General features: G+C 55.1%; 2 protein-coding genes across 13 annotated transcripts; one reads left to right on the top strand and one right to left on the bottom strand.

Moving 5' to 3' along the window:
* Window positions 1-360: 360 nt before the first annotated feature.
* On the top strand, window positions 361-90,125 carry PALD1 (phosphatase domain containing paladin 1). Of its 12 annotated transcripts, XM_057308590.1 has the most exons (21): window positions 406-547; window positions 7,464-7,704; window positions 55,646-55,859; window positions 58,508-58,610; window positions 59,826-60,005; window positions 61,390-61,554; window positions 62,417-62,577; window positions 62,806-62,881; window positions 63,617-63,768; window positions 64,119-64,218; window positions 64,404-64,508; window positions 66,618-66,713; window positions 67,151-67,279; window positions 67,762-67,878; window positions 67,965-68,120; window positions 68,437-68,619; window positions 69,766-69,906; window positions 70,107-70,178; window positions 72,171-72,311; window positions 86,186-86,341; window positions 88,354-90,125. In XM_057308590.1, the coding sequence occupies exons 3-21, from the start codon at window positions 55,675-55,677 to the stop codon at window positions 88,504-88,506; spliced, it is 2,571 nt and encodes an 856-aa protein (XP_057164573.1). In that variant the 5' UTR covers window positions 406-547; window positions 7,464-7,704; window positions 55,646-55,674; the 3' UTR covers window positions 88,507-90,125. The 12 variants fall into 12 exon arrangements, with proteins under 12 accessions (XP_026360185.1, XP_057164573.1, XP_057164566.1 ...); XM_026504400.4 differs by lacking the exon at window positions 7,464-7,704 and having other exon boundaries at window positions 361-547; XM_057308583.1 differs by having other exon boundaries at window positions 86,186-90,125.
* Window positions 90,126-108,995: 18,870 nt separating this feature from the next.
* PRF1 (perforin 1) lies at window positions 108,996-113,995 on the bottom strand. The gene is made up of 3 exons (XM_026504401.4): window positions 113,898-113,995; window positions 111,967-112,553; window positions 108,996-111,075 (listed from the first exon to the last, which is right to left on the bottom strand). The coding sequence occupies exons 2-3, from the start codon at window positions 112,503-112,505 to the stop codon at window positions 109,947-109,949; spliced, it is 1,668 nt and encodes a 555-aa protein (XP_026360186.2). The 5' UTR covers window positions 112,506-112,553; window positions 113,898-113,995; the 3' UTR covers window positions 108,996-109,946.
* Between the last annotated feature and the right edge of the window lie 7,901 nt (window positions 113,996-121,896).

The following is a 121,896-nucleotide window of genomic DNA, read 5'->3' as shown; positions in this document are numbered from 1 at the left end:
TTCTACCTGTACCTGCCTCAGGTCCTGTGCTGCCCTCGCAGAGCTAGAAGGACTGGTAATAGAAACTGACAGGGCCCTGCCCTGCTGTGGCATCCAGCCAAGAACCCCCCCCCCCCCCGCCCCAGGTCAGGGGAGGCGGGAGGGGGAGAGGGCATTGGTTTGAATTACTACCAATTAGACTTGTAGTATATTGGGGGGAGGTGAAGGGAGTTGGGACACCTAGGATCTCCTCTCAGCTCGATCCAGACCAGCATGTGACCTTGGCCAGGGCACATGGCCTCGGCGAGTCTGTTTCCGCACTTGGCATGCTTCCAGGGCCCTTACATCATGCCCCCTCTGACCCACCTCCTCTTGCACTACGAGCTTCCAAGGAGCAGAAGTCTCCTCTTGACCCCTGCACTCAGTGCCCTGTGCGCTGGCACAGCCTGGGCGCCCCAAGATTGCGGACCCAGCAGGACAGGAGCTGAGCCTGCGCTGCACCCCACGGCCCCGCCTCCACGGGAAAGCAGGCAGAGCGGCTGGGGGGCGGACTGCGAGGGGACAGGAGGTGAGTGTCTCGGGGCCAAGAGGGCGGGAGCTCCCCCTCCCCAAGCCCTGGCTTGAGCGAGCTGCCCAGTTGCCTCAGTCCTGTCTGCTGCGCCCCTGACTTGCCGCCGCCCCGTGGGCATCTCCCCAGCGCTGAGGGTCGCACCACCGCCATGGGGTCCTGCACTTGAGCCCTGCCAAAAAGGGGCACTCCGAGGTGAGCCCCCACCTGGGCAGCAGGGTGGTCCAGGGCTCTGGGGGCAGCTGGATATGTCCCCCTCCCACCTGCTCCATCCCCCACACTGGGCCTCTGTCCAATAGCCTGATTCTCCTGCTGCCAGCCGGCCTGGAGGGGTGGCATGGGCCTGCTCTGTAAACCGGGAGTAAAGATAAAGTCATAGTTCAGGGCCATCTGCAGAGGCTCCCGGAGGTGCCAGGCTAGCTCTGGGGTGGGGGTACTACAGGCGGGGTGGGTCACGCACATACCACCACCCCCTTTTTGTCCTCCTCTGTGTTTCCTGCCCCCGGGCTGCTGCGCCTGGGCTCACTGAGAGCAGGGCTGTCCCCACACCCTCTAGCCCCAGGGGAGCCCAGGCTACACTAGCAGCTGCCGCAGTGTGCGGCACCTGCACCCGAGCCAGCCCCGCGGGCAGTGCTGTGCACACTTGCCTCATTTGGTGCTCGCAGCTCTACAGAGAGGGCACTGAGAGGCCCTGTCCCTTGCTTGAGGTCATGGCAACCCAGGTGAAGTTACCCTGAAGCTAATGAGGTGTAAGTTTCAGACCCTTCCAGGCCCCCCACCCTATTTTGTGTTTGTATGTTTGTATTTTCTTTTAACGGCTCCCTCCCCCAACAGCGTGAGTCTCAGGCCCCACAACAAGTGATCTCTCTTGGGTTCCTCCTCTGTCTGCTGTCCTCTGCCACGCTGCCCAGGTGTGTGTGTGTGTGCACATGCGTGCAAACCTGGCAGGGAGGGAAGGGCACCCAGACCTGGTCAAGGGGCTTCCATGACCACACTATGATTCTTGGCTTCCCGGTACTCCATACAGCCTGGCACCACCCCCCCATCACCCACCCCCTTTGCCTGCTGTGGAAGGAGCCAGCTTGGGCAGAGCCCTCCTGTGACCTGGGGCCTCTCTGTGGGGCTCAGTTTCCCTCATCGGAAGAAGGGGTGGTCATTACAGGGGTGACTACAGAAACCAGGAGGAAAGGCTATGGAGCAGAAGAAAGGCTCTGGAAAGCTGCTGGATCCTGCAGACCAGCCAGTGTCCTCCATTTGCCTGCATGCCCCTGCTCCCGTCAGCCCACACACCACGGTGCCCCGACGCCCCCTCTTTACAGCTGCCCACCCCAGTTCCCTTCCAGCTGCTGCATCTTCTCCTCACAGCCAAGTTGCTGATGGGTTCTGCCTCCCCACAATCCCTGCCCCCCGGGTCACTCTTCACCCCCAAGAGTGCTGTCCCCATGCACTGTGCCTGGGTTGCGGGACACGCTGCCCAGGTTCTAGCCCTCCTTGACCTCACACCAGCCTTTGGCACAGCTGAAACACTTCCCTACCCTTTGGGTTTTGTGCCACCCAGCTTCCCTTCCACCTCCCTGGTGATTCCTGCTCAGTCCCTGTCCCCAGGCTTCCTCTACCCCACCCCTGCTCCGCTCTGATGGCTCGCCTCTCCTCCCACCTCTTGCTTCTCCTGGAGGCTTTAAAGCCCACCTGATACCCGTGGTGCCCTGCCCTTCTCTACCCCAGACCACTCCTCGGAGCCCAGGACCCTGATCCCCCGCCCACCTGCACATCTCGCCTGGGCTCCCTTGGGGCATCCTGAGCCCCTCCCCCCAATCCAAGACTGAGCTCTGCGTTCCTTCCCCACTGTTCCCACTTCACTCAAGCCCCTCCCTCGCCCCAGTTACTCCACCCTGATTCCTTCCACACCCCAGCATCCAATCCGATTCCAGCCCTGTTGGTTCTGCTTCCAAAATTGTCTCCAGAACCCTCTCTGCTGTCTGCTCCTCTCCATCTCCTCTGTCACCACCCTGGTCCCAGCCCCCGTCATCTCTCGCCTGGACAACTGCAGTGGCCTTCTTGCTGGTCTTCCTCCACTGCCCCCCGTAATCCACTCCTCTGGGGGGCTGCTGTCATAGAAGGGACTGCAGCACTTCCCTCATGAAGACCCTTGAGGATCAAATATGAGCTCCTGAAGCCCCTGCCCTGTGGGCCTCGTTGTTCTCTGGCTACACCAGCCTTCTCTCAGTTCCTGGGCTTTGATGAGCTTCTTCCCACCCCAGGGCCTTTGTCCCTGCTGTGCCCTCTGCCCGCAATGCCCTTTCTCCCACTCTGCCTGGCAGACACCTCTTCGGCTTTCAAGTCTTTGCTTAAATATGACCTCCTTAGGGAGGCCTCCCCCCACAACCCTGTCCAAAGATGAACCCCCCCCACTCCTTCCAAACACCCCATATATTTCCTTCAGAGCACTTACAGTCAGCTCTAGTTTCGTCTTTACTCATGGAGCTACTGGTTTATGTCTGCCCTGCCACCAGACTGTAAGCGCCCCCAGGGCTGTTGGCTTTCCCGTCTGTTACTCTGCATGTCTACACTTAGCACGTGCTAAGCACACCGTGGGCACCCCGGAGCTACCTGTTGTGAGGGAGGGGAGGAGAGGCTGGCGGCCGAGGCGGTCCTGTCGCCATCTGGCCAGCAGGTGGCGTCCCAGGACAGAGCTTCACCGGCGCTCCCGTCCAGGACCGCTCACCGGGTCCCAGCGGCTGAAGTCTAAAAGGCGGGTATGGGAGCCCGCCTGCCCTCCGCACTAAGACCGGTGGCTTCGTGTCACGGTTATTTTTTAAAAGTTTTTTTTTTTTTTAAGATTTATTTATTTATTTGGGGGGGGCTGAGGGGAGAGAGGCAGAGGGAGAGGGGGAGAGAGAACCTCAAGCAGATTCCCCGCTGAGCGAGGAGCCTGACGCCAGCCCATCTCAACCCTGAGATGGAATCAAGAGCCGAGCGCCCAACTGACTGAGCCACCCAGGCGCCCCCCACCCCTCCTTTTTTCGCCTCGTGGTTATTTGTGCCAACATCTCCTGCAGAGCTCTAGTGGCAACTTAAGCCAGAGATTGGATCTAACCCTTTTTCCCCCTTGGTGACAGTACAGAGCTCCGGAACTAGTGACTAGTGGGAAACAAGGGGACTCCGTCTTATGGAGAGGCCGTCCTCCTGGTGGTTAATGTGAAGACTTCGGAGCCCAGTTGCCTGGGTTCTCATCCTGGCTCTGTGGCTGACTCCTTGTGAGATCTGGGGCAAGTCGGTTCACCAACCTGTGGCTGCTTTTCTGTAAAAGTGAGACTAGCGCTTGCCTCATAGGGTCACCGTGAGACCCGAATGAGGAAATATGTGGAAAGTATTTAGAGCCATGCCTGGTGTGGAATGATCGCTCAGTGAAGGACAGCTCAATGGAACGATTCCGGACCCCCTGCTGGAACCCCCAACTGCAGGTGTGGGAGGCACTGCCCACCGTGGCCTGGGCAGCCTCACGCACGCGCACACAGGGAAAAGTACAGCAACGGCACACAGCCCTCCCAGCCACAGCTCAGGCGGGCTGAGGTGCCTCCCTTTCCAGGACGGGGGAACCCAGCAGATGCCCTGTCACCCTCCTGGCACTGTGCCCCCTGCGCTCGGTGCCCCTGGCCTGACAGAACAGGTTGCCATGGCAGCGGGGGATGGGGCCTGCAGGGGGACAGTGGCTGGCCTTGGCCGAGCTCTCTGGCCTTTTAGAAGGGGCTGGCTTCCTGCCAAAGCACAGGCTCTCCTGCTGCCCAGACGTGCAGCTGGCTGGGGCAGCCATGGCCACACCCAGAGCCCACTCCAGTTCCCCCGCCCTGGGAACTGGGAGGCTGAGCCACCGCTCACCCTGGACGTTGCCCCAGCCCCGGGCACATGCCCCTTTTGCCCATTCCTCACACTCTACTAGAAAGGTCTGGTGGGAGCCTTTCTCCTCTGCTCCCTGGTGAACCCCTCAGGAGTTCGGGTTGTGCCCAGCACAGAGTGGCCTGTCTGGCATGTTTGTGGGATGGCTGAAGACCCAAACAAAGGAATTCCCTCTCACCACCTCGAAGAGAGTAACGTTGCGAGACATAGTCTGACCTGCTCTAGAGATGGCCTGTCCAACCCACAAAGATTTATGAAGTGGCTACTGCTGTATGCCAGCCTTTGCTCTGGGCGGAGTCCAGATGTGAACCCGGATGGACATGTCGCTGCTCTCGTGGACTGACATCCTTGGAGGGGGGACGACTCGCACATCGGACGGTGATGGGTGCCGTGCCGGGGATTATCCAGGGCTCGGCGACAGTGAGGGACTGAGCGGTGGCTTCACGTGGGGTGGCAGGGAAGGCCGCTCCAAGAAGACCACTTTTGAGCAAAGGCCTAATCAGAAGGAAGGAAGGCCAGGAGGAAGAGCATTCTAGGAAGAGGGACCAGCCAGCGCAAAGCCCCTGAGGAGGTCCCGTGCTTGGCCCGTTGCAAGAACTCAAACAAGTTAGGCTGGAACTCAGTGGGTGAAGGGGCTGAGGGAGTGAACACAGTCCCAAGCTGATGCGCTTCCACAGACGTGTGCGTCCCTGTAACCCCTTCCCGGAGCAACAAGTGGAACGTGCCCAGTGCCCCAGAAGGTTCCCTCAGCACCCCCCCCACCCCAGTCGTTGTTGCCCCTCACCCAGAGGTGACCACTCTCTGACCTCGACCATCACAGGCTAGTGTGGCCGGTCCTAGGACTTCAGTTCGGTGGAGGACGTCTTCTCTTCTGCCACCTTCTCCTCTGCTCCTGGCTCCTCTCACTCACGGAGTCTGTGGGATTCACGCAGGGCATTGTGCGGGTAGTTATTCATTTTAGTTGCTGGGGTATTCCATCATGAGAGGACACCACAAGTTGTTCATCTACTCTCCTCTGCGTGGATATTGGAGCTGTTCCCAGGACTTTCTCAGTTGGGGTTGGCACTGGGGTCTCCTGGCCTTCATTGGCCTGATCGGTGCCCTGTGCTCCAGGGCTGGTACCAGGGAGAAGGGAGGGGAGAGGTGGCTTTGGGAATTTAGGGCCACCACCGTGGGGCTGTGTGGGGTCCTCGCCTCCCACACCCTAGTCTTCCTTCCTCAGAGCTGGACCTTGGGACCTTGAGGAGGCATTTGGTCTGGGTGTGGGGTAGGTGACGATTTTCTCCATTCCGTGGGCTGTCCTTTTAAAAAAGTTGTGGCAAAATACACATAATATAACATGGATCGTTTCAACCACTTTTAAGTGTATGGGACAGTGGCAGCAAGTACGTCCGTACCGTGCAACCATCACCACCATCCATCCCCAGAACTTTCTCATTATCCCCCAATGGAACTCTCTACCCATTAAACACTGCCACGCAGAGGCTTTTGGAATAGTGGTTTTCCAAGGGGAGGCGGGAGGTGGCCTTCCCTGAGTAATCTGGGGGGAAGCCGAGAGGAAGTGAGAGAAGCTGGTACAAAGGGGTTTGCGGGGCAGCCAGGGCCCTGAGTGGAACACTCAGCATGCTCACCTCCAAGACCCTGCTGGGGTTTTCCTGACTCCCTGCACTGGGCTCTGGATTTCCTTCCTGCCCTCCCCAACCGCTCCTTCTCTCCCCCTACTGGCAGAGAGGGCATTTTAACCCCTTTGCTGCCTCGTGCCTCCAGCAGCTCAGCACTGCACCCCCACAGGCTGGGAGGTGGCTGGTGGCCCCAGAAGGAGATTTGTCTAGAGGTTTCTAAACGTCGAATGTCAGCTAGGTGTGAGGTCAGAGCCGGGAGACCAGCTTCCTGGGGGGTAGGAGGCGTGCTGAGTGGTGAGAGAAAGAAGGGCCTCATTCTCTTCTTGACCCCCTTGGGGAGGAGCCTCCTGGGGGGTCTGGAGGTACAAAAATAGCTAAGGTTTCTTCTGGCTCTGGAGGTTCCCACCAGCTTTGAAAGCCCTGGGGGTGTTAACAGCTGAAGACCCCCGGGGCTGGGGTATGAGATGGGTATTTCTCAAATATTTGAAAGAAAGAGGTACTTAGTAAAATGTGATCTGGTGGTCCCAGGGTGGGGGGAACAGGACCCGCTGAGGACCGAGGGGAGTGTCTGGGAAGTGGGTGTCAGATTCATGTTTGGAAAAAGAAGAAGGACATCCTGATGCCAGTCGCAGTTCTGCAGGGAACACTCCCTAGGGAGTGAGCTCACCGTCCCTGGGAGGATTACAGTCGGGTGGCAGTTTACTGGCTGGACACAGGGCTCTGGAGTGAGAGAGGGTTGGGGGCCATTGGGTGAGTTCCTCAACCTCTCTGTGCCTCTGTTTCTTCACAAAATAAGGATAGTAATGGGATATACTTTTCAAAAGTCAGGACGGAGGTCGTGGATATGAAGTTTGACACAGTGCGGAGCGCTTAGAAAGCACCCCGTGAAGGATGGGGTATCGTGGGGAGCATTCCTGGGTGAGGTGGGGGCTTCCGTTAAATCCTCACCAGGGATCCTTCTGCCCTGGTGTTCCATGGAGGGGAGCCATGGGGCTCATTCTGACAGAGTTCTGAGGTGTCTGAAGTTGGTCATCGGCCACCAGACAGGCAGCCTGTCCGCCTACTCACCACAGATGGGGTGTGAGGAGAGTGCCTCGTGTTTCTGTGTAAGACAAGAATTATTGATTCCATTTGACAGATGAGGCCAGAGAGGCCCCTTGACTTGCCCAGTGTGGACGTGGTGAGGCAGGAGCTGGGCCAGGGGCTTGGGTCTCCAGAAGCCTGGCCAGGGCCCTGAACACCCGACCCATCTGAGCAGGGCGCTTTGGCTTTCCGCGGACCTAGAGGGGTTGCCTGACTGTCTGGCTGGGAACAGGGCTGCGTGAGGGGCACCAGGCAAGGTTTTGAAGGAAGCTTCCTTCAGACCTCAAGTGTGGGGTTCTCTGTCTTTGTCCCAGGAGAAGCCCCCTGCCCAGGGCCTCTTGCAGATCTGCTGTCCTGGACAGAGCACAGCAGGGTTTGGCCTCAGGAGAGCCATCGTGAGATGAGTGACATCACCATCTGAGCCTCACTGCTTTGGGAGGTGGGAGTGGCAGCTGCGTCCCAGTTTGGCTGAGAATCACCGATGTGAGACATTCGAGAAAGCCCTTCATAACCCGAAAAGCATTTTCTAGACCTTGGCCCCAAGCTTGGCATATGGTAAGGACTCCGGATGACTTTCTTCCTTGTTTTCTCTGCCCGAATCACGTCTCGCAGTGGCGGCGGCTGCCGTGTGGTGGTTGCTGGGTGGGCCTGGCCAGTTCCCCACGAATTCGTGAGCTGCTAGTATATGCCTTGCCCTGGGCTGGAACACAGACGTGAACGCGGCCCATTCCCCCGCCCTCGGGAGCCCACCGCCTAGCGCTGGAAGGGACAGGCGAGCCATGACCCATGGGTCACGCCGGGGCTGGTGGCCTGGCAGAGTGCTGCTCTGAACTGCCTTCCAGAGAACTGGCTGTGGGAGGCAGTAAGCTGACTGCCCCCGGTGGCACACCTTCAGGGCCCGCTGCTGCATTCACAAGCAGGCCACCAGCTCCGGGGCTGCTCCCTGACCGTCGCTGAGCCCAGCTGAGACACTAGCTGGACCACACTTGCCAGAAGGAGGACTGCTTTACCGGGCGGTCTTTGCTCCGGCCACCCCTCGGCCTGGCCATGATGCATTCAGGCCTGTGCGGGGTCTTGGGCTCTTCCTTCCCACCTTCCGTCCTGCACCCCCCCCCTTCACAGGTATCAGGCCTGCAGGACACTCTGAATGCTCTCCCTCCTACTCCTGCCTCTCCACCCAGTCTTCCACAAGCATGGCCCCCGTAAGCCTCTTGCATGGCTAACTGCCTCGTGGTCTGCTTTCTAGTGGGTCATTACTGACGTCTGGTATAAAGTGGCACCCTCGCTTTGGATGGCAGGCCAGAGGGGGTCTCAGATGTCTCAGTCAGATTGCTGGAGCGCCGGGGCTGCCAGGTGTGGTGGGTAGAGAAAGGTGAGTTTTGAAGTCAGGCTGCTTGGTGTGAATCCCAGCTCTGCCCCCTTCCAGCTGTGTGCCCTGGGCAGCCTAGTTCACCTCCCCGAGCCTCAGTTTCCTCGTCTGCTAAAGGAGATGACTCCTGCCTCATGGGATGCAGGCAAGCCTTCAGTGAGTGCGTGTACACGGACTGTGACACAGAGGGAAGACTCAGTGTCTGTCCTTCTCTGTAGGAGGGACGACTGTGCAGAGGAGGGAGCAAGATGCCATTTCTGACTCTGCTGCGTCTAGCTCCAGAAAGCACCCTGGATTTGGGGGGGCTGCATGTGCTCCTCTGAGCCTTGGCCAGCACACTCTTTTTTTTTCCCCCCCAAGATTTTATTTATTTATTTAAGCGAGAGTAAGAAAGAATGAGCAAGAACATGAGCAGGTGTGGAGGGAGGACTCCCTGCTGAGCAGGGAGCCCCATGTGGGACTCGATCCCAGAACCCTGGGATCATGACCTGAACCGAAGGCAGACGCTTCACCGACCGAGCCACCCAGGCGCCCTGACCGGCATACTCTTAAAAGAGGAGTTGGCACCACCCGGCGCCCTATCAGCTGCAGGTGGGAATGTTGCATCGGTGCTGAGGGGTGGGGGAGGCCAGAATCCTAGCACAAGGGCAGGCGGCGGAGAGTTGGAATGGCCCATTGCCGCTGGAAGAGCGCCTCAGAGTTACTGGCCCAGTGGTTCCCAAACACCAGACAGGACTACAGCCTTAGAACCAGCCGGGGGCTTTCCCAGGCTCCGGGCCTGGAGATCCTAGCTTAGGACTGGAGTGGAGCCTAGGGGTCTGAGGTTGAACCGTTCTCTCTGGCGATTCAAATGCACATACGGGCAGGCCGGGGGAACAGCTGACCAGTCCTGGCCCGAGCTTTACCCCTGACTGCCAGGACAGTGAATGCCTGTCTCAGATGGCCTGCGGGGGGTGCCTGGACGGGCCTTCCAGGCCAGCCGAGCTTCGGCGGCCTCCGGTGTCCGACAATATGCGTGGTGTGCCATTATGCTTCTGAGTTTGTTTTGGAGAGGAACAGGCTCTCATGAGCTGGCCTGTTTCCCTGTGGCTTTGAGCTGCCCAGGCCCACTGCTGGGCATCTCCAAGACAGCAAAGGGAGAGGGGGGTGGTGTCTGTCCTTTCTGAGAGGCCTAGTTCTAGGCCATCAGGGACAAAGGAGGAGACTGGGTCAGGTAGTGAGTTCCTGGTCTCTGGGAACAGTCAAGGGGAGGCAGGGACCACTACCTTTGGGGATTTCATACAGGGGATCATTCCCTGTCTGGCAGGGTACACTGACCGGCCCCTCAGCCTTTGTTCCTTTAAACTGCTCTTACTGCATCCTTTGTATGCTGATGCGGGCGGGGGTGAAATACTCCAGCAAAAGAGAAAAAAGAGACAACAGGAGATGAAGCAGGGACGGCAAAATCGTGACAGCTGTCCTATCCGGATGATGGGTACAGAGAGAGTGTACTAACTAGTCTCTGTTTTTGTGTATGTATAAAAGGTTCAGATTAAAAACTACAAAAGACTTAGTTATCAGAACGTGTCTAGATGCACAGGGTAAAAAAGTCTCCTGTACAGAAGGGTAGTGAGTGGAAGGCAAGTTGGTTGCCCTTCGTTGGGCCCCGTTTCCCCTGCGAGCGCTGAGTCCCCTTCCCAGTGTCCCCTTCCTCAGCCTGCAGACACTGAGTGTGTGTATACAAATCTATGAGCTCACTTTTTAAAAAAATTATTTAAAAATAGATAACGTATCCGTGTGGGACAAAATTCAAATGCACGGGAAGGTGTGCGGCAAAAAGCCCCCCTTCTGTCTGAGGCCCCAGCCACCCGGTTTCCTGGAGACCGCTGAAGTTACGGGTTTCTTACCTGTCCTTCAGAGACAGTGCGTGTGTGTTTATATATTCATAGCCATTTTGCAGCTCCCAGAGTGTTAGAATATTAGAGATTCTGTCCTAAAATTTCTTCCCCTGGGTTCCCCCCCACTGCCTCCCCTCCATCCTTCTTCACTCAGCTGCAGAGTTGAGTAAATGGTTTTCCCGAATCCACAGCACCTTCTCATCTTTGACATATGCGAGGCTTTTCTCTTGGGTCGTTCTCTTTGTTTTATTTTCCCTTCATCTCATTCCTTTTTCTCGTAAGCGCCCATGGGCGTGTGTTTGAGAAATGTTTCACATGATGTACGTATCCTCGCTTAAAAGGACTCTGGTGTTTTTCTGTGTATAAGCGTTGTTACTTTCCATCCATGGTATTACGTGGCCAGTCGAGCTCTGTTTCTTAGCTTATCCCAGATTACTGCATTTTCACCCTCGCTCCCCATTTCTGTGTGTATATCTGGATTGTTGGGTGTAACTCGCATAGGATTCCGTGGTTGGAATGCATGCAACTTACCCGTTCCTCCGGAGATGGGCCCTGAGGCTGACCCCATGCCCGCACTGTCATGGACAACCCTGCCTTGACCGGCCATGTCCATGTCCACGTGTGGACCTCGCTCCCAGCTCCAGAGATCCTCTCCCATCAGCCCACATACGTCTGCCTCGTGTTTTAAGACATCGGCATGGTATTTCCTGTTTCTGGATGGGCAGAGTTTAGCTAGCCATCAACTCTCTGTCCGCAGACGTTTGGCTTGTTTGCAGTCGTTCACCACGGCGAAGCGTGAACACCCTCGTCCAGTTGTCAGTTTGTGCACGCGTACGGATGTGGGCGGAGCTCGGAGGTGGAGCCCCTGAAGTGGAGACTGTACGTTCGTCATTTGCATAGATGTTGTTGGAGAGTGTGACAGTGCCCCTTTCCTGTAGCCCCACCCCCACCCGGAAGCTGTCTTCTAGCACTAAGGTTCTTCGAGGCTCAGAGAGGGTGAGTGACCGGGCTGGGATGACACAGCTAGTGAGTGTTGTCACTGAGACTAGAGCCCAGGAGGCTGAGCCTGGGCTAGTGATCTTTCCCAGGCATCTGGCTGGTTCTTGTGTGTCTCGAGCTGCTTGGAGCCTGGAACCTTCCCTGTAAGTCTAGAAGCCTTGGTCTCTCCTCGAATGGGTCTGGTAAGCAAGCACTGCCCACAGGTCCAGTGAGGGGTCAGCCTGGGAGCTTGCCACACAGAGGTCCTGGGAAGACACCGTGTCAGGCCTCTGTAGCTCCCCTCACCCCTACCCCGCCCCCACCTCCCCTACAGCATCTTCATAAACGGCTCTGTCAGAGCAATGCATCCTTGGGAGCCTGAGCGGTGTTGCTTGGAGACAACTGGGCAACAGATCTGGGTTATTTAAAGGAGAGAGCGGGAGGGAGGGAAGGGGTGACAGCCTGTTTATTCAGGAGTGGATGATCTCTCTGCCGCAGGGTTTGGCAGACCCCCTCTCAAGCTCCCCCCACCTCCTGCCTCATTATTCCCAGTGTCCGGGGCCTGGGATTCTGCAGTGAGACCCAGCAGAAGGCCACTGGGAGCTCCCTTCTGATAGCAGTGGGGGCGGGGGAGTCGCTGAATGTTCTAGGGAGGCACCATGCAGGCGCTGGCTAGGGAAGGCAGAGGAGGGAGGACGGGAGGGCGGAGGAGCAAGGCCTCGGAGGGGCTCTTCTGGCGATGATAGGGGCCACAACTGCTACTATGAATTGAGCCTCCTCTCTGACAACCCATTTTTAGAGCTTTAAAAACACTGTCGAAGTAGATGCGACTCTTCCCATTTTATAGATATGGAAACAGAGGCTCAGAGGGGCGCAGGGACTTGCCTGGGGTCACACAGCTAACAAGTGGCAGAAACTGAATGAAAACTCAGGCCTGTCTGATGCCGAAGCTGGAACGAATTACTGTACGTGGCTAGAGTTGGCAGGGCCCTTGCAGGGCACCCACTGCATCCTGAGCTGATCTGGAAGGTCATGCTGAGTGTCCCCATCCCTGCTCCCCCAGCACCCGGGTCCCACTGCCCCCCTGCAGGAAACACCACACTGGGAAATGGTGTTTCCCTGGCTGCATCTCCCACAGGTCTGGGGGCACCTAGGGCGGGATGGGGTCTTGCTTATCTCTGTGCCCTGCGCCCAGGGTCAGGCGTATTGTAGGTACATAGAGAACATTGTCATAGGGAGCTCAGATGCCCAAGACAGGGTCCTCACTGTCACCCTGACGGCCCTGCAGAGCCCGAAGGACAGTGTCCTCCCCCGGAGCCTTCTCTGCCGCAGCTGGACAGACCTGGGCCCTTCAGCATTTCCCTGGGGCTGCGTTTCAGATCTGCACCCTCTTGCTGTCTTGCTGGGATCCAGCACCTTGGTTACTGGGCAGGTGTGGTCCGATCAGCTGGGAGCCCTTCAAAGCACAGGTAGAGTGGTGAAGGCCTCTGGGAGTGTGAGCATGGGGTATCTGGCCCTGTGTGGTCTGGGATGGCCCACTAGAAGGACGTTAACTCTTCAGTGCCCTAGCTTATAGACAGAGGACAGCTCAAACTGAGAGAGGCTGAATTCTGTTGAGTAGGGTGGGGGTAGGGAGGTGGGGGCCAAATGGGGAGGGACAAGCCAGGCGGGCGGTGCAGAGAGACAAGTCAACACATGCGTGGTCCTGGGCTTGTGCTGTAGTTGGCATTGTCCCCTCATCTTCCTCTGGACCCCACTGCAATGCTTCGTGCAGCTTATCACGACCTACCTTCAAACCCAGCCTCAGTAATTCCTCACAGTAACCACCGGCTCAGCTAAGTGTCATTGTTGTCCTTTTATAGATGGGCCACCAGAGGCTCAGAGGCCTCCATCATTTCTAAAGTAGCCCTGCAGTACCCTCTTCTAGACCCTTCTCTTGTGCTATTTTCTTCATAGCACGAGTCCCTCCAAAATGATCTTCCTTCTGTTTTTGTTTACATGTTTATCGTATCCCTCACCCCCACCTGACAAAAATGTCAGCCTCATGAAGGCAGGACCTTGTCTGCCTCATTCACGGCTCAGGGCCTACGACAGGGCTTGGTGTAGAGAAGGAGCTCTCTAAATGTTTGTTGACTGACTGACCGACTGACCAACTGACTGAATGAATGAAATATTTGTTGAATATTTCTCTCTTCTTCTGATGGAGCATTCTCTCTGTCCTTCTTGAGGAATGTTCTGGAGACAGAATGATCCTCCTCTCATATGTCCTGGGCAGTCTTCAGTCAGGCACTGAGTGGTACTGGGGGAAGGGAGGGGAGGTCCCCCTGCCCTTGGGGACAGCATTATCACACTGTAGATCACAGGTAAAATCAGTTTTGTGTACTGCAATCTGCAGAAACAAAAATAAACAGGACGGGATAGACTGGAAAGTATCAGGATGCATCACACACAGAAGGCTCGGCATTTTGAAACATGTTGTTGTGACACACACACGTTTTCATATCTCCGTGTAGCTGGTGGTCCCAACGTAAAATGTATTTCTTACTTTGAGTCTTGGTCACAAAAGTTGGAACCCGGTGTGTGAATCTCAGTCATGGGAGATGTCATCCTTGAACCTAGACCCGAGAGAGTACAGCCAATAAAATTAATGATCCTGCTGATAACTATGGTGCCAATTATTATTTTTTTTTAAAGATTTTATTTATTAATTTGACATAGAGAGACAGCCAGCGAGAGAGGGAACACAAGCAGGGGGAGTGGGAGAGGAAGAAGCAGGCTCCCAGCGGAGAAGCCCGATGTGGGGCTCGATCCCAGAACGCCGGGACCACGCCCTGAGCCGAAGGCAGACGCTTAACGACTGAGCCACACAGGCGCCCCTATGATGCCAATTATTGAGCATGCTTCCTGTGCCAAGTAGGAGCACTCAGGCCCAGGGCCCTGTGCAGAGGTGAGGGGGAAAGAGTCCAGGGCAGACAGAGATCCTGTCAGCAGGGAAGACTGCCTGGAGGAGGTGGAACGTGAACTCAGCCTTGAAGAACCCCTCTGCCCTGGCAGGTTCAGGGCTGGGTCAGAGTACAAGCTCAGGTGGTAGCAAGAGGTGCCATCAGTGAGCTCTGGCTGAGTGCCAGGCCCCCCTTCATTCCTCCAGACACTCCTGGGAGGCGGGAACCACTCGCACCAATTTACACATGAGGAAAATGAGACTCGAAAAATGTGGGGACTTTTAGGGTAGGGAACATTACAGAGGCTAGATCCAGGGCAAGTCTGTCCTGCTCAAAGCCCATTGTGTGTAAGGCCTGGGCCGTACATGGAAGGGGTTCTGAATCGAAGAGGGGTACTGGGTCCTGGAGATGGGTCAGTGGGCCTGGAAGGCCTGACAGGCGCAGCACGATCCCAGGCAGCTAGGGCAGGTGGAAATCGGTCTATGCTGGGACCCAGACAGCAGGTGTGTGGTGACCTGAGGCTCAGAGGACACCTGGCTCGGGGGGGAAGACCGCAGGTTCCAAGTCACCCACCCAGCCTGGAGGGTCCACGTAGGTCCCAGGTCACAACCGAAGCAGAGCCCTGGGGAACAAGGCTAGGTTGGCTCCCTGCCCTGGCTCTGTCCTTGCTTCGGGCCTAGCCTCCTGCGGCCTGTGGTGGGCTTGGCGGGGAGCGAGGAGCAGACAAGAGCAGGAGGGCCTGTTTCTCGTCTTTCATCAAGTCTCATCTTTGCTGGTTTGAACTCAGCTCCTCTGCCTTCTGGCAAGTCATTTGTGCCTGTCAGGAAATAATTCTTGGCTTGAGCATTCCCGTGAGGGAACTGGGGTTCCCACAGCGTATGTTTCTGTGCAGGGACTGGACGTGGGAGTTCTCTTCTAAGAGCACCAGCACCTCGCTTGCTTGGGCAGAGGGGGCTGTGGAGGCCACAGACAGTTCTAGAAGTGTGAGTAGTGGGGTTATTGGCTATTCTTTGTAGCTTTGGGCTGCGGTAGTGTGTTTGCTACACATATTCCCATATACACACGTGCTCACTTGTATGTCCACACTTGCACCCATTGGACACTTGTGCACACATGCATACCTTTATTCACATCTCTAAACATGTGCTCACACATGAGCAACATAAGCACATATGTATGCACACACACGTGCACGCATTTGTACAGGGCCACCCACGGGGCCCTGGCACTCTTTAGATGACGAGGTGACGTCCTGGGTGCTTATGCGTGTCGAATGTGGGGTGGTCATAGCACTGCTGGGGGTACTGGCAGAGTGGGCTTAGGTCCTGAGCCCTCTAGTTTTTGAGGTCCTGTTCTGGAACCATTGATTCTTTTCCAGGGACTTTTGGGCTTCTGCTCTGAGCTTCCAGATCTCTCAGGAAGCTTCTGGGGCAGTTTGGGCTGAAAGAGTTGGCACACAGGATTCTTCCTTCCTGCTTTGGGCTGGGGAAAGAGCAGAGTGCGTTCTTTTCGTCGTACTTAGGGCTGCTCTGTGTCCCTTCCTTCTTCTCTCCCTCAGTAGTCAACCCTCTCTCCCTCCCAGGCCCAGGGTGGGCACATCTGGTCCTGAGCCTTTTTTGTGGTTGGGGGACCCCCAGCCCCGACCAGCAGGGACTTGGCAGAACCTCAGGGGCTGGGGGTGGGCTGATGAAGCTGGGCACTGTGGCTTGGATGGAGTCTCTGGCGTGACCCTGAAACACGGTCAGACCTCCAGCCCTTTACTTCTGGGGTCTACCAGCTGAGCCTTGGGGCTGTGATTGCTGGCTCTCCTGGGGACACCTCTGCCCTGGGCTTTTTTGCTTGATTCAACAAAGACACCTACAAATGAAGGAGTCTGGCACTGCACTGGGGGCCAAAAGACAGGTCAGAGTCAGAATTCTGTCTTCCAGGAGCTCAGTCTAGAGAAATGGACACAGACACAGCCCCCTGCATCTGCTGGACTGTGAGGGAGGGGGAGCAGCATGTATGCAGATGTGTGTGTTTGTGTGCATGTCCACGAATGTGTGCGTGCATGTTTTCGTGTGCGTTCGTGCTAGTGCGGGGTGCGCACCCTTAATTTAGCACTGGCCTCAAGGGCGGCCGTACCCAGGAATGCAGCACACTCAGGACCGCAGGCAGGGGCATCAGTGGGGATCTGGCAGGGGGTGGGGTGAGTTACGGGGTTGTGGCAAGAGGAGGAAGGAAGGGAATGACGCCCAAGAATGGAGCCTACCACGCCAGCACGCTAGCCCCAGGCATTAGGCACCCCAGCTCTCTGGCTTCTCTGCACCTCCTTGACGGTGGACAGGCCAGCTTATGGACGAGGAACTTGGAGATCAGAGAGCTTATGTTATGTTTCCCACACCACACAGCCAGTTTACTGTGGGCCAACCTGAGCCTAGCTTTGCCGGACTCTGAAGGCGGTCAGGAGTGCTTCCCCGGGCTGCTCCTGGACTTCCTCCACCGTTCTGGCTCATCTTGGGTGGGGTGGAGGCAGGCCTGGAGCGGACGGCAAGTCTTCCCTGGGTCTCGGTTTCCTCATCCACTAAAACAGTACTTATTTCATAAAATCATCTAGGGGAATGAAGCATTTGAAACCTAGGTGCTGGAGACCTGATACGATAACCACCAACAGCGACCATTCCTTTTGTCCTCATTTATTCCCAGGGCTGATGGAGGGGCTGCGTGCCCCTCTGCCAGCCCAGCGCCCTCTGGCCGGACTTTGGAAAGGGGTGAGGCCAGCGCTGCCTTGGTCCTGGGGAGACACGGCTCCCCCAACTCCCGCTCCAGCCCTGAGTGGGGGCGAGACAGGTAGTGGCAGGTGAGGAAGAAGGATTTCCCGAGTGTGGAGAGAGGGAGGAAGTGACTCACTAACCACAACAAAGCCAGTCTCTTCGAGAGGAAGCGGCGGCGAGAGAGTGAACGCACGTGGGTGCGGGCGGGGGCGTGCGAGCCGGGGGCCTGAGTGGGCTCTGGGGCGTCGGGAGCGGGAGCCGGGCCCCTAAGGGGCGGGGATCGCGCGCGTCGCCGCCGGCACTCAGGGGATGGGGGCGGAGGGTCCCCTCCCCTTCCGAAGTTTCTGCCCCCCTGTTCCCTTTAAGCCTCAGGGCTGAGGGGCGTCCAGGGCTTGGGAGCAGCCCACGACGGAGCAGTCTGCTCTATGCCCGTCGACACTGGAGTGGCTGAGGCCCAGACGGGGCAGGCAATCGCCTAGCTCAGGCTGCACAGCGCCGTGAGACCTTTATTCAGGCTCCCCGATGCTCATCTGGGTCCCGTCGAGGCACGGCCGGGCTTTAAAAAGCAGAGAGGGGAGAGGGAAGCCCCGGGCCGCCGACCTCCCGGGGAGCTGGAGTCTGGGAGGGGGTGTGGCGTCGAGAGCATTTGCTTCTTTCTCCAGCCAGGGAGGCTGGATGGAGGGCTTGGGCATCTTCCAGAAGGAGCCGAACTAATGACAAGGGAAGAGGAACTGGCTTCTCAGGCAGTCTCCCCCGCCCCAAACTTTTCCTTCCAGCGGAGGGTGGGCGGGCAGAGGGAGGAAGCGGGGCCGGAGAAGGTGGGGCCAGCCGTTCCCTCTCCGCCCCGGAGCCGCGCCTCTGGGATGCCAATCCGGACGCGGCTTGGGTGAGTGTGTCTTTAAATCCGAGCCCCCCGCCCCCTCGCCGGCTGGGGCGGGGGCTCAGGCTGGCCGGGGGCGGGCGCGGTGATTGGCGGCCGGGCCGGGTCCGCCTCTCGGCGTGGGGGGCGCGGGGCGCCGGGAGCTGAGCTGCGCGCAGGGCTTGGGGCGCGCATCTTCCACCACCGGCGAGCGCGGGCTGAGGTTCTCCCGGCCTCGCCTCGTTGCGACCGGCCTGCCCGGCTCCAGAGCCGCCTCTGCCCTCGGATGGGCTGGGGGAGTTGGGAGGAGCGAGCCGGAGCCCGCGCGGGGCGCGCCCAGCTGCTGCCTGACTTGGCGCCCGCAGTCCGGGCGCAGCGCGCCAGCCGCAGGAGCGCGGATGCCCCCCGGAGCCGCGGGCTGGCAGGTATCGATGCGTCCGGACCCGGGGCTGGCGATGGGAGGGCAGATCTGGAGTCCTCTGGGCATCTCTTTGCCTGGGGCTGCTCAGCCCACCCACTCCCCATCCCTGGCTGTGCACGCCTCCTGGGCTCCGGGAGAAGAGAGGTTCTGGGCTCCCATCCAAACCCGCACGGTATTGGTGCCTGGGAGGGAAGCGGGACCTCAATAAAGAGTGGGCGGTTATTGAGTCGTTTGCCTGGTGCTGGGCTATCTCCTCCCCCAAGGTTTCCCTCGCGCTGGGGTAAACGTGGGCTGGCGGCACCTCCACTCTTGGGGCTAGGCCTGGGGCACGGCCCCTGAGCCAGGCTCACTGCGCAGTTGGGAGGAGGGAAGCCCTCTCATGATCCACAATTGGGGTCCCTGGGCTCATCTTTAAGGGGCTTGAGGCCCATGGAACTCGTTACAGTTATGAGGTCCCAGGGGGCTCAGACTTTGATTCTGAGCCCCTCCGGCCCTCTCCCTCTGCAGACCTGGGTCTCCCCAGAGAATCCCTTTTCATCTTCAGAGGTTTTTCCTGAAGAGTCACTGACTTGTCAAAAAGCAGCGTGGGGTGTGGGAGACCTGCCACACCTGCCTCCAAAGTGCCCAGGATGGTTGGAACCTGTTCTTATCTCTTGGGGAGTCAGAGGTGGAAGAAAGCATCATGGCTTCAGGAAGCTTCTGGGATTCTTTACTCTCCCAGCCAAAGGTCTAGTTACCCCAACTCCCTGGCTTCGTGCAGAGCAGTCGGGCCCCCCACTGACTGAGCACCTCTTAAATGCCAGGCCCTGGGCTCTGCTGGGGAGGATGGGAGTGTGGGAGGACCAGGAGGGTGCTGTCCTCAGGTGGCTCAGCCCTATGGGGAATGCAAGACAAACATACAAAAAGTTTGCTGATACAGGCTTTCCATACCAGTCCCGGACTAATAATAGTGGAAATGCCAAGAGGCTCCACGTGATTAATTGCTAAATGAGTGATGTAGGCTGCCATCACTGGGGGGGCCTGGAATCCCGTTCTCAGGCAATCATGTGTATGTTTATTTATTTTATTTTTTTTTTAAGATTTTAATTTTTTAAAATTTATTTGAAGAGATAGAGACAGCCCGTGAGAGAGGGAACACAAGCAGGGGGAGCGGGAGAGGAAGAAGCAGGCTCTCAGTGGAGGAGGCTGATGTGGGGCTCGATCCCATAACGCCGGGATCACACCCTGAGCCGAAGGCAGACGCTTAACGACTGCGCCACCCAGGCATATGTGTATGTTTAAATCTATTTAAAATGTTCCAGCACCATACCCCTCCCGTCCCTGTTACCCTGCTCCTAGTGAGGACCTGTCCACCTCCGTGGACAGGGAGCGGCAGGAGGGTTCAGGAGATTCTCATGCTTGTATGCGCCCCCAGCCCCACTCTCAGGTTTTTTTCCTGCTGGTAAATTTCTCAAGGACCCCATTTGGTTTTTGGAGTCAGGCCAAGCACGGGACTCCCCCCGCTTCCCTGGGGTCTCTGAGGTTTGAGGTCTAGGTCCAACCTTATAGGAGGTTCAGAGGCCAGCAGGGAGGAAGTCCTCACTTCATTTCTGAAGAGCCTCTATTTCTGGGGATGAGGTTGGAAGGCTGGAGGCCTGAACCAGGGTTTCCTGTGAACACAGACAGGCTGTCTGCCTTTGTTGGCCATCAGGTATTGAAGTTGGGGTGATGAAGGTGGTGGTGGGGAGGACAGGGCTGGCTTGATGCGGGTGGTCCCAGGGCAGCAGTGACCTCACTCTGAGGTTCAGCTCTGCCCCCTCCCCCATCATCCCTGGCAGGTTTCTGCTTTTCTGGAACACTTTGTGGAGGTGGCGTTGTGCTCCTGGCCTTGGGCACTGTTCTGGGAGAGGGTGTTGCTGAGCTCACCCCATGGCCCGTGCCTGGCAGTGTGAGCACCTGTGTGAATACGCCCACCTGCCTCCAAGCAGTCGGCACACACAGGGCCACCCGGGCTCGGGTGGGGGATACTGGCGCGCACTGAGATGTGTGTGCTTGGGTCTAGCTGTGCGGGCAGACACACAGGGGAACCGGATGTCCATGTGAATGAAGACGGACACAGGAAGGCGCAAGCAACCCAGGGGTACAGATGTGTGCAGGGGCAGACAGTGTGGACACCTAAACGTGGACCACACATGGGCCACAAACAGTATACAAGCAGATTACACTTTCCCGGGGACTCGAGCCTCCCCTCCCAAGAGGCAGATGTGTAATGGGCAGGCATGTGGGTGACCGTCACAGACACGAGGCACAGAGTCACAAGGAAGTGGCTCGAGTACCTGGCCGACACAGAGCTGGCTGTGGGCTCCTGGGGGAAATGGACACATAGACCTGCGGAGTCACCTGACAGGAAGGCCAGGACATGGACAGAGGTGGGTTCCAAGATGTCGTCTGAGGTGTGCACTGCTCAATTATCCCTGTGACTCTGTGTGGCAGCAGGAAGTTTCCCGTATAGGGTGGTGGTGGTGCAGGTGATCTGTGGTGTGGCTTTGTTTCTATTCCCCCACTGGGGTTCGAAGGCCCCAAAGGGCTTGTTATTCTCTGTTTTACTCCGAGAGTCATTTGACCTCCCCACTCCCTAAATTAAAGGGCTGGGTGCATGCCCTAAGCACCAGCAGGGGCTCCTTGAACCTTTAAGTCTCATCTTCCTTGGGTTTCCAGAAGTTTCCTAAAGTGAGGCTGTGTGGCCTGGGTAGGGCAGGAACCTGGCTGGGGACTCTCCTTTTGAGCCCAAGCCTGAGGGTCTCTGGGGGAGAAGGGACCATTCTTTGTGTGTGTGTGTGTGTCTGTGTGTGTGTGTGTGTGTGTTAAGCTTATTTATTTTTTTTAGTAATCTCTGCATCCAACTTGGGGCTCAAACTCATGACCCTGAGATCAAGAGTCATAGGCTGTACTGACTGAGCCAGCCAGGTGCCCCAGGAAGGAACCATTCTTAGGGAAGAGAAAAGGCAGACATGCGGGGTGTGGTGGGGGTCTTTGATGAGACTATTGCCCTCAGGTGTGGACTGCCCCTCCCCTAAACCCTGGGCTTGGACAGGGAAGGGGGCCCCCACCTTCTGGCTGTTGTCACTTCTGCCCAACCTGGAGATTGGGAGGCAGCCCGGAGTCTAGACACAGCTTGACACTAACTCATTGCACGACCCTGGACAAGTTACTTCATGTCTGAATTAATTTACGTTTAGCATAAAACTCCTCATCTTTAAAATGGGACTAGTAACCCCTCACCCTTGAGGGTGTTTTAAGGGTTAAATGGGAGAAAATCAGTAGAAGGCATATGGCCCCAGGGTCTGGCACAGACCAAATACTGTCAGTGGAGCTTTGATTAGCTTTGATTACGAGCCTTCCCCTGTGGCCAGGAACCCCCAGAGCTGTGTGAGCAGGCTGGTGCCTGGCCTTGGGCAGGCTGGGCAGGCAGGCACCTCTCACTGGAAAGCCGGAGGGCTTTGCCCTCACCCCTTGCCCACCAGCCACCCCTTAGTCCTGTGGGACCTTCACATGCAAGGTCAGGAAATGGCAGGCAGGGCGTATGGAGGCTTGGGGCTGCTGCCTGCCAGGCCTCTGGGAGGGGAGCCAGTGGTTTACTAAGAATAGCCCCAAATCATGGCTCTGCCTCCCAGCGGGCAGCTGTGTGCCTCCCCGGTACGGGCCAAGGTGCTTGCCGGCCCTTTTACGCTTCCTACAGCTGGTACTCAGCACAGGAGTGGGCCTGGGAGCAGCCGCCAAGGTCTGGGAAGAGGCTCTGCTGCTCTTCTTGGGTCTTTGGCTGGGACCTGGGGAAAGAGAAGGCCTGGGAAGCACTGGCCTTTCAAATCTCTGAGTTCCTCTTCCACTCAGAGCTTGTCAGCTGCTCCCTGAGCGTCTTCCTACCCACCGGTGGATCTGTAGTGCCTCAGAACTCTGGTTCTGGAACCATTACCACTAGGGTCTGAATTTCGGGTCCTACTCTCATTAGCTGTGTGCCCCTGGGCAGCTCACTTACCCTCTCTGTGCCTGATTCCTTGTGTAGCAGGGTTGATGATGATAACTCCCTTAGAGGGATGTCGCAACGATGACAGACGGTGGTGCATGGAGAGCCCTTGGGGTCGCATGCGGCTCCTAGTAAGGGTAGTAAGGGCTCAGTAACCCGCAGGAGCTGCCGTGATTACCATGATTACTACTTACTCCGCAGAGGGAGAGAGGTGTGAGGCCAGGCTGCTTGCACGGCGGCTCGTGGTAGGAAGACACCAGCACGCATGCGTCTTGATTGGGGTTCCTGGCCCTGGGTTCAGTATGAGGTGCAGGGGACCAAAGGTGAGTGAGACTGTGTCCCTGCTGGGTGACAGAGGCACATACGTACAGTATACCATACCCGCCTGGCACCAAGGTCTGTGCTAGCTGTGGTGGGAGCTGGAGGGAGGGAGTGGCCTGCCTGGGGGTGGGGCGATATAGCAGGTGGGCTTTGAAGGATGGGTAAGAGCTTGCACTGGTGTGGGAAGGCTTTCCAAGCAGAAAGCGCAGCCCGTGCAGAGGGGTGACAGGTGGGTATGTCTAGGAACGTGAACAACTCTATGCACCTGGGGAGGGGACCCACACTTAGCATCTTGCCCTGTCAAGAAAGCCCTTGTATGCTGGGACCTTCTGTCCCTCCCACTCTGGCCTCGGAGGCGGCCCTGGTTTCCCTGTTAGGACGCAAGCTGGAGGCCCACCAGAATTCTGTGCCTCTCACTTCCCTTTTCGGAGTCACATTTGCTGTCCCCTCATTCTCCAGAGACCCTCCTACCTCTTAGAAATGCCTGCCAGCCCTCCCTGGGGGCCCTTGTTTTTGAGCTGGGGCTCCAGACTGCTCCTGCCCCAGGAACATGCCTATTTTTGCTCTTAGTTAAGATACCCATGGGTTAATAGGTCCCCCATCTTGGGAATGAACTGAAGCCTTGGAAAACTCCTTAGCTTTTCCTAAGGAGTGAATGTCTAATGGTGGAATTCTGGGACCTTGGGAAGTGTTTCCTATATTTCCTATAACTGACATGTGGAGTGGTTTGAGCTCTGAGGGGTGCCCGTTCTTGGCTGGGGTACTCTGATGAGAGAGACACAGGGCATCTGGGGTTACCTACATGCCCCAGGCAGGCAGCAGGGAGCCTCTGGGAACTGGGTGTGTCATGCTGACCCTGTGGGCTCCCAGGGAGCTAGGGCTTTTGGAAATTCCAGGAGGGAGGGTGTGGTGCTGGGAGCGCTGTGGGTCCACTGCTCGGCCTCCCGCCCTCGCCCATGAGGAACGGCCCCACTGCCAAGAGACTGGGTTGGCCCCACGCAGGAGGAGAGAGGTGGGTGCCCTCAGATGACCTGGGCCTTGCCAGCCTCTGCTGCCTGCGGAGCCCCAGGGCCGGCCTGCTGTGTGGCCTCTGTCCAGGCCTTCCCCAGAGTGCAGGACAGGGACGCTTGGCTGTTTTGAAGATTGTTGGGTGTTTAGAAACACAGAGGGGAGTTTCCCTCTTCTTTTCTTTTCCTTTTCCGGGAACTGTAGACCCCATGACGAAATTAACCCTCTCCTGCCGGTCACAGAGTGACTGCTGTCCTGTAGTTACTGAGTCCTTCCTCCTGGGTTCCCTGAAGTGGGTGCTGACCTCTTAACTTTACGGGGCAGCCCTCCATCTGAGCCCCAGGGCCCTGGTTGGCAGGGCCTAGAAGACCTCATCCGGGCTGGATCTGATGGCGGCCCCCTCCCCACCTGCATCCTGGCCCAGCAGTTCTTCAGCCTCAGTCTGACCACTCGTTCAGTGGGCGTGCACGCCCCGTCCCCATGGCAGCCCTGCCTTTGGATGGAGTCTCATGGGCTTTGGAGGTCTCCTGCAGGGGCCCTCTGCTGGCTCACTCCAAGGCCTGTTGGGAAGCTTTGGTTTCCAGATACCTCAGAGACAAGGGCCCCTGGAGATCGGTCCCCCGAGGTGCGGAGCCCTTGAGGGGTTGCGGTGCAGGTCTCTCCTCTACTGGGCCCTGAGCTGGGCCTCAAGTGGATAAGCCCTGGACTGGCATTTCACTGCTGCCTTGGAGCCCAATTTCCCATCTGCAAAATGGGCATATTAATTTTGTCCTTCCCTCCCTCCCTAAAAAAAATTTTTTTTATTAAGGTGATATTCACTTGACATAAATTATTTTCAAGTGTACATTTCAGTGGCCTGTACATTCACAGTGTTGTTCGACCACTGCCTCTGTCAAGTTCCAAAACACACTCATCACCCCAAGGGAAAACTCAGACCCGCTGAGCAACTAATTCCCATTCCCACCTCTGCCTTACTTTAGAAAAAAATTTTAAAAAAGATTTTATTTAGTTATTTGAGAGAGAGAGAGAGAGAGGGAGTATGGGAGGGGCAGACAGAGAAGCAGACTTCCCGCAGAGCAAGGAGCCTGATGCGGGACTCGATCCCAGGACCCTGAGATCATGACCTGAGCCCAAGTCAGACACTTAACTGACTGAGCCACCCAGGTGCCCCTTAAAAAGTTTTACGGAGGTATATGTACCATAGAATTTGTGCATTCTAAGTGCACAGCTGCGTGAGTGCTGGTAACTGCTAGGGACACGCAGCCAGCACCTCAGTCAAGTCTGAGAGCACTTCACCATCTGGAAGGTTCCTCGAGCTCCAGTGTAGCCAGTCACCACTCCCACCCCTGGGACCCGGCCCACGTAGGTCCTTTCTGTCAGTCTGGTTTTGCTTTTCTTAGATTGTCCCATAAGTGGACTCGCGTCATAGGTAGTCTCCTGCTGGCTTCTGTGCTCCAGGTGGAGTTGAGATGTGTCCACACTGCAGGGCGTTTCGGCGGTGCCTGCCTTTTCGACTGCGGAGGAGTATTCCAGGGTGTGGGGGACTGCTTATCAGGTTCCCAGGGGCTGCTGCCCTCCCTGCTTTTGAAAATGCTGTCAATTAAAAAAGAATATAAAGTAATGATCTTTATGAAAGATTCAAGTAGTAGCCTCCTACAGAGAGAGTAAAAATGGAACCTTCCCGCCCCACTTCCTATCTTCTCCAGAGATAACGCCGTCTGCAGTTTGCTGAGTATCCCTCGGTTGTTTCTTCTGTGCCTCTGTGTGAATTTGTGTAGTTTTGATTTGGGGATGTCAGTCACACTGGGGCCGTGGCCCTGGGGCTGCTTTTTCACTTACTAGCCATTGGTCTTGGGGAGGGTCCCGGCACTGCTGCTGGAGCTCTGTGCCCCTCCCCTGGGAGCTGTGGCGCTGAGAGCTGAGGGCCCAGAGATGGGGGCCTGGGCCACGCGAGCAGGTGTCCCTCTCCTCCTGGCTCCAAGCTGGGGCTCAGCCAGCCTTTGGGGAGACAGAATGAAGGCTTCCTGGAGGTGGGCCATTCAGATCAGGTTTCTGGAGGAGGGAGGCATTGGTACACAAGAGATCAGACCGTCCTCGGGGTGGGCGAGTGGGTAGCTGGGCATCTGGGTGGACGTGCATTCCTGCTTCCGTCACTCCCGCCTCCCACTGGCAGCCAGCTGTAGGGGCTTCCTCTTCTGGGCTCCATGACCTGTCGCTGGAAGGTCTAGGCCCTAGGAGAGGGCGATTTGTTGGACGACTAAAGACGGACCCTGGAGGCCTTCCTTCTTGTTGCAGTGAAATTACACCTTGTCGAGGCGACAGGAACCTTGCCTCGGGTGTGCGGGTGGAGGGTGGGGATGTCTGTGGCCTCCTGAGAGAGAGGGGCCTCCTGTGCTCAGGTTTGCATGTGCCTGGCTCTACCTGACCCCGGCCAGTGGGGTCATGGAGGCTCTGCATCTGTGTTGTCATGCTTCTTTCCTTGACCATTGCCATCCGTGTATAAATGATTCACATTCCGTGCATACCTACTAACATTGGTGGTTTTCCTTGTTTTCAAGTTTTTCCTAGTTTAATAATTCAAAATAGTGTCTTACTGTTGTTGAACGACGTGAGCTCTGTGAGACGGGTCTCGAGGTGTGCTCCAGGACGGGCTTGCCTTGTGACTTTGCGTTTCACGTCAGCTTCCCTCTCTGAGCCCTTGGGGACAGTTTAGGGGGAGGGAGAGGGGTGTGAGCCTGGGAGGGAAGCTAGCAACAGGCGGGTTTGCTGATTTCCCTGTGATTCTCCAGCTTAGTGCTGCTCAAACCTGGGCAACATGTGGACCCTTCCTCTTTTGAAAATAGCTTTCTGAGGGCTGCCTTAGTGGCTCAGTCAGTTAAGCATCTGCCTTCAGCTCAGGTTATGATCTCAGAGTCCAGGGACTGAGTCTCGCATCGGGCTCCCCGCTCAACAGGGAACCTGTTTCTTGCTCTCCCTCTATCTTTCCCCGCCGTTTGTTCTCTCTTGCTCTTTCTCTCTCTCTCAAATAAATAAATAAAATCTTAAAAAAGATATATACAAAACAAAAAGAGTGTTTTGAGATAGACTTCACGTGCCATACAATTCACTGATTTAAAGTGTACGATTCAGTAGCTTTTAGTGTATTTAAAGTCCTGCCTCTGTCACCGCTGATTACAACGTTTTCATCAACCCCCAAAAGATACTCTGTATCTGTTAGTTGTCACTCCCCACCCCCAGCCCACTGATCTACTTTCGGTGTCTCTAGAGTCACTTCTTTGGGACATTTTGCATGGAATCATACAGTATGTGTTTTTTTTGTGGACTCCCTTTTAAAGTTTTTATTATTTATTTATTTACTTACTTAAAGAGTTTTATCTATCCATCAGAGAGAGAGAGAGAGAGCAAGCCTGAGTGGGGGGAAGGGGCTGAAAGAGGGAGAAGCAGACTCCCTGCTGAGCATAGAGCCCAATGTGGGACGCCCCTTGTGGACTCTCTTTTAAAAGAAAAAAAGAGGGGGCGCTTTGGTGGCTCAGTCCATTAAGCATCTGCCTTCAGCTCAGGTCATGGTCCCGGGGTCCTGGGAATAGAGCCCTGCATCAGCTCTCTGCTCAGTGGGAGTTTACTTCTCCCTCTCCCTCTGTGCTTGCTCTCTCTCTCTCTCTCTCTTGCTCTCACAAGTAAATAAATAAATCTTTAAAAAAACAAGAGAAAAAAACCTTACTTGTTGATTTAAGTTTTCTTATTAGAATAATAACTTGAATGTGTACAAATATAAAACTAGATGTAAATGCCTTACACTTACGTGGTTTCTCCATAACCATGAGCTAAACATGAAATACCCAGAAAGCCAACCCGTTGCAAATGAACAGTGTTAAGGTATTGGAAGGCTGTAAGCTGCACCTAATTTGCTAATGTTGGGCTGATAGTAGATAGCTGGGTCTCTTCCGTTTCCCCTGCCTCTGTCACCTGAACTTGGTGTACAGAGTGGCATTAGTGATGCTGGCTGGTTGGCTGGTTTGGGGGTAATTCTGATCACTCATATTAGAGCCCAGACTGCCAGTGAGTTATCCCCAAGTGTCTGAGTCAGTAGTGCACCACTTGATATCTGGGAAGCTGGCTTGTTTGATTCAAGATAAGGGCGGAATAGTGGTGTTATCGAAATCTGCATGTAATGGCTCTTAAACCCACTTCCTGTGGGAATCAGGCATTTGGCATACACGGAGGTGGTCTTTGCTCCGCTCACACAGATGCTGTCAACATGGTCATGGTCCCGACCCCTGAGCTGCGGACCTTGGAACTGGGCACATCCAGGCTGCCGTGGGCTCTGTATGGGGTGGCTCCGTCCTCCACCCCACCCCCTCCTCTACTGGGACCACCACCTTTGTTTGTGCCGTGTGCAATGATGTCATTTGGCCTTCACAGAAAAGGAACTCGATTGTAAACACAGAGGCAGACTTCAGCCCCAAATTGCACGGCGGTGCTTTCTTATGAGGGCATTCAGATGACCCAGCGAATGTGCTCATTGCTTTTTTTTTTTTTTTTAAAGATTTTATTTATTTATTTGACAGAGATAGAGACAGCCAGCGAGAGAGGGAACACAAGCAGGGGGAGTGGGAGAGGAAGAAGCAGGCTCATAGCAGAAGAGCCTGATGTGGGGCTCGATCCCAGATCGCCGGGATCACGCCCTGAGCCAAAGGCAGACGCTTAACCGCTGTGCCACCCAGGCGCCCCGCTCATTGCTTTTTTTGTTTTGTTTTGTTTTTACAAATTGGGGTGAAATTCACATGACATGAGATCAACTGTTTTAAAGTGCGCTGTTAATTCAGCCGTATCTCGTCCTTTCACAATGTTGTGCAACCAACCATCACCTCTGTGCAATTCCAAACCATTTCTTAAAATTTTATTTTATTGTGCTAAGAGCTCTTAACAGGAGATCTACCTTCTTAATAAATTTTAAGTGTATAATACGTGATGACTATAGAGACAGTCTGTTGTCCAACAGATCTCTAGAATGTATTCATATGGCTTCACTGCAACTTCATGCCCGTGGATCACTAACCCTCACTTCCCCTCCCTCTGGCCCCTGGCAGCCACCGTTCCACGCTGCGAGCATATGAATTTGACTATTTTAGATACCTCCTATAAATGGAATCTATGTATTTGTCCTTCTGGGATTGGCTTATTTTACTTAGCATAGCGTTCTCAAGGCTCATCTACGTTGTGGCATATGGTAGGATTTCCTTCTTTCTTAAGACTGAACGCTCTTCTGTTGTACGTCTAGACCACGTCTTCTTTATCCATTCATCCGTCAGTGGGCACTGGGGCTCCTTTCACCTCTTGGCTGTTGTGAATAGTGCTGTAGCGAACACAAGTGTGTTAATATAATCTCTTTGGGATCCTGATTTTAATTCTTTTGGGCAAATACCCGTAGAAGCACGATTGCTGGATCCTATGGCAATTCTATTTTAAATTTTTGGAGGAACTTTGGTACTATTTTCCAGAGCGTCTGTACCTCTTTACATTTGAGCCGATGGCGTGCAAGGGTTCTGGTTTCTCTACATCCTTGCTAACACTTGTCTTTTTTTTTTTTTTAATAACAGCTGTCCTGACAGGCATGAGATGGCATCTCATCATGTTTTGATTTGTATTTCCTTGATCAGTGATGCTGAACATCTAAAACATTTTCATTGCCCCGAAAGGAAACCCCGTATCTCTTAAGCAGTCCCTCGGATCCAGCCCAGCCCTGGCAACCACTCATCCGGGCGCTGTCTCTGTGAACTTACCTGTTGGATTACATGCTACGTGACTTTTTGTGTCTGGCTTGGAATCCTGTTATCAAGGTTCGTGCGTGTTGTAGCATGTAGCAGGCTTCATTTTTTTTTTATAGCTGAATAATGAAACCGTTGTATGGAGAGACCACATTTTGTATATCCATGTATCCGTTCAGGGACATTTTGGAGTGTTTCCACCTTTTGGCTATTGTGAATGGTGCTGCTGTGAACATGGGTGTGCGAGCTTTTGTTTGGATACCTAGTTCTCTTGGGTATCTTCCAAGGAATGGCATTTCTGGGTCATATGGTAACCCTGCATTTAACTTTTGGGATTTGATATTCTGTATTTGGACAGTGGTGATGGTTGCACAGCATTGGGAATGTCCGAAATGCTACTGAATTGTACTTTAAAAGGGCGAATTTACAAGCGGGGCGCCCGGGTGGCTCAGTCGGTTGAACATCTGCCTTCAGCTCGGGTCCTGATCCTGGGGTCCTCCCCAGCGGGGAGCCTGCTTCTCCTTCTCCCCCGCCCGCACTCATGCTCGCTTGCTCTCTCTCTCTCAAATAAATAAATAAAATCATAAAAAAAATAAAAGGGCGAATTTTATGGTATATGAATTAAATCCCAGTAAAAGAAAGAGAGAGAGCTCATGGATCCCAGAGCAGACATCCGTGGAGTCTGGATTGAGCCATGTTGCCAGTGCTGGAAAAGCCACCGTCCTGCTTTGCCTCGTGGGGTTCTGCAGACTTCCTGAGTGGTGGGGACTCTGGGCCTCTGCCCCGTGGTCCTTGTTTGGGGTGATAGGTGGGAGCTATAGGAACCACATGGGCCAGCTTCCTGCCTGTCCACCTCCTTAGCTCATTGGCTTCTAAATGACAGGTGTTCACTGTAGAACCCAGTTCCCTCGGTTTCCCCACCCAGGAGCAGCCAGCCTTGGCCGTGGCCCAGGCTCTGTGGGCCGTGGAGCCGGTAGATGCATTGTGTCGACTTCTTCTCTGAATCTGCTTGGTCCCTCTGTCTGTCATACGGCTTCCCACATGGGCCTCTGGACCCGTTCGTCCTTCCTCGCGGGTCGCCAGGGCTGGCGGCTTGCTTCTAAGGTTGCGGGGGGTGGGCTTGGGGGCGACAGCGGGGCTCTCCTGGCTGTCCAGGCCTCACTGCACACTTGTCTCCCCGGTCTGTCTCATCTCCGTTGTTTCGGCCAAACACCTGGGTCATCCATGGTTCCTCAGGTTCTCTCACGCTTCCGTAACGACGTGAGGGCGAGGCCCATAGGGTGCAGCAGATCTGGGGTGAGCCCTTTCCCCCTCCTCTTCCCCACACTGCTGGCTCAGCCCCTGGCGGCACTGGCCCTTCTGCAGGAGACTCCACACAGGTCTGTGGGCTTCCACCTTCGTTTCCCCCTTGTTCCCCAACACAGCAGCCAGGGTGAACGTGTTAGAACGTTAGAATGTGAATGTCATATCGAGGCGTTCCTCTGCCCCAGGGCTCTGGTGTCCTTACTGCAGCCTCCAGGACACCCCCATCTCATACCTACCCGCTCGCTCACACTGAGCCACCCACACCACCTCAGGGCTCCCTCAGCACACTGGGAACACCTTCACCTCAGGGCCTTTGCATAGGCTGGCACCTCCATCTGGGATGCTTTTCCTCCAGAGAGCCACATAGCTTGCCGTGTGACTTCCTTCGGATCTTTACTCAAATGCGAAGCCTCCCTTAGATACCCTGTCTAAAATTTCCTGCCTCACCTCCATATCACTATCACCTCCCCATACACTATGCATTTTACTAATTTATAGAGTGTATTTCTGTGCCTTCAGCTAGCATGTGTAAAGTAGGATTTTTGTCCCGTGTTGTCAGCTCCTAGAACAATTCCTCCCACATAGTAGGTGCCCCAGGAACATTCGTAGAATGTCTGCATGAAGAGGGAATGAATTGGCCCATTTTATAGGTGAGGAAGCTGAGTCTCAGGTGGACCGGAACCTCGTCTCTTGACTCCTGCCCAGTTCACTGCTGTTTTGCTGAGCCGTGATTTCTGCCTCCTCCTCCCTCTATCCCTGTTTCCAGGGAATGCCATGCTATACTGTGTGGGCTTGAGCCTTCAGAGCTCCCCTTAGGAAGCCCGCCGGGTCAGTATGGGGGATATGGAAGGGACAGGGGTACCTCCTGGCATTTGTGCGGAAATGATGGTAACAGGCTCTCCCCGTTTAGTGAGCGCTCACTCTATGCAAGGACCGAGCTTAGCAGATTAGATGAATTTATTTCTCACTTATCTCACAGCATCCTGAGGGGGAGGAACTGTCATTGACCCCGCTCCACAGACAAGGAAGTGGAGAGATTTCACGTGGGGCAGAAAGGACAAAGATCAACCAGTGAAGCTGTGCGGAAACTGGCCCTCGTAAGCAATGCTGGTTGCTGGGCCAAATGCTACTGCCTTTTGGGACAGGAAGATGGCAGAACCTTCTGTAGTTTTAGGTGCACATGCCCTTTTATTTGAGCCGTATGAATTTCGGTAGCCGGCCCTTAAGACGTAAACCATCAGGATGGAAGACTGTGCGCTCATTGCTGGAGACCACACTGTCTCCTTTCAGTTCCGTGTTCTTCCCCACCCCAGGGCATTTGCCCGTGCCGTCCCCTCTGCCTGGTGTGCCTTCTCCCATGGCCGAAACCTTCCCTGTCTTCCCTGGCATAGACCTTCTGGGTCCATAGTCCTTTCCCTACCTCCCGCATTTTCTATCTGAGCGTGTCAGTCCTTTGCAGCCCACATCATAATATAGACAATGTGTCATTATCTTACTTCTTTGCTGACTCCCTCCTCCCTCTCTCCCTCTCTTTTGTCTCTCTTGTTGGCGTGTCTGTTCCATGGAGGGGCAGGACTGTGCCCCTCTGGTGGACATGGTCAATACTTAGTAGCTGTTAGTCGAATGAGTACCTCATGAGATGGCCTGCCGTCAGTAAATAGACAGGGTTGGGAGTCTGTCTATGAACGTGAGGGGTGTTTGTGTTTTCTAGTTAAGGGAAAAAGCCTTGCTGGAGAGGACAGTTTTTAAGAGGCGGGCTCAGAGGAGGATGGGAAGGGCACAGACCTTTTCATTATGCATTGTCATCTGATTTGCACAGTAAGTACGAATACTTACGTAATAAAAAATCTAGCCAACAACAACAGTAAATTAGTAAAGGAAAAAAAAATGGGCCTGGTCAGAGGGAGCATCAGGATTTGAACGCTGGTCCTTCTGCCTCGCAGCCCACGTTGTTACCACAACCCAACCCATTCCACACGCAGGCTCCCAGCAGAGCCGCACTGCGGTCCTCAGAGGAAGACAGAGGAGTTATTAGCCGTTTGCATTTCGCTATGTAAATCGAGGTCTCATTTACGGACAGTAAAGCAGGGCACAGTTTGATGGATTGTTTCAGAGGTATCACCTGTGTGACCCCTACCTGGACCAAGGTAGAGAACATTTCCAATGCCCTGGAAGGTTCCCTGGGGCCTCTTGCCGGTCCGTTACCTGACCCCTACTCTCAAGTGTCCGTGCTGTGGAGTGCCTTCCCAAGGGGTTAGTCCTGCTTGCTCTTGAACTTCATGTAAATTCTGTGTGAACAGAACCATAGAACAGGAGCTGTTTTTATCTGGATTCTTCTGGCTTCTTTCTCTCAGCATCGATGGTAAGACTCACCGTGGTGCGGCAGGTCTCAGCGGGCTGTTCCTTTTTCATTGCTCTGTAGTATTCCATCATAGAGATATTCCACCTTGTGTCGGTTTTTCCCTGTAGATGGACTTTTGGCTTGTTTCCAGCTTTCGGTGATGGTGAAAAAAGCTGCTGCACCCTCCTGCTTATCTTTTGGTGGACACACACATGTCTGTAGGATGTATAGGCACTGGGTGGTGGGATAGAAGGCTCATTTTACCAAGAAGGAAGCTAAGGAGTCTTCAAAAGACCCAGAAGGGGAAGTGACTTGCCCAAGGTCACGCAGTGACTCATGGTGGAGCTCAGCCAATCTACCCACCCCCCAGGCCCTCTCTCCCCTGTTCCTACCCACCTCCCCCCCGCCCCCTGAGATGCCATCTGCCTCTCACTCCAGCCCATGGGTAGGGTGGTCAGGCAGAGGTCAGGGGGCCTCTGGAGGGCCATACTTCCAGGTCTCCTTACACTGGGCATGCCCACTGAGCAGGTCTTGCTCACACACCTCCTTCCCCATCCCTGGCGCTGGACGTGGTGGGTGGGCCACAGTTTGCCTTCCTTGGTCGTAGGTGCTGGGACTGATGAGGAGCCATTGTTACTCATTGGATGTTGGTGCCTGGGCTGGCCAGGCGCAGGCAGGGATTGGCGTGTGAGGGCTGCTGTGGTGTCTTTGGCCTGGGAGTGTGCGTGTGTGTATGTGTGCGTGCACGCACAGGCAGGAGGTGTGAGGGGGCCCTGCATCTCGCACACTCACCGTGCTCCTGGTGGGTGCAGGAGTTTGGGGCTGCCTGGCTCAGACCCCGTGTTGCCCTGGAGGAGCGTGGCAGAGTGGCTCGGTCTGAGTTGGTGTCCTCCTGGCTCAGGGGCTGCCTCCTCCCAGCCCAGCCGGGCTCAGGAGGCAAGGTGTGTGCCTCTTTCCTCGGCACTTTGGCAATTTCCATGCCCGTCCCACCTCTTGACCCTGAACTATCCAAGGGCAGGGACAAAAATTAATATGGGCACCCAAAAACACTTTTTTTTTGAATGAGCCCTTCTTTTTTCATTGTGATAGCATATACATACCATAAAATGTCCCCTTGTAGCCATTTTTATTGTACAGGTCAGCAGCGCTACGTACATTCACGCTGTCGTGGAGCCATCACCACCACGTCCGGACCTTTTCCTCTTCTGAAACTGAACCTTGGTGCCATTAAACACTAACTCCCCATCACCCTCCCTCCCCCGACCCCCATCCTTCTATGTCCTGTCTCTGCGCATGTGACTACTCCAGTACCTCATGTGAGTGGAATCATACAGTATTTGTCCTTTCGTGTCTGCCTTAGTCAGACATTTAGCATAATAGCTTCGAGGTTCGTCTATGTTGTAGCATGTGTTCGAATTGCATTCCTTTTTTGAAGCTATAATTGTTCTTTTGAGCTTATTTTATTTATTTTTTATTTTATTTTATTTTTTAAAAAATATTTTATTTATTTGTGAGAGAATGAGAGCACGAGCGGGGTGGAGGAGGGGCAGAGGGCAAGGGAGAAGCAGACTCCCCGCTGAGCAAGGAGCCTGATGAGGGACTCGATCCCAGGACCCTGGGATCATGACCTGAGCTGAAGGCAGACATTTAACCAACTGAGCCACCCAGGTGCCCATGAGCGTATTTTAAAGGTACCTGAGCTCTTCAGGATGGAGCGAGGGTATTAGCTTGATGGTGGGAGTGGGAAGAGATAACATTTATTCACATTTACTGGGTGGCAGCCCTTTCCCTGTGTGGTCTCATGTAATCCTCACCACATCCTTATGAAGTAGGTTCCAATATTATCCTCATTTTACAGATAAGGGGATTAGGCTCAGAGAAGTTCAGTGACTTGGCCAAGGTCACACAGCGAGTCATCGGTCAGCCAGGATTGGATGCCAGGTCAGCCTGCCCGCACAGTCCATGCTCCGCAGTCCCACCCCCCTTGCAGTGCCCAGGCCGGGCTCAGAATCCTTTCCTTGAACCCTTGTCTGTCACCTCTCCGCAGCTGAATGTGCAGCTGATCGGAGCCAGCTGGTGCTGGGGCGGCAATAGCAGCAGCCCCTCCACCCAGACTGGGTCCTCGTTCCCGGGCCCCAGCTTCTGTCGAAAGCCCCTTTATGAAGCGGCCTCCCTGGGCTCGGCCGGGGTCTGCAGGGCTGTGGTCCTCAGTGCCCCCAGCCCAAGGCTGGCAGGGGCTGTGGGGTCCAGGGTGGCTGACGGCAGGACGTCACTCTTGGCAGAACGTTCCCTGAACAAACAGCTACCAGGAGCTTCTGGATCAAGAGGATAGATAAACAGGAAGAGGGAGAAACTTAAAAATATTTTTCTTCCCCTGCTGTGCCCTGGTGTTTTCCCCCTGCCCTTCCCTTGGTCACGGGAGGTTTGAGATGCTGGATCTCTTCCCCTGCCAGAAGCTGCCCAGAGGCCTGGAGAGCCGCAGCAGGAGTGTTCTAGACTTTAGGGTTTCACGTTTTGTTTTGCCTGATGGGCCCGGATCAGCTTGGGTGTTAGGGGGCCCGAGTTTGAATCCTGGCTCTGCTCTTTCTTTGCCATGTGATCTAGGCCAGTCCACTCAGCCTGTCGGGGGTCCGCATGGCCATGAGACGTGGCCCCCGGGGGAGTTTGGAAGGACAGCGTAGCAGCGAGTGTTTGTTGCCCCCCAGCTGTGGGTGATCGGGTGCGTGTGCCCAAGCACTCTCTGAGTTAATCCTCAGAGCCCTCAGAGTAGGCAGGCATGGGCCTTGTCGTCGTCTGACACATGTTGAAGCCAAGAGAGGTTAAGTGTTTCTGTCAAGATCACACAGCCTGTGGTCGTGGCGTTAAGGCTAGAAATACAGCCTATGTCCTCAGCGCCCTGCTGTGTTATGGTCTGGCGTCCCGTACGTACCTTGGCACGCAGGACGGTGGGTACTATGAATTTCTTTCCCTCTCCATTACAGAAAAACCCAGTGTAGCTGGAGATGCTGGGTGATGGTGGTGAGGTGGGAGGAGGGGGGAGGCCTGCTGAGCTTTGGGCCCCAGTGGTCCCAGAGTAATAGCTAGCCCTTGCGGAGGTCATTTCTCCATGTGTTGCCTCTTCCATGCAGCCCTCTTAGGTTGACACGGCATCATCATGTAGCCCTACTATTGCCCCAGTGTGCGTAGTAGTCACCCCACAGAGCAACATCCTGACTCTCTGGCACAGTCCCTGAGGCAGCTGGGGTTCAGCCCAACCCCACCCCATCCTGTATTCTGGCCTCACAAGTACCTTACTACTTCTAGGAGGCTCTTTACAGTGCCAAGCATTTCTTTCTCCATGCTGTTTCCTCCATGTGGCATGCCCTTCTCGTCTGTCCAATGTTGCTCCTCCTTTAAGGCCCAGTTCAGTGGTCTCCTCTTCCAGGAGGCCTTCCCTGAGTTCCTGACCTTGAATTAACATCTGTGCAGCTCAGTGTAGAGGGAAAGGTCCTGGAGTCCCTATCTTGTGGTCAGCCTCTCTGAGCCTCAGTTTCCTTATCTGTGGATTGGGTATACCAGGAGTGGGGGAGAGGAGAAAGCATGGATTCTCTTGCCCTGGCTTGTGTGGCATTGGCTAGAGCCCAGGGGAGAATGGCCCTCTCAGGGTTAACTCCCTGCCATGCCAGGGACGGAAGCAAGGGCGACAGAGTGTAAAATGAAGTCACTTCCCTGCTGGGGGGTCTGCCATGTGCCTGGCCTTCTGCAGTAAATCCTGTTTCCTCCTTGGCCTCCGTGTGCCCACCCACTTCTGGCTCCCATGACCCTGAAGGTCCCCAGCAGGTGGGGCTCCCGGTGGAATGTTGGCCTGTCATTCATCCGGCGAGGTCACTTCCTGTCTGGATCAGCCACCCACCTTTCCTGCCTTGGCCTTCCACGTGGAGGTTTTGTGGGGATGATGGGCGTGGGTTCCCAGGGAGGCTACCTGAGGTCAAGTGCGGTGTCTAGGCTGCATGGTATGCTGGGGGCGCTGATGGCCAGGGAGGGTCTACGGGCGTCCCAGGGCTGTCACTCAGCTTCCTGGGCCCCCCCATTTCTTCTTCTGAGAAGCCTGGGGGAGCCTGTGTGTCGGATATGCTCTGGGCACTGCCTGGGTCAGGCTGGGACATCCATACCTCATTTAACCCTTTCCCCACCACAGGGAAACTGAGGCTCAGGAGATAGCCCAGGCCTGTGGTGGGGCGTCAGGGCTGAGGTCTGCCCAGGTCTTGCTGATTCCGAGATCCTAGTGATTTTCATGGGAAGATGTTTAGCTTTCCATCAGTGACAACTCACGAACACCCAGTCCTCCGAGCTTTTCCTGTGGGGTCAGGGGCAATTTGGGCTGTAAGATTGGTACAGAACCAGGGTTGTTGCTGGCTGTGGCCATACTATGTAGTTCTGTGGTTTTTCCCTCTTTTTTCTATCAATAGTTTATGTTCATCATAGAAACATCAGAGAGGGGCGCCTGGGTGGCGCGGCTGGGTTAAGCGTCCGACTGTTGGTCTCGGCTCAGGTCATGATCTTAGGGTCCTGGGATTGAGCCCTGTGTTGGGCTCTCTGCTCAGTGGGGGGTCTGCTTGATACACACACACACACACACACACACACACACACACACACACACACGTTCTCTCTCTCTGTCCCTCCTTCCCAGCGTGTGTGCACTCCCTCTTTCTGTCTCAGATAAATAAATCTTTTTTTTTTTAATAAAAGAAATGTCAGAGAAAACAAGGATATACAGGAAGATTAGAAGGACCATCTGTGACCCCACTTTCCAGCGATAACCACAGTTTACCATGCATGTTTTGAGATTTATCCTTCCAGAAGTTTTTCCTGTGTGTATGTATGTTTGGGCACACCTGTGTATACTGTGTCTTTTTTTGGTAACTAAACACACAATAGATATTTTCCTATGTGAGTAAATCAACTGTTACATCTTGCTTTTGAAACTTTTCAGTTGGAGTTTAATGGGGTGGGGGTGGGGCAGAAAAGTAGGCACATCACAAGTATACACCCTGGTGATTATACGAAAGGGGCGCAGCCCTCACCGCCTCCCCCAGGCCAAGGAACAGAAGTCTCCCAGCACCCCGGGTTCCCTGCCCCTCATCGCTATCCCCTCCTTCCTGCTCCAAATGGGACGTCTTGTCCTACTTCCAACACCATAGATTAGTTCGGCCTGTGTTTGAGTTTTAGACGAACGGAATCAGACAGTATGGGTTTACGTTGGCTTCCTTCCCTCCACATTCTGTTAAGTGACGGTCATCCGACACTATCCATTTTAATGACTGCACACTGACGTCCGCGATACAGCGGACTTTGACCACTGTTGATGTGAAAGATGTTTTCAGGCTTTGACTAAACTAAGCAAAGCTATATCGAACATTTCTGTGGCCATATCTCTGATTATTTCCTTTGAATCAGCTGATAGGAAAATTGCCAGATCAAAGGGTTGCGTGTTGTTAAGGTATTTTGGAATTATTGCCAGATTGGCCTCTACGGAGCAGCGCGAGGTGCGTCCTGCCAGGTGCTTTGGAGAGAGCCCGCCCCTGGCATCCACGCGGAATCTGGGTGTTTTCATGCTGTTGTATCTGTGACACCATGAGGGGCAAGATGGGGCATTTCATTGTTTCCAGTTTTTATTTTTATTTATTTTTAAAAAAGATTTTATTTATTTATCTGACAGAGAGACAGCCAGCGAGAGAGGGAACACAAGCAGGGGGAGTGGGAGAGGAAGAAGCAGGCTCCCAGCAGAGGAACCCGATGCGGGGCTTGATCCCAGGACCCTGGGATCACGCCCTGAGCCAAAGGCAGATGCTTAACGACTGAGCCACCCAGGCGCCCCTGTTCCCAGTTTTTAAATTATGAGTTAGTTTGAACATCTTTTTCTCACATTTATTGTCCCTTTCTATTTCTTGGTTGGGTTTTGGGGTTTTTTTAGTCTCTTATATTCTCAAGATATACTTGTTTTCTGGTTTGAAAAAAGCTGCATTGACTATGATAAATAATAAAAAAATATGTCAAAAATATCTTTATGCGGTTTGCCATTTGCCATTGGCCTTTCAGCTTTGTGGTTTTTCTGTGTTGGTTAAATGTTGACCATTTTTTTTTTTTTAAAGATTTTGTTTATTTATTTGACAGAGATAGACAACCAGCGAGAGAGGGAACACAAGCAGGGGGAGTGGGAAAGGAAGCTGCAGGCTCCCAGGGGAGGAGCCTGATGTGGGGCTCGATCCCATAACGCCCTGAGCTGAAGGCAGACGCCTAACCGCCGTGCCACCCAGGCGCCCCAAAAGTTGACCATGTTTTAAAAGATTTTTCTTTCTATGTAATCTGTAAACACAACATGGGGCTCGAACTCACAACCCTGAGATCAAGAGCTCCACCGACTAAGCCAGCCAGGCTGCCCAAAGCTGACTGTTTTTTATGTAGTCTGCTCTACTGATGTTTAACTGTATGTCTTCCTAGCAGTTTGTATAGAAAGTTCTTTTCTGCCCCCAAATTCTCTTCTTTCACTTATGTGGTTTCCTTTTCAGTATGTCATTGTTCATCCTTCTGCACTTCCTCCAGGAGCATGATGTTAGGGGAGGGATCGTTTGGAGGGTGAGAGTATGCCCTTGGAAGCTCTCAGCCACCTCTGTGCCCTTGGGATGTTACGCAGACTCTGTGCCTCGGGGTCTGTGCTTGCAGGATGGGACTGATGCTAGTACACGCTAACCAAACGGTTTGTGGGACTTAAATCATAGCTATTTGCAAACTTTTTAGCTTCAGGCCTCCTTCCTTTACACTCTTAAAAATTAAAGACTCCATGAGGCGCCTGGGTGGCTCAGTCGTTAAGCGTCTGCCTTCGGCTCAGGGCGTGATCCCGGAGTCCTGGGATCGAGCCCCGCGTTGGGCTCCTCCACTGGGAGCCTGCTTCTTCCTCTCCCACTCCCCCTGCCTGTGTTCCCTCTCTCGCTGGCTGTCTTTCTCTCTGTCAAATAAATAAATAAAATCTTAAAAAAAAAAATGAAAGCCTCCAAAGACCTTCTGTTTATGTGCATTATATACATAAATTGATATTTACCATATTAGAAAAACTGAATATATTTAAAAACATCAAGTATAAATTTATTTAAAAAATAATAGCAAACCCATTAGATGTTAACATACCTACGTTTGTTTTTTTCCCCTGGAATCTGAACTATGTTTCCCAAAACAAAATACAGTGGGAAGAGTGGTGTTGTATTGCAGTTTGCAAATCACTTTAAAGATTAAAAAAAATTGTTTGTAAGTAATCTCTACACTCAACGTGGGGCTTCAACTCATGACCCCGAGATCAAGAGTCGCGTGCTGTACTGACCGAGCCGGCCGGGCGCCCCTGAGATCACTTTCATGTCTGGTTTAGTAACAGACCCTTGGATTCTCATATCTGCTCCTGCATATTCAGTGTCGTGATATGTCCTTTTGATTGAAGTGTATGAGGAAAATCCAGCTTCACACAGATAAGTGGTTGGAAAAGGGAAGAATATTTTATTAGCCTCTGCATGTTTTCTTTTGAGACCACATAAAAATTCAACATGTGATAGTGTCTTAAAGGTCATTTGAAACGTAGGCTCTGCAACCATATTAATGAATTTTTCATATTTCGTTACATTAAAATCCATCGGACCGTCCTGCACCCTGAATGGATCTTTGACACAGGCGTGATTTTGTAACATCGCGTATCGGTTGTTGGAAAAACAGTGGTTCGTGGAGTTATACAGATCTTCCAAGTGTGGACACATTTCGTTTCAGCAATATCCAGAAATTACAGATGTTCGTATCATCACCTGTATCATTGCAAAGTCTTCATGTTTTGGGGAGCTGCCAGACTCACGACGGCTGATGCAAGTTTTCCAGAATTCGACTGTTTCCCTTAAAGCTCAACTTACATTGGCAATGATGATCCTTGAGAGGACAGGCTCACCTTGCTCATATTTGAGACAATCTCTGCCAGATACCCAAACCGGAATAACCGGTGTTTGTCTGTCTGTTGGTTGTTCTTTCTGTGAACAGAGAGGCTAGTTCAGCCGACAGCTCAGACAGGCTCACAGGTGCCTTTCCCCCAGACACCCGTCGCACCCCCAAGCAGCCCAGGTACACGCTCTGTGATGACACATGACACAGAATAGTAAAAAGACGTGTACTCAAGGGCTGAGCTTAGTGAAATTAGTTTTACTGCTTCATTAAAGACTTTTTTCTTAAAGACTTTATTTTTAAGTAATCTCTATACCCAGCGTGGGGCTCGAACCCATAACTCTGAGATCAAGAGTTGCACGCTCCATGCATTGATTGAGCCAGCCAGGTGCCCCTCATCAGAGACCTTCTGAAGTGACACTGGCATATTTTGTCACTGTGCGTGACGGGCTGCCCGGCTGGGGGCCAGTGCCATGCCTCCTTCTGAGTCTCACCTGTGGCTTTTGCTCCATCAGTGTCCTCACTCATGGTGAGAGGGCGATGATACTTGGTGCTGTCCTGAGACTAGTCTTGACCTTGCGGAACCTGGAAGCTGCTGGGGACCTGGGCTCTGCGGAGCGTGCGGTGGAAACTGTGGGTCAGGTGGTAGGGGAACGGCCTTCGTGCAGGGCCTGGGCCTCTCTCGGGCTCCGGGACATTTTGCCCGCTGCCACAGTGATCCTCTCCCCGCTAACAAACCTGAAAGCGCACCTTGGGGTGGGGGGTGGAGATGTAAGCCACTTGGGGTTAGAAGTTTATCGTTTGTGATTTCAAATCCCGCTCAAGGTGCCAATGTGTTCCGTCCTCGGGAGTGAATGAGGAGTCCAGGGGACTTTTGAGGGGCCCCTTCTTGTCTCTCTGGGAGGCGAGGAGAGTGTGAGTCAACAGGAGAGACCCAGGGGTCTCAGCCAGACAACTCTCCTGCAGGCATGGGGTCTGTTTCTCAGACGGGGCCCTCAGAATCCCCCTTCCCCCTTCCTGGCCTGAAGGGGCCTCCACAGCCTCTGGCCTTCACGTCCCTCCCTCGTTAACCTTCTCTGCCGTGTGGGACCCAGGGGTCAGCGTCCTGCCCCAGGCCCCTTTTCCTTATGGTGGTTCAAACAGGGCTGCGTTCACAGAGCGCCGGCTGTGCTCTGGGCCCCGGGCTGAAACCTGCCCGTGCTTTCTCATTGGTGCTCACAGCATGGACGCCCACAGAGCTGATCTTTTTTGTTGTTGTTCTTTAGAAATCTGTCCAGTTTTGTTCATTCAAGTGGCTATTTACTGCCAAGTACTGGGGTACCGTGGAAGGCCAGCCCCGGCCCCGGCCTGGTGGGCTTCATGGAGGGAGCAGCCCTGTGGGTTGTGGCCTGGGGGACGTGAAGGGGTTCCCTGGTTCGGGGGTGGGGTTAGCTAGGCAGAGAGAGCGTGCGGGACAGGAAGCTGTGGAATGTGCCATCGCCTGGAGGGAGAGCTGGCTGCGTGGGACCCATGGAGAGCCGGCCCAGCCTTGTCCTTTATGGGTTATGGGAAGGATTTCCGAAGGCACAGTTTCTGCCTTGCATAGATTCTGGAACAGCCCAGCCCAAGCCCCGGCCTAGGAAGATGTACCTCTGCTTTATTGTTACTGTTATGGTTGTGAATTATTTGCAAAGGTCCCTTGACGTGTTTGTGCCAGGGACCGGGAGAATTTCGCTTTGGCTGGAGTGTTGAGAACTAGGGTAGGAGCTGGGGAGCACGAGGCTGGAAGGGGAGGCGGGGTCTGCTGGACAGAAGTCAGGGATCGCCGTGTAGCTCCTCCTGGAGTCTACACTGAACTTATGCTGCTCTGTCTGCTCTGCTTTGTTCTGTGGGGCAGCCAGCTCTTCCTGGTCAGGGTCTCTCCCGGCCCCCGGTGGATGTGCTCAGGGAGGCGGACGGGCAGGGAGTGGCAGAGGCGAGAGGTCAGAGACCCCTGGTCCTCGCCCTGCTGTCCACTGTCTCTGTGACTGTGGGCAGTTGTCTGGCCTACTCTGGACCTCAGTGTCCTCTTCTGTACAATGAGAGGAACAGACTGGGGACTGGCAGGTGCGTCTGACTCCGACTCTGGGATACCTGTTGGTGCACGAGGGGGATTGGCACTCTGCGTGCGTGTGTGTGTGTGCGTGCGTGTGTTGGCAGTGACAAGGCCCCTGCCCTGGGTGCGGACCTGCAGGTTTTCCCTTCCCCTCCCCCGCGCCCAGCTGTCCCCTGCCCCACGGTAGGGGACCCTGCAGCGTGGTGACTTCCGTCATGTTTGTTCTGCAGCTGAGACAGATGTTTCCGGCAGCTGGCCACTCAGCCTCCTGCCCTATTTTTAGCTCCATTGTTACCCGCCCCGGGCATCTGGCGGCCTGGGGTGCACATGACAGGCCGTGGCCCTGGAAGGGGTCCTCTCCTCGGGGTCCAGCTTGTTCTCTGCCTTCCACCGGGTCCCTGGTTTAAACTTCTCACCATCTCTTGGGAACGTGAGGGTAGCGTTGGGAGAACTGGGAGAGGGTGGGTGGATGGTGCGAGAGAAAGAGCCCTGGCTGTGGAACCAGAGGCCTGGTTCTGCTCTGTCATGTAGTGAACTCTCTGAGGCCTCAGTGTTTCCATCTGCTGAATGGCACAGTGGCCCTGCGTCTGCCTCTCTCAGAGGGTTGTTCTGAAGCAGAAACGAGGTCGTGAACGTGAAATTAATTTAGGAAGATGACATTTGGAACCTACAGCTATGGTGGGTTAGGCTCTGTGGGGGTCCTGGGGGAGCACTGGGTCCAGAGGGGGGATGGAGCATGGACTTACCAAACGCCAGGCCGGGGAGCTTGGCCTGGGGTCCTGTAGGGCCCATGCTGCACGCTGGAGGGCTTGCAGGAAGAGGGGGCATTTCCACCGGGCGTTGATGGAGGGCGTGAGGTGGTGAGGGTGTAGATGGTGTTCCTGGCTGTGGGACCAGGGAGGACAGACGCGTGAGGGCAGGGAAAGGCTGGCTGTGTCCTGGGAGGTCCGAGCGTGAAGGGGCTTTGAGCATCTCTGGCCAGGAGCTCTGGAGCTGTCTCTCCCTACGAGCAGCCGCAGGGTGGGGCTGGGGGCCGGGGGCTCTGCGTCTCCCTTCCTGAGCCGGCGGCCAGCGTGGTGGCCCTGCTTCTGGCTGTATCGTACATGGGGCTGTATTGCACATTGGACTTTCATCAAGGATTGAAAGGGCTCAGCTGCTAAAATGTTTGAAAGCCTCCCATCCTGTCCAGCCCCCTCACTTTCCAGATGGCAATGAAGTGTGGCCAGAGAGGGCTGTGCTGAACTTGAGACCTTTCGGAAAGCCCAGGCTGGAGAGGAACCTCTCCTGGGGCTTTTGCTGCTCTATACCATAGGGCATCTGAGACCGGGGTTTGCTTGGAAGGTTGGGGATGTGGAGGTTAATAAGGGGTGCTGAGGGTGGGAAGGGGGATCTTGAATGCTGTGCAAGGGAGTCCAGCATTTCCAACGGAAAGCCACAGAAGTGGAAGGATGGGGACAGAACCCAGAATTGGGTCATGGATTTTTACAGCTCCTTGAAAGGATGCCTCAGGGCCCATGACATTATTGGAGGTCAGAAGTAGGGGTCCAGCCTAAAGTTTCACTGGCCCTTTGGGGCCCAGTCCCTGGAAGCGGTCATGTGAGTATGAGCAGGCCCAGGGCCCTGGGTGGGTCTCAGGAAACTAGGTTTCTGCTGACAATACCCAGATGGCCAACTTCCTGGAGCTGAGCAGGTGAGCATGTCCAGGTTCTCTTAACCCTGTTCTCCCCAGGGTCCTCTCCACTGGCGTTTTGGTCCCCTCTCCCCCCAGTCCCAAGTGCATGGAACCTGGAGATGGACGGTCCCTCTGACTCTTTCAGGAGCAGAATGACGCCCTCCCAGAGCTGACTGGACCCTCCCTGGGGAGTTTTACATCCCCCTCCTCTTGTCCTCCCTGAAAAATCGAACTGGCAGGGGCCCTCCCAACCAGATAACGCTTTCTTGTTTTCCAGAACAGCCCAGGAGGGCCACAGAGAGACTCCAGATGGGGAGACACCTGTAGTCTCTCTGCCTTTTTGGAACGATGGAGGCCAAGCCTCTATCTAGAGCGTGGAACAGACATTTAGCTGCTTGGAACTTGGAACTTTCTGAATCTGTGCAGCTGAGAGCTGCTGGCCCACACTGTCTAGCAGTCGATGGCGCTCTAATGGTCTCCGGTGTGCGTCTCCTCAGCCACCCCGCGGGCCCTGGTGGCCGGAGACGATGTCGTCTGTATTCTGTGAACCTCCACACCCCAGCACGGGCTGGGCTCACAGGATCCTGGTGTTGCTCTGCCTGCCGCTTACGAGCAGGGAAACTTAACATTCTCCTGCAAGAGGGGAAAGCAGTAAGTCCTGTCTTGTTGCCATGTGGCGTGTGGTCACTGAGGGTCAAACCTAAAAATAATGGAGTGCATTAGTCAGGATTAGATCTGGCTGCGAGTAATAGGACAAGCCAAATAACAGTGGTTTACACAAGATGGAAGTTTATTTCTACGTCCTGTCCAAACCCAGAGCTTTGCAGCCCACGCCTGGGGTGGTGGTTCCACTCCGTGGATTCCTTGGGGGAACTTGACCTCTGCCATTTTGAGGGTGTGGCTTCACGTGCTCGTGGTTCAAGATGGTTGTGAAACTTCAGGCATCACATCTGTGTTCCAGACAGCAGGATGGAGGAAGGGAGGAAGGGGGGCTTATAGGGAAGATTCTGGAACTTGCCACGCGACACTGCCCCTTATGTTCCATGAGCTGGAACTGGTCACAGGTACCTCTAGGAGAGGTAGGGAGCGTGCTCCTACCTGGTTTGCTTAATACACATGGCAGGGAGGAAGGGGTGGAGGCATTGTGGGTATTTTGGTCAAACTCAAGGACGCCCCCAGACTGAGAAGTAGGGTCAGCACTTCAGGGACTGTGGAGTCTCCCCCAGGGAGAGTTCCGGGTGTGGGGGGGTCAGTCTCGACTTGGAATCAGAAAGCCACGTGCCCCAGGGCCAGCGAGACGGGGCAGAGAAGCTCTCTGGGGGTTAGGAGGCAGCCCAGTGGCAGCGGTCACGGTCAGCCTCTCCCAAGGGGGTCCGAGTCTGCCCTGAGAGTGTGGCCTGTGTCTGGGCTGCTGGGGCCTGAGGGAGAGGACAAACTCCCTCACCAGAGGGTGGCTGGGAGGCCAGGGGATTCACAGACTTGGGGACTCACAGACGTGGGGGCTGCAGGAGCTGTGACAGAGGTGGGCAGGATGCCACATTGCAGGGCTGCCCCAGGGAGCCCTCGCCCACCCCTCGGGGCCAGGGAGGGCCCCAGGACCGGCCCCCTGCCACGGCGCCCTGTGCTTGCACAACGCTGCAGGAGAAACCAGAGATCTGCCCTTTTCTTCGGAACCCCTTGATTTTTCAGTACTGGCAGCTAATTAGAGTAGAAAATAACAAACCCGCAGGGATGGAGCCCGCGGCGCAGGCGACCGCTTTCGGCCTGCGAACTATGAACCTTCTCCCACTAGAGGAGAGATGCTTCCAGTATCTTCAGGGGGGAGAACCTGGGGGAAGGTGGGGAAGACTCGCTTCTTGTGAGGCAGCTTAACTTTTTAAAACTTTCGTTTAAAAAATGTTTCCATCCCCAGTTTTGTATTTGGAAACCTTTCTAGCCTACAGAAGAGCTGCGAGGTGGACATTTGTTCCATTTGCTCGACTCTCTGTCTCTCCGTCTCTCCACCGCCTGAAGGTGACAGACATCAAGGTGCTTCCTCTCTAGACGCTTCAGCCTGGGTCTCCCAGGAGCACAGTATCCACAATCTCATCCCACCCAAGGAGTTAACTGAGTAATCCAACATGCAACCCACATTCAGAAGTTCCCACTTGCCCCAGAATGTTCATGACAATCTTTCCCCCCTTCCCCAGTCCAAGCTCCCGTAGACACAGAGCTTTCTGTCAGGCAGAGCTGACCTACAGGGGAGCTTCAGAGGTGGGGGGGCTCCCCAGGCCTGGAGGCAGACAACTAGGGGGGCCGGAAAGGAGCCTTTTCCTTCCTGAGGGTCCCAAATTCCAGGAGCCTCAAGGGCCATGCTGGAGCATGTGGTGACAAGTGTCAAGGCGTTGGCTGGCCGCAGAGCTGGCAGGAGCCCCTTCTGTATCCTCCGCCTGTTAGGGGAGCCGAGAGGGAGGCTAGCCACCCCCGCCCCCGTGTCTCCCAGCTCGGGCGCTCCATCTGCAGGGGGACCTGCTGCCCCTTGCCGGCCCCTACTTGCCACAGCTCCTCAGCTGGCTGCCCAGTCACTCTGCCCACTCCGTCCACTCCCGGCTCCAGGCCCACCCTAGAGTGTCATCTCAGGGGGTGACAAGGATGTCTTGTCCCTGCCAGAACTTGCACCCTCCAAGGCTCCCTGCTGTTTGCAGGCTGAAGCCCAGAACTCCGGCCCCTTGCACAGTGGCAATCCACCTGCCACGTGCGTGGTACTATTTCCAAACACGCCTCCTCCCGGTTTTCTTTTAGATCTTTTTGTTTTCAGTTTAGAAGAGAGGGAAAACATTTCAGAAACGTACAGTTTAGCGGATGAAGGTCTCCTGTGATCGCAGACCCCTGAAGGCTTTATTTTATATGCCGATCTCCTGTTTTCAAAAGAAGGAGGCTGAGGGATGGAGGTGGTGGAGGGAAGGTTTGGGTGACCCGCAGAGACGTGAGGTGATGTGCCACGCAGCAGGAGCCACGTGACTCTGCCTCCACCGAGCTGCGGGGCCTGGGGATATTCCTGTCGTTGGCCCTGCTTAGCTGCGTCCTCTTCTGCAAAGTGGGGGGGTCATAAACGATGTCTCACTGCTTTTTAAGGTTGTTGACATTAGCAAAGACAAAAAACCCACAAAGACATGAAAACTCCCACAGGCTCTCTGAGTGGAGTGATTATCATGGGAACGTGGACGGCACGTGGGTGGCAGTAGGCGGCAGGCACTCGGGGGGGGGGGACAAAGTCACAGAGCTGGAGGGGCACAGTGGGGGGCGAGGGGGTGCCCGAGGTGAGAAGCTGTGACCTTTGTCCAACTCTGAAACCATTACCAATAACTCTACTTTAAAACAATATTCCCAAAGTCATCCTGTTCGTCGCCGGAAACTGAGAAGTGATGGGTGAGCAAAAGGAAAGTAAATATGTCCCTGGCGCCCCCACTCCGGAGTAAGTAAACATCCTCCCTGTCTTTTGTGCGTACTTGTTGTGGGGTGCTGCCCTTGTTGCCATCCTACGGGCCAGGCAGGGTGGGGAGATAATGAGATGGAGCTGATTTGTTCCGTCATTATGTGTGCAGCCCCTCCCCTGAGCCAGGCAGCTGACGGAGCCAGGAAGGACACAGGATGGCCCCTGCCAGGAAGAGCCTGCCGTGGAGGGGAATGGAGTGTTCCGTCTTGCCATGATCACAATGGGCTGTGGGTGCGGAGAGGCGGGGCGGTGGGTGTGTCGTCAGGGAGGGCTTCCTGGAGGCACTGGGCTTTAACCTCTAGGGGTGGATGGAATGTGGGAGGGCGGGCAGGAGGGCAGTTCAGGTGTGAGGAAGATTGGGTGGGAGCGGCTTCCCCGTCACCTTCTCGTGAAGGACCGAGACCTGCTCCTTGGAGCCAGCTGTCTGCTCCTCTGTGAGGCCTAGAAGCTGCAGGTGCCTGGGGCTGGTCATACGCGTAAATATTTCCTGAGCACCTGCTGGGCGCCATCCTAGAGCTGGGGCCATGATGTGGACCAGTCAGGCACTGTCCCAGCTCGGAGAGGGACGGGGGAGACGGAGGTGACACATAGAACCCCATCAGTGAGGCAGCTGGGAAATAAGAGGGCTCGTGGATGGACAGAGACTGTGGTGTGGGGTGCTGTGGGCGGACAGCGTCGTCAGAGGCTCAGAGAGGCCTCCCCGAGGAGGGACGTTTGAGCCAAGACCACAGGAAGGGGCAGCCAGGTGAACAAGCCGAAGAGTGTTCCAGGCAGAGGGGCGGTAGGTGCGCAGCCTTCATGAGCTGGCCTGGGCCTGGGGCGCTGGAAGAAGGAGGGGCCTGTGGCCTGTGGCCTGTGGCCGGAGTGTGGAGGCAAGGAGTACACGGAGTGAGGGAGGTCCGAGGGGCGGGACCCGCTCTGCAGGGGACGGGGCTGGATGTTGCAGTGTGACCTGACTCAGGGTTTTAAAGGATCTTCTGGCTGCTGCGGGAGGATGGATTGTTGGGGGATCAGGAGGGAAGGAGAGGAGCTGGTGGTCTGGACCGGGTGGTGGCAGAAGTGGGAGGGAGCTGGAGAGGCAAACCCGTCCTTCTGTGGGCAGAGTTCCAGAGTGGGCAGAGGACTTGCCCAAGACCACACAGAGCAGGGCTCTCTGGGTTTGTGATGACGGCCAGGAGCGGATGGCCTACGCTAAGTGGCCTACGGGCCCGAGTGAAATGGGGAGTTAGAACTGTGTGTTACCCCCACTCTGCCCTGTTGCTTGCTGGGGATGGGAGCCAGCGGACCTCTGAACCCACCTATTCCTCCGACCGTTCCTTTTATAGGCCTTGTCTGGGTGAGGCGCCCCCCCCCCAGACTCATCAGGGAGATTCAGATCCAGCAGCGGCAGGGAGGGGACGTGGGAAGGGGCGGGGCATGAGGATGGGGTCCCGGGGAGGGGAAGGGGACTGAAGAGTCAGAGCCCCGGCTGTGTGTCAGGCTGGCTAGCTGTTGCTTTCTACACACTCACTGATTTCAGCCTCATACGGCCCAACTCAGGAGGCACAGGGACGCCCCTCGATTTAGAGGGGAAACTGACACCCGGAGAAGGTAAGCCACACACCCCGACTCACTAAGGAGTGGTGGAGACGACGGGAATCTGCCAGTCTTGGGCCCCAGAGCCCATGCTTCCCAGAGTCGGAGCCGCTGTGTCCCCGACTAGCTGCCAGGCCATTTGAGAGTCACTTCCAGCTTCCGTGAGTCCCTACTTTTCTATCTGGTGAGTGGGAATGCTGGCACTGGCTTCCCAGGGAGTCCCTGTGCCTGGAACAGGGTCATTAAGTTCTTACCTGCAGCAGGTGTGGGGCTGCACCCTGACGACCCCCTGCTGGCCGAGGGGTGCCTGCTGGACCACGGAGCAGGGAGACTTGTCAGCACTGTCCCGTAGAAATGTCACGTGGGCCACCTGCGTCACTTTGGTCACATTAAGAATATGAAAAGAAATAGATGAACGTAATTTTAATAACGTTGTTTAGTCCAATATACCGACATAGAATCATTTTGACATGTACCAACATAAGAGATTGTTAATGGGGTATTTTACTTTTTTTGGTGCTAAGTCCTTGAAATCTGGGTGTGTTTTATACCTCTCACACGTCCTGGTGACCTTGCTGGACCGTAAGAGACGGGAAAGCCGTCTGCCAGGGTGGCTGTATGATCTTACACTTCAGCAGCCACGTCCGACACCCACTTTGTCCCCCATCCTCACCAGAGCTTCCTGGCGTTGGTCTCGTAACGTTTGTTCTTCTGCATTTCCCTGATGATGAATGGTGCCCGCTGTATATTTATATCCTTATTTGGCATTCCCATATTCCTTCAAATCTCTTGCCCATTTTTAAAAAAATATTTTATTTTTAAGTAACCTCTACACCCAACGTGGGGCTCGAACCTACAACCCCAAGATCAAGAGTCGTGCGCTCCACCCGCCGAGCCAGCCAGATGCCTCATCTTTTGGTCATTTTTCATTGGATTTCTTGTTAATTTGGTACCGATTTGTAAGAGTTGGCACCTCTCTCTCTCTCTCTTTTTTGTGGTCAAGATTAAACGAGATACTATATATGTCAAGGGCTTTGCACCCAGAGATCCACCCACTGGCCTTCCCGGCATGCAGTGAGGGTCACTGGCTATCTCAGGCTGCCCTTTAGACTCCCCCAACCCCAAATGCAGGGTGATCACACACCCTGATCTGGCTAGCGTAATTGCACACTCGTGCAAAATCTGCTCAACACCATCTCTCTGGGCTCACGACAGAATCTTCGCCTTTGCTCAGGCTAGAGGGGGCGTGGCCCAGCCAGGGAACCTCGGCGTGGGAGGCAGGAGCTCTGGGTTTCAGTTCTGTCCTTGTGACTTGGAACACATCGCGTTCTCTCTCTGGGCCTCTTTTTCCTCATCTGTGGAAAGAAAGGGTTGGGCTTGCTGACCTCCAGGGGCGTAGCCCGCTCTGAAGCTGCTTTTGGGGGCCTGTGGTGACAGCTGTTTGTGGTGGTTCCTGGAGTCACATCTTTCCCTGAGGTGGGACTTGGGATTTTGCAGGAGGGCCTGGGGTCCATCCTGGTGGGCAGGGAGGGAGGAGAAAGGAACGGGGCTGGGGTCAGTAGCTGACATGCAGCTTTCCGCTTCAGTCCTAAGAGCCCAACTCTGCTTTGGAAAAGTCCACAGGGTTTGCCAAGCCTGGAGGTCACGGCTGCTGCATTGGGACAGGGACAAAGAAGGTGGGGACTTGTGAGCTTTGGATTACAGATGGGGAAACTGAGTCCAGAATGGGGATGATCCAGTTCTACTGAGAACCGTATGAAAAGAAATGGACTTAGACTCACAAGGTGTTTTGGGCGGAGGCCTTAGGAGTCTGCTCCTGAACCTCTTGCCTGTCCTCCCTGCTCCAGCACCTTCTTGGCTTGAATGCTGCCATCGACGAGCAGCTCATTGCTCTGCAGCCTGAGCATTTGTGCTGTGGCTTCAGGCAGTCAGCCGATGAGCTGGAGCTCATGTTCCAGCTCCCAACGTTGAATCGTTCCTGGGGAATCAAGCTCACCTCTCTGCCACGGATTCCATAGGGCGGTTTCTTTTCTCTCAGGAACAACTGTGTGTGGAGGCAGGAGGATGCATGTCTCTGTGGGGGACTTCCTCAGACGCCATGATAGCTGTAGTCCAGATGATTCTGTGGCTTCTTAGCTGGTCGCTGAGGGCTTCTGTGGGTGAAATGAGGCCTGGAGTCCTGGATCCCTCCGTGGGAAACCGGGCACCTCTCTCCCTCTCTGGGAGGCTGTGTCTGGGGTGCTCTGGTGGAGAATGGAGTGGATGAGTGGGGATCCAAGAGGGAGGGAGAGGGGGTGTGGGGCGTGCTGTGGCTCTCAGGGTCAGCTGTGAAGAGGCAGGAAGGCGAACTGATGACGAGCAGTTGCCAACTGCTGCTGTCAGCCGTCCTCCTCTGAAAATGGACACAGTGAGGCCAGGACCTTATGGGTTTGTTGGGTGCTCTGAAGCGTTAACAAGCAGACGCAAACGAGAAGGTGAAAGGGACCTATGTTTGGTGGAGAACATTCTTCCCTCAAATTTGGGTTTTCTTTTTTTGTTTGCTTTTTTTTCTTTTTTGCACAGAGCTCCTCTAGCAATCTGGCAGAAACTCATGGACCCCCTTTCCAGAATGTTTTCAAGTGCCCAGACTATATGGGCTTACAGAGGAAGTAAGTTGTATTCGGAGAGCTATCGAAACACTAAAAAACAAATTGGAGATGTAGTATTACATGTCGTCCGTTGTTATTTTATGAACAAGATAACCTATGAGGTAAACTAAGGGTCAGTTTGATTTGGTAAAGACACATCAGTGACAAGGCTGTGGTCTCTCAGCTTGGATGGAGACGTTAAGCTGGAATGTGCCTTTGATGGACACATGCCCACATGACAGACACCCAAGCGACTGTGATTGTCCTTTTGGGCTCTGGTGTTGAGAAGCCCAGTTTGCAGAAGGCACGGCAGCGTCCTTATAGTTCGCTTGGCACAGTGAGGATAGGCTTCATTCTGGGATCCTGAGGATTCACCTGCTCGTAAGGTCACTTGTGAGAACCTGGGGGCTTGGGACCACCAGGCGCACTGTTGCCCAAAGTTGGCCAGTCACGGCACCCCAGCGCCTGTGGGCAGGGCCCGGGGTCCCTGTGGCTTTAAAGGAGGGATGAGTGCAAGCCGTGTTTCCAGACACCTGTACCGTGGCAGGGGGGTATAACCCCCCCATGAGCTCCATGGCGACCACGTCCCATGCTCTGCGGCACAGTGGGGACGACAGCCTTCACTCGTGGTTGGACGAAGTTCTGGACTAGCATAATCGTGTACAAACCATCCGGGCTCCGTGGACCGTTTCTTTCCGTCTGCCCACACCCCACCCCACCCCGCCCTCCCCATTCTCCCCCCAAGCAGAGGTTTGAGCACTAGGGACCCCACTCACACACCCCCACCTTGCTGACCACCTGCCCTGATAGTTGGGGTTTCAGGGGGCGATTTGCAGAGTGGGAGGCCTGGGGATCCCGGGGCTTCACCCTCCTCTAGACGGTTTGGAAGCCGATCAACTTTCAGAGCATGTCGTCCTTCCCCCAGCCTGTAGCCTGCAGCTGTGCACATGCGCATTGTCTCCCGGCTGCCCTGACAGGGCACCAGCTGGGGCCTGTTGGCGCCTGTGGAGCCCGTGAGAAATGGGGTGGCTGGAGATGGAGCTGTGGGGGCGTCAGCCGCAGCGCAGCCCGAAGGGCCCTTCCCGTGTCCTGTCCCTCAGGCCCTCATCGGGACAGCTACCCGTGCGCCTGTTCTTGGATGAGACTGTTCCCATCCATGCCTTCTTGGCCCAGGCTGCTGAGAGGGGTCTGGGGAACTTTGGTGAGTTGTGTTGGGGGCCTGCCAAAGCAGGTGAAGTGGAGAGGTTTCTGGCTCTGCTGTCGGCAGGCTGGGGCCTGCTGTGGAGCCCCTCATGCTCTCTGAGCAGCCTGTGTTTCTGTTCAGGAACAGAGGCTCATTCCGTCCTCCTTTGACAGAGACAGAAAGAGGGAGAGTGGGAGAGAGGGAGGGAGGGGGAAGTTGGGCGGGGTGTGAGGGGGCTCTTATAAACACAAGGTGTGCCTGTTGACGGAGCTGTCACATGGCTGCTGGGAGTTGCCGAGGATGACCAGGCAGGGCCGGAGGGAGAGAGCGAGCCCTTTCCAGACCGGAGAGGGACAGGGGCAGGTGGTGGTTTGGGGAGGTTTGAGGGGTGCTGGAGGAGTCTAGTCATTCGGTCTAGGAGGCTCTGGGGAGGGGGAGCCCGAGTGCTCAGGGCCCCGGGGGAGAGAAGGCACAGCGAGCTCAGACTTCACACTGACCCGCTGACCCCTGGCCGCCACCAGCTTCCGGAGGTGCTGCTGCTGGTTCCCAGAGTGGGGGTGGGGGGAGCACGGATGGCTGGAGCGGATCGTCCCGCCGTGTGGAGCAGCTCGCGCCAGGCTGACGGGCCGACGGCGGCCGAGGGAGATGTCGGGGCTAGGGACTGCTCCTCGCATCCTCCAGCAGCTCCTCGCTGCTCTTTGGCTGTTTCCCCAGACATTCCCTTACTCGTTCTCAATAGGCTTTAACTTTATTTCCCAGTGTTCAGAGGAGAAAAAGCAAAAGGAGAAGATACACGTGAACTCTGGTCTCATCACTTGGTGATAACTCACATCAGCATCTTGGTGTGTAACCCCCAGACTTTTCCCCTGACGCACTTTCATGAATTAGAATGGGATTGCAGCCTGTTCTTGCCTTGCAGCCTGCTCCTTCTGTCCCTGTGTCCTCGATGGCTTTCCAGATCCATCAGTATGATATTTTCAATAGCTGTTAACCTTTCACCTTAGAGAGGCCCCCACTTTATTCAGCAGAGCCGTTGTTGGCTGGGGGTGGTTCCTGGTGTTTTGCTATTGTAAACAACACTGCCAGCAGCAACACATCCTGGAGGCTGGTTTTTGCGGACATCCTTAAGTATTTCTGTGGGAGAGAGCCCACCGGGGGGATTGCTGCATCCACCAGGGCGCCCAGCCCGCCTTGTGCGGGACGGAAGCTTTGGCTGTTGATGGTGATATTGATGATGGTGATGCCAAGGTCAGGGGCCTGGTGCTTTCACTGAACCCTCGGATGTCCCCAGCCTCATTTCGTGACATTCGCGGCTAGACTGTCCTCCTGCATCCTGTTTCCATCCACATTTTCTCTCTCTTTTTAAAAAGACTGATTTATTATTTTTAGAGAGGGAGAGGAGAGGGAGAATCTCAGGCAGACGTCCTGTTGAGAGCATAGCCTGCCGCTGGGCTCGATCTCATAACTCTAAGATCATGACCTGAGTCGAAATCAAGTTGGACACTTAACTGAGTGAGCTGCCCCCCTCCCCCAATCCCCACCGTCCATCCACATTCTTCCGAGCCAAGCCTGACTTCCCTCTGCCCCTGCCGCAGGTCTTCCCTCTTCTCCCCTTCTGGGGGGCCCGGCCTCCACGTGTCCTGACCCAGTCACTTAGAGCCCTAGGTCCTGACCTGGTGTGGACGGTTAACCCCTTCCTAATGGTCATATTTTTGCCAGAGGAGTGTAATTGTAAGGGGTCAGGGGCTGTGTCTTTATGTCTCTTTATGCCCGGAACCCTCCCAAAGCAGCAGCAAAGGGCCAGGCACACAGTAGGCGCTCAGTGAACTTGTGGGAGGTGGCAGACGTGCCCTCTGTCTCCAGCTACAGGCTGGGTGCCCTTTCTGGGCCTCAGACTTGGCGTCTGGGCAGTGGGGGTGGAGGTGGGCTAGGTCCCTTCCTGCTGTGGATTTTCCCACCCCTTCCTCCACCACATGCCTTCTCATCCCGCAGGTTTGGGGTCCTGAAGCTGCCAGCGGACTATGGGTACCACGGCCAGCACAGCCCAGCAGACGGTTTCGGCGGGCGCCCCCTTCGAGGGCCTCCAGGGTGGCGGCACGATGGACGGTCAGCACTCGCTCAGTGTCCACTCCTTCCAGACCACAGGCTTGCACAACAGTAAGGCCAAGTCCATCATCCCCAACAAAGTGGCCCCCGTCGTGATCACGTGAGTGGCGGGGGGTGGGTGTGTGTGTGACCGTGTCCCTGGAAGACATGGTTGGGGCGGCTGCCCGGAGGAGTGGTGGCATAGAGCACTTAGTCTACAAACCGCTTTCATAGATGAAGATACTGAGGCCCAGAGAGGTGAAGCAGTTTGTCTGGGGTAACACAGCAAGCGAGTGGCTGAGTGGGTCTCTGTTGTGGGTCTCTTAGCTCATGACCACAGGGCTAGGAAGCATGGAGAAGGAGGAGTGGCTGGAGGGGGGGACACCCTTTTGAAAATCATTTTTGGCTGAACATTTTCAAACGGATTTTATACACTTAGATGCATAAAATTTAGATTTTTATTTTTCACAACTGGTAATTATGGTTCGAAACTGAGGTTAATACCAGGTCGTGAAAGAGCTGTGGGCTGAAGAAGCTGGAAGCTCTCGGTCAACTCTCTTAGTTAGGTCCTCGAGGGACTTTCCTGGAGGGGGCTGAGGGTTGGTTCTGGCCCCCTAATTTGAGACACCTGGATACACTACATGCATTCAGAGGAAGAGGGTCCAGAGGGGGCTCTGCCACCCCGTGTGCCCTGTGGGTCAAGTGAAGGAGTGGGTGCTGGAAGCCAGAGCCCAGGAAGACAAGAGAGGCATTGGCTCTGTCTCCTGGTGAATCGGGAAGCCTCGTCTTACGTTGAATCTGCCTCTGGGCCCCTCCAGGATGCAGGAAGTAGGATGCAGGGAGCTAAGAAAGAACCATGTTCACACTTAGAAGTTGGGCAGAGACCCAGCAGCTGGGGCTCCCTGTGTAAGGAGACTTGGGGAGGGGAGTGATAAATCGGCCTGCTGGCTCTGCGGCCTGACAGGGGAATTAGAATCCTAATCCATTACTGTGCTCGTGATAAGGGGAAGAGAAGAGACGTTACAGCAAGAGACTCGGTATGTAGTCTCTCTCCCAGAGCTGACACATCTAGGTTTGGTCCTTGAGGGCGGTGTCGGAGACACGCGTGCTGGGCCTTGCTCTGTGACCTCGGGCAAATCCCATTCCCTCTCTGGGTCTCGTTTTTCTTATCAGATTACATGGGGATGACGTGCAAAATACTTACCCAGGTGGCGTGGCTCAGACCAGTCACGGGCCTGCTGTAGGAATCTGCCACCGTGGGACTGTGTGTGCCTTCTGGAGTCAGCATGAGCTCAGCACCCCTTGGGTTGTATCATGTTTGGGGGGATGGGACCTTAGAGAGCATCCAACACTGGGTTTGGCAAATTGTATCCTGTGGACCAAATCCCACCTAGTGTCTGTTTTTGTAAATAAAGTTTTATCGGCACACTGCCACTCCTATTCATTTATATACTGTCTGCGGACACGTAACGCTTCACTAGCAGAGTTGGGGGCCCAGCGGAAACTGTACGGCCCTTAAGTCAAAAGTATTTACTGTCCAGTTCTTGGTATAAAAGGTTTGCTGACTCCTGATCGAATGCGTTTTAGATCAGATGTGAAAACTGGATCTAAATACACGTACTGAGCCTCTGGGGGTAGAGGGGTTTGTCCGCCGCGTGGGGACACACAGAGGCTGAGCTGGTAGCGGGACCCCAAGTCTCTCGGCTCCTCGCTTAGTGCTCCCCTGCCCCCCTCATTCCGCCGCCCCCCCCCTTGCCTAGGCGCAGTTCTTTTGTAAAGAGGAGCAGACACCAGGGCGCGAGTGTCTTCTTCACGGTTATAATCAGCACGGAAGCTTGTTGTGTCTTGAGCGTACAGACCCATCCTGGCTTAGCATCTGCAGAAATCTGGTTTTATACCCGTGGGTTTTGTTTGAAATGGCCCCGTGTGGAGGTAGCACTGCGACCAGTAAAAATAATTATATTAATAAGCGCTAACTGTGCCCGAGGCCCTTGGCTGAGCACTTCCCTTCAGCAGTGCCTTGAGTTCTCACAGCGGCCCTAGGAGGTGAGAATTACTGGAAAGGGAGCCGCAGAGAGAGTGAGTAACTCCAAAGCCATGAAGTTGCCGAGCGGTGGAGTTGGGTTCATGCCCAGGTCACGCAACCCCAATGCCTGTGTCCTGAGCCCCCTCCCTGTGCTGTGGGATTGTCAGTGTGGGATGGTTCTCAGAGACAATCTGATGCAAGGGTCCCCTGGGACCCAAGTTACCCTCGAATAGGAGGCCTTAAACAAGATCGAAGCTTCTCTCTACACAAGAGTCTGGGAGGTGCGCCAGGCTGGAATGGCCGCTCTGTGATCAGCCAGGCTCCTCCTCTCTTGTTTCCCCACCATCATCAGCATCTACTTCTCGCCGTCACTTCTGGAAGCTAGCCAGGGAGAAGGAGAGAAAGTAGAAGGCATTCACCTTCCCTTTAAGGGAATGGCCCAGAAGTTGTACATATTATCACTCCTCTTCATAGCCCATTGGCCCAAACTTAATCACATGACAATCCTAGCTGCAAAGGAGGCTGGGAAATGTAGTCCTCAGCTGGATGGCCAAGTCACAATTCCAGGATTCTGTTGCTGAGGAAGAAGGGGAGGGTGGATATTGGGGACAGCAGGCTGTCTCTGCCACAGACGGGTAGCTGCATGGGCGTGGGTGGGCTGGCCCTGTTGTGGGGTCTGGTGAGGGCAGAGGGTACCCTGATCATGAAGGTTTCCTGACTCGGGCTTCATTCTTCCCTGGCAGGTACAACTGCAAGGAGGAGTTCCAGATCCATGAGGAGCTGCTCAAGGCCCATTACACGCTGGGCCGACTCTCAGATGCCACTCCTGAGCACTACCTGGTGCAGGTGAGGTCGGCCCGGCCCCTCCCTCCCCCTTCAGCCTCCCCCACCCTCCTCTGGTCCTCCTTCCTCACAGGGTCCCTCCTTCCTGCTTTCCCCACTTGCCCCTTCTCTCTACCCCCCTTTGGTGTCCTCACGCATTTCTTCTCACCCCCTGGTTTCCTGGGGCCGCACCCCCTGCCCTGTGGAGCCCCCTGCTTGTCTCTTCTGGCAGGTTCCTGCCTGGCCCTGGTCTGCCCACACCCCGCCCTCGGAGCAGCAGCGAGAACAGAGTCAGGGCCCCAGACGGCTCCCCCGAGCCAGGGGATCTCCAGCCCATTCTCTACACTCTAGAACTTCTCTGGCTTAGCTGTTTTTTCCCTCACATATTCCCTAGAAAGCCAGGTCCACACACGCAGATGACTTTCATTTTTCTTGTTCTCTGCTGTAGCCCACGGCCCTAGAACAGTGCCCCAGAACCGTGAAGGTACTCAGTAAATAGTCAGCAAATGGATAATCGTGATTAAACTGTGCTTATCGAAAGAGTATCTGGGATTTTCTGGTGTCTGGAAGAACTGGTTCCATTTCTAATCTGTCAGGCAATGTGTGGGTCCTGTTGGAAGGGCATGGCCAGATGATGACTGAGCTCCCTTGTGCCCAGGAATGAATTCTCCTGGTGCCTCTTGCTCTCACCCTTTTACTCTGTCGTTGCATCCATCACCCCCAGCTGGGGAGGGGAGAGCCCTGCTTGTCCTCCAAGCTTCAGGACCTCAGGAAGGGGCTAGTGCAGTTTTCCTCTAGCTGACTCCTGGGGCCCTGGCTGTGACTCCCTGCTTGGGCCCCTGCTCCAAGCCCTTCCTCTGGCCAAGGGAGACATTTGCCTTCTTCCTGGAGAGCTTCGGGCCCCACCCTACAGCCAGCCTCACTTTCCTGCCCCTGAAGTGCCTCTCCCTGCTTTCTTTCCTCAAGGCCTGCCTCTGATGCCGCCTCCTACATGAAGCCTTCTCTGATTCCCCATCAGAAGGCGTTGTTTTTCCTTTCGCCATGCTAAATGACACTCTTCTTGGGACCACAGATGGTCACACATTTTGTTTGTTTTTTCCAAAAGCTTGTAGACAACTTGAAGACCATGTCCCTGCCGCATGTCTCTGCTCCCCATCCTCTGGGGCCTGGGACAGAGCTCCACTTATAGAAGATGTCCCGAGCCATCTGAGTAAGCCCCTGTGGCTCTTCCCCTGCCAGGGACGCTACTTTCTGGTGCGGGATGTTGCGGAGAAGATGGATGTACTGGACACTGTGCGGAGCTGTGGGGCCCCCAACTTCCGGCAGGTGCGAGGTGGGCTCCCCGTGTTTGGCATGGGACAGCCCAGCCTCTCTGGATTCAGGCGGGTCCTCCAGAAACTCCAGAAGGATGGACACAGGGTAAGCAGGGCTGCTTCCGGGCAGGGTCTCTCCCCCCAAATCTGGCAAAGGGGCTCCTGGGAGGGGCCTGGCCACATGATGTGGGGACAGTACCTGGGGACGCAGACCAGGCTCTGCCAGGCCTTGAATGCCATGATGAGCATTGTGGTCGGCATGGTTGGGAAGTTCTGGGTCAATATTTTTTGCCCTGTCATGTGTGGACATGGGGGCCTTGAGGTCAGTAGCCCCTTAAACACCCCACTTTGAGAACCTTGGAGAAGTGAGAAGGGCGACAAGTTGACAAGAGGGTCCAGGTCATAACAAGAGAAACACAGCATGATGACCACAGTGGACACAGATCCTTGCGTCAGCTCTATGAAGGCAGGGCAGTTACTCCTTTTTTTTTTTTTTTAAGATTTTATTTATTTATTTGACAGAGAGAGAGACAGCCAGCCAGAGAGGGAACACAGGCAGGGGGAGTGGGAGAGGAGGAAGCAGGCTCCCAGTGGAGGAGCCTGATGCGGGGCTCGATCCCGGGGACCTGGGATCACGCCCTGAGCCGAAGGCAGATGCTTAACGACTGCGCCACCCAGGCGCCCCAGGGCAGTTACTCCTCCTACACAGAGGAGGAGACCGAGGCCCAGAGGGGAGGGGTGACACAGCTGAGGAGTGGTGTCCCGAGACCCAAACTAGGCATTCGGACTCTAAAGGCCTGCTTTTAATGACTCCTCTCTCCTGCCCGATGCCGAGGTGGGGTTTTGAGGGTCTGCAGGACAGGGGCTCAGGGTGGTCTGTGGTTGCAGGCTCAGTGTGGGCAGCTGGTCTGGTTCGACCTGGGGTTTAGCTGGAGAGTCCGAAGTGAACCAGAGTGGGGTGGGGTGTTAGCTCTGGGCGGATCCTGTTTCCCACCCTGACGGCAAGTTCCACAGGGAAGGGTCTGCCCACGTGTCTCTCTTTCTGTGTAAGGTGCTCAGTGAATGAAGGATGGCATGGTGGTGGCGGGCATTCATTTCTTCCCCCGGCGTTTATCAAGCACTTGATTTATGCGGCATTTTGTGCTCAGAAGGGTGGGGATGTAAAAACGATCAGGACACGGTTCTCCCTGTAAGGAACCTGTAGTCCACGAAGGGAGATATATTCACCGATCATGTTAGGGTGAAGCAGGAATTAACACCATGAGCTTCAGACAAGGGGCTGTTGGCCCCAAGAAGAGGGGGAGTCAGGAGCAGGTGACATTTGGATGGAGCTTTGCTTCTTGGGTAGGATTCATGTTGCAGGGATAGGGTGGGGGGGCAGGCGCTCAAGGAGGGGGAGCAGTGTGCGCAAAGGCACAGCGGTGAGGCGGGAGGGCGGCTCTCTGCACTGGACAGTGGGGACGTCTGCTTCCCCCGCTGGCCCCTGGCAGGAGTGCATCATCTTCTGTGTGCGGGAGGAGCCCGTGCTGTTTCTGCGCGCTGAGGAAGACTTCGTGCCCTACACACCGCGAGATAAGCAGAATCTTCACGAGAACCTCCAGGGCCTGGGACCTGAGATCCAGGCAGAGAGCTTAGAGCTGGCCATCCGGAAAGAGGTGAGGGTCACTGTTGTGGGTGGATGCCCCCCTCCGTGGCAGGCCATGGGCAGCTGAGTTGGGACCGTAGCCCCCAGGCCAACTTTGCTCTCACCGGCCCATCCTCACCCGGTCCTCTGCCCTGCTTGGGCGAGTAGCTGGCTGCAAGGCCAGCTCACGGGAAGCCAGAGGAAGGACTTCCTATGCCCGGCTTCCTATGCCTATGCTCTGTTTGCTTCTGCCCCTTTCTCACCCTCGCCTCCTCCACACTCTGCACCCTATTTAGCAGGGCCCTGGTGGAGTGAAAGGAGCATTAGACTAGGAGCCCCAACACGGAGGTCAGCCCTCTGTGAGCTTTGAGGCCCGGGCGAGTCCCTTCTCTTGATGGGCCTCCGTCCCTGAGGTGCCTCTGCTCTTCTCCTTCACAACCTGGGGGCCTGTCAAGGTTTCTGATGCTGGTGACACACCAATGTCGTGTGCGTGGAGTCACGGTGCCCCCAGAGGCTCCCACAGGCAGGAACCTGGCTGTCTCCCATCTCCCTTTGGGGCCTCGTCTCCTCTAGCGCCCAGCTGACTGAGCTTCCCCTGTCCTTGAGGCTGGTGGCTTAGCTGATTCCTGCTGCCCACAGGGCAGGACACTTCTCCCTTGCCCCAGCGTGGGCTGTGTCATCTCGTGCATAGGCGGCCGCCCTCGGACCACTGGCCGCCTCCATCCCATCAGGACTCTCAGGGCACAGAGCACCTCCGGCCAGGTGGTTCCCCGGGGGGAAGAGCAGCCTGTCCGCGGCCTCTGTGTGGTCTCCTGGCTCTAGAGCTCAGCCACGAGGGCCAGCAGGGGCCTGCAGACCAGTCAGGGCCCTCCGGCCCCCACTCCTCCACGCAGATCCACGACTTTGCCCGGCTGAGTGAGAACACGTACCACGTGTACCACAACATCGACCACCTGCTGGGGGAGCCCCATGCCGTGGCCGTCCGGGGCGAGGACGATGTGCATGTGACCGAGGAGGTGTACAAGCGGCCCCTCTTCCTGCAGCCCACCTACAGGTACTGAGCGCCCGTCTGGCCTGGGGTCAGCAGATGACTCGGGCCGCGTGGACGCCAGTGTGCTGGGCAGGGGTGCTCTCTGGCCCTGCTCCCCAGCCATGGCCTCAGTGTCACTGTCTGCAGGTTGGGCTGAGATCCCCACACCCATCTCTCCCACAGGGATGCAGGGGTAGGGGGGTGCCCGGGCTGTGTGGCCCGCCTGATGGGTCTCTCCCCCTCACCTGGCAGGTACCACCGCCTGCCCCTGCCAGAGCAAGGGGCCCCCCTGGAAGCCCAGTTTGATGCCTTCGTGAATGTCCTCCGGGTAAGTCAGGGCAGGAGGGGGTGGTGGGAGCAGAGGAGGGACAGGACCCTGGAGAGCAGGTCAAGGTCTAGGCCCTGTCTCCATGGTGATACTCAGGGCCAGCGTGGCTCCTGGCTTTCCTCAGAGGAAGGTTTCCTTCTGTGTTGTGCAGGAGGTGGAATGCGTGTGCGTGTGTGTGTGCGTGTGTGTGTATCTCTGTGGGGGGGTGTCTTTGCACATTCTCTAATGACAGCCCAGCGCTGACGGTCTGAAGGCCTGGACTCTGGGCAGGCTCAGCTGCTAACTTGCTGTGTGATCTTGGACGAATCACCTGACCTCTCTAGACATCTAGGTACTGGGGCTAAAACGTTCTTATCCGTAGCTTCTTGAGCTGGTGTTTCCTGAGGACTGGTGCTGTTTCTTTCCCTTATTTAATTTGCGGGGGGCCACCTTATTTAATGTGCATCTCACAGGCTTGTCAAATACAGGCCTGTCCCCTCCGAGCAGTCTCACCCCCAGGACCAGCTGGTCGAGCTCCCCCAGGGCCTGGGAAGGAGGCAGGGCCGTGCTCCTCGGGGCAGGTGGAGCAGCCTGGGCTTTGAAGCTTGGTAAAAGCGGCTGAGCCACCCCTCTAGGCCCCCCTCGCCAGAGACTGCGGGCGCGGATGGGCCGATGTCATGACCCCCCTCCCCTGACTTGGTCCTGGCGGAGGGGTTTCCACGTCACACTGTTGCTGACGGTCATGGTCTTTCCCAGGAAACCCCCAGTCTGCTGCTGCTCCGAGATGCCCACGGGCCTCCCCCTGCGCTACTCTTCAGCTGCCAGACAGGCGTGGGCAGGACCAACCTGGGAATGACCCTGGGTACCCTCGTCCTGTTTCACCAGAGCGGGGCTGCGTCGAGGCCAGAGTGAGTGTCCCAAGGCGCCGCAGGGTTGAGGAGAGGAGGGGACAGGGCTGCCAGAATGCTGGGGACGCATCAGGAGCCCAGGGCCAGAGCTGGAGGTGGGGCATGTGGGGTTCATTTCCTGGGTTGCCACAGACTTGCTGAGTAATGTGGAAAAAGTCGCTTGACCTTTCTGGACCTCGGTTTCCCCACTGGCGAGAATACCCCTTGCTTCCCCCAACCTGAATGGGAAGGAAGACTTGGAGCCTGTAGTTAGTGTCCCTCAGCGGCCATGAGAATGGAAATGTCAACAGGGGGGCAGTGGTAGAGGGCTTTGGGGGTACTGCCTCTGCTACTGACCCCTTCCTTGTCAGTGCCGTCCCCCTGCAGACCAAGCCCCTGCCCCTGGAGCAGCTCCAGCTGATCCAGAGCTTTCTCCACATGGTGCCTCAGGGGAGGAAGATGGTGGACGAGGTGAGCCAGGGGGCTGGGGGCAGGGGCAGTGGAGGGGCGCGCGCTCCTCCGCTGGTGGGTTCTCTTCCTCTCCTGCACTGCACCCTTCTTGACAAACCCATCTTTCCCTTTCTCTTCCCTCTCCGCTGTCTCTCCCCGGCCCTGCTCCCTCCCTGCTGCCCTCCCGGGCCTGGTCTCGGCCCCAGGTGGACAGAGCCATCACCACCTGTGCCGAGCTGCATGACCTGAAGGAGGTCGTCTTGGAACACCAGAGGACGCTGGAAGGCCCCCGGCCAGAGAGCCCAGCCCAGGTAAGTCCCGGACAGGGTCTGCTTTTGCCCGAGTCCTGCGACCTCATTTTGTTAGGCCTGTTGACTGGCTTCTTTCCGACCGACTGTTCCTGGTGGCTGCTTCTCCCAGAGAAGAGAGGCATTCAGAGGAAGGAGAGATAGAGGAGCTGGGCCCTCAGGAAGGACGGACAAGGAAGAGGGGAAGTTTACTTTCTCTGGCCAGGTCCCCTCGCTGCAGAATAAACAGGATGGAGGAAGGGGCTGCTGGCGGGGGTGCCGGGGGCCTCTGGATCCAGAGACTTCCCAGACTGCTCCTGGCTCCCCCCTCTGCGAATCAGTCCCTTGCTGTTTCGTTGGGTAGGCCAGGGTCTGGTCCAGCCCGCTGCTTCTGGAAGAGTGATGGGCTCTGGGCTCTCTCAGCAGCCCCATCCCTCTGCTCTGGGGAGAGGCCTTGTCTTGATGGTGTTTGCGCACAGTGGGTGGAAGGAATCTAAGGCCTGCAGAGGCTTTTTCTTCTTTGACACTTTAAAACAATATCTTTTAGAAGCAATAGCATACAGTACGGAAAATTGAGAAATTGGAGCAGGCAGAAAGTCACCCATCGTGCCAGCACGGCTGCCGGGAGCTTTTGGGGCAGGCTTCCTCCCCTATGCTTTGTTTGTGATGTTCTTGTGTCGGGCGCCCGAGGGCCTGTTTGCGGCCTGCTTATAGCCCTTCTCCTCAGCCCCCCGAGCCATCCCTGCTTTTGTCATCGTGGTTCTTGCCGGCTGTGTGACTTCAGCCATCGTCGGCCTGCTAGGTTAAGACCCCATCTGACCTGACCACTTGGGGGCCGGTCCTGGCTCTGCCACCTACAGGTGTGTGGACGTGGGCCACCTGCTTCACTGCTCTGCGCCTCAGTTTCCCCACTTGTAAAATGGAGCCACGAGTAATAACCACCCCACAGAGTTGTTGTGAGGATCAGCTGAGATAAGAGCCATGAAGGCCTTAGAAGGGAGCCTGGCACGGAGCAGGTGTCCCTGGGATGTCACCTGTCATGGTTTACTAACCAGGCCCCTCTGGTTGGACAGTCGAGTTGCTTCCAATTCCTCATCACTGTAAATTCTTTTGCATCAGCATAACTTCATGAAAATGAAGCTGTTGTGTATTTAGGATTTTCCCTTAGTCTAGATTAGAGGTTGGCCAACTGTGACCCATGGGCCAAATCCAAACCTCCACCTTGTTTTTGTGAATAAGTTTTATTGGAACGTGGTCTTGCCCATTCAGTTCAGCACCGTCTGTGGCTCTCTCACGCTGCAGTGGCCGAGTTGGGCAGGTAAAGCAGAGACCCTAGAATATTCTGCCTGGCCTTTTATAGAAACAGAAGTTAGCCGATCTCTGGCCTAGATTCCAAAAGATGGAGTTCAATGTAATCAAAGGGCATGACATTTCTCTCGGGCCGCTATGAATCGCACTTGCCCTCCAGAAGGTGACCCTCACCCAGCAGGCGAACCCTGAGATCCGAAGGTGGAGAGAGGGAACTTGGGATTCGCTGTGACAGCTCCTTACCCCCTGAGCAGCTGGGCTGGGGTTAGGACATTTGTTTGGGGATCCGGCTCTCCTTGCCATCAGCGGCCTGATTGAGCAAGTCAGCTCATTTCTCAGAACCTCTGTAAAGTAAGGATAAAAATCATGGCCCCCTTGGAGCACTGTTAGGAGGGTCTTTTTGTTCTCTTGTGGGGTGGGTCACAGTTCTTAAGGGAGGGCCTCTGGCTTAGAGAAGGGTGTTTATATTCTTGCTTCCTCAACACGATTATGCATGGCCCTGCATGTGCACGGCTTGTTGCAAAGCGGGGGCGGGGGGGGGTCCCGGCCTGTCTCTGGGCACAGCCCCGGTGGGCGAGGCGGTCCCTGTGCTGATAGCAGGGGCTCTGGGGTAGTCACCAACAGCTTCCCCTGGGCCATAGATTAATCGCGGCCAATGGGATAGTGTTAGATGCTGGGAAGAATTTCCAGCCTGGCAGAACTGTGTTATAAAGGGAGGGGTAGATTGTGTTCCAGGAATTTCTGAGGCTTAAATCCTGCCCTTTTCCGGGGATGGGGACCTGGTGGCCCCGGAGCCCTGTCTTTACCACCCACGCCCCCTCTCAGGGAAGCTGCAGCCAGCACGGTGTCCGGCAGAGGGCGCTGCAGAGCCTGGAGCGATACTTCTACCTGGTCCTGTTTAACTACTATCTGCACGAGCAGGTGGGGCTGGGGGTTGAGTGGAACCACGAGCCCTCCTCCCGGGCTCCCTCCTGCCCTGTCCCCCACACTGACTGGCATGGGGTTACCGAGGACCCCTGTGGAGCCGGGGAGGAGAGTGGGGATGTGTGTGTTGGTTCCAGAGGAAGGTGGGTGTGGGGTCATGGAAAGACTCTGATAGAGTTGGTGGTCCTAGAGCAGGTCAGGCAAAGGGAGGGCCCACCTCTCTCTCCTCTGGGCCCCAGGGCCTGTCCTTAGCCGGGTCATCAGGGCCTGGAAGGATCTTGCTTTGGACCTCCTGGTCTTCTCTCCTCACCCCTTCTCCCTGTCCTGGACCATGATGGATGTCTCCTGGGGCTCCCCCACCACAGGGCCAGCTGGGAGAGTTTGGGATGGCCTCGTGCCCCTGAACTCCCGTCTCTCTCTGCCTCGGGCTGCAGTACCCGCTGGCCTTTGCCCTCAGTTTCAGCCGCTGGCTTTGTGCCCATCCCGAGCTGTACCGCCTGCCTGTGACACTGAGCTTAGCGGGGCCTGTGGCCCCTGGGGACCTCATCGCTAAGGGCTCTCTGGTGAGTGTGGCTGGCTGTCTGGGAAAGTGGGAATGGGTGTGGGCTGCCCCTGGGGCTGGTGGGCCCTTGATTCCTGAGGGCTTGGGTTAAACATTGCCCTCCTTCCCAGAAGACAAAGGGGCGATGGCCTTTGGGGCGGTGACTCTTCCTGGGAGTGACGTGGGGTTGATCTCAGGCCCCAAGAAGCGTTTGCAGCTTTGGCCACTGCTGTCATTCCCTCTCCTCATTCTCAAACTCACCTGCTCCGGGCGAGGAGGCAGGAGGCCTGGTTCTGATGTCTTTGCCACCGAGCTCTCATTGTCCTCATCTGGAGAGTGGGCACTCTGGCCTTTCTCCTTGCCGGGGAGGTGACGAAGTGCCAAGTATGCGAAAGTGCTTCGGAAACTGTAAAGGGCTGGGCCCTGCCCTCCCCTCCCCCACCTTGGGCCAGGCTCTGAATCTGTCAACTGCTGTGGGTCCCAGGCTGGCTACTCTCCCCACAGGGGGCGGACGACCTCATCTCCCCAGACGCACTCAGCACCGTCAGAGAGATGGACGTGGCCAACTTCCGGCGGGTGCCCCGCATGCCCATCTATGGCACAGCCCAGCCCAGCGCCAAGGTGACCACCCCAGGGGCCCGAGGTCCACTCGTGGGTTGGGGCAGCGGTTGAGCCCTTTCACTGATGGCCCTCCTGTCTCCCCCCAGGCCCTGGGGAGTATCCTGGCCTACCTGACTGATGCCAAGAGGAAACTACGGCAGGTCGTATGGGTCAACCTGAGGGAGGAGGCCGTGCTGGAGTGTGACGGGCACACCCACAGTCTGCGGTGGCCTGGGCCGCCCATGGCCTCCGACCAGCTTGAGGTGAGGTCCTCCTGCCTTCCGCACACCCCTACCTTGGGGGCCTTCTGGGAAATTGGCCTGGGAGGGTCTTCGGAAGATCCCGTGCAGGCTCCTCTTGTAAGATGGAGAAACCGAGACTCCAAGAGGAGCAGACTCAGGGAGTGGCTGAGTCACATCTCTATTTGGCCATCTCCCTGGCTCTGGGTTCCTGAGGCTCAGGAAGGGGCAGGGGTGAACATGAACGCCAGGACTGGTCCTGGCCATGGCAGGCTCTGGCCTTGCGGGGCTGGCCTGGAGGCTGCCTCAGTGGCCTGAGCCCTCTGTCCCCCTCCTCTAGAACCTGGAGTCCCAGCTGAAGGCCCACCTGAGTCTGCCTCTCCCAGGCATGGGGGGGCCACCGACCCTCAGGTTCCAGACGTGCCTCACCACGAAGGAGGTCTTCACCCAGCACCGTGGGGCCTACCCCGGCCTCACTTACCACCGCATCCCGCTGCCCGACTTCTGCGCCCCCTGCGAGCAGGTGAGGGCGCTGTGCGGGCTGGGCCTCTGGGGAGCCAGAGGAGGCCCTCTCCCGCCGCCCCCTCTGGCCTGGGCCTCGGCTGTGGGTGCAGCTCCCCCGAGGGACTGGGAGCTCGTTCCATGAGCCTTCAGATATGACCACGTGGTTCTTCGCTCCCTTCCGAGCGTCGTGTCTGCAGTGCGTGGACGCACCTGTGTGTTTCTTATGTGTTGTAGGTGTGCGTGGGGGGAGCGTACCCATGGTGTTTGCAGTGTGTGGGTGCCGTTGTGCAGTGTGTACGTGTGTGGTGGGTGTGTTGCTATGCAGTCTGGTATGTGCATCTTGTCTGTACCAGGGGCATGGGGCAGGCATGTCCGGGGACTGTGTGGTGTGGTATGTGTGTAGGGGTTGTGGTGAGCTTGTGTGTGCCCCAGGCCGTTTGTGTGTTGTACGTGTGTTCTCTGTAGGATCGAGTCTTCGCAGGAGGCTATGTGGTTGGTGTGTCTGAAGGTCTGTGGATAGGTCTGTGGTGCGTGTGCCCAGCATGATTGCGTGCGGGGCGTTGATACATCAGTTGTTGGGTGATGTGTCTGTGCGGGGTGTGGTTCTGGGGGGGATGTGGGGGGACCTCTGATGTGCAGCCTGGAAGAGGCAGGGATGGGGGCTTGTAGTTCCTGCCTCCGTGGTTCTCGGTTCCCGTTGTTTGTCGCCCCCTGGTGGACCCATGCGGCAGTGACCGGCTGAGGTCTGACCCCTGCCCTCAGGCTGGGACCTGGGTTGGGTCCCTCTCAGGCAAGAGCGGGGTGGGGGGGGGTCCCTGCGCAGCCCTGGAGGACACAGCACGTGGGAGTGGCATGCACATGCGTCGTGTCCTGCCTGGTGGAGGGTGTGTGTGTGCGTGTGCGTGCGTGTGCGTGTGTGCGTGTGCGTGCGTGTGTGCGTGCGCTCTCGCGTCTGGCCCGGGGCCTGGGGCAGGGGGGGGTGGCAGTCCCGTGGGTACCGACGGGAGCTGAACTGTGAGCACGCAGGTTGTGGGGCTGACATAGGGCCCGGCGGGCTGTCCCAGGAAAGCTGCTTTGGGGTTGCCACCTGGAGGGGTGGGCCGCGTCGGAAGTCTTCAGCCTGGAGTGCCCGCTGCCTGACTCAGACCCCGGTCCCCCCACCCAGGATTTTGACCGACTGCTCGAGGCTCTGCGGGCTGCCCTCGCCAAGGACCCGGGCACTGGCTTTGTGTTCAGCTGCCTCAGTGGCCAGGGCCGGACCACGACCGCCATGGTGGTGGCCGTGCTCGCCTTCTGGCACATGCAGGTATGTGTGGCCTGTCCCGCGTAGACAGGGCAGGGTGGTGCTCGGCCCCTGGGACCCTGGCTGTGGCAGGAGCGTGTGGGGGACAGGGATGGTGCATGGCGTGGTCCCGGAGCCTCTCCCGCCAGTCCTGGGTTCCTCACGTGGGGGAGGGCGCCACCTGGACGGACGTGCTCCCTGTCCCAGCAGCTGTCCTCTCTCAGGGCTTCCCCGAGGTGGGCGAGGAGGAGCTCGTGAGTGTGCCTGATGCCAAGTTCACCAAGGGTGAGTTTGAGGTGAGTACACCCCAAGGGGCCCCCCGGGGACACCTGGGTGAGGGGAGAGGGCGAGTCTTGCCGGTAGGTCTGGGGGATCTTCAGAGCTCTTCTTAATTATGTCTGCATCGCAGTGCTCGCCTGCTCCCATTTCACAGATAAGCAAGCCAAAGCATGGTCAGCTTGGCTCTGGGCCCTGACAGATGGCTCTTGGAGAAGAGGGGGCTAGACTGAGCCCCCTCTGCTTGGCCCTGCCGCTGCTCTGTGCCCTGGGGGAGGCCCCTGGCCACATCTTGTCTGGGTGACGCTGAACAGCTGCCTCACAGGCGTCTGGGCTCCAGCTGTGGCTGGTGACCTTGCTGCCGGGCCGTGGCCTGTCCCACCCCACCCCTGTTTCAGTCCAGGGCACTGGGTGGACGGCCACTCACATTTCCGATTTAGTCACCCCTGTATTGTGTACCTGCCACATGTCATCACCCCTGACACCTTGCAAGTATGCAGTGGGGTCCCTATCTTACAGAGGGGGGAATGTGGCGCTCAGAGCTGGCGTGCGGCTCTCTGGTGTTGGTGCTGTGGTCGGCTCCTGCCTCGTCGGCTGGCCTCATCACATTCCCCTCCCCTACTGTCCCTGCTGTCCTGTCACCCTGTCCTTTACGTGCTCCCTCAAACTTGCCAAACTCCCTCAGCTTCTTGGCCTTTGCCTATGCTGTTCCCTCTCTTGAAACTCCTCTCTTCCTTCTCCTTGCTGATTCGCTGATTCTTAGATTTTTGTTTTTTTCACTGTGGTAAAATGTACATACTGTATAATTTACCATTTGCACCATGTTTAAGTGTACAGTTCTGTGGCACTGAGTACATTCACTTTGCCGTGCAACCATTACCGCCATCCGTCTCCAGAACTTTCTCTTGATTGTACACCGACCATACCCATAAAACAGGAACTCCCCATTCCTCCCTCCCCAGCTGCTGGTGACTACTGTTCTACTTTCTATCTCTATGGATTTGACTGTTCCTTATATGTCATACAAGTAGAATCACCCAGTCTTTGTCCTTTTTTGTCTGGTCTATTTCATTTAGCAAAATGTACTCAAGATTCATCCACGTTGAGGGTCTATTAGCTTTCACTCCTTTTTCAGGCTGAGTAATACCCTGTTGTATGTACGGACCACGATTTGTTTATCCGCTCATCTGTTGGTGGACACTTGGGTCACTGTCACCTTTTGGTGATTATGAATCATGCTGCTATGAACACGGGAGTATAAATACCTGTTCGGATATCTGCTTGCACTTTCAGAAGTGGAATTGCCAGATCATATTGGCAACCTGCTTAATTTTTAAACAACGGTCATGTTGTCTGTGGCAGTGGCGCCATTTTACGTATCCACCAGCAAAGCACCGGAGGTTAAGTTTCCCCACGTTTTTGCCAACCCTTGTTGTTTTCTGTTCTGGTGGTGGCCATCCTGGTGGATGTGAGGTGGTATCTCATTGTGGTTTTGAGTTGCATTTCCCCGATGACAAGTGAGGCTGAGCCTTGGGCTCGTTGGCTACCTGCATGTCTTCTATGAGGATAGGCCTGTTCAAGGTCGTTGCCCATTTTTGATTTGGTTTGTTTTGTTGTTGAGTGATGGGAATTTTTAAATATATTCTGGATCTCCATCCCTTATTAGAGATGTGATTTGCAAATACTCCCTTTCGTTCCACTGGTTGCCTTTTTATGCCGTTGATGGTGTCCTTTCTTTTGTGCCTGTGCTTCTGATGTCCTGTCCAAGAAGTCATTGCTACGGGCAACATCATGATGTTTTCCTGTTTTCTTCTATGAGTTTCATGGTTTTAGCACATGTTTAGGTCTTTGATCCATTTTGAGTTAAATTTGCACGTGACTATCCAATTTTTCCAGCACCACTTGTTGAGATGGGCCTTGACAAGGTGGCCCTTTGTGTAGGGTGAGCCTGTTGCTGGGGCTGGAGGCCCCACCAACCCCCCTTTGTTTTCTCTCTGCCCCCCCGGCCCCAGGTGGTGATGAAGGTGGTGCAGCTGCTGCCTGACGGGCACCGTGTGAAGAAGGAGGTGGATGCGGCCCTGGACATTGTCAGTGAGACCATGACGCCCATGCACTACCACCTGCGGGAGATCATCATCTGTACCTACCGCCAGGTGAGCCTTGCCCCGACTCAGGTGTCCCTCCCCCGTGCACAGTGAGGTGTGGTTCTGTTACTTTTTCACCTGGAAGTGACCTATGAGATGGAAACACACCCAGTCCCGGCTCCCCCGGCTTGATTTGGGAGTGCTTGGTGAGGTGTATGCGCCGCTGACATTCAGAGTATTTGACAGCTGTGGCAGCCCCAGGACCAGTCAGGGGTGTGGCCAGTCAGAACCAACACCCTGTCCCAGACCCCTGTGGTGGTAGGTGTTAACTCTTCAGGTTCTGGGTCGTGGGGACTGCTGCGGGTCCCGGGCAGGAGTCAGGTTGGTAGATGGGGCCACTCCAGGGGGTTGGCAGGCGAGCAGCAGGGCAGCCGTTCAGTCTTTTAATGACTGATGCCGCACGACTGCCCACTCAGGACCTGTGTACGTCTGTGCTGTCTGGGGGCTGGGACTGGCCCCCAGATTGACCTCCTTAGTTAAAAATTGTGTTTGGATAACTCATGAAATGCTAAAAATGAAAAGGTTCCCATAAATTACAAATTTTATGTAAAAATCCAGAATTTCAGCCTATTTAGAAAAAAATGTGCCTTTCCGTTAGTCTATGGGACTCTATCATACACAGATCTCCTGGCCCAGTCAGATGACTTGACATTACCTTCTGGTAACCAAGTTCACCCATCTCCATTCCAGAGGCCAGGATGCTGCTGACCTCAGCAGTGGGAGGATAGGGATCCCTGAACCCCATCCAGGGTTTCCTGGTGGTGGGAGTGGAGCAGAAGCAAGATATAGAGTCGTTCCCCAGTATGGCCACCAGGTGGCCTTAGTGAGCCAGGCCTGGGCCAAACTCTCAGAGAGGCTGAAGAGCAGAAGGCTTCTTCACTCTCTAATCCAGTCCTTTTCACCCCCGCAGCACACTAGTTTCACACGGGAGCTTTAAAACATTCCCATGCCTGACTTCCATCCATAGAGAGTCTCATTTAGTAGGTCTGCTTGGGGGCCAGCGTGTGGGTTTTTTGTTTTTAAAGTTCCCTAGGTGATTGCAATGCATAGTCAAGGTGGAGAAGCACCTGGTCTAAGCAGGAGCCCCCATTTGCGGTGAGTTTCAAGATCGCCTGCGGGGCCCGTTGCTGGGCTCCGTTCTGAGTTTCTGATTCCATAGGTCTGGAAAGCTCTGAGCTGATGCTGATGCTCCTGGTGGGGGGGCCACACTGGGGGATCTGCCGCAGTTGAGTCTCACCTCTTGCTGTCATCTTAATAACCACTTTATGGAGATAGGATTCACATGCCATACAACCCAGTTATTTAAAGTGTGTAATTCAACGGTTTTTGGTACATTCACAGAGCTGTGTAGCTATCACCGCAGCTAGGCACAGAACATTTTCATCACCCCATTTCGCCCTCCCCCAAACCTAGGCAACTGTGAATCTACTTTCTGCCTCTATGGATTTGCCTATTCTGGACATTTCATAGGAATGGAATCATACACTATGTGGTCCTTGTGACTGGCTTCTTTCACTCAGCATGATGTTTTCAGGTTTCATCCGTGTTCCAGCACAGATCATTACTTCCTTCCTTTTTGTGACTAACATTCTATTGCATGGATACGTCACATTCTGTTTTTGGTGTCATGCCTCATCTAAGGTCATGAGAATTTACCTCTAAGAGGTAAGTAGATTTCTTCTAAGATTTTATGGTTGTGACTCTTTATATTTAGTCTTTGATTCATCTTGAGTTAATTTTTATATATGGTGTGAGGTAGAGATCCAACTTCGTTCTCTTGCATGTAGATACCCAGTTGTCCCAGCACACGCGTTGAAAAGACAGTTCTTTCCCCATTGAACTGTTTAGGCACCTCTAAGAAAATCCATTGACTGTAAATATAAGGGCTTATTTCTGAGCTTTTAAATCCTGTTCCATTGATCTGTTTGTCTATTCTATGCCAGTACTGTACCCATCTTAATTACTGTAGTATTGTAGTGGGTTTTGAAATTAGGAAATGAATTCTCCAAGTATGACTTCTTTTTCAGAACTTACTTTGGCTATTCTGAGTCCCTTGTATTTCCAAATGAATTTTAGGATTAGCTTGCTAATTTCTGAGAGAAAAAAAAAAGCCAACTGAGATTCTGATGCAGATCAGTTTGGGGAGTATTGCCATCTTAACGATAGTTACTCTTTTGATGCATGAACGTGAGATGTCTTTCCATTTATGTAGGACTTCTTTGCTTTTTTACAACGTATTTTATAGTTTTCAGAGTGTGAGTTCTATGCTTTTTATATTAAATTTATTTGTAAGTAGCTTATTGCTTTTATGCTATTATAAATGGAGTTAATTTCTCAATTTCATTTTTTAGCTTGTTCATTGTTACTATATAGAGATACAGTTGATATTTGTATATTGATCTTCTATCTTGCAACCTTGCTAAACTAATTCATTAGTTTTAATACTTTCTTTAGTGAATTTCTTAGAATTTTCTATTTACAAGACCGTGTTGTATGCAAATAGAGATAGTTTTGCTTCTTCCTTTCTAATTTGGATGCCTTTTGTTTAATCTTCTTGCTTCATTGCCCTGGCTAGATCCTCCAGTGGAATGTTAAGTAAAAGTGGCTAGCACAGACATCCTTGTCTCGTTCCTGATCTTAGGGGGAAAGCTCTCAGCCTTTCACATTAAATCTGATGTTAAGTGTGGCTTTTTCGTAGATACTCTTTGTCAGCTTGAGAAAGTTCCCTTCCATTCTTAGTTTATTGAGTGTTGTTTTTTTTTCAGGAGGAGATGTTGAATGTTGTTAAATGTTTTTTCCATGTCTGTTGAGATGATTATCATGGTTTTTGCCCTTTATCGTATTGACGTGGTATGTCATTTTAATTGAACTTTAGGTGTTAAACCAACCTTGTATTCTGGGATAAATCCTATTCGGTCATAGTGTGTGTCTTTTTACGTTGGTAGGTTTGGTTTGTTGAGGATTTTTGCATTGGACTCATAAGAGATCTTGGTTTCTTATGTCTTTGTTCGGTTTGCCATTAGGGTCCTGCTGGCCTCACAGAATGTGACTGTCTCACTTTTGCAGATGAGACCGAAACCTCGAGAAGGGAGAGGCCATCATATGTGCATTAGTCAGCTGAGGGTGCCACAGCGAAATACCACAACCGCATGGCTTAAACAACAGGAGTTTATTTTCTCATATTGTGGAGGCTGGAAAGTCCAAGATGAAGGTTCTGACTGGTTTGTTTCCTGTGAGCACTCTTGTCCTGCTTGCATATGGCCGCCTTCTCACTGTGTCCTCCCGTGTGGCCTTCCCTGGGTGCCTGGATGTGAACAGATAGTGGGGAGGGAGAGAGAGAGGGAAGGGGCCATCTGGTATCTTTTCTTATAAGGATACTAATCTTAGAGGTCCTGAAACTACTGGTAGAGAACAAAGAGCGAGCTAAAAGCAACCTCAGGCCCAGCAGCTGGGATTTCACAAGCCAGTTTAAGAAAGGGAAGGCCCTTTCTAGGGTTGTCATTATAGAACCTTGCTAAATGTGTCCATTTGAGAGAAAGGAGGGAAGGAAGGAAAGAAAGAAGCAAAAATTTAAAAACCTGACTACTGTCTACGTGGTTGGCATTTCATAAAAGAAAGGATATTTTAGTACCAGGAAAGTAGAATAGACATGATCTCAGAGTAGAGAAGAGTTCTTGAAAAGATTTATGTTTCTGAGTTCCTATGGACCTGTGAAACCGATTATGGACCCAGATTTGGGAATCACAGCTTTTAGTGACCAGGTTGCTATGTCGTTTAGCCAGAAAGGCAGAATGTCTTTCCTCCAAGGTCACCCTGCACTTGACCTGGCCTGGCTAGACCCGGAGCGTGTGTCCTGCCTGAGGTCAGGATGGCCTGAGCTCCCCCAGCTGCCTCAAGATTAGAAGGGGCCTCCGGCCTGCTCCATGCATGCATGTGTATAGACTCTGGAATGCTGGATTGTTCTGGGCTGACTGGCAGAAGGAATGTGAATGTAGGAGTTGGAGGAGCCTGGGTTCCAACAGCAGTCTTCATCCTCTCTGACTGCCTGTGTCCCCACCTGCCAGGCCGGACCAATACTGCTTCCTGGCAGGGCTGTGTGTGGGAAGGACACCAGGGACCGGAAGGAAGTACAGGGCTGACACACGACAGGTGTTCAACTAATGGGAGAGCTCTGAGGATCACTGTAGGACCAGAGTATCCTGTGATGTCCCTGTAGCTTCAGAATCCCCACGGAGACCCTCAGATTTTAGTGCTAAAGGACTTACAGAGCATCGTCCCCTCTGTTGACAGGTGAGCTAGAGAGCGGGTTGTCTGGGGTCCCACGTGCGTTGGTGTCAGAGCAGGGCTGAGAGGCAAAGATTCTCACTCCCGGCCCCCAGCCTTGAAAAGGTGTTTCATACCACCCAGCGCCTGGTCCGTGTTTAGATTTTCCGTGGGAGATTTTAGTCTCACAAAGCCTTTTTGTGGTTGGATCAGGATCCCAAGAAGAGCCACAGATCCCATGTGGCTGATGTGGCCCATGGAGTCTAGAGCTTCCCCCTCCTCTTCCCCTGAAGCGTCACCCTGGACGTAAGCGTCACCCCTGAAGCGTCACCCCGGGCTGCTTGCTTGGCATCTGCCATCCGGACCTGGCTAGTTGCACGCCTGGCTTTAAGTGAACTGCGTCACAGCTCCTCGCTTCCTGTCCATGGGCAGAGCCGGCGGCGTGATCCTATCCGGCTTGGTATTTGGCCGACATGGTCACGGGGGATGCTGTGGGCTGCCACGGGGGTACAGAAAGCCCCGTGGTCTCTTTTGTGACCTGACAGCTGCTGGCGCTTGTCCCCTGGATTCTTTATTTCACTGAGGTTTTGCAAAATGCTGAGAGGCTGGCTCTCTCCTTCCCTCTCCGTTAATGAACTGCAGTCATTCCAGAAAGATACGCCCCGTCGAGGTGTGGTGGAGGCAGGAAGGCAGGGCCGGAGCTTGGTTTTTCACTTGGCTTGCTCGTGTGCAAAGAAGGTTTGGGTGGTGCTTCTCTAAAGCCGAGGGGAAGGATGTTGGGTTTGGTGAGCCCTCGGGCTCCTCCAGACTCGGAAGAACCTGGAGTCTGTGATGAGGGGCTGGGTGGCCAGGGTGGCCTGGGAGAAGGAAGACGGAGGGGCTCCTGAGGGGAGGCTGGGAGTTGCTAGAGGCCGGTGCTGGAGGCCAGGGGACCCAGCCCCCACACGTCCCAACTCAGAAACAGCGTGGGAGGCGCTCCCACGAGGCTGACTGTACATTTTCTCATCCATGGTCTGGCTCAGTCCTTACCCTGTGTCTGTGCTTGAGGAAGGGCCGGCTGTACCATCACATTTGTGTTTACATTTGAGCAAGGGAGGCCCTGGGCTTGCCCAAGAACCCACCGCTGGTGGATGGCAGGAGGAGAGCGAGACCTCAGTCCCAGACCAGATCGGGCCTCTCCGCCAGGCTGCCCTGCTGCCTGGGTTGGAGGAGGCAGGTTCACCTCCCTCCCACCTCAAGCCCTGCTGCTGGGGGCGAACATCAGAACTAGAAGCCACGATCCGTGGCTTGTGTTCCCAGCCTGAGAAGGCCAGAGGACAGGAGCACGTTGCAGACTCGGGCCACAGGCACAGGGGGGATGGGACCAAAGCCGCACGCACATTCTCTACAGAGACAGGCCTTCCCCGGTACGGCTGCCTTGGCCCCCCCTCTCTGCCTGGGCCTGTCCCAGGCTCCCTGGCCTCTGCGGGTTGCAGCCCAGCGCTGTGTCCTCCGCTCTCTAGAGCGTCAGTGAGACTGAGCGGGGGCCTGACCAACCCTACATATGTGAGGGGCCAGAATGCTCAGGGCATTTTAAAAACCACCGCAAAAGGCAAAAGGAAAGAGAAAGCTCTTTGAACTAAGCCACTCTGTGAGGTTGTGATAGAGGTGACAAGGCTGGGTCCCAGGCTGAAGAGAAGGCTGGGCCCCAGGCTGAGGAGAATCCGGGATGGCCACCAGCCCACGGTGGGGACACCATCTGGTGAATTAGTTGTTTCCTGCTGGGTCTGCAAAGGGAAAAATGTCTGTGACAGAAACCAAGGTCAGGGCTCTTGGAGGAAGTCCTGCTAGAATCATTAATGCCAGGGGCCTTTTCCTTAGCCTTGGCTGGTGATGTTAATTCTTAGTGTTCTGTGATTAAAACAGTCTTGTGTGTCTACCCGTCTGTCCCTTCAGAAAGAGTTTGAAGAAAAACTGAGATAAAAGTAGCCACACAGAGAGAAATAAAATGTCATTTGGTCTCGAATTGAGATTTCGTCTATAAATCTCTAACTCTGAGCAGTGCTTTTTGAGTTTTCTAAGACCTTACTCTTTTGTCTCCTTTGGTCCTCAGAGCAGCTGGTAAGGAGGGGATGGTAGGTTTTACGAGGCCATTTTACTGAGGAAGACACTGAGGCCTAATGACACGGTGATCAGCTTGAGGCAGGACCAGAACCTATCTCCCAACTCCTCGGCCTGTGTTCCTGTCCTCCCCGATGGCCATGACCCAGTTTTGTTGTGGTGGAAAAAGGAAGGGGCAGGTGAGGAAGCCACCAGGCCCTACCGCACGGGCTGCCCTGGGTTGGTGCAGAGTTGCCAAAAGGTCAGAGGTTCAGCTCGGTGCCCCCAAAGACTAAGGGTATTATCTTCAGAAAAATACAGAGTGAGACAGCTCCGGCTCTGAGCCCCAGGTGGGGTCCTTCTCCATCTCTCCATGACTCTGGCTTGGCCACAGTCGTTCCCCGGAGACCTCATTGCAGTAGGTAATGTGTCTCCAGGGCCCAGGCTGTGCAATTAGAGCAGCCCTGGAATGCTGCGAGCTGTCACATAAAATACAATGGAAGGAAAGGGCTGCTTCCCGAGGCTCTTTCATACCCAGCCCAAGATAGAGCCGGTGGGTGGATGAGCGGCTGCTCGCACAGTGTATGTGTTGTGTACATGCATGTGTGTGTTGTGTGCACGTGTGTATTGTGACATGCATGTGTGGTGTGCGCATGCAGGTGTGTGCATGTGTGCACATGCATGTGTCTGTTGTGTGCATGTGTTCTGCACACGCATGTGTGCGTGTATGTGTTGTGTGCATGTGTGTGTTGTGCACATGCATGTGCGTGCATGTGTGTGTTGTATGCATGTGTATGGGTTTGTGCACATGCATGCGTGTTGTGTGCATGCATGTGTGTGCATGCGTGTGTCCTGTGCATGCCTGTGTGTTGTATGCATGCATATGTGTTTGTGCACATGCATGTGTGCATGTGTGTGCATGCGTGTGTTGTGTGTGTCGTGCGCACGCATGTGTGTGTTGTATGCATGTGTATGGGTTTGTGCACATGCATGCGTGTGCATGTGTGTGTCCTGTGCATGCCTGTGTGCGTTGTATGCATGTATATGTGTTTGCGCACATGCATGTGTGTGCGTGTGTGTGTGTTGCACACATGCACGTGCGTGCATATGTGTGTGTATGTGTAGGGCACATGTTCTCAGCAGCTGCGGCCTCTCTTGCTTTCCCCTCCTTCCCACCGTGTGGCTGAGCCGGAGCAGTCTCCGCCCTCCAGGGGGACTTCCTGCTTTACCCTGCAGCAAACGTGCCCTGAGCACCTCCGTGAGCGGGGCTTGTCCTAAGTGTGCATGCACCATCAGGCTTGGAACTTTCAGTGGTTCCAGAGGGGTCTTGATCTCAGCCTGTATACGCCCCATCAAGGAGAGCCTGCCCTTGTGCTCGCTGCTGACACTGTTAGCTTGTGGTTGTCACGGGGGGGGGGGGGGGTGATTCTGCTGCTCATGTCTCCACACTGGGCCAGAGCTCATCTCTGAAACGCTGACTCCCAGACCTTGCCTTGCACAAGTAGGGCTCCACAGACATCTGTCCAGTGAGCAGACGAATGGGTGGAAGATTGAATAAGTCATCATTTGATTAAATAGGAAAACTAACCGCTACCCTTCCTTATACCTTTTTGGTTTTTGTCCACATTGTTGGTCTGCCAGGAGAGGGCGCTCTTCTCCAGCCTCCCAAAAATGCCCAGGGTCTGAGCTGGAAACCCCGGAGTTCTAGCCAGGGCTCTGCTAGGAACTTCCCGCACAACCCTGGGTGAATTGCTTTGGCCTGCCTGGGCCTCTCCTTTCCCATCTGTCACCTGGGGTCATGGTTGCTTCTCCACCTGCCTGGAAGGGTGGCGGTGAGCACAGCCTGGGTACAAGGTGAAGTGGGAGTGGGGTGTGTAGGGTGCGGTGGGCAGGGGGGCTGGGAAACCTGGCCAACTTGCTAGCTTATGTGCAAGGCAGTGGGCTCCTGAGGACCGTGTCTTGGTACCGAATCCCAGAGCCAGGCCTAGGGGTAAATGATGTTTCTGGAATGAATGGCACACAGAGAAGCCCATGGTGCCAAGTTTAGTCCTTTCCTGCGTTGAAAGTACTGAATAAAATGTGTTCTTTGGGGGCGCCTGAGTGGCTCAGACAGTTAAGCGTCTGCCGTCGGCTCAGGTCATGATCCCAGGGTTCTGGGATCGGGCCTGTGTCAGGCTCTCTGCTCAGTGGGGAGCCCGCTTCTTCCTCTGCTTCTCCCCCTGCTTGTGCTTTCTCTCTCTCTTAAATAAATAAAGTCTTAAAAAAATGTTTTCTTTGGAAAACCGGCTACTTGTCTATGGGCCAAGGGGCATTTTCTTTGGAAAACCGGCTACTTGTCTATGGGCCAAGGGGCATTTTCTCTCTTCTGGGGACTAGGTACAGAAAGCTTCCTTGTGCTTGAGGACAAGCCTGAGGACAGGCCTGAGGACGGAGTTTGCATGGATTCATAGAAAGCCCCTGGAAGTGGCTGGCACTGAGTGCTTGGGGCCAATGTCTGACGAGGGGTGGGTGGCACTGAACTTTGAGAAGGATGGTGGGGTCGGCGCTCTGGGACCTCGCCCTTAGAGACCGGCCATCTTTGAGGGCTGTCAGCTGCCTGCCCAGCTGGACGGCAGAGACCCCAGGCCATCCATGCTCATTCCTGTTGAGTGGGTCAGGGAAAGGGCAGCAGGCAGACTCCAATAATGGGGGTGTTGTCCGGCTTGGATTGGCTCGGGCCCTGAACCTGGCCTCCCTGGCTCTTCTTGTTTCTCTCCTTGGGCTCTGTTTGCCCACGGCCTAGGCTGCGTCCAGCTCTCCATGTGACTCCGGCAGGTCAGTTCACCTCTTCGACCTCGGTCTCCCCTTCTGGAAAGCAGAAGGGTTGATGTAGGTAACCCCAGGCAGTCCATGAGGCAGGGCTTAATAAATATGGGAGGTGGAAGTATCCGTAAGTCCCTGATTCGGCAGACGTTTCTTGTACGCCTCCTGGGGGCCAGGCACTGGGCTGGTTCTGAAGATGCCTCATGAACAGCACAGGGAACTTCCTGCCCTTGTGGAACCCACTACTCCAGGGAGGGAGACACAGAAGGAACAAGATGCAAGGGAAAGTCACGTGTCAGGTCGTGATCCGTCTGTGGGGGTCAGGGGTTGCAGGTTTACATGGGGTCTGGATCAGGAAGGGGCTTGATGAACAGGTGGCATTTAAATACAGACCTGAGTGGGTGAGTGGGGGAGCCATGCTGACATCCAGACCGAGGGATACGGCAAGTGCAAAGGCCCTGAGGTGAGGGCTTGCTGGTATGTTTGAGGGGCAGGAGAGGAGGTCAGAGGTTACAGGGGCAGGGGGCAGGGGGATGGGGCCTGCTCCGGGATTACTGGGATGATTACACAGATGTCAGCTTCTACTCTGAGTGCCAGTGAAGGTCTGTACAGTGGGTTGAGCAGAGGAGCCAACTTAAGGTTCTGACAGGCTCACTCTGGGGCTCTGCTGGGAATAGGCTGCAGGAGTGCGGTGAGGGGGGCCAGGGAGGCCAGCCAGGCGCTGTCACTGAGGTGAGGCGACTTGGCCTGAGGGGGTAAGAGGCGAGCAACAGCTGGGAGTGTTTGGAGTCGTGGACGAGATGCCCTGACTGCTTGGGTGTGGGGCTGAGAAGGGGCGAAGTTAGGGAGGGACGCCAGGTTTTGGCCTGAGCAGCAGGACGGATGGACACTAAGAGGGGCACACATGTGGACCACCGGGTTTTGAGGTTGTTCAGGAGGTTCGCCTGGGCCCTGCTTTGTGAGTTTGGAAAGCTGGATCGATACCTACCTGGAGTCCTCAAGCATGGCAGCATGCTTGGAGCTCTATTCAGCATGGAGTCTGGATTCCTGGGGGTGGGGGCGTGCACGTGGGGTCCCCAGTGTCCTGTCTGGACTCTAGATTCCTGATGGCATTGGAGGCATGAGACCGGCTGAGCTGGTCTGGGGAGTCGGTGCTCATCCTCCGGCCGGTACCTGCTGGATGCCCAGTGACATCGACGTTCAGGGTGGTGGGGAGCAGGGAAGATGTAAACCTCCTTATAATCTGGTGCCCGCCCCCAGGCTTGTTTTCCAGACTGATCGTTCCTTGGGGAGCAGAGGAGCTGGAGGGATGAGTGAAGCAGGGCCTTTCCAGGCAGGAGGAAGGTGGGGGGTTAAGGTATAGAGGCAGGGGTGAGGCAGGGGGTGTTTGAGCTTGATGATGGCGAAAGAGCCCAAGGCAGTCAGAGTTTGGTGTTTGGAATATGTGTCCCAGCTGGGAACTCTGACATTGGGCAGTTACTCAGCCTTGTCCAGCCCCATCTGCAAAATGGGTGCCCCTCTCGGAGATGTTTTAGGATCTAACACTCAGCTCTGGGTGTGACACGCTCAGCCTGGCAGGTGCAGATGGGAGACCCCAGACACACCTGGGGAGGCGCATCAGCCCTGCCTCAGTGGGTCTCCTCCATGTGGCCCAGGAAAGGGCAAAGCTTCCAGAGAGCCATCGCTGGCAGTGCTGGGCCCACGTGGACACTGGCCGACCGCAGGCCTCAGAGAGCCGAAATGCCCAGCACCCTGGCCACCGTTCCTAGGCCCCTTCTATTTTAGGGCGCAGTCCCAATGGATGAGGAAGCCTTGTCCAGCTCCACCTCAGCTAATGACAGCCTGGCCTGCCAGGCCATTTAAAAACAGCTCCACTATTTTTATCAACAGGAGGAGGCTGCCCTCACCTCCTCCCCAGACAGTGCCCACATAGGGTGATTTTAAGGAAACTGGGGCCTTGATAGAAAGATGGGTCATTGTCTCAAATCACAGACTATGATCGCACAGAATGTGCCCACGGAACCTTCTGGAGGGTGTCAGGTGTCACCTTAACTTGCGGTCCGAATTTAGAGCTAATTCTACGCTACCTTGCCAGTGGGGCTCGGAAGGAATCCCTCAGCCTGTCCACCCTGAATATTGCTCAGACGCAGTCCTCTCTGGTGTCTCTGGGAGCAGCAGGCCCCTGTCCCCATGGGAGTGGGGGCTTGGAGAGGATAGGGCTGAGGGCCAGCCCCAGAGCCGAGGGCTTTTCATGCCCACAGGGTATTTCTTGAGCGCTCTCTAATTCAAAGTAGTTTAAAATTGTTCTTGTCTGGTGGAACTGTGATGATTTTCTCTCCCCCTTTCTATGAAAATGTCCAATCAGCTCCAGGGATGGAGATGGGGAAGGCAGCAGGAGGGATGGGGTGGGGAGTGCCCCGTGCAGGGCAGCATGGAATGACCCTCCTTAGGGAGAGCGGGGTGGTGGTGTATTGGCCATACTTTGTCTCCAGGTGAAATCTTTTTTTTCTTTTTGGTCCTCTAATTTCTAAAACAAAATTGCATTTTTTTTTTTGAGCACCTGCTTGGTTGATCCTTAAAACAAGAGGCTCCCTGCCTACCCTGCTCCTGCAGCAGCCCTGGGGCCGTTTCCACCCTCACCTCCTGCCAGAAGCCCTCACTGGCCCCTTGGCCTGTAGGATCAGGGCCTGGCTGGCCTTCCACACCCTATTCTGGGCCCTGGTCTCCCCCCTTGCCTCCTCCTCTGCGCCCCCTCCCCGTCGGTCTACCTTGGATACACCTCACGCTCTGACCCCTTCCTCCCCTTCTCAGGGCACCATTCTTCCCCCCCCCCCCCCACCTCAGATACCCCGGCCTCTCTGACACCCTCACTGGCCCGACTCCCTACCGTCTCGATCCCCTGACCCCGCGCTCTGGCTGCCCTGCTGGCCGTCCGGCCCGTGCGGGTTGCTGCGGGTGGGGCGCGTCCTCCGTGCTGCGGCTCTGTCCTGGTCCCTGGCTGCTGCGGCCGTCCATGGTGTACGGGGGCTTCCTCCTACCTTCCTACCTGAGCAATCCTACCTCCAGGAACATGGGAGCTGGGAGTTTAAATGGCAGGACTGGGCCCAGAGCCGTGTCTCGCAGGGAGTCAGAACAGTGGCCGTGGGCCCCTCGCCCATCCGGGGCCCCATCCAGTGCCACCTTCCAGCCCTGCCCCACCCCCAGCGCCCCAGAGCTGCTCCCGACTACGCGCTCACTCGGCCCTGGGAAGGCTACTACCTGAGGCAGACGTGAGAGGTGGGGGACCACACGCCCTGCAGACAGCCCCACTCCAGCTCCTGGTTCTTGGGTCTGTGGGTCATGTTACGTGGGGGGCAGGGGTCCCGCCCTGGGGCCTTCTCGCGGTGGCGCAGAGAAGATGCACTGGGCTGAGGTGTGCCAAGCCGGCGGCCCAGCTGTGGGGAGGCCGCCCTTCCTGGTGTCCGGGCCGCGGGGCGGCTGTGCCCTCCAAGGATGCTCCCGGCGCCTGAGGGCACAGCCCCTGGGCGAGTCTTCTTCCTGGAGCAGAGAGCTGCTGTGGATGGAGGCCTGGAGGGTGTGGGGTGAGGTGTGGCCTTCCCTCTCCTGGGCTCCCCCTCCAGGGCGGCCTGCACGTCTGTGGTGGGTCACAGGAACAACTCAGGCACGGTGGCATCGTGCCGCAGGGAAGCTGACCCTGTGTGCCTTGGGGTGCCCACCGATGCGCACCCTGAGAAAGCTTCAAGAGGACGCCCTCTAAGTCCCTTTCGTCCTGAGCATTAGCCCCCTGTGAGTCTTCTGTTCGGAGGTCACTCCACCCCTATGCCTTCAGTGACCCCCCGGAGCTAAAGACTTCACCCTGGCTGCAGAGTCCCCGGGGAGCGTCTCAGGCCCCTGACGCGTGGGCCCGTGCCTTGCAGGCTCTGCTCTGAGGGGTCTGGGCTGGGGCCCCGGCATGCACGTGCCAGGGTGGCAGGCTGGGCTAGAGGAGGGGGTGGGCTTCCACAGTTGGCTGCCAGCCTGGGTCCCCACCTGCTGGGCACCGTCCTCAGCCTCTGTGCCGCCCCACGGGCTGCTTGCTCTCTCCACGCCGAGCCCCGCTGGCACGCAGGCCCAGCCACGTCCCACGCTCTCTGGGAAGCCTGTCTCCGGTCATGTGCGATCCCTTCTCTCCCCAGCACGTTGCCCGGTGCCATTCTAGAAGGCACTCAGGATGGCTTGTTAAAAACACCGATGCCCCCCGAGCCAGCACACCTCCTTCTTCCCTCAGCCGCTGTGTTTTGTGTTGTGCCCCAGCCCTGGCGGCCTTTCTAGGAACTATTCCAGCCTTGGGGAAGGTGGGGCCTGGGCTGGAGCTGGAGGGCTGCATTCACCCCCTTCTGCCCCTGATCCTGAGCCATATGAGAAATGGGCAAGGAAGTCCGTTAAGGACCAGTTGGGGTCAGAGGCCAAGATGGGGGTCCCCCTCCCAGGAAGAGGGGCTATCACCTGCCTGTGAGCCTCTGGAGGCCGCAGAGCCCCGGCCGTGGTGGCCGAGGGGAGGCCGTGCTGTGTCCGCAGTCAGAGCCCCGATGGCTTGGCCTCCCCTGTAACCTGAGCCGCGGCCATGCCTTCTCGAATCCCTGGCTCCTGTCCCAGCCCTGGTGCTGTGCGTGTGTCTCTGTGTCCATCGTGTGGTGTGTCCGTGTGTGTGGGGGGGACAGACCCCGCACCGACCCCCAGCCCGTGCCCTCATCCTCCAGGCGAAAGCGGCCAAACGGGCGCAGGAGGCGGCGAGGCTGCGGCTGCGGAGCCTGCAGTACCTGGAGCGCTACGTGTACCTGGTGCTCTTCAACGCCTACCTCCACCTGCAGAGCGCTGAATCCTGGCAGCGGCCCTTCAGCTCCTGGATGCGGCAGGTGAGAGGCCGCCCCGCGCGGCCCCCCCGTGGGCAGGGCTGTCGTGTGGCTCTACGGGAAGCTTCCACGAACGGGATTGTGTCTCGTTCAGTGTTGGGTGTCCTGTCCGGTGTCTGCATGTGGCCGGCCGCTGGGAGAAGTTGGAGGCGTGAATCAATGAGAAGGGAGAGGAGGGGTGCGGGGAGCAGCGCAGGGCCGTGTGCCAGGCTGGGCCCTGCTCTGGGCAACCCCAGGGCTGAGCCGACCTGGATGCTTCGTGCCCATGCTCGTGTTCGGCCCTCCCCTGTGCCCGCGTGGGGCAAGACAGTGTGGTGGCCTGGCCCCTGCCACCTTCCAGCCATGACCTGGGACAGGTGGACCCTTCCCTCTAGCTGTCCTCAGCACGATGGCGGAGATCGTCTTGACGCCGTCCCTGCTCCTGAGAACGTCGTGGTGGGGATCCACGAGATACACCCGGTGTCGTGTGCTGGGCCGTGAGTCCGGTCTGCCGTACATGATGGCTGTTACTCTCCTGTCGGGGAGAACTTGTTCACGGTCAGCGGAGCTGGGTGGTTGGCTCCAGAGCCCACCATGTCTGGCCTAAGATGCCGCCCTCTCACTCCACCTCCACTGTCCTTGTCTCTGCTTGGCCTCCTGGTTCCTCTAGTTCTTCCTCCAGCTTGGCTGGTTTTAGGGGCAGAGCAGAGCTGCTGCCTTGGCACTTCTAGGTCAGGAGAGAGGCCTTCCCCCCTTGGCAACGTGGCCTATGATCACCCCTCCACTGGGATACTGGCCTCTCCTGGCCTTGCCAGCCTGTCCTGACGGTTCTCATCTAGACTCGAGGCTGGACTTAGCTCCCATGGGGCAGGTGGGCTGGAGAGTAGGACTGCTGACCCCAGCCAGAGTGGGTGCAGGAAGGGCACTGGGGCTTAGGCAGGTGTGCAGGTGGGGTCAGAGCTGCCAGGGAGTAGAGGCAGGGGGGCCGCTGCAGAGCCTCGTGGCTGCTGGGTGCTTGTGCTGAAGACAGCCTTAAGGGCGGTCCTCGTGAGGATGAGTGTTGAGTCAGGGGACCCAAGGCCACATTGGGGCCATCCTCTTGAGCAGGCCTAGGCTTGGCTTCCTCTTTGGACCCCTGGGTGCGATGGACGTCGTGGGGGACCTAGGACACTTGGGTTCTGCTTGGAGAGTGGACATTGGGGGAACCAGGGGCTGGGCTGGAGCTTGATCCCCTCCCGAGCTGAACCTAGGTGGTGCGTGTTGGGGGTTGTCCTGGAAGGAGAGAGCTGGTCCAGTCAGGAGTGTGGGCTCCAGCCTCAGGGGCCCTCAGTCCCTTCCTCCTGGGGATGCATGGAAGGTAGGGGTGAAGGTTGCCTCGGGACCTCTGGTCTGAGCGGAGCCTGCATCCTCCCCATCTCCTAGGATAGGGGGAGAGAAGGGAGCTGGTTGTTGAATGGGCGGCATCTCCCAGGCCCTGGGCCCCTGGGCCACAGGGCTGCGTGGAGCATGTCCAGGGAGGCCCCTGCCTGCCCACCTGAGGGAGGCCTGTGGTAGGCCTGCCTGGTCCACGGCTGGAACCCATAGCCACAGGACTCTCGCTGGCTCCCGCACCCACGCTGCCTTCTCTAGCCCTCCGTGGGGGTCCGGCTATAAGGCCCAGAGCTGCCGGGCCCGTGACCCCAAGAGTCTCAGTGGGAACATCAGGGCTGCGTGGGCCCTGGGGTACTTGGCTTCCTGTGCCGCGGTCCTCTTCCTTACTATCTGCTGGGAGCTTTCTGTGCTTCTGGAACCCCCGGCATCGTCCTGGGAGGTAGAGACTGTGTCCCCGGGATAAGGACGCTGAAGCTCGTGGTGGTGAAAGCGCAGACTTGCTGAGGTTGCTGAGCTGGTGGAGGGCAGTGCTGGGCGCCAGGCCCACTGTGTGTGCTGGAGCCCGGCTGAGGGGAGGGGGGCGGGGTGACATGGCAGGGGGCGGGTGACCTGATGACACCCTCCCTCCCTGGGACTACTGCCCCCAGCTCCGCTGTCTTCCCCAGGTGGCATCGAAGGCCGGAGTCTATGAGATCCTCAACCAGCTGGGCTTCCCCGAGCTCGAGAGCACGAGGGACCAGCCCTTCTCCAGGCTGCGCTGCCGGTGGCAGGAGCAGAGCTGCTGCCCCGAGCCCTCCACCTCTGGGGACTTCCTGTAGGATGTGCTCCCCCCACACCCCGCCCCTGTCCACCCCCTCCTACGGGGCCCCATGCAGGCTGGGGGTTCTCCAGGTGCTCTTCACGAGGAGTGGTCCCGAGGAGCCCATGCCCCAGTTTCCCGGAGAGACTGGGGCGGGGTTGGGACCCTTTTTAAAAAAGAGCTTTTTATAGGACAAGTAGTGCACAGTTATACTTATGAACGACAGGCACCTCTAGGTGCCTCTAGACCTCCAGGAAGGCCCCGTGTGTGCCTTGCAAACTGCAGACGGCTTCCCAGGAGCTCAGCCCCCAAGCGGCCAAGCAAAGCTACTGGCCACGGCCAGTGCGCGCCATCCTCTCCCACCTCACAGCGGTCCTGACAGCCTGGGTGCAGAGCTGGTTTCCCTCTCTTGCTTTCTCTTACTCCCCTCCCCGCTTGGCCTCTCCCCTTTTGCTGCCCCTGGTCCCTGGGAAGAGGACAGGGCTCTTGTGGATTTGTCACCTCAACGGCAGCGTCACCCAGTTCCTTTGCCTCTCATGCCGCATCTCCAACCCCAAGAAGTACAAGTGCATGGCCTGCTGGGTCTGGCGGAGGCTCTGCCTCTCCTTCCTTCCCCCTCCCCCTCCCCTGGGGCTGGCAGGACTGCAGAGGTCTCAGAGGAGCTAGAAGGGAGGAGTCCCTCTCAGGAGGAAGGAGCTTCTAGAAGGTGGTTGCAGCCCTATGGAAGAGGCCTGTTCCATTTCCCAGGGAGCCAGGGCGGGCAGTGCTGAGGAAGCCCAGGCTCCCAGCAGCGGGTCCTTCTACACTTCTTCCCTACCCTGGCCGCCTGGATGGCCCCAGGTCCCCATCCATTGCAGCAGGAGACCTGAGGACGGCTGGGCGACCCTGAGTGAAGAGCAGAGCATGCGAGTGGGCTAAAGGGAGTTCTAGGCCATCCTGGCTGAGGACCCCTGAGCTTCCCTCCAGAGGGAGCAGAGGGGCCGAGGGTTATCAAGGGGGAGGCCTCGGGAGCAGCTCTGTCCCCACAGTGGGAAAGCTGCGGAGAGTGGTCGGCCCTGTGGAGGTGAGTCGTGTGGCTCTTTCTGTAGGGACCCCTGTCCACCAAAGCCCTGGGGCTGGCCGGTACAGAGGCTGCCCCTGGACCTGGCTCGTGGCGGCCTGGGAGCCCTCCCTGGCTGGATGCATGTACTTGTGCAGAAAAACAGTGGACCCGTCTCTGGTCATGGGAGAAGAGGCCAGAGTTGCTCACATCTACTTAGTGGTGGAAACTGTTTGGCCATCTTGGCTGAAATCTTCTGCAAAACTACTGTATGTCTGTTCACTACGTTTTTGGATTTGTTTTTATTTTTATTTTTGCATGTGTTAAAAAGTTTTCATTTCTTTGCAGACAAGGTCTACATGAGGGGTCACAGATCAGGCTGAACTGGGAGGGATCCTCTGTGCTTTCACAGTTGGCCCGACTTTCAGCTGTGCTGGGACCATGGGCTGGTCACTGCGCCTCTCTGCCTCAGTTTCCCCATTTGTAAAATGGGAGAATAATACTTGCCTACCTACCTCACAGGGGTGTTGTGAGGACTCATTTGTGATTTTTTTTTTTTTGTACAGAGCTTTTGAGCATTAAAAATGGCTAAATGTGAAGTGTGTCTGCCTGCTGACGTCTGTAGTATGTTCTAGAACTGATGTGAGCTGTGGTCCTGGCTCCTTCAGAGTAATGGTGGGTGGGTAAGGGGAGTTGAAAGCACCGATTCTCAGAGAAGGTAGGTTTTTCCAGACATCCCTCTCCTCCTTCCCTCACATCCTTCATGCATGGCCGTCTCACTCTGGGTGCCCAGGGCTGTCATGCTGAGCCCCTCCTTGAAGAAAGACACATAATAGGTGAATTCATGCTAAAGTGTGAAGGACTGTTGTGTTCAGGAACATGGAGCAAAATGGAATCTCAGGGGCTATGATGGAGGGCAGACCTCAGCCTCTACTCCCTCCTCTCACTCCTGCGGGATTTGCTTGGCCCCTTCCGGCCCCCAAATACTTGGACACAACGGCATTGAGAGGTTGGCGTACAAAGTAGTGAGGAGAGTGAGGCAGAGGGCATAGACCCCAGGCTCCTCCCCACGCTCTCCCAGCGTTAGGGGAATGAGACCCTCTGGGTTGTATTTCTGAGGTCAGCTGGGGGTGTTCAGAATGGAACCCAGAGCCCCATGGGCTAGGGGTGGTGATCTTCCCAGCCTGGGAGGGAAGGCCTCCTGGGTTATCTCCCAGCGCGGCAGAGTCCAAGGCTGCCCCATGTGGCTTCTGAATGTCAGTGTAGACACCTGCATAGTGGTGTGTGTGTGTGCACACACGTGTGTGAGGGCACGTCTCAGCCTGGGGTAAGAGGGGCTGGATGGTGTGTCCCCGGGGGTGTCCCCTCAGGCTCCCTGGGCCTGGCCAGCCTGTGGGAGGCCATCTGGCAGTTCCGTGCCCTCTGGTGCAGGGCGTCTCAAGACCGTTCAATGAGGGAAGACACAGGAAACCTTCAAACGGCCCCTGGCGCGCTGGAAACATGCGGTCAGTTTTAGCCAACTTTGCAGACTGTCTCTGCCAGGCCTTTTGGGTTGCTCAGGAGTAGTCCCTCAGTTATCCAGGTCTGGTCATCGATGTGGAGACTTACCCACAGCTTCCAGAACTTTAGACATCACGGAGGCTCTCCCCCGCTCAGGTGCCCAGGCTGGGAGGTGTCATTTGGGACAGGGCCTCGGGTCTGCGTTTCCTTGCAGTCGAGGAGCCCGACGAGGTCACTCGGTTGAGCTGCGACCCTGTCCTCCCACTGCCCCCCCCCCCCAAGGGCCTGGCACTTCAGCCAGCAGCCTCGATACGCCTGGCTCCCACTCCCTTACCCTGCGTTCTGTCCTAAAGGCTTCTGGGTCTTCCGGGGGTCCTGCCACAGCGGTTTGCCCCTGTGCTCAGACCAGACGGGCCTACGCTGGGACCCTGGCTGCCTTCGGGGTGTATGTGTGGGTGCTAATGAGCACAAGCTGGCTTCTGTATACAGGGGTGAGTGTGGAAGCTGGAGATGCCTGTGTGTGGGCTGTGGGCAGTGATTCAGTAGTCACACACGGGGCTGTGACAGGGACAGCCCCACCTTCCAGAGCCTGTGGTATTTCGGGGAAGAGTGAACGAGTCATTCGCACTGGGTATGGCGAGAACGGGGATGCCGCGGGCTGCCCGTAGACAGGACCAGCGAGGTCAGGTACAAGGTCCAGAGTTCAGCCCGGAGGAGCCTCCATTGCTCCTTTCTGACGGAGCTTCTAGAACAAGGAATCACTGAGGGCATGGACCCTGGGGGCATGGAGCCCGGGGACATGCTGGGCCTGGAGTCAGGCCACCTCACCATAAGACTCCCAGGGTTCAAATGGTCTGAGTTCTTCCTGACCCCGCTTACCCTCCCAGCCTTGACCAGACTCCAGGAATTGGCCCTATTCTGCGGAAGAAGGACCCCCAGAGGGGCTTTGGCTTCTCTGCTCGTCCCAAGAACCAGTTTAGGATGAGCTGGAAAACTGGAGCGCCTGCCCAGATGTTGCCTGACAGATCTTCCCTGCCGCGTCCAGCCCGGGGACCCCCAGCTTCCCTTGCACAGTCAGCACGGTTAGATCTGTACCTTGGTTTTACCTTGCAGAAGGCTATTTATCTTTTATTCCCATAAGCGAGGCATGATCAGCAGCTCGTTACGAAAATTCAACCAGTATCTTCATATCAGTATGAGCTCCCACCCCCACTCTCACCCTCTGGCTAGAGAAGGCACCCGTGTCCCTAGAGCAGCCCAGGACAGTTGGGCTTTCTCCTGGCTATGCTGTCCCTGGCTGTGGCATTCCCTGCCCGTTTGTGTGGCCACAGCTGAGACACACACCCTCTCTGCTCCGGCAGCAAGCATGGTTTCAGCATGCGTACCCTGGCCGTGGAGATCGTGGGTGACTCACCTTGTGTCTCTGAGTCTCCAGTGCCTCAACTGTAAAGGCGGTTAAAATACTTATTCTGTAGGGCAAGGTCAGAGCTAATGTAGGGTGCCCAGGGCCATGCCTTACACTCGGCAGGAATTCCTGCGGGAATCGTTTTTGTTCTCATGAGTTGGTTATTCTAAAACCTGGAGCCAAGGAGTCCAGCTGGGGTGTCACCAAAGTAGTGACAGGGACATGAGGAGGCTCCCTGAAAGTCAGGGAAGCTTGAGCCAGTAGGCAAGTAATGGCGGGGAGTCGGAGGCCAGGGGGTGCCTCCAGCTGTCTGGGAGGAAGGGCTCCATCCGAGTCCCCTTCCCTCTTGGAGGAGCCAGTATGAGGGGACGAAGGCATTGCTCAGCGTCTCATGCAGCTGTTCTCTTAGGAAAGCCATGCTGACTTCTCTAACGACCAGCGCAGGTGCGGGGCATCCTGGCGTGAGGGGTGGTGGGTGGCAGGCCAGGGAGAAGCCTTGGGAAGGGCTGGAGCCCTGGGGGAGCTGACTGGAGAGCATTTAAGTTTGTTGCAGTTGGATTAGGGCAGACAACCTGGCTTCCAGAAAATTTCCCTGCCTCTGCGCGGCCCAGGAGAGAGCTGTGTTGGGACAGGAAGCTCCAGGGGCCACCAGAGCTGGGCAGTTCCTGCCCATTGCAGTGTCTCTCCCAGCTGGCCACCTACCTTGGTTCTTCCCCCTGTGCTCGGCCCCAGAGCTCCTGGAGACACATGGCCGTGGGGGGCCCTTCCTTCTCTCTGTCTTTCCCCAACTATCAGACCTGCATCATGGTCTGAAGGCCCTCCCTGCCTTCTGTCGCCTCCCCCTGCATCCTTCACGGGGGGTTCCCCAAATACATCTCTCATACATCTAATCCCATCTTGGTGTCCGTCACTCTGAGGACCTGAACGACACCCCCTCACTCTTGTCTTGGCCTCTCTGAGCAGCGACTTTGTCCTGCTTCCTGGGGAAGGTCAACCTTCTCTGGCACTGCTCGGGGGAACATGACCCCCTGTCTCCAGCTTCATCTGTTTTTTATTGCCCTGCCCTCCTGTCTCAAGGGAGGGGCCGCTGGTCCTGGGGACTGTGGCCAGGGCACCGTTGTTCTGTGTTCCCTGTGGATAGAGGGATGGAGAAGACAGGAGGACAGAAGGAATGGTCGCCCCCAAGTGTGCATATGGCAGTGCAAACCTCTGATTAATTTCTAAATAAAGGGCACGCCCATTTTCAAGGGTTTTGAGCCGCACCTCCAGTTCGAGCTCTAGAAGCGTCCTCCCTGCCGTCCCGAAGAGCAGGCCGTGAGCGTGCTCTTGCCCGCCCTTGCCGGCGCGGCCTGCTCCGTTTTTAAGAAGTTCATGCCATTTCGTGGCTCAAAATAGGGTCTCCTACTTGTTTAATTTTGTATTTCTTTGAAATTGTTAGTAAGGTTGAACTTTATTTCATGTTTATTGGCCATTTGTATTTTCTCTTTTAGGAATTGTCTGTGCGTCCTTTGCTGACTTTTTCTTTGGGACGTTTGTCTTTTCCTTCTTGATTGTGAAGATGGTAATGCTTGCTTTCCCATGTGTGTTGCATTATTTTTAGCTTTAAAATGTCATCAGACACACGTTTCCTTAGAGCCTGTCTTCTCCATCCTTCTATGCCCTCAGTCCACACTGCAGCCAAGCGGTTCTCAGATCAGTAACCTGTGTTTATTTTGTTATGTTCTGTATGAAAGTACTTTGTCAGCCTCTGTATCTGGCTTTGTTTAGAATCCTCATCTCAACCAACACTCCGACAATACCACAAGGTAGTATTATGCCCCCCATTTTATAGATCGGGACACCGAGGCCTGGAGAGTGTCTGATTCCAGGCCCTTGCTCATTTCGGAGGTGGGTGTAGGAGCCAGCAATATCAGGATCCTCTTTGCTACTAGAATCCTCTTTGACATTTGCAAGAATTGGAATCCTTCTGGAAGAGTGCCTTCGCTCTTTGTGGTTGGGTGGTGGAGGGGTTGAGGGGGACAGAACGATTTCTTTGAAAAACCCTCCCTCAAAGTCTTGTGGTTCTCGGACTCGATGCTCTTCAAACCCCTACGTGCTTTCAAGAGGTTCCCCTCGACACCCACAAGAAATGCTTGTTTCCTATGAGTCATATGACAGATTTACTGAGACCTGGGCCTTTTAAGTTTGACTTCATACCTTCTCTTAGCAGATTCTTTCCTTTTCCTACCGCCTGCTTATGTCACCCATGCACAAAGCCCATGGGACTGCATATCTACGCTCTCCCAAAATAATTGTCATTCTTGTCATTCTTTCTTTGAACTAAGTGAGGCCATCTTCTGGGCTGAATTAAACACCAACGGTTTATAACAATACCCACTTCCCCCTTCCCACCCTGACATTTGAGGTCACCAGTCTTTTTAACTTTTGCCAATCTGATGAGGAAAAAAAAAGTAGTCTTACTTTTTTTTTTTTTAAAGATTTTATTTATTTATTTGACAGAGATAGAGACAGCCAGCGAGAGAGGGAACACAGCAGGGGGAGTGGGAGAGGAAGAAGCAGGCTCACAGCGGAGGAGCCTGATGTGGGGCTCGATCCCGGAACGCCGGGATCACGCCCTGAGCCGAAGGCAGACACTTAACGACTGCTCCACCCAGGCGCCCCTTACTTTTATCTTAATATGACTTTTCCGATTACCACTGAGATGGAACATCTTTTCATATGTTTATGGGCCCCTTGGATTTATTCTCTTATGGGTTTGTTTTTCTACCGGGTTGTCTTTCTTAAATTAACAGGCATAAATGTTTAATACAATCTGTTTAATTCTTAGGTAGATAAATACATGACCAATTCTTTCACTCAGTCTATCTGGTCTTATAACTATTTTATTTTGTTTTATTTATTTATTTTTAAAATATTTATTTATTTGAGAGAGTGGGAGAGAGCACGAGTTGGGGAAGGGGCAGGGGGGTGGAGAAACAGGCTCCCTGTTGAGCAGGGAGCCTGACTCCAGGCTGGATCCCAGGACCCCGAGATCACGACCTGAGCCGAAGGCAGATACTTAACCGACTGAGCCACCCAGACGCTCCTGGCCATATGCTTTCATTTCTCTTGCTAGATACCTAGGAGGAGAGTGACTTACACGCTAGGTGTGTGTTGAACTTTTTAAGAAATTGCCAAGCTGTTTTCCAAACGGTGTGAGGGTTCCAGGGCTTCCACATCTTTACCAACACTTGGTATCGTCAGTCTCTAACTTGAGCTGTTCTGTAAGTATGTAGTGGATCTGTCCCCCCCCCCCCCCCCCCCCGTCCCAGGCACATTTTACATATGTAAGATTTCCAGTTCATGTTGTTTTGGGTTGAAGAAGCCTCATCTCTTTGAAGCTCTTCTTCTCTGAGGGCTGATTTGGTTAGCACTGTCTCCTTGGACGTTAGTGCTTGAGGGACTGGGGTGCTCGTCTTCCGTGTTGTTGGTGTTCCTCCGTGGTTGGTGAATTTTGGCTGTGCCTTCATCTTTGTCTTGAGATTTCAGACTATCCTATTGGTAAGATCTGTGCCTACTGGGTACAGCCTGAGCTGGCAGCTCTGGGGGAGGATGGGACGTGCGGGTGCCCGTGTGGGTCAGTGGCTGCCCTTTTGGCCGGGGTGCATATCTGCCACACGGTGCGGCCTGAAGGGCCCCACTCCCAGCTACTTTCTGGGGCACCCTCCACTGCTACCTTGACTTGACCCAGGCTACTTAGGGGGCCCAGGGAGAGTCAGACTCTCCAGCTGCCTCTACTGGAATGTTCCAAGCCATGCCACGAGGGGGGCCCAGGCTTCATCCTGCTCCCCAGCTTGGCATCTCTGAGCCGGAAGCTTCCTTATAGCGGGTTCCTCCTCTCACAGAGGCATTTACCGGCACGGCTTGTGGGCGGCCATCTCCCTTGCGGGACCCATCCCCCTGGTCTTCTGTCTTTCAGGGACTCAGCAAGGTTTCTGACCTGTTCTTACTCCAAAACTGGCATAGAATTTTAAAACTGTACACTTTTTATGATATTTAAGGACTTTGGGTTAAAAAAGGGAAATCAGAGCATATCTTTAATATTAATTTTTAAGATTTTTAAAAATTTATTTGAGAGAGAGTGAGGGAAAGCACCAGCAGGGGGAGGGGCAGAGGGAGAAGCAGGCTCCCCGCTGAGCAAGGAGCCCCATGTGGGACTCCATCCCAGGACCCTGGGATCATGACCTGAGCCAAAGGCAGATGCTCAACTGACTGAGCCACCTAGGCTCCCTTAACCTTAATTTTTAAATATGAATATTTTATGCTATGTGCCGGGCCCTGTGGCAGTTAGGGCCCCGGCAGAGAATGAACGGCTGCCTTAGCTTTGATTGTGATGAGAACTGAATGCAAGGACCATTTGTAGAGGCGTGAGTGGGGTGAAGGGGACCAGCTAGGACTGGTGAGGCGCCCAGGAGTTAGTACCGGGGCCAGTGGTAACCACCCCTGGACCCGAGGGAGCAAGGGGCAGCACGGCATTCCCTGAGGCTGCTACACATAGCTTTAGGGGATGCTGGGGACCATTTGCCAGGAACTGAGTTGTGGGGGGAGCAACCACGGCCCGAGCAATGTCACGGAGCATAGGGCTGGTGGGGGCGGGGAGAGGCCCGACCTCTCTCCCCTCTCATCCGCCGATCTGTCAGTGCCTCCCTTTAACTGGAAAAGGTCCCAGCACCATGGTCTGGGGGCCAGGGGCCAGAGATGGGGAGTGGGGAGAGAGAGGAGCAGACAATAGCCAGCACAGCCCTCTTCTAGGCCCTACGTGGACACCATCCCTCCAGTAGCTCCGCGTTTCACAAAGGAGGACACCGAGCACTCTTGGGTCTAGTGACTCCGTGCTCGTTCCCACCTCCGGAATTCGCCTCCGCCCTTCCCTCGGCCGGGGGCGCCTCCTGTCCTTTCTCCAGCTCCTCGTGTGGCCTCCATGGGCAGCTTGCTTCGGGTCTCTGTCACATGGCATCGCCAGTGTCCGCGGGCACCTGCAGAAAGGGTGCTGGCTTCTCGAGCCCACGTTTCCCCGGACATTTCATGGCAAATCCAAACCTTCAGGAAAGGTGAAAGAACTGTCTGGAGAACACCCATGTTTCCCCGGGCCCACTTCTCAAACGCACTTGTGCGCTCCTGGGCGTTCCCTGGTCTCTCCTCCGCTAACGCGCCCGCTGCGTAAGGGCAGGGCTGCGTAGGCTTGGGCTCTTGTCTCCGGGGTCTGGAAGAGCTCGGCACATGGAAGGTGACCGTAAATGTCTGACGCGTCAGGCCTTCACAGAGCATTTGGTGTTCGTGAGGGAAGGTGGACGGGGATGGTCACTGATGATGGAATGTCCGTGGTGGTTTCCAGACATCGGACCAGGGCGCTGCGCACCTTCTTTCACCAAAGCCTCACAGGTCAGGCGAGGCAGGGGTTTCCGTCTTTATTTTGCAGACTGAGGGAGGTTTCATCCTTTGTCCAAGGCTCCACGTGCATCCCAGAGGGAGCTGGCACTCAGGTCATCACGCTGCCCTCAGAGTGCCTGCGGGTAACGGCGGACACTGCCTCCTCCACCGATGGGAGGCTAGCTGGGGCTGCGGACCGTGGCCGATGCGTTTCCAAATATCCCAGGCCCTGGCAAGTCGCAGGTAGAATGACTCCTCTTTTTGAAAGAATGAATGAATGAGACTTTGGTGAATATTTTCTGACTCTTGGAACTTACTCCTGGACATCCCTTCACTCCTGGAATATGGTCTCTGAGGGAGCACGCACTTCTCCACAGACTCTTCACGTAGCAGATGGGGGCTCCATGGCTGGAGGGGCAATGCCTCGGCCAAGGTCACACAGGGAGCCAAGGGCAGAGCCAGCACGCTGACTTCCTGCCCAGGGCTCGCTGTTTTCCCTTCCTTTCCAGATCCACTGGGGCATCTAGATTGATATCAATCACTAACCCACAGCCCGAGATCCCAAAGAAACCGTGTTTCCTAAGAACCTCCCTGAGTCTGCAGGTGCCTAACCAGGCATGTGCTGATGGCACTTTCCTCCTTTCTCCTTCACGGAGAGTTTCAGGACTTCCAAGGCTTGAGGTTGCATGTAAGAGTGTGTTTATACACTTTTCTCAGGAAAGGATCCAGAGTTTACACTAGGCTCTCAAAGCAAATACAAAAACTGTGACCCCAAAAAGTGGGGGGGGGGCCTCCCTTTTGTGTTCTTTCCAGTGGTTCCCCAACGTTTTGATTGTGGAGACAATAGAATTTTCAAAAGAGTATTAGCATGCAAAATTTTGCAAAGTAAACCCGTGAAAAAGAAATTAACCACTGTCACAACACTATCATATCATAAAAGGACATTTTAACCCCCCAAACCAAGGGCAGATTCTTGGGGTGGGGCGTAGTGACAGGTCTTCAAGTCGATAAAGGGGCTTTAACACACTGTCCCTGTCCTTATTTTGCTCCTTTGTCCTCGCCGGAAAATGTCAGTGTGGACCTGCCTTTGGAATCCTCTCTCTGCACCTTCTGGACAGAGAGGCAGGGGCTTAGAGCTTGTGTTCTAGAAGCTGCAGGCCGTTCTGAAAGGCATCTGCCGGGGCTGGCTGGGCGCGGGCTCTGCTGGGTTCCTGGGTGGTGTTTCCAGCACGGCGGGTGTCAGTGACGCTTTCCTGGGCTTTCCAGCTGGGCGTGAACACAGGTATGTTTACGAGTTTCACAGTGGGAGGTGATGTCCTTGTCCATCGGGCTCAATTTCCTCTCAAGTATTTTGGGAGAGGATCTGGAGAATGCAGGCTCTGAGCGGCTGAAGCAACCTGCTGGCTCCATCCCCCTTGGAAGGGAAACCCTGGTGTGGGAGAGGGCTGAGGGGAGCCACGAAATCGCCAGGTAGAGGAGGCGGGGGCCATGTGTGATGACTCCCCCCTTCTGCTTGCCTGGGTCCCTCCCTCCCTGCTGCATGAGGCTACTGCCTTTCAGACAGGCCCTTGTCCCTCCTGCCTGGGATTCCCCGTCAGGCCAGCGTCAGCACCCTGGCTGGCGTTCTCCCCCGCTGGGCCCCTTCTCTCCTTGGCTGAGGACAGGCAGGAGGACCTGGCTTCATACAGAGATTTTTCTAGGGAAGCTTTGCTCAGGAGGAAAGTTGGTCCCCCGGGAGTGGGTTTCTGGGAGGGGAGGGGAGAGCCGTGGGCTGCGGACCTGGGTCCCTTTGTCTCCGTAAGTGGGCAGAGTCTCCATGAGTGAGTCCTAAGCCAACGGGCACTATCGGGCACGGGATATGTGCCTGATACGTGGCTCCAAAGGCCCCAGGCTCTGTGTCTGCATCTCAAATGGAGTGGATAATGCTCCCCTGCCCCAGATACCCTCTTTGAGCTCGGGCGGGACTCGCCAGCTGTCTGTGGAATCAGCAGCGGGACAGACACCCACCCATGAGCAGGGCCCCTTTCCGATGCTGCCGCGCCTGCCGTGTTTGCAGCTGCTCCCACGTGAGGTCCTTTCTCGCAGAAGCACACGTGTGATTTAGCGGTCAGTCCGGCCGGGTGACGCCTGAGGGGCTGGGTACTTGCTGGACAGGCAGTTGCTCGAGGTCACTTAGTGAGTAAGGGCAGAGCCCACCGCACACACCTGGTCTGGGAGGGCTTGGGGAATGCTCTTCGCTCCCGATGCTACTGATAAGGGCCCTTTTGCCCAGGTTTGTTGATACGACAAAGACAGTAAATGTTTTTAGAAATAGTTGGGGGCCTTAATTAGGGAAAAAAAATGACCAGATGGTCTGTATCACTGAACCTTCTCAGGGAAAGCCCTAGTATTAGTTTCAGATATGCTGGGGATGCTGGCCAAGGATAAGCAGTGTGCCCCGCTGGGGTCCCCGCAGCACCTGTTTCTCCAGGAGATACCAGATTCGGAGTCGCAAGGAGTTACTCAGAGTTTATAAGTTAATTTGCATGGTTTGCTTAATCAGCACAGTTGCACAGTTTAAATGGTTTCCAAAGGACTTGAAAGCACTTTGGGTTCTTAACGAAGTTCTAGAATTCCCTGCCTTCTCATTTGCCTGTGAATTGGTTCTGCAAACCGTATTTTTGTTTTGTTTTTGAAATCACAAACAGATGTTTATGTTTAGACTGCCGGCTCCAGTTAAACACAGGCTTCTCTACTTCTCTGCCCAGTGTGCTCTGTCAGGGGTGGGAAGGGGGGTTCTGGCCAGGCCGGAGTCCTGTTCCCGGGGCTCTCCTCTGAGCTGCCTCCAGTGACTGGCTGCTCCCTTTACAGTCTCCTATGGGGGAGGGGGCGGCCCTGGGGAAGAAAGGGAGTGGGCTTCCAGGGCCAGTCTGCAAGGCTTCGAACCAGCCCTCGTCCTGTCTTGCCTGCGGGGTCCCTGCCTACTGGCTGAGGAGGTCTGAGTGACGGAGAGGAGGGTCCGCATGCCCAGCTCCGTGCCCCACCCAGAGAATTGCTCAGCAAATGTGTGCTCCCTGCTTTTCCTTCACGCTTCCTGGAGTTCCCAATCCAGCCTTCCCTACCCTCTTCTGGGCCACAGGGTATGGCTCAGTGAGGGCCCCAGGGCAGGGAACTAGTACAGCCCTAGTTCTAGCCCCGGGAGAGCGCTACACAGCCTGTGGGAATCATCTCCAAATGCCAAGGAGAGCAGAGGGCGTGGCCAAGGTCTTGGAGAACCTTGGGGTGCAGAATGGACCAGGGCGGGGGGGGGGAGCCAGGGGGAAAAGGGGGTCCCCCCAATGGGAGGAAAGGAGAGATGTAGGGGGATGGGCACTGAGGCAGCCGAGGGGCTGATGCCCAGGGAGGGCAGACTGGGAGGGGAGGCCTGGGGGCCGTTGCAGGACGCATACTCTGGACCACTGGCCGCACGGCCCCTGGTTCGAATCTCACCCTTGCCAGCATAGTGGACAAGTCACCACACCTTCCTTAGTTTCAGTTTCCCTATGTGTGAAGTGGGGCTCTTAGGAAAATAAAATAAAATAATGCATATTTACACAGGCCTGCCCCACAGCGGGCACTTGAGACGTGGTAGATGAGGTAAAAAACAGAAACCCCTAGAGTCCCAGCCTCACCTTGACATTTGCTAGGCGTTTGTGTTTCTTATGCACTAAGCCTGAGGCCAGGGGCACCTCAGCTGGCTCAGGTGGGCCCCTTTCTCCAAATATATCAGCTCCCTACGCCACCGTGGGGCAGCGGGGAGCCTGCTTCTCTACAAGGGGAAGCCCCAGAAGGTGAGGACGGAGGAACGAACGCATGGCTTTCCCTCCAGCCCAGCCCAGTCGCAGTGCTCCTTGCCTGCTTTCTCAGGAGCTAGGCTCCAGTGCTTGTCTCAGCCACCCCCGGCTCACAGTCCTTTAGGGGCAGAGAGGCACGTCAACACGTATTCACTCACCAGTGTTTATTGAGTGCCTGCTATATGCCAGGCGTGTGTGAGGGGCTGTGGAGCCAGGCAGAAGACAGAGTGACAGCACGCTAGGCAAGAGAATCTCGCCACCCAGGAACAGGTGCCCACCCGTTCAGCTTTCTCCCCCTGCCCCTGCCCGGTGCGACCCCGTGCTCCGTAGGGGGAAGGCAGAGTAGGGGGCAGGGCTGGGCCCTTGGCACCTGGGAAAGCCTGGAGTGGCCATGGTCCCGCCCTGAGTGTGGGTCTCCCCGTGGCTGGACAGCTGAGCAGGATCCGTGTTCAAGTCCTGATTCGAACCCAGGAAGGTCAGGGCAGAGACTGGCAGAGAAGCTAGTGGCAGGCTGTGGAAACAATTTGGTGGTTTCTCAAAAGGTTAAACATAGAACAACCGTATGACCCAGCAATTCCACTCCTCGGTATATATCAAAAGAAATGAAAACAGGGGCTCAAACTCAAACAGATACTTGCACCCCAATGTTCATCGCAGCATTGTTCACAATGGTCAAAGAGTGGAAACAACCCAGGTGTCTGTGGACGGATGACTGGATGAACAAAGTGATACGTGTGTAGGATGGAGTAGTATTCAGCTATAAAAGGAACGGAGTCCTGACACGTGCTGTAATGTGGCTGGATCTTGGAAACACTGTGCTTAGCGAGAGAAGCCAGGCACAGAAGACAAACTCTGTAGGAGCCCATTTGTACGAGGCACAGGCAAATTCATAGAGCCAGAAAATAGAATAGGGGTTACAGAGGCTGGGGGGCGGGCGGAGGGGGAGTTACTGTTCGCTGGGCACAGAGTTTTTGTGGGATACTGGAAAGTTCCAAGCGTAAATCGGGGTGAGGCTTGTGCAACATTGGGAATGTATTTGAAGCCACTGAACTATGCACTTACAAATGGTTCAAGTGATAAATATTATGCTATGTATATTTTATAGACATTTCTAGAGAGCAAGTGGCGGCACAGAGAGATTCCTCCTCCTGCAGGCACCCCCCCTAACGTGGGTCCCTTTAGCCACCCTGAGCCGTGGAGATGGTCCTGAAGCCTAGGAGGGGGAGACGGTGCAAACTGCGCTCTCGGCATCTCAGGAGCCCAACGGTGGCACGAGTGGAGAAGGTTCGGAACGAAGTGGGGGAAAGCCCTCAGCTCTCTGGGAGACAGCATTTCTAGGATGGGGATAAGTCCATCCCCCTCTTGGTTGCTGGGCAGATTAAATGCACCAACACATGTCTGGTCCTCCGAACACTACAGTAAGCGCTCCAGAAATGTTGTCTGCTAGCGTTTCATGTGTGGTGTTGGTGAGGGAGAAAGAATGGAAGGGGAGAGGAAGGAAAGGCTGCGAGTCTCTCGATTCCTTCGGCTTGGAAAAATGCTTTACAGCATGGAATCACACCAAGTCCCCCTTTCCCCTGGGAGAGGGGTAGGCGTGGAGGGTATGATGTCCCTGCTGCATCACTGCCTCTGCCAGCGGCGGCGGGACCCTGGGCAAAGGTCCCCAGTCCTAGAGGGGCGGATTCCTGTGAATAGGGATGGGGGGGGGGCGGGGCGGGAAGCAAAGTCATGTTCGGCTGGGGGCGGTCAACCTCATTGCAGGATTGTTGAGTCTCAGGGAGTTTGGGTTTCCCAGGGGAAAAAGCCAGTGTCCTGCCAGAGAGCTGACGTCACTGCCCTTTTAAGAGGATGCTGGGAACCAGCTGTTGTGCAGACTCCCTGTGAGCCCAGATGTGCAGTGGGAGCCCCGCGGCACACAGATCCCAATACAGCCCGCAAAACAACAGCAGCTGTTGTGGGTCTGGCCGGCAGGGCTGTGTGTCTGGGCCTTTGGAAACAGGACGGCAAGCGGGGCTGGGCTTCTTCCCAGCTCGGGGAGGTGGTGCTCAGGGGGTGCGCCCAGGGGCACTGCGGGTGTTGGGGCCATCCGGCTGTGCCCAGTGAGGGCCAGTGCCCAGCCCCCTCCAGCTGGAAAGCGGTGCAGAAATCAGTGTCTAGCCCCTGTTTTATAGCTGAGAACCATGAGGTCCGCAGGGGAGGGGTGTTGCGTGATTGCAGCGTCCTGCACAGAACTAACTGAGGTTGAGACTCAATCTTGGATCGAAATCAAGGTTCATATGATCTGTCTCCGGCTAGTCTGGGTGAATGTGTGGCCGGGATCATTTCATTTGTGGCCAGTCCTTGGTGCTCTCGAGGGTCCTGCCTGTGATGGGGGTTGATCTCTTTTTGCATGTGACACTAACCCTAACCATGTGGTGAGAATCTGAGCTGCGCCAGGCCCGCTCCCCTCCCTGTCCTGCACTGTGCGAGGCTGGGCAGACCTCAGTCTGGCCCTGCCCGCGTGTGTTGCCGCTCGGGCTATGGAAGCCTTAGCTGGAAAAGGCCTCATCAGGCAGCAGGGTGGGGGGCGTGGAGAGGGATCCCATGAGCAGATTAAGGGGGTGGGTCTGCCCTTCTGGGGTCACAACTTGCCTAGGCCAAGTGGGCATCTGCCGTGCCCAGAGGAAGAGCTGCCCCCAGCTGGAACTGACTCAGTCGTGCCTGGGGCCTTTGAGAAGTGAGAGGCCTGGGTAGGTAAGAGTGAAGAGCCATCCGTCCCCGTCCACGAGAGGCTCTCATTGTCAGTGACAGAGAGGCGGTGGCCGGGCCAGCCCTTCCACCCGGCCGTGAGTGCTCCCTCTGTGGCAGCCTCCCAGAGGGAGGTGGGGGGGGCAGCCGTGGCTGGCTCTGGAGTCAGCCTGGTGGTCTTTCTGCCCAGCCATGTTGCAGACGGGACCAGAGATTTAGACACACCGAGCCCCTGATCCACTCGTAAGGCTGCACGCTCTGGGAAGACAGGTTTCTGTGTCACCTGACAGCTCACCTTTGGAGCCCGTCACAGGCGGGACAGCTACCTCTAGAGGTAATGAGCCCCCTGCCTGTGGGAGAGTTCAAGCACAGGCTGAAAGAGTCTTCGGTGGGTTCCATTCATTTATTTACCCAATACCCATCTAGTCACCCATTCAGTATTTTTCTTTTCTTTTTTTTTTAAAGATCTTATTCATTTATTTGACAGAGAGAGACAGCCAGCGAGAGAGGGAACACAAGCAGGGGGAGTGGGAGAGGAAGAAGCAGGCTCCCAGCGGAGGAGCCTGATGTGGGGCTCGATCCCAGAACGCCAGGATCACACCCTGAGCCGAAGGCAGACGCTCAACGACTGCGCTACCCAGGCGCCCCACCCATTCAGTATTTTTCAAGCAGCCAACTTACGCCAGGGGCTGGACTGTTGATTCCATGATGACTAGGATAGGAGAGCCCCGTGGCCTGACAGCGGGCTGTGACCTCGACCTGGAAACCAGGGAAGGCTTCCTGGAAGAACCTGTCTTGGAAGCTGAAGACTGAAGGTGGAGGAGGACTTCGGGTGGTGGAGAAAAGCTGCAGAAAGAGGAGGCGGCATGTGGGAAGGGCAAGAAAGATCATGCCCAGAGGAGGAGCGGGGAAGCTCTGTGAGGCAGGGCTTGGGGAGGGGCAGCTGAGAGTGAGGTCAGCATGTGGGTCGCATTAGGGGGTCTGAGCTTTATCCCGGGAGCCACAAGGAACCAGTGACGAGTTTTAAGCAGAGCAATGACATAGTCAGATGTGTGTCTTAGCTGGTGTTTCTAGAAGCAAACCTTGAGACAGGGGTTTACAAGCAGGTAGTTTTTGTGGGGGGTGATTCCAGAAAATACCAGTAGGGGAATGAGGGATTGAGACCGGAAAGGAGGCCAGCCAGGAGAGCATGTGTGGTCAAGCAAGTCACCGCTGTGGGCATGGGAGCTTCCCCCTGCAGGGGGACTCTGGGGGTCAGGATGGAATATGTCTGTCAGAGTTACCCCCCATGACAGGGCGGGAGCTGCAGTGTTTATGCGACACCCACCTCCCGTGGGCCATTGGGGGAAGGCTGCCTGGGATGGGGGGGCGTGGACACGCCGCCCTGGCTCTCCTGGCTTCCCCATGCGGCAGGTAGAACAGGCCTAGCTCAGGCCCTCAGGCAGAGACGTGGGGGCCGGCGCAGAGTGGGCCGAGGGAAGGCGGCAGGGTGCCGGCTCCACAGCGGCCATGGGCAGCAGACAGGAGCCCAGGGACCCGGGAGTAGCCCACAGCTCCCATGTCTGAGAGATGTTGCTGTGCCCCGGGGAGGCTGTGGTTATGAGCAGAAGGGGACAAATGTCGGGATGTGGAAATGCCCAGACCTGGGGGATTCAGGAGAGCTGTGGAGAGGCTGCCCAGCCTCCCAAGGCCATAAGGGCCCCTGCGCCTCCCTGAGGGCTCTCCCCACCCCCACACCACCTGTTCTCCAGCAGATCCCCCTCTGCAGCCTCCAGGGCAGTGGGGCTGTGCCCTGGAGACCACTCAGTGCGTTTGAAGGGAGAAGAAGGTGCTGTTTGAACTGCTTTAAAAAAAACCCAGACTGGGCTGTGCTCAGTGCCAGCTCCGAGTCCGAGGAGAGACCACTTGGACCTAGGGGGGCGATGAGAGAAAAGCAACGCAGCCTAGACCCCCAGCCTGAATGCCACGCCGCCCCCTGGACCTTCCTCCAAGTCCATATCTGTCTCCCCGTCAGACAGGCCGCCAGAGGGCAGGTGCCCTGCATGGCTAGTTTGCGGGACCTGCTTTACAGAAGGCGCTCTGGAACCATCTGCTCAAGGCTGGAAGCCGTGAATGGTCCCAGCCGTTCTGTGCTCCGTGCGCTTGGGAAGGGGAGGAAGTGCTGGGGCCAAGTGAGCAGCTTCTAAGGACGGATGGGGGTGGGAGGATGGTTGGGAAAGGGGACGGGAGTGTTGAAGCAGGGAGAGAGAAGATGGACGGTGTCATCAAGCCAGGGTTTTTATTTGCCAGAAAGAGAGGCCAAGTCTGGATAAAATCAGTAGAAAAAGAATGTAGCTGTAACCAGTGACCAAGGGTTACAGTGCTGTACTGACCCCCAGGTCCCTCCAGCCGAGCTGGGGTAACTCCGAGGTACGCGTTCTTCGTGTTCTTCGTTGGCTCTGGGGGCCCACAGTGGCGTCTTGCTGAATGGAGGGCCACCGTCCCTTTCCTGGCTCACTCCTCCTCTCCCCTGCTGGGCTTCCTGGGATTGCCTCCCACATAAATCACCTGTCTTCAAACCTTGGGCTCACCTCTGCTCCTGAAGGGACCCCACACCTGGGGCAGGTGTCTCCTACCGACAGACCGCATCACATGTCCTTTCCTAGTTGCAGGGGAGGTTGGGGAAGCAAGAGTCGGGGATTTTCAGCTGCTGGGGTGGGGGGAGCTCTGCTTTCCACCGGGACTCACAGGTACTGTTGTCATCGGGGCCCCTAATGGTCCTTTGGGGCTGTTACAACAAGATACCTCAGACCGGGTGACTTACAAACGGGAGAAATGCCTTCCTCTCAGTTCTGGAGGCTGGAAGCCCCAGGTCAAGGTGTCGGCGGATTTAGTGGGCCTGCTTTCTGTTTGTAGAGAGCACCTGCCCATGGGTCCTCCTATGGCGGAAGGGGCCTGGGATCCGTCTGGGGCCTCTTTTACAATGGCCCTCATCCCGCTCACATGCCCTCCCATAGCACCCCCCTCCTGAGGCAAATCACCTTGGGGGTTACGACTTCAGCCTATGAATTTTGAGGGGGCACAAACAGTCAGGCTATAGCTGAAGCCAATGGTATATTCAAATTGTAATAATTTCCGGAAGGATTGTTTATAAAGGTCTGTGTACAAAGGTGTGGAGGCTAGAGAGAAACACACGGGACAGTGCAGTAACTCAGGATTAGGACAGCGGAGCTGCTGCCATCCCCGGGTCTGAAGGGGTGAGAGAGGGGGCAGTTGCCCAGAGAGAGACAGGCAGAGACCCCCTGGGGAGGAGCAGTGACCCAGCTAGACACGGCCACCTCACTGAGAGACTGGAGAGATGCGGACGCTCTAGTCTCTGAAATTCCACCCACCCCTCCGCCCCCGTCTCCTGCCCACTACAGACGGGTGCAGACAGATCAGCTCCTGGCCCGGAGCAGGGTGGGCCAGGGTGAGGACAGAACCTCAGGAGGGCCAGTGGAGGCCATGTGGCCCAGCAGGGAACTCCCCGAGCGAGCAAGGGGCCTCGGGCTGACAGTCTTCCGGTCTGTGCGGGGTGGAAGGGAAAATGTCACACCGGGTCTCGAATTAGGGCTGAGGGCGAGCTGTCCCTCAACAATACCTGCCCATTCCTCCTCCTCGGCCATCCCACACCTTTTGGCCCAAGGGCCTTTTTCTCTAGAGCCGTGTTGGTCTCTCCCAATGCTGGGGCTCAGAGACCTGGCTCTGCCGGTAACCTCTGCAACCACAGTTACGCCCTCTGGGTCCCAGCTTCCCTAGATGGAAAGCCAGGAGGGGTAACAAGATGCCCTTTCAGTACCTGTTATGGAACACTGACCTTCTAGAAAGGCTCGTGGCCCCCTTCCAAACAGTCTGAGAGGGGAGAAAAATGAAGAGTATCCTTCTGGGGAAACCAAGGCCCAGGGAACAAAGCGGTTGCTGGAGGTCACTGATCCTGCGAGCCCTTAAACAAGGCTCCCCTCTTTGGTCAGAGTGGTTCCCCGAGCCAGGCCTGCTTTCCCAGAGAGGTGCGGCCCACAGCCATGTTTATTTTCAATTAATGCAGCGGCCAGCGTGACCGTTCAAGATTTTTCTCGTGCTCTTGTTTGTGCCCGTGGCTGTGGAGGGAAAGGTGTAAGGACACTGGCTTCAACCAGCCTTGCAGGGCCAGCCAGTCCCTCCTGCCCGCTCAGGGTCAGTGTAATATGACTGCTGGGCTTTGGAGAGTACGGGTCCACACAAACCTCAAAGGCCTTAATTTGCAGAGAGTTTCAAAGAGAGGCAGGAAGCCAGGCCAGCAACTCCGAGCTGACGGCAGTGCCGCACAGCCCAATCCCGCCAGTTCTAGGAGTCTGCCCGAATCTCGCCACCCACCCCTGTGGGCCGGTGTCCCAAGCACGTGAAACAAAGACCATTTCATCTGATGGCAGAACCCGAGGCTCTGGGGCTGCATGCCAAGGCCAGGAAGCCTCAGACACCCGCTTGTTAGAGCCACTGCCTTCTCCCCTCCAACTGTGGGGGACCCAGGAGAGCTCTTCAGCCCGTCAGATGCGTTCTGTTGAAATGACGGCTTTCAAGCCTATGGCTCTGGATGGATTACGGCCTGCACACACGTTCTCTTTGACTTGTACGTAGGTTTATTTTTACAAAGTGAACTGCATTGCCAACAAGTAGAGAAGTTAATTTGGGGTTTCTGGCTACTTTCAGAAATTCAAAGCCCTGCCAGCCTTCCTGCCTGGGAACGCTTGGCGGGGGCAGAGCTGCAGCCCCCCCCCCTGAAAATCACGTGCCCTTCAGCTCACTAGAGTCCTCACCGTTCCCTGTGGCCACCTGGCTGGGAGCGGAATGCTGTTGCCTTTGACCCCCGAGTCTGTGCTGCTGTGTCTTGAATCAAGAGTTACGAGGGAAGTAAAATATTTTGGGTCCCACGTTTCCCACGAAAGTTGAAAGCGAGTCTGTTGATTCCCAGCCTGCTGCGGGGTGAGCCACCTGTCCTGCTGGGTAGGGTTGCTGATGTAGACGTTGGTCTCTGGGACCTTGTTTGGTCCCAGCCCTCTCCTCTGCCATGACCACCGCCACGACGGCCGCCATCACCGCACACGCATCAGTCCTCTGTCAGGCCGTGCACACACGGGGCAGGTCCAGATAGTCCTGGATTTGGCTGAGGGGCAAAGCTGGCTGGGCAAAGAAGAGAGAGCCAGCGGAGCGGCTGCGACAGGCAGGGTTAGACCCAGTGGGATGAAGAATTCCCCATGCTGGCAAGGGCTACGAGGGAAGGTCTTCAGCGACAGCAAGTGGCCTGGGAGGAAGGGCCTCCTGGCCTTCTGCCCAGCTCCTGACCCAGGCTGTGGCTGAGCTCATTTCTAGGGCTTGAGAACGTCAGAGAGCTAAGGCAGTTTGGACAGCGGACTCAGGGCTGACCTGTAAATTCAGCCACGTCATTGAAAAAAAAAAAGTAAGCCTCAGTTTTCCATCTGTCTAATGGGGATATGAGGATAGGTCCTGGCTCCCTCCGTGACACCCCCTTTGGTCCAGGCTGGGTCCCCCGGCCCTCTCAAGGCCCACTGCGCTCACCACACCGGCCCGCTCCGGTTTCCTGGAGGAGCCCCCAGAAGACCGTGGGGGGCATACTGCAGGCAGGTAGGCCCCTCCAGGTGAGGCAAGCACTTGGCCTGGTAGGAGAATCTCAGGTGACCGTGGTTCAGGTGGCATCTCACCTCATGGGAGCCAGTCTGTGCTTTCTGGTCACAGGTGCCGAGGAGGTCGTCGTCCCAGCCATTGTCTTGGTCCCAGACCTGCACCCTCAGGGGCCCCCCCGTGGACAGGAGCACGTCCCCGAAGTCCAGCCGCGTCATCCACTTGGGGTGGTTGTTGTTCCACACCGTGTTGGTTCTCAGCTCCTGGCCTCCGAAGAAGACTTTCAGATAGGCGTCTGTGGCGGTGAAGTGATCTCCCCACAGGCCTGCCGCCTGGAAGTTCATAACCTCCAAGCGGGCCAGGCCCCTCTGCCGGGGGCAGCAGTCCTGGTTGGTGGTCGCCGAGCTGTGGCACACGCACTGGCATGGGTTGTGGGGGCTCTTCCGCTGTCCCGGGGGGCAGGGCCTGCTGCAGTCCTTCCAGCGGGCCCGGTCCATCACGTACTTGCTCACGGCCTGCCTGAGCGCCTCCCGCCGGGGGTCCTGGCTCTCCACGAGCACGTGCAGGGGTTCCAGGGTATAGTCCACCAGGCCGGGTCTGTCCAGCAGTGAGTTCATCCAGGCTGAGAACTGCTCCGGCCCGGCCTGGGTCCCAAACAGCAGGTTGCCCACGGAGGTGTGGTGGCCCCCGACTATTTGGGAAAAGCGTTCCTGGTAGGACTGGTGGAAGGAGGTCTCCATCTTGTGCTGCTTCTTCTTCTCCTCACAGGCCTTGAATTCTGATGACGAGCTGGCGCGGCCACTTATGCTGACCTGGGCCTCGACGGCCAGGCAGTCCTCCACCTCGTTGGCCGTGAGCCCGTCCAGGGCCAGCTCACAGGTGCGCAGGGCAGTGAGCACCGAGATCCGGCCGCCCAGCTCCACGGACCGGATGAAGTGGGTGCCGTAGCTGGAGATGAGCCTGAGGTAGTCAGCCTCTGTGGAGGTGTTGAAGCTGGGGGGCAGGTCGCTGAGGGCCCTCTGGAAGTTGGGGTGGAGTGGGGGAGAGTGTACCAGGTGAAAACTGAAAGGGGAGAGAAACATCAGATGGGCCAGCAGTGGTTCGTTTTCCCCATTCAGCCACCCCTCCAGGCTGCCTGAGAAAACATGTACATGACAGAAAGAGACCTTGAACCCAGGCGGCCTGGCTCCAAGCCCAAGCTCCGAACCGCCGAGCTGTCACGGAAACCCATTCCGTCCATTGCTCCTTGGTGACCTACGTATGCTGCATTTCTGCTTTTCCTTTGCAAAGTAAACTTTTCTCTTTCCTTTGTACTTTCTAGTTAGAAAAATGATGATACGACACTGATGGTGACCCTCTAGCTCTGGAACCCAGTCCTGTGGCCTTGTGCGTCTGTCCCCTAGATTGCGCTCCTGGCAGCTCTGGCCACAAGGCAGGAGGCGCCCTGTCGCACTGTGGGAGAAATCAGGGTGGGTGACTTGGGTCCTCCATGGAGACCATGTATTTCTGGGGTGTGGGACCCAGGACCCTGAGGAGAGGGGTGTGACTGCTGCTATCTAGCACTGTAGCCCAGCACAGAGCCTGATACAGGACAGACACGATTGTGGTCAAATGGGTGAATGAGGCCCAGTGATGGGAAGTCTCCTGCCAGGTCTCCTGCCCACAGGACAGAGGGGACGGGGCCCCCAGTAGATCCAAATGGTACCATGTTGGGGATCTCAGCACAGCCGTGCTTGCTTCTTCCCACCTGCTCTCTCCTGGGGCTCTTCCTGTTCAGGGGCCCCAGGGAGGAGGCCTGAGGGCACCGTGCCACCCAGTGTTCAGGAACCAGGGTTGTGTAGCCTGCTGGTGGACGCAGCCTCCGAGTCCCCACCCTGCCATCCCAGGGCTCCTGGAGCACGCCGAGTTTCCCAGCCCTTATTCCGCGCCCCTCCAGCCCCCCGCCGTGCTCACCTGTAGAAGCGACATACCACCAAGTCAGTGGTGAACCTATACTGGTCCCGGTGGCTCTTGTGGGCAGCGAAGTTGGCCATCTCGGAGTGCGAGCCGGCCACGGTCACCTGCACATTGACGCTGGGTTTGGGAGACACATCCAGCCCCACCCGCCAGTCGTTGCGAATGTTGCTGGCCGCCTCCCTGGCCACGCCGTCGGTGGAGCTGGCCTTGGCCCTGACCACTTGGCGCTGGCAGCCTGAGCCCTGGGCGCGCCAGCCGGTCAGTGCCAGGGGCAGGCGCTGGAGGGCGTCCTCCTGCAGGGCATTCTGGCAGAGGGTGCAGGTGCCGTCGGGGCGCAGGAAGCTCTCTGTGTCCACTGGGAAGGAGCCCGAGCGCCTGAGCGTGGTCACGTCCACACCCTCCCCGGCCAGCGCCACGCCAGGTACGAACACGCGGTTGTTCCGGCACTCATTGCGGGTGGCCGTGCGGCAGGGTGCCGGGGTGGGCGTGGGCAGCAATAGGAGGAGGAGGCCCGGGAGGAACAGGCGGGCGCCCATGGAGCTGCAGAGACGGGGGGCGGGGGGGGGGTGTCTAGGCTCCGGAAGCTGTGGGCAGAGGTGTGGAGGGTGAACCATCATGGCATATGGAATGGAGGGGGAATGAGATACCTCGTAAGTCACTGAAAGTCAGAGCTGCAGTGGCCTGTACAGAGCTGGCCCATTCCCCACCTGTACAAGGGGGCCCAAGGATGGGAAGCGATTTGCCAAGGATGGGAGGAGCCCCTTGTTAGGATTTCATTATTTAAGGCCTTACGGGGATCCAGATTGATGGCTTTGTCCCCAGGATCACAACTGCTGCTGGTGGGGAAGGGGCTCTGCACACAGAAGAGGGGGCAGAGCACAGAAAGAGCAAATTTGGGGAGGGATCTGGGACTCTAGAGAAGCCTGGATTCTGGAGAGGTAGCATTTTGGGCCCCAGAAAAAGCCATGCTTTTCCCACCGCACCTCTCTCATTCTCTATCTGTCTGCCCGTCTCCCATGAAGCTCTTAACAGAATTGGGAAAGAAATAATGCGTTGCCCTTATCGTCCCCACCTTCCCGTTGGGGTCCGCTCTCTGAGCCTCACGGGAGAACAGCCACCCAAATTCCAGACTGGAAACTGCGCACATGCCTCTGTCCTTGCACCCATGCAGGGAGGACTTCACGTTCCCTCTCCAGATCTCCTAGTGCCCGCGCCTCCTCGGCTATTCCCTGCCACGCCCTGCAGAGTTCCGGCAGCGCCGCGAGCCACCTGTTGCCTACTGTTGGGCAACCGTCGGCTAGAAATTTCTTCCCTATTTTGAGATGGCTCTGGAGCCTCACAGGGACCTGTTTCTAATCTGGAGTCTCCACACTCTACCCCTATCCAAACTGGACTCCTTGGAGCCCCGTCCCTTCCAGCACCTGCCAGGGACCGCAGCTTCTCTGCGACACGGGCGGCTGTGGGGAGCACGAACCCCTGCTTTCTAGCCTCACCCGAAGGACTGACTGGGTGGTGGGATTCCAGATGACACGCTGGCCCGGGGAAGTAAATAGGAGAAAGCCCTTGGGTCATCCCTCTTAGGAGGCCAGCATGGTGTGTAACCTTAATCCACAGAGCTCCCTCTCTATCCTGGTCCTCATCATCTGATCTCCCAGGGAGCTTGTTTCCAGCTTTCTTAAAGGCTTTCCCCGTCCGCATCTAAAGGGACCTTACAGACGATGCCCTATAACGTTTCCACTTTCTCTATGAGGACACGGAGGCCCGGAGCAGGCGTGAGGTCACCCATCGAGTCGGTGACAGAGCGCAGCCTCGGGTCACAGCACTTCCTGCTCCATCAGGCTCTTCCCCGGATGGAGCAGCCCCACTCCCGGGCCTCTCTGTCCCCACCCAGGGGCTTGCAGCCTCCCCAACGCCCGCCTTCTCCCTACCTGGAGTCCTGTGCGGAGATGCCCTACACAGACATTCTCTCCCCAGAAGACGCTCCCGAAATGGTGGTGTCAGCCCCCAGCAGGCTCACCACACAGCTCATCACCCAGGCCACTGCTCACATCACTTCTGCTTCCTGCCCCGCCCCTCCAGCTGTGGTCGTGGTCCCCTCCGCTCTCCCCCTCCCACCAGCACCCATCCTGTCCTCACCTCCTCATCCGGCCCTTCTGACAGCCCTCCAGGAAGCAAAGCTGTGAGGGCCAGAGTCTCATCCCACAGCAGAGCTGCCTGGGGCACGGGGGCCTGGGCTGACAGGTGAGGCTTGGTGTGGCGCACACAGGGCCTGGGGACTTTGAGATTCAACTCTGGGGGTGATGAGTGGGCCAGCAAGGGCAATCCCCCCGCTTCTGATCTCCAGCACCACGTGTGTGAGACCTAAACGGTGGCACAGCTCAGGAGCTCACTGCCTGGGCTTGGGCACGCTCGGTTAGGCTCTAGCTGTGTGGCCTGGCAAGCTCCTTTAGCCTCTCTGGGCTTCAGTTTTCTCAGCTAAAAAGGGGGATTGTAACAGCGTAGACCCTGCAGGTTGTGAAGAACGCGAGAGTTACTATGTGTGAAGTGCTTAGAACAGCCGTCTGGTTCTCAGCACGTGGGAACTTGGGAGACCATTCCCCCTCCCCAGGCCTCCCGGCCCACTTCCTACCCACACCTGCATCCCAGCCCCGCCCAGGCTCTGGACCCCAAACAACGTACCCCAGGACACGGGTTCCTGTTCCCCCTTTTGTGAGGAGAACCAGTGGCCACACTGGTCCCCAGCCCCTCCCCAGCCCTGGCCTGAGGTTGCAGCCACACAGTGGGTGGGTGAACAAATGGGGAGCGAGATAGGGGTGGGACCAGAGGCCCAGGGTCTTCATCCTTTGTCTTACCTGAGGTCAGGGTGGGGTGAGGTTTCCATGGGTTGAGTGACTCACAGGGCAACTTCTGGGGGCCAAAATCACACTGGTTTGAGGTGAAGACAGCTGGGTAAGTGGGGGGCTGTTTTCAAGAGTTCACACTCCAACTGGTGTACGTGACGGGAACAGATAGCCACAGGCCCCAGACCACGTGTGACACCATGGGGTAGCTCATCCCTTGAGTCTGTGTCTCCCCGTGAGGGCCTTGCTCTTCCGGGAACAGGGGCTTACGCTGCCTTCTGGGAACCCGGACACAACCTCCCCCCCGCTGTGCCCCCCTCCAGAAGTTTGCGGCCTCCTGACCCCCTTCTATCTGTCTGTGCCTGGTTTTGTCACGTGGGCGTGAACAGGATTTGGGCCATTGTTTGCATGGCAGCGCGAAGACGTACGTCAAGATCTTCGGCACTTTTCAGAGACTGTTCCCAGGTAAGAGCTCTGCGAGCATGAGTATTTCTGGAGCGGCATTCAGAGAAGTTCGTGTCATTTTTACAAAAATAAAAGGTAACCCGATTAAAATAGGTCGACACATCTCAACATCAGATTTTCAAAATGAAATTCAGTTTAAGTAGGGAGGAAAAGGCCGTACGTGTCGAAGAGTGTTGATACCACCGCATGAATAAAATCACATCTCTGCGTTGAAGGAATGGATAGGGACACGCCATGTTTCTTTCAGGAACATAAAGCCTCGTTAGAATCTAGTCTGATTCAAAACATATCTGTTGAATGCCCATGTTACTGCTGCTGTCACCTTTAAAAATAAAAATCTCCTGTAAATAACTAAAAAAAAACCCCAAAAGCGGCTGAGGCTGTGGGTTTAGTTCAGTAGAAAGAGACAGGTGAGGGAGAGGGAACAGACGTAGACTGAGCTGTGTTGGAAACTTGCTTGTGGCTCTTGCTAGTGGAGTTGAAACTCCTTTCCAGGTGAGTGTGCTCGTCCATCACATCAGACAGAGGACCTCGGGCCTTCTGACAGTCCTGGATTCTGGACGAAATGTGCACTTAGCACTTGCCAGCGCCATGTGACATCGCTACCGTCCAAGGGATCCTGGTGGGGGCGGTCCGTTAAAGACGATGACATCGAGGTCTACGATGACCTTTTTCGGCCCCTGTGCCTGATGACAGCTGTTCTCTCCAGGTGACGCTAACACTTCAGAAGAGATTTACGCATACTTTTTCGTCCGAGACATAAGTTCTCACCGTGTGTTTGATGGCCAGATACCCTCTCTATGGTTTATGTCTAGTCCCTCTGTTGAAACAGAACCCACAGACCATTCACACACTTAACGTGTACAATTCAGGGCTGCCTTGGTGGCTCAGTTGTTGGGCGTCTGCCTTCGGCTCAGGGCATGATCCTGGGGTCCTGGGATCGAGCCCCGCATCGGGCTCCCTGCTCAGCAGGGGAGTCTGCTTCTTCCTCTGCCCCTCCCCCTGGCTTGTGCTCTCTTTCTCTCTCTCAAAAAAAATAAACTGTACGGTTCAGTGGTTTTTAGTATATTCACAGAGTTGTGCACCCACCACCACGATCAATTTTCAAACATGTTCATCCCTCGAAAAAGAAACCCTTATCCATTAGTGCTCTTTTCACTAGACACTGGTCTACTTTCTGTCTCTATGGATGGAGGATAGAAAGTCTAGACATTTCGTATTAATGGACTCATGGAAGATGTGACCTTTGTGTCTGGCGTATTTCATGTAACATTGTATTTTCAAGGTTCACCCAGTTGTACCGTGTATCAGTCCTTCATTCCCTTTCATGGCGGAATACCAGTCCCATTTTATTTGTTCATTAATTGTGGCCGTTTGGGTTGTTTCCACTTTTTGGCTGTTATGAATAATGCTGCTGTGAACATTTGTGTACAAGTTTTGTGTGGACGTGGCTTTTCATTTCTCTTGGATATATACCTGATCTTGGAATTGCCGGGTCACGGGGCAACTGTACACTTAACTTTTCAGGAGCTGTTTTCCTATGTGGTGGCACCATTTTACTTTCCCCCCAGCGGGGTAGGAGGGTTCTAACTTCTCCACATCGTTGTTATTACCGGACTTTTTAGTTACAGCCATTCTCGTGGATGTGACGTGGTATCTCAGGGTGGTTTTGATTCGGATTTCCCCAATGGCTAATGATGGGGAATTACTTATAGGTGTCGTATTCTTTTCATTTTACTTATAGGTCATTTGAATATGTTCTTCAGAGAAATGTCTATTCAAGTCCTTTGCCAATTTTTGAATTGGGTTGTCTTCTTGTTGATTTATACCAGTTCTTTATATATTTTGGATTCAAAACCCTTTTCAGATATATGATTTGCCAACATTTTCTCCTATTCTGGGTTATCTTTCACTCTCTTAAGAGTGTCCTTTGAAGCACAAAGCTTTTTTTAAACTTTAATGTAGTCCAAAGTATCTGTTTGTCCTTTTGTTGCTTATATTTTTAATGTCACACCTGAGAGCTCTTTGCCTAACCCGAATGAAGATTTACTCCTCTACTTTCTTTCGAGAGTCTCATCGTTTCACCTCTTACATGTAGGTCTATGATCAACCTAGAGTTTATTTTTGGAAAGGGCTCCAACTTCCTTCTTTTGCATGTGGATATGGATTCGTTGTCTATTCTCCTAAGGTTACTAAATATTTACCCTTGACAGGAAAGCTCCATGGATTCTCTACGCAGAATGCATGAGGAAAACGTTGATCCTGATTGCTTCTACTTACATACACTCAACCTACTCTATGCCCCACACGCGAACCATAATCAGAGAGGTCCTTCAACAAAACGGGGTGCAGACTGCAATGATCGTGCCTATTTTGAAAATACCACAAGCAGTCACGGTGGCATTGCCTTCATCCTGTGATTGTTCTTGGTTCCCTCTTCCTCTGGGGCTCTTCATGGAAACACCTGAGGAGTCTTTCCCCTTTTCCCATTCTGTGGGAACTGGTACCCCAGTTTTTGTACTCGGACCGATTTTTAACACTGAGCCCATATCTTCAGCAGTGATGGCTCTTTTCGATTTTCTGGCTTTTTTTTCTGGTATCAATTTTGGCAAGTTACATTTTTCTAGGAAAATTTCCAGTCTGTTTGAAATTTCACTGTTGTGGCCATGAAGTTATTTACGGTAGTCTCTCTCTCTCTCTCTCTCTCTTAGAAAAAAATATCTTTCTGAATTGGTTAGCAATGCCTCCTTTTTGATCACAAGTTTTTTTTTTTATCATTGTTTCTCTCTCTCTCTCTTTTTAGATCAGTCTTGCTAAAGATTTTTCTTTTTTTTTATTATTTTTTTCAAAGAACCTGTTTATTGATCCTCTCTATTGAATCATTATTTCCCATTTGATCAATTTCATTCTTACCTTTCATTTCCTTCCTTTTCCCCTTTTGGGCTCCTTCTATTGTTCTTTTACTAAATTTTTAAAAAAGATTTTATTTATTTATTTTAGAGAGAGACAGAGCGTGAGCAGGGAAAGAGGCAGAGGGAGAGAGAATCTGAAGCAGACTCCGTCCTGACCACAGAGCCCCACACAGGGCTCAATCCCACGGCCATGAGATCATGACTTGAACCGAAACCAAGAGCCATCCAGGCACCCCTTACTAACTTCTGTTAGGTCCTAAGCTCGTTAATTTTCATTTTTCTTCTTTTTTAATGTCAACACTTAAGGCTCTACATTGCCCTAAAAATCTTTTAAACTGCCTCTCTATAATTTTGGTAGGAAGTCTTTCTTCATTACTCCCTGGCTTCTTAACATTTTCCATACTATCACTTGGCTAGTGATTTCTAACACAGTCACACTGGAGCAGGACGTGTCTGGATGAAAGCCATTCTTCTACGCTGGTTGAAATTTTCTCTGTGGTTTACTAAATGCTTTCGTAAGTGTTCCTGTGTACGTGAGAAGAGTATCTGTTGGCTGATTTTTTGATGCAGGGTACTATGTTCAAACCTATGGTCTCTTGATATATTAATTACTAAGGAAATCGTGTTCAAATCTCACACTGTGAAGACAGATTGTCCAAGACCTATAGATTTCCTCCTGCAACAAGAGTTCTGTCAACTTTGGCTTTATCTGTTTGAGGCTATTTTATTAAACCAGGCTAGCATTGCTTTGTCTTCCCCGTGAATTAAATTCTTTCAACCATCCCAAATGATGCTTTCTCCCCCAAATATCAATTTCGTCTGATACTAATAGAGCTATTCCAATTTTCTTTTTTTAATATAATTATTTTTATTTGTGGTAAAATACACCCAACCTGAGGTTTACCATCTTGACCATTGTTCAGTGTGCCAACCTTCTTTCGATTAGTCCTCCCAGGGAGATCTTCCGTCTTACTTTTAAATTCCCTTTGTTTTTATGTTTGGGGGGGTCTCTGTTAAACACAATTCTTTGGATTTTGTGATGTCGCCCAATCTGAGTAGCTGGCAGTGTAACTCTGCATTAAGTCCATTCACATTTACTGTTCTGGGAGATTTTATTTCTACCATGATCCTTTTGATCATTGTCCTGTTTTCCATGCTTTCTCCCCTCTTGTCCTGCTTTTTTCTTTTAAGGGTTTATCTATTTATTTGGGAGAGAGCACATGCAAGCAGCAGGGAAAGGGCTGAAGGAGACGGAGAAGCAGGCTCCCCCCTCCCGAGCAGAGAGCCGATCTGGGGCTCGGTCCCAGGACCCCGAGATCGTGACCTGAGCCGAAAGCAGACGCTTAACCCACTGAGCCACCCAGGCGCCCCTTCTCCTATCTTCTTTAAGATTGACGGAACTTTTAAAAAGTCACATTCTTCTCTCTGTACCGGTTGACATTTAGAGCCTTTCTGATTCTTTATTGGCTGCCCATAAAAACGTTAACGTGCGCTCTCAGCAAGGTCTACATTTTCTCGTTGTTCTCCTTCCTAGGGATTTTGTGACCTTAGAACACCGTTAACTAAAATCACCCTTTCTCATTCTCAGGGGTATTGTCGTCCGGGACTTGTGTTTGCTCTTACTTTTCCTGTGCTAACTTAGTCATCGGTGCTATTACTGGATACTGTCAACATTTGTTTATATTTATTCACACATTTGTCAATTTCTTTGCTCCTTAGTCTTTCATCTCCGAGCTCCCTTGCGTAGGGGGAGCACACCCGAAGTGTCTCTGGCAGCACCCACTCTCAGTTTCTGTTTGCTTGAAACATCTTTATTTCACCCTCGGTTTTGAATCATAATTTCAGCGAGTTGACACTTGGAAGTCCCTGCTGGTTGACACCTCTCGGCGCTTTGAGGTCATTTGCTGTTCCTGGCTTTCATGTTGCTGTTGTTTACCTGTTATTCTGTGTAGAGAATTCATCTATGGGGGGAGGAGGGACTGTTTCTAAGATCTTATCATTTTTGATCTTCTGAAAACTTACTACAAAGTATGTATCTAGATACGACTTTCTTTTTAATTTACCCTCTTTGGCATGTGTTCTTCCTGAATCTGAGGATTCAATCTTTCATCATTCTGGAAAGCATCTTGGCCATCATCCCTTCCCATATCCCATCTCCCTGGCTCTCTCTAGTTTTGCCTTGTGGAATGCCCGGCGGAAACGCAACAGGCCCCTCACGCTCTCCTCGTTGACTGTTATGCTCCGTGGTTCCTACTTTTTGTGTGTCTGTGCTGTGTGCTCGTTGGTTTTCTTCCACTTTGTTCCAGGTCCCTAATGCTTGCTTTCCTTGTGTCTAGTCTGCGATTTAATCCATCCACTGACTTTTTAGATTAGCCCACGCATTTACCAAGATGCAAACATCCGAACAGTGTGAAACATACTTAGTGAATAACCTCACCCCTGCCCCATTCCCACTTACCTCTACGGGTGCTACTGTCTTTTTTTCCTTTTTTAGTTTCTTTGGTGTCTTCTCAGAGTCGCCCCTCGCAGTACAAATATGAGTAAATACTAGTAAAAATATTTTCTTATTTTCTTCCTTTCTCACATAAAAGGAAACATGTTATACACCTTGCTTTGTGCTTTTATTTTGTTTTAAAATAGTACAGTTTTGGAAATCTTTCCTTATCAATATTAGGGAGTTTCCTCGTTCTCTTATTTTTCAAATGGTTGCATAGTATTTCATGACATAGATGAAACATAATTTATTTGACCAGCCTCCTATTGATGGCCCTTCGAGTTATTTCCACTCTTTTGCTCTTACAAACAATATTGCAGTTGACCAACCCATACATAAGTCATTTGCTGGGTCAGAACATTATGAGTATTCAATTTTGTTGTGTATAACACGTACAAAAGTACATACACAAAGGAGCACTTGGGTGGCTCAGTAGGTTAAGCATCTGACTCTTGATATCAGTTCAGGTCTTGATCTCAGGGTCATGAGTTCAAACCCCACATTGGGCTCCATGCTGGGTTAGGAGCCTACGTTAAAAAAAAAAAATATATATATATATATATATATATATATATATATATATATATATGCACACACAATTTACATATTACACATGCATATCTATACATACTTTACATATATACATATATAGTGTATATATACATGCATATAGAATGTGTGTCTCTCTATACACACACACAGCAAACACTCTCCATAGGGTTGGCATTCAGTTTTCACTCTACCAGCAATGCTTGAGTGAATCGGTTTTCCCTCCATCTTACCTATAGAATGTGTGGTCTTCCAGAGTTTTCTTCAGTTAACTTTTACTTTCAGTAATTTATTTTTTATTTATAAGATCCCTGTTTCGCTCAGTTCCAAATTTATGATTACGTTTGCATTCTGTTCTGAATTCTGGGATTATGCGTTGTGATGATATTCTTTAAAAAGTTCTAAAACATTCGAACATACTTACTTAAGATTTCACATCTAGGCGTGCCCATGTCCAAAGACTTTGCTGCATGTGATTCTTTATCTTGTTGTATCAGTGGACTCTGTCCTCTTGGTGGCTTGCGTCCCGGAGCGTGTTGCCTGTGCTTTAGACTGTGTGCTCATGCTTGGTTGCTCTTTACCTGTGGGAATCCTGCAACGCCTGGGCTGAGAATATTCTTTCAAAGCAGATTTGTCCTTTGTTTTGTGAGGCACCTCCCAGCTTTAC

Source organism: Ursus arctos, unplaced genomic scaffold (genome assembly GCF_023065955.2).
Source record: "Ursus arctos isolate Adak ecotype North America unplaced genomic scaffold, UrsArc2.0 scaffold_7, whole genome shotgun sequence".
Taxonomy (NCBI): Eukaryota; Metazoa; Chordata; class Mammalia; order Carnivora; family Ursidae; genus Ursus; species Ursus arctos.
Note: the sequence above shows the minus strand (reverse complement) of the source record. Positions and strands in the feature narration are given on the sequence as shown.

Coding starts and splice junctions, on each gene's coding strand:
- PALD1 (XM_057308586.1), top strand. CDS start 55,675: ATGGGTACCACGGCCAGCACAGCCCAGCAGACGGTTTCGGCGGGCGCC. Junction 67,879..67,964: donor CAGCCCAGCCCAGCGCCAAG/GTGACCACCCCA, acceptor GTCTCCCCCCAG/GCCCTGGGGAGTATCCTGGC. Junction 68,121..68,436: donor TGGCCTCCGACCAGCTTGAG/GTGAGGTCCTCC, acceptor CCCCTCCTCTAG/AACCTGGAGTCCCAGCTGAA.
- PRF1 (XM_026504401.4), bottom strand. CDS start 112,505: ATGGGCGCCCGCCTGTTCCTCCCGGGCCTCCTCCTCCTATTGCTGCCC. Junction 111,076..111,966: donor GTGGTATGTCGCTTCTACAG/GTGAGCACGGCG, acceptor CTCCCCTTTCAG/TTTTCACCTGGTACACTCTC.